Consider the following 121,896-nt stretch of genomic DNA (forward strand, 5'->3'; position numbering starts at 1 on the left):
TACAATAACCGTACAGGCAGTCCACAAGGTTAGAAATATCTTCTTCACTAAATATTTCTTACACAATCTGATAATCGACAAGACTTTTGAAGGAAATAATCTTTCGTAGACATCCCCATGTGAAGTTTGTACATGGTGAGGTAATTATTTCTGCCCACCGCCTGAAGTTCAGCTGTCAATTTAGACTCTACTAACACTGCTTTACCAAGGATATTGAGGAAAGGCTCAGTACATATTCCCTAATCAACAGGCCTCTGAATAAAAACTTGTCATTCAGCCAAGTTCAGAGACACAAAGGCGCATCCTGGGAACAGAATCGCTTGCTGTTTACCCCTCATCCAAGCCTTACATATCGACTAATATTTTGGCCATTTCTAACCTGGTTAACCCTATTTCAAAACATCTGCATTCTGACTAATCTACTAATCAAAGAACCTTTTTGTATCTTGCACATAGCTGGGCTCCTGACTCTATCTTGTAATTTATTGAGGAAAGACAGCGTCCATATTAACTCTAGTTAATTTTAAACCACTGTTACCTTTTCTATCTAATGTCATGAAAAGATATGAGGGTAAATTCTCATTCCTGGTGGAAGCCTCCCCAGTTGGGAGCACATATCAGAAAATCACATGCATGCCTTAAATATCATAGAATCGTGGAATCATAGAATGATACAGCACAGAAGGAGGTCCTGGTGCCGGCTCCCTGAAAGAGCTATCCAATCTGCTTACAAAAAGTGATGGGTAAATTTAAAGAGATGCATCACTTTATTTCCTGTTGTCACATTTCTATCACATTTTTGTGTCAACTTTTTTCTGATTACAATATTTATAATGTGTTTTGCCATGTAAATCTGTCACGCCATAATTACACAATCTGACCACTTGGTGGCTTTGTGCTCAATCTGTGAATAGCGACACAGAGCTTCCGGTTGCCATTTTTTATTATCTGCAGATAAGCCTTTATTTTAAGTGTTAGGTTTATCGTCTCTTTTTTTATCGTTTTATTTTAATTTCACTCATCTTCTCCACACAAAGGAATCATTCAGCTTTCAGCCAAATCTCTCGCTTTTGAATTTGAAACTTAAATTGGCTTTTTCTCCCTCATCTTTTTTGAGTTTGTCTATCCCTGTGTTTTGCATTCTTATGCTCTTTAAAATCACTGGTCCTTTCGGTAGTGACTAACCAAAATATCTGCCAGTCAAAATGAATGAAGAAACTTTCTTGAAAAGTATTTTTTCTAAATGTTTTGAATTTTTAACTCCCTCCCCCCCTTGCTGCCATTCTGTGCCTGAAGCATTAACCTGCCCATAACCATGGCCACCAGTGTAAAGTGCCTACTGACATCACACTCCCTCCCTTTTCCCTTAGTAGTCTGCTCTGAGCCAGGGAAAACGATCAACCGTTGGCTTAGTGCAAAACGAACATCTAACAGTTGGCCATACTGAAGCATCTCTTCCAGATGCATTCGAATCCGCAATTGTTATTTTAATCAAACCAGCACCAGCAAAATCTGAAACTCCTCTCGCTACCCCTTTCATGAACTGTAATCCACCTGGATTCTTCCCCCCACCCCCACCACTGAGCATAAGGTACTTTTCAAAAATGGATTTTGATGGAGAAAGGAGGAGCATCCAGAATGCTGCATCATAGGGCAAAGGCAACACCCCATTTTAGCGACTCCTTCCTTAAGTCAGAAGCAGGAGGGATGTCCTCTTCCTGGCTGATAGGAGGAAGCTGCCTGTTTCTGCCACTAAATAGGCGTGGCTGGAGGTAGCAGAGGAAATCAGCAGCAGGAGCACGGTGCACAGGTTATGGGTGAAATGCAGGAAGCGATTTAATGACCTAACCAGGTCAGGAAAAGTAAGTACTTTTGGTGATTTGCTCACAACCTGTGAAAAGAACTCCCCGCCCTACCACCCCACCTCACTCTGTGTTGGCAAGCCTACTCCATCACATCACTCCTCACATCCACTTAAGTCTCATCATCAACTTACCTGAGTGCAGCGGGCACAGAGTGAAAAGCTTGAGAGTTTGCTAAGTGTGGGAGTTTAAAGGTTAATCTCTTTTAAAATCTAGTGTTAATTGCTATCAACTGTTTAAGTTCAATTTTAAACTTTAAATTTTTAAGTTTCTGTCAGGCTTAAGCAGAGATAAACAAGCAAGCTCTCCTACTGGAGAGCTGCTGTAGTTAGTTAATTGGTTAGCTAGATTAAACTGTTTCCTGAAACAGTAGCAGAGCAGGGCTGACTCATCTGAGTCACAAACAATAGAAATACAGGGGCCTGTGAGTGCAATCGGCACTGAGTGCAGTGGGCAAAGAGTGAACAGCTTGAGAGTTTGGTGAGTGTGGGAGTTCGGTCAAGTGGGGGAAGGAGGTGCTGCTTTGCCTTGCTATTCCTAACTTTTTCCGCAGAGTGGCGGTGGACCTGAGCAGCAGAAGACCGAGAACGGGAATAAAAGCAGCAGACCTGCAACAAGAGAAAACTGCAGTGTGACGTCACAGGTGAGTGATTGGTAGTGACTGTGGGCTGAGCTTTAAGTTAACATATAGCATATAACTAAATGTTAAAAACTAAACTTAATTTAATTAATCTAATTAAACGAGGTAAATAATTTGATTAACACTAAATTAATTAAATAAATAAAATAATGGAAGAACAGGAGATGTGTTGCCACAGAGATATGTGGGAGCTTGTGGACATTTTTGTCCAGGGCGACTACATCTGCAGTAAGTGTCTGTGGCTCGAGGAACTCCAGCTCCGAGTTGAGGAGCTGGAGTCCGAGCTGCGGACATTGTGAGACATCAGGGAGGGAGAAAGCTACCTGGACCTTTTGCTCCAGGAGGCAGCCGCACCCCTTAGATTAAATACTTTAGAATTGACATGTGGTCAGGGACAAGAGGGTGTGACTGCGAGTGAGGCAGGTACGGGAATCCAGGAGGTAGTATTGCAGGATCCTCAGTCCCTGCGCTTGTCCAATAGATTTGAGGTTCTTGCAACGCGTGTGGACAAGTGCGGGGACTGCGGGGAGGATGAGCAAACTGACCACGGCACCGTGGTACAGGAAGCCGTTCATGTGGGGGGAGTAAAAAGGAAGGTGGTTGTATAGGTGACAATATATTCAGGGGGATTGACACTGTTCTCTGCAGCCAGGAGCATGAGTCCTGAAGGCTAAGTTGCCTACCCGGTGCCAGGGTGAAGGACATCTCCTCCGGGCTGGAGAAGAACTTGGAGTGGGAGGGGGAGGATCCAGTTGTCGTGGTCCACGTAGGTACCAATGACTAAGAAAAAGGTTCTGCTGAGGGAGTTTGAGCAGCTAGGGACTAAATTAGAAAGCAGAACCACGAGCAAATTGGCATAGGGTCAATAGGATCAGGGAGATGAATGTGTGGCTCAAAGATTGGTGTGGGAGAAGTGGGTTTCGATTCGTGGGGCACTGGTACCAGTACTGGGGAAAGAGAGACTGTTCTGTAGGGATGGACTACACCTGAACCATGCTGGGACTAGAGTTCCAGCGAATCGAATAACTGCGGAGGTAGATAGGACTTTAAACTAAATGGGGGGGGGGGTCCCAGTGGAGAGAAATCTAGAATGCTAAAGAGAAAAGACAAGGAAGCAGTACAGGAAAGTGATTGGGGTAAGAATAACCAGTTTGTGTCAGGAAGGGACAGAGCAAACAAACAAAAGACAACAAGTAGGGTCCGGGTAAGAAAAAATGGTTAAAGACAAATAGGGCCATAGTACAAAAAAATGTTAAGATGTCTAAAAATGTTAAGAAGACAAATCTAAAGGCACTGAATCTGAATGCATGAAGCATTCATAATAAGGTAGATGAATTAACAGTACAAATAGATATAAACGGATACGATGTAATTGCGATTAGGTAGACATGGCTGAAGGGTGACCAAGGCTGGGAGCTGAATATCCAAGGGTATTCGATATTTAGGAAGGACAGGCAAAAAGGAAAAGAAGGTGGGGTGGCGTTGTTAGTAAAGGATGAAATCAGAACAACAGTCAGAAAGGATATTGGCTCAGAAAATCAAGATGTAGAATCAGTCTGGGTGGAGTTAAGAAGCACCAAGGGGCAGAAAACATTGGTGGGAGTTGTCTATAGGCCTCCAAACAGTAGTGGTAATGTAGGGGATGGGATCAAACAGGAAATTAGAGATGCATGTAACAAGGGTACTACAGTAATCATGGTGACTTTAATCTGCATATAGACTGGCCAAACCAAATTAGCAATAATACTGTGGAGGATGAATTCCTGGAGCGTGTACAAGATGGTTTTTTAGACCAGTATGTTGAGGAGCCAACCAGGTAACAGGCTATCCTAGATTGGGTATTGTGCAATGAGAAGGGGTTAATTAATAATCTTGTTGTGCAGGGTCCTTTAGGGAAGAGTGACCATAACATGATAGAATTCTTCATTAAGATGGAAAGTGAAGTAGTCCAATCTGAAACTAGGGTCCTAAATCTAAACAAAGGAAACTACGAAGGTATGAGGAGTGATTTGGCTATGATAGATTGGGAAGATTCATTAAAAGGCATGACGGTGGATAGGCAATGGCTAACGTTTAACGAGCGAATGCATGAATTGCAACAATTATATATTCCTTTCTGGCACAAAAACACAAAAGGAAAAGCAGCCCAACCATGGCTAACAAAAGAAATTAAGGATAGTATTAGATCCAAAGAGGAGTCATATAAATTTGCCAGAAAAAGTAGCAAGCCTGAGGTTTGGGAGCAGTTTAGAATTCAACAAAAAAGGACCAAGAGATTGATTAAGAGGGGAAAAATAAAGTATGAGAGTAAACTTGTAAGGAATATAAAAGTGAAATGTAAAAGCTTCTAAAAGTATGTAAAAAGAAAAAGATTAGTGAAGACAAATGTAAGTCCCTTACAGTTAGAAACAGAAGAATTTATAATGGGGAACAGGGAAATGGCAGAGCAATTAAACAAATACTTTGGTTCTGTCTTCACGGAAGAGGACACAAATAACTTCCCAGAAATGCTAGGGAACCAAGGGATTAGTGAGAAAGAGGAATTAAAGGAAATTAGTATTAGTAAAAAGTAATGCTCGAGAAATTGATGGGACTGAAAGCCAATAAATCCCCAGGACCTGATAATCTGCATCCCAGAGTACTAAAAGAGGTAGCCATGGAAATAGTGGATGCATTAATTGTCATCTTCCAAAATTCTATAGCTTATGGAACAGTTCCTACAGATTGGAGGGTGGCAAATGTAACCCCATTATTTAAAAAAGGAGAGAGAAAACAGGGAACTACAGACCGTTTAGCCTAACTTCAGTAGTAAGGAAAATGCTAGAGTCTATTATAAAGGATGTGATAACAGGACACTTAGAAAATATCAACGGGATTAGACAAAGTCAACGTGGATTTATGAAAGGGAAATCATGTTTGATAAACCTACTGGAGTTTTTTGAAGATGTAAATGGTAGAATTGATAAGGGAGAACCAGTGGATGTGGTTTATTTGGATTTTCAGAAGGCCTTTGATAAAGTCCCACATAAGAGGTTGGTGTGCAAAATTAAAGCATATGGGATTGGGGGTAATATACTGGCATGGATTGAAAATTGGTTAACAGACAGGAAACAGAGAGTAGGAATAAGTGGGTCTTTTTAGAGGTGGCAGGCGGTGACTAGTGGGGTACCGCAGGGATCAGTACTTGGGCCCCAACTATTCACAATATATATCAATGATTTGGATGAGGGAACCAAATGTAATATTTCCAAGTTTGCTGACGACACAAAACTAGGTGGGATCGTGAGTTGTGAGGAGGATGCGAAGAGGCTTCAAGGCAATTTAGGCAAGTTGAGTGAGTGGGCAAATACATGGCAGATGCAGTATAATGTGGATAAATGTGAAGTTATCCACTTCAGAAGGAAAAACAGAAAGGCAGAGTATTATTTAAATGGTGATAGATTGGGGAATGTTGATGTACAAAGGGACCTGGGTGTCCTTGTACACCAGGCACTGAAAACAAACATACAGGTGCAGCAAGCAGTTAGGAAGGCAAATGGTATGTTGGCCTTCATTGCAAGAGGACTTGAGTACAGGAGCAAGGATGTCTTATTGCAGTTATACAGGGCCTTGGTGAGACCACACCTGGAGTATTGTGTGCAGTTTTGGTCTCCTTTCCTAAGAAAGGATGTACTTGCCATAGAGGGAGTGCAGTGAAGGTTCACCAGACTGATCCCTGGGATGGCAGGACTGTCATATGAGGAGAGTTTGGGTCGACTCGGCCTGTATTCACTCGAGTTTAGAAGAATGAGAGGAGATCTCATTGAAACATATAAATTTCTGACAGGGCTAGACAGACTGGATGCAGGGAGGATGTTTCCCCTGGCTGGGGGGTCCAGAACGAGGAGAAATTTCTTCACTCAGAGGGTGGTGAAACCTGTGGAATTCTCTACCACAGATGGCTGTGGAGGCCAAGTCACTGAATATATTTAAGAAGGAGCTAGATAGATTTCTAGGCACAAAAGGCATCAAGGGATATGGGGAGAGATCGGGAATATGGCATTGAGATAAAGGATCAGCCATGATCATATTGAATGGCAGAGCAGGCTCGAAGGGCTGAATGGCCTACTCCTGCTCCTATTTTCTATGTTTCTATGTTTACCTTCACTTTCTTGTGCACTTCCTCACCTCCCCATTTGTGAACTCACCACTCCCACTCACCCCAATCCTGATGCAATGTGATGAACGTGTCTGACAGTCACCCTCTGATGCATCTGCTTCATCGGCTGCCTCGCCCAAAGCAGTGCATCCATCGGTTGAACATCAGTCACCATCAGTCGCTGACACATCTGTTCTTTCTCCCCTTGTGGGAGAAAAGAACACAAAATGTAATGGACCAGGATAGAACTGGAGGGGGTCCACCGCAAATAATACCCTTGACAGATGCAGAGGAGGAAGCAATGGACATAGGTCACACGGTTGCTTGCCTGGCCGTCGGAGATGGAGAGACTGGCAACCTGCAAATGGCTGGTGACAGAACGTTAACACCCTTCACATACATGATGAATTCATGTTATCAATCATTGAAGTGTTCCACACCTCAGTAGACTTATTGGAAAGATTGTAACTTCTCCGATGATTATTTAATATTGGTTTATGTTGTCTTCCAGGGCCTTCATGGATTGATGACCAGGCAGCCACCATGGAAGAAGGAGATTCCTCAGAGGAGCTCAATTCCTTTGAGGGTGCACCGTCACATCACATCCAGCCATGTACCAGCTCAGATACTGGCACTTCAGTGGGTCCTCTTAGGCAGATAGTTGGGTTTTCACCTGGTGATTCAACACTCACAAGTGAGCACGAGCAGACATCGGTGGTAGAGGCAGCTGTGGAGAGTCCATGTCAGGGGATGCAGTCCTCGCCATGCTCTGCTCAGCTGGATGCAGATGCTGAACCCCAAGGGAAATCTATGAGAGTACGAATGATTGAGGTACAGCTCCACCTTTGCAAGGTAATGGAAAAGGTGTCATGCACACTCTCCACAATAGCGGATAGGATGGAGGAGTCCAACTCTATTGCTAGTGGATTGGTGTCGCAGGTAAGTGCAGCACGTCTTCAATGGAGAGAGCGGCAGCTTCCATTGAGCTTCAAGCACGGCTCTCAAATGAGTCTACGTAGGCCATGATAACGGCCGTGCGGACTCTGGATGCCAGCATGTCTGCCGTCTTAAACAGGCAGACTGAAACTTCAGCCGTGGCCTTAGAACGCGGCACATCTCCTCGCCAGCCTCCTATCCAGCAGAGTGGTGGGAGTGATATTGCGCCGGCCCGGGAGAAGGATGATGGTGAAAGTGGACATGGAACAGTGGGTATCTCTTGTCTCCAAGGAGCCAGGCCTTAAGTCTGTCTTGTGTGTGGAAGAGGGTCGAGATGTTGGATTCACGCAAAATGAAGGAATCATGATGGCTGCCAAGGAATCTGGCACACACCTGCAGAAACCTCCTCCGGTGGTCGCAAACCAGCTGTACATTGATGGAGTGATATCTGTTGGAAATATATCATTATTAATGCTACCAAGGGTTGTTAATCCTTCTTAATAATAACTTCTACAATGATTCAGGCCCAAGTGTGACCGAACATGCAAACTTTATTATAGACACAAGAACAACGTCCTAATGCGGTTATACCAAACAACAAGTATTTATATAACAACGTTCTAATACAGTGTTATCAAATGAACAAGAATGGTACAACCTGCCCCAAGGAAATTTCAGGATGATCAGGCCTCGTTCATAGGGTGTGTGGACCTCTGTCCATCCCAAGAAACTGTTTCTGACTTGTAGTGGGACAGTGTCTCAGTTTTTATATCTTTCTGAAGCATATTTGCTTCTAGTAGCTTAACGACATTAGTTCCATGATGTCATCTGTCCTGGATGTCTTCGCCCCAGGGTGCCCATTGTTCCAGACATCTTTTGGATATCTATTCTATGGTGTTAACTGTTTGTCTGAGCCTATTCTATGGAGATAACTGTTGTCACTTCTATCCAGGTTATGGGGGAGGGACACGCCCTTATCTTTCTGTGTTTTTGGATTGTTCGGATGCAGACATTGAAGATGTCTCATCCTGTATATGCCAATCACGAAGGTTACCTAATTATCTGAGCAAAGCTCCTGCAATTAACATAACAGTATTAGTCTGTGTCCAGGTTGTAATCAATTTGACTCTCTGTTCAATTGTTCGAGACTGACAACATAATGGTTAATAGCCAAATGACTTTATTTAGCACAAGAAAGAATCAATACCTTACAGTTTTAAGCAGTAGTTTACAAAGCATAATTGAGAATTATATTACCCTGTTGTGCTTTGGGTAGAAGCCGCTACCTCGTTCCCCATTTCTTCATGCAAGTACTCTAGTTCACGTTCACCTGCCTGGTACTTTCTTTTCTGTCCTCCACACTTAACAAAAGCTCAAAAAAACAGAACTGCAGCAAAATACATCCAATCAGGTATTTCCAAAATACTCCATTTTACCCATTCATATAGACAACTCGTATTTGTCCAGAAGAGACAGTGCCCCTCTTATCTCTCCTTATCCTTAGCACAATGTTCCTCAGTCCCTGCAGTTGATAAATCACCCAAAAGACCTCGAAGGTGACAGGAGTACTGGCTAGCTTCAGCATTCCAGTATGTCTGAAGGAGTGGGGGTACCGTTATGTTCCTCCCTTAGTTTGCAATAACAAGATTCTCCTGGCTGTTAGTGCCTGCAGCTGCAGTCAGTTAATTTAAAAGTAGTCTATGTTATGATACAGTAGTTTCAGCTAAAGCCTTGATTAATTAACCCTTTTGAGCCTTTTTCCCCTAAATATCTTAACTTATATTTCCTTACATTCCCTGCCTTGAGGAGGAGGAGGAGCTACCTCTGACTCCTCATTCAATCTTATTTCTTACCTTGCTGCAACAGGGTTGCTATCTCTAGGTTATTAGAGTGTCAACCAAGTTTTTTAAGCACACTTTTCAAGGAACACATCATAATATCAAGAAACCATGGACTTAAAAGATTCTCCACCTCTCCTTTTAATAATATCTATCCATCTTGTGGATATTTTTCATCAGTTGTCCCAATTTCATTGTTAACTCAAAGAAACCGAACCCTGAATTTTGGAAATCCAAATTTCTACGTCCCTCTTTATTTTAATTTCAATCCTGATGGAAATGGAGACCAGGATGAAGAACATGATTACAAAGGCCTATGGCCTGGTGAGCTATTGGAATCATTTCTCTAAACAGAACAGTTAGAATCATAGAATCATAGAAGTTACAACATGGAAACAGGCCCTTCGGCCCAACATGTCCATGTCGCCCAGTTTATACCACTAAGCTAGTCCCAATTTCCTGCACTTGGCCCATATCCCTCTATACCCATCTTACCCATGTAACTGTCCAAATGCTTTTTAAAAGACAAAATTGTACCCGCCTCTACTACTGCCTCTGGCAGCTCGTTCCAGACACTCACCACCCTTTGAGTGAAAAAATTGCCCCTCTGGACCCCTTTGTATCTCTCCCCTCTCACCTTAAATCTATGCCCCCTCGTTATAGACTCCCCTACCTTTGGGAAAAGATTTTGACTATCTACCTTATCTATGCCCCTCATTATTTTATAGACTTCTATAAGATCACCCCTAAACCTCCTACTCTCCAGGGAAAAAAGTCCCAGTCTGTCTAACCTCTCCCTATAAGTCAAACCATCAAGTCCCGGTAGCATCCTAGTAAATCTTTTCTGCACTCTTTCTAGTTTAATAATATCCTTTCTATAATAGGGTGACCAGAACTGTACACAGTACTCCAAGTGTGGCCTCATCAATGCCCTGTACAACTTCAACAAGATATCCCAACTCCTGCATTCAATGTTCTGACCAATGAAACCAAGCATGCTGAATGCCTTCTTCACCACCCTATCCACCTGTGACTCCACTTTCAAGGAGCTATGAACCTGTACTCCTAGATCTCTTTGTTCTATAACTCTCCCCAACGCCCTACCATTAACGGAGTAGGTCCTGGCCCGATTCGATCTGCCAAAATGCATCACCTCACATTTATCTAAATTAAACTCCATCTGCCATTCATCGGCCCACTGGCCCAATTTATCAAGATCCCGTTGCAATCCTAGATAACCTTCTTCACTGTCCACAATGCCACCAATCTTGGTTTCATCTGCAAACTTACTAACCATGCCTCCTAAATTCTCATCCAAATCATTAATATAAATAACAAATAACAGCGGACCCAGCACCGATCCCTGAGGCACACCGCTGGACACAGGCATCCAGTTTGAAAAACAACTCTCTACAACCACCCTCTGTCTTCTGTCGTCAAGCCAATTTTGTATCCAATTGGCTACCTCACCTTGGATCCCATGAGATTTAACCTTATGTAATAACCTACCATGCGGTACCTTGTCAAAGGCTTTGCTGAAGTCCATGTAGACCACGTCTACTGCACAGCCCTCATCTATCTTCTTGGTTACCCCTTCAAAAAACTCAATCAAATTCATGGGACATGATTTTCCTCTCACAAAACCATGCTGACTGTTCCTAATTAGTCCCTGCCTCTCCAAATGCCTGTAGATCCTGTCCCTCAGAATACCCTCTAACAACTTACCCACTACAGATGTCAGGCTCACCGGTCTGTAGTTCCCAGGCTTTTCCCTGCCGCCCTTCTTAAACAAAGGCACAACATTTGCTACCCTCCAATCTTCAGGCACCTCACCTGTAGCGGTGGATGATTCAAATATCTCTGCTAGGGGACCCGCAATTTCCTCCCTAACCTCCCATAACGTCCTGGGATACATTTCATCAGGTCCCGGAGATTTATCTACCTTGATGCGCGTTAAGACTTCCAGCACCTCCCTCTCTGTAATATGTACACTCCTCAAGACATCACTATTTATTTCCCCAAGTTCCCTAACATCCATGCCTTTCTCAACCGTAAATACCGATGTGAAATATTCATTCAGGATCTCACCCATCTCTTGTGGTTTCGCACATAGATGACCTTGTTGATCCTTAAGAGGCCCTACTCTCTCCCTAGTTACTCTTTTGCCCTTTATGTATTTGTAGAAGCTCTTTGGATTCTCCTTTGCCTTATCTGCCAAAGCAATCTCATGTCCCCTTTTTGCCCTCCTGATTTCTCTCTTAACTCTACTCCGGCAATCTCTATACTCTTTCAGGGATCCACTTGATCCCATCTGCCTATGCATGTCATATGCCTCCTTCTTCTTTTTGACTAGGGCCTCAATCTCCCGAGTCATCCAAGGTTCCCTACTTCTACCAGCCTTGCCCTTCACTTTATAAGGAATGTGCTTACCCTGAACCCTGGTTAACACACTTTTGAAAGCCTCCCACTTACCAGATGTCCCTTTGCCTTCCAACAGACTCTCCCAATCAACTTCTGAAAGTTCCTGTCTAATACCATCAAAATTGGCCTTTCCTCAATTTAGAATTTTAACTTTTGGGCCAGACCTATCATTCTCCATAGCTATCTTAAAACTAATGGAATTATGATCACTGGTCCCAAAGTGATCCCTCACTAACACTTCTGTCACCTGCCCTTCCTTATTTCCCAAGAGGAGGTCAAGTTTTGCCCCCTCTCTAGTCGGGCCATCCACATACTGAATGAGAAATTCCTCCTGAATACACTCAACAAATTTCTCTCCATCCAAGCCCCTAATGCTATGGCTGTCCCAGTCAATGTTGGGAAAGTTAAAGTCCCCTACTATTACCACCCTATTTTTCTTGCTGCTGTCTGTAATCTCCTTACATATTTGCTCCTCAATTTCCCGTTGACTATTTGGGGGTCTGTAGTACAATCCTATCAAAGTGATCTCTCCCTTCTTATTTTTCAGTTCTACCCATATAGACTCAGTGAGCGAACCCTCGGATATATCCCCTCTCACTACTGCCGTGATGTTCTCCCTAATCAAGAACGCAACTCCCCCTCCTCTCTTACCTCCTGCTCTATCTTTCCTATAGCATCTGTACCCTGGAACATTGAGCTGCCAGTCCTGCCCCTCCCTTAGCCATGTTTCAGTAATAGCTATAACATCCCAGTCCCATGTACCCATCCATGCCCTGAGTTCATCTGCCTTGCCCATCAGACTTCTTGCATTGAAATAAATGCAGTTTAATCTAGACTTCCCTTGGTCTTTGCCCTGCTTTCTCAGACCATCTGTCCGGTCATGTTCTGTACACTCTCCCTTACTGCCTTTTGTTTCTGTCACCACTTTATTTCCCACTGACTTCCTGCATCGGTTCCCATCCCCCTGCCACATTAGTTTAAACCCTCCCCAACAGCACTAGCAAACACTCCCCCTAGGACATTGGTTCCAGTCCTGCCCAGATGCAGACCGTCCAATTTGTACTGGTCCCACCTCCCCCAGAACCGGTTCCAATGGCCCAGGAATTTGAATCCCTCCCTCTTGCACCATCTCTCAAGCCACGTATTCATCCTAGCTATCCTGTCATTCCTACTCTGACTAGCCCGTGGCACTGGTAGCAATCCTGAGATTACTACCTTTGAGGTCCTACTCTTTAGTTTAACTCCTAACTCCCTAAATTCAGCTTGTAGGACCTCATCCTGTTTTTTACCTATATCGTTGGTGCCTATATGCACCACGACAACTGGCTGTTCACCCTCCCCCTCCAGAATGTCCTGCAGCCGCTCCGAGACATCCTTGACCCTTGCACCAGGGAGGCAACATACCATCCTGGAGTCTCGGTTGCGTCCGCAGAAACGCCTGTCTATTCCCCTTACAATCGAGTCCCCTATCACTATAGCTCTGCCACTCTTTTTCCTGCCCTCCTGTGCAGCAGAGCCAGCCATGGTGCCATGAACCTGGCCACTGCCACCTTCCCCTGGTGAGCCATCTCCCCCAACAGTATCCAAAACGGTATACCTGTTTTGGAGGGAGATGACTGCAGGGGACCCCTGCACTGCCTTCCTACTCTTCCTCTGTCTGTTGGTCACCCATTCACTATCTCCCTCAGTAATTTTTATCTGCGGTGTGACCAACTCACTGAACGTGCTATCCACGACTTTCTAATAAGGATTGAATCTTACTGGACATATGACGTGTGCCATGGAAAACACTTTCAGAAATACCATGAGGAAAAAGAAAATGGCCAGCAGAAACTTAATTACCTGATCGGTAGCAATGTTGAACTCTATCCTGATTGTTTCATTAATTTAGCCGGTTTCTCTGTGGAGCATGTTTCAATGCCTTGCTTAAAATGTTTTCTCACTCTTCTGATCTACATTAACTATTTCATACTATGCTGTTGTCAAGTAACTGAGCCTGTCTGAGACCCGTTCTTCAGTGTATCTTCCTCACATTGCGTTTCCGCATACTAGTTGCCTTACATGGGGCAAGAATACGGGGCAAGATAAAGCAGAAAAAGAAAGCTTATGACTGTCACAGAAAACTAAATACTGCAGAAAGCCTAGAGGAGTATAAAAAGTACAGGGATGATGTAAAACAGGAAATAAGGAAAGCAAAGAGAGGGCATGAAAAAATATTAGCTAGTAAGATTAAAGAAAACCTAAAGATGTTATATCAGTAAATTAAGAACAAAAGGATAGCTAAGGAAAAGGTGGGACCTATCAGGGATGATAAGGGTAACTTGTGTGTAGAAGCAGAGCATGTGGGTAGGGTTTTAAATGAATATTTCGTCTCCGTATTCACAAAGGAAAGGGATGATCTGGATGTAGTAGTTAAAGAGGAGAGGTGTGAAATATTGGATAAGGTAAACATTACGAGAGAGGAAGTACTAGAGGGACTGGAATCCTTGAAAGTTGATAAGTCACCAGAGCCGGATTGTTTTCTAGGCTATTGAAGGAAGCCAAGGAGGAAATAGCGGATGCTCTGAGGATCATTTTCCAATCCTCACTAGATACAGAGGAGGCACTGGAGGACTGGAAGACTGCAAACATAGTACCATTGTTTAAAAGGGGTACAAGGGAAAGGCCGAACAATTATAGGCCGGTCAGTCTTATCTCGGTGGTGGACAAACTATTAGAATCAATACTGAGAGATAGGATAAACTGTCACTTGGAAAGGCATGGTTTAATCAGGGACAGTCACCATGGATTTGTTCAGGGAAGGTCATGCCTTACAAATCTGATTGAATTCTTTGAGGAAGTGACAAGGAGGATTGATGAGGGTAGTGTAGTGGATGTTGTCTACATGGATTTTAGTAAAGCATTTGACAAGGTCCCACATGGCAGACTGGTCAGAAAGGTAAAAGCCCATGGGATACAGAGAAATGTGGCGAATTGGATCCAAAATTGGCTCAGTAACAGGAAACAAAGGGTAAAAGCTGATGGATGTCTTTGCGAACGGAAATCTGTTTCCAGTGGTGTGCCACAGGGCTCAGTGTTGGGTCCCTTGCTGTTTGTAGTATATATTAATGATTTGGACTTGAATGTAGGGGGCGTGATTGGCAAATTTGCAGATGACACAAAAATTGGCCGTGTAGTTGATAGTGAAGAGGATAGCTGTAGACTCCAAGAAGATATCAATGGGTTGGTGGAGTGGGCGGAAAAGTGGCAAATGGAGTTAAACCCGGAGAAGTGTGAGGTAATGCACTTAGGGAGGGCAAACAGTAAAAGGGAATACGCAGTAAACAGGAATATATTGAGAGGGGTAGAGGAAGTGAGAGACCTTGGAGTGCATGTGCACAGGTCCCTGAAGGTGGCAGTACAGGTAGATAAGATTGTGAAGAAGGCATACGGAATGCTCTCTGTCATTAGCCGAGGTATAGAATACAAAAGCAGGGATGTAATGATGGAACTGTATAAAACGCTGGTAAGGCCACAGCTGGAGTATTGTGCGCAGTTCTGGTCACCACATTACAGGAAGGACATAATTGATCTGGAGAGAGTGCAGAGAAGATTTACAAGAATGTTGCCAGGGCTTGAAAATTGCAGCTACGAGGAGAGATTGGATAGGCTGGGGTTGTTTTCCTTGGAGCAGAGGAGGCTGAGAGGTGACTTGATTGAGGTGTACAAAATTATGAGGGGTCCAGATAGAGTAGACAGGAAGTACCTGTTTCCCCTAGCGGAGAGTTCAAGAACTGGAGGACATAGATTTAAGCTGATTGGCGGAAGGATTAGAGGGAACATGAGGAAAAACCTTTTTACCCAGAGGGTGGTGGGTGTATGGAATTCGCTGCCCGAATTGGTGGTGGAGGCAGGGACCCTCAACTCTTTTTGAAAGTACTTGAACCTGCACCTAAAGTGCTGTAAGCTGCAGGGCTACGGACCGGGTGCTGGAAGGTGGGATAGAATGGGCACCGAGTTGTTCTTTGAGACGGCACGGACACGATGGGTTGAATGGCCCCCTTCTGTGCTGTATCTTTTCTATGGTTCTATGACTCTACACGCAACGTATCACAGGTAATGTTCTTGCATATTAACTTTCTGCTGGCCATTTTCTTTCTCCTCATGGTATTTCTGAACATATTTTCCATGGCACACGCATATATCCAGTAAGATTCAATCCTGTAAGAGCAACTGTTATGTTTAAAGAATGATTCCAATAGCTAACCAGGCCATAGGCCTTTTTTAAAATTAGTTCATGGGATGTGGGCATCGCTGGCGAGGCCAGCATTTATTGCCCATCCCCAATTGCCCTTGAGAAGTTGGTGGTGAGCTGCCTTCTTGAACCGCTGCAGTCCATTTGGTGACGGTTCTCCAACAGTGCTGTTAGGAAGGGAGTTCCAGGATTTTGACCCAGCGATGATGAAGGAACGGCGACATATTCCTAAGTCGGGATGGTGTGTGACTTGGAGGGGAACGTTCAGGTGGTGTTGTCCATGTGCCTACTGCCCTTGTCCTTCTAGGTGGTAGAGGTTGCGGGTTTGGGAGGTGCTGTCGAAGAAGCCTTGGCGAGTTGCTGCAGTGCATCCAGTGGATGGTACACACTGCAGCCACTGTGCGCCGGTGGTGAAGGGAGTGAATATTTAGGGTGGTGGATGGGGTGCCTATCAAGCGGGCTGCTTTGTCCTGGATGGTGTCGAGCTTCTTGAGTGTTGTTGGAGCTGCACTCATCCAGGCAAGTGGAGAGTATTCCATCACACTCCTGACTTGTGCCTTGTAGATGGTGGAAAGGCTTTGGGGAGTCAGGAGATGAGTCACTCGCCGCAGAATACCCAGCCTCTGACCTGCTCTTGTAGCCACAGTATTTATATGGCTGGTCCAGTTAAGCTTCTGGTCAATGGTGACCGCAGGATGTTGATGGTGGGGGATTCGGCGATGGTAATGCCGTTGAATGTCAAGGGGAGGTGGTTAGACTCTCTCTTGTTGGAGATGGTCATTGCCTGTCACTTGTCTGGCGCGAATGTTACTTGCCACTTATCAGCCCAAGCCTGGATGTTGTCCAGGTCTTGCTGCATGTGGGCAGGGACTGCTTCATTATCTGAGGGGTTGCGAATGGAACGGAACACTGTGCAATAATCAGCGAACATCCCCATTTCTGAACTTATGATGGAGGGAAGGTCATTGATGAAGCAGCTGAAGATGGTTGGGCCTCGGACACTGCCCTGAGGAACTCCTGCAGCAATGTCCTGGGGCTGAGATGACTGGCCTCCTACAACCACTACCATCTTCCTTTGTGCTAGGTATGACTCCAGCCACTGGAGAGGTTTCCCCCTGATTCCCATTGACTTCAATTTTACTCGGGCTCCTTGGTGCCACACTCAGTCAAATGCTGCCTTGATGTCAAGTCACTCTCACCTCACCTCTGGAATTCAGCTCTTTTGTCCATGTTTGGACCAAGGCTGTAATGAGGTCTGGAGCCGAGTGGCCCTGGCGGAACCTAAACTGAGCTTCGGTGAGCAAGTTATTGGTGAGTAAGTGCCGCTTGATAGCACTGTTGACGACACTTTCCATCAGTTTGCTGATGATTGAGAGTAGCCTGATGGGGCGGTAATTGGCCGGATTGGATTTGTCCTTTTTGTGGACAGGACATACCTGGGCAATTTTCCACATTGTCTGGTAGATGCCAGTGTTGTAGTTGTACTGGAATAGTATGGCTAGAGGTGCGGCTAGTTCCGGAGCACAAGTCTTCACCACTACAGCCGGGATGTTGTTGGTTCCCATAGCCTTTGCTGTTTGTTGATATCACCTGGAGTGAATCGAATTGGCTGAAGACTGGTTTCTGTGATGGTGGGGATATCAGGAGGAGGCCGAGATAGATCAGCCACTCGGCACCTCAATGTAGCTTTCACGTAACTTTTTAAAAAATCTTTTGTGTCGGGAGATAGCATTTCCTTTCATTCATCTCAGTTTTTTTTTAAAAAGAGTACTTGTGCCTGGCCTTTTTATCTACAAATGTTGCAGATTAAATTCCAATCAGTTGTTAAAGCATTTAGCATTTATTTAAGATAATTCTTATTCAAGCAGTCATTGGGCCAAGCTCTCTCCCCTTTGATGTCCACTGCGTCCATCGGACAACCTCTTTTCTGAGTTCTGTGGGGATGATCATTTGGTTCTGATAATGTACCAATTTATCCACTTCTAGGGTGATGTCCTCCCCATTTTTAGGACATCCCTGAGGCCCACAGGCCTGTGCCCTGTACGGCAGCCTGCAGCTGTCGGATCCAGGGATCCTTGTTTTGCAAATCTGTCAAATTTAACTGTCAAATTTATCTGCTCGCAAGCCACTCGGACAGGAGCCATCCGAGGTCACTCATTAATGGGCTGGATCCACCATTCACCACTCTGCTTTTGCCAATAAATCAGCTTTTCATTTTCAGTCACCTACGGTGTGTTTTTAGAATGTGCCTTTACTTCTACAATAGCTACCAAATTTGTTCGATTTCGGGACAGTTCCAAAGTCTTTTGTAAGAAGTCAGCGGTGGGTAATGGCTTTCCATCCGCTGAGGTGAACCCTCATTTCTCCCAGATAGATAAATAATCAGTCAATGGCAAACAAATGGAATGGCTGTTGGAGAAAGTGGTCAGGGCTCGTTCCCTACATCCATCTGGAGGATATACGCCACTGTAGCTAATTAAGCTTGCTGTGCTGATCGGCCTCCCGTTAAACCTTTTAATTTTTTAATGCACCTAACAGTAACAACTCATTGGGGGCGTGGGCAGTCATCAGTACAACTTTATCTAATTTGGTGATATGGGTAAATTTGTTATCACTTTGTATCCTGACCTTCCTGTTGTAGTTCGGCGTTACATACTACTAATTTTCTGGCTCCATGTGCACCTTCGGTTTGAAGGCATTCTACTGATGCAGCCAAAGTCGCATTGTAAGCAGTTGTATGAGCTAATTGATTTTCCATCTCTAATTTTTGTTCCATCAACTTTTTGTTGAGGTCGCCCTTGGTTTCTAATTGTTTCTTAAATTTTATAATTTGTTGTCCTTGCCAGAACACAATTATAGCTTTCCAATTTTCCTTTCTCACATGCTTTTCATGGGTATAATCTTAACCAGCTCTCCTAGGCTGTTCTTGGTTCTCTGCTTTTTCTACCAAGGAGATACAAGATATCCTTTATTTAATCGTTTCTATTTTTCAGTCACTTTTTTTCTGACCACAGCCAATCACAAGATAAAAAGGGTGCTATCAGTTTTGCTAACAGCTATCGCATTTTAGTACAACCAAGGTGATTATCCAAAATGATCAATATTGATGCCCTGTACTAGATAACAAGATAGCGTTCTTCGATTTACAGTTACACACATTAACTCCTTACACATCAATTCACACCCACCAATACTCAACACAACTTCAAATAGATTAATTTTTATATGTGATAATCTCATGTCCGGAATTTGAGATACTCACATTTTTTTATAACAACCAGAATTTTACGTGGCCACAATAAAAGTCTGTTTTTCACAATTTAATAAGTTTGTTAACCTCAATAACTCCAATTTTAATTCAGCACCATCAAAATTAGACACAAGACAAAACAAATAAAATTATCAATATATCACGTGCCTACTAAAACTCAATAAATTACATTGTCTTTCCTTTTGTTCTTTCTTCAGGTGTGCCTTTCCAAAAATCATGAAAATACTGGAAATAACTGCTTTCTCAGCTAACCAAAATCTTTGTTACATTACACAAAAGAGGAAAACACATAACAAGGGGGTGTAGCCCGCAACAGCAAAAAGAAAGCACTCACAATCAGGACAGACTTTTTAAAGAGACACTACACTGAAAACAAAAGAACACATTCTGTAGCTTGTGATTCTCTCCCTTTCTCTTTCTTGATTCCATCATAGAACCCCATTCTGTACCGACTCAAAGTCTCAACCTCACAGTGTATGTCCTCACCCAAGCCTGGAGTGGTGAAGCTTAGTCTCCACCTCACAAGTCTGACAAGTTCCTATTTTAACGCCTCATTCTTCTGCATAATCTTACCCTCAGTGACTTGATTTTAAATCTATTTTCTCACCTTTTGACATGAGACCTCTTCAGGACTAGTTAAAAACGACACTAAATCTGTTACACATAATTTTTCAAACTTCTTGGGCTCGATATTGCCAGGGCTGCGGGTTCGCGGCGGGGGGGCTATTGGGCGCGTGGGTAACGCGCCCGGTGAAATCAGTCTGCCCCGCGCGCGATCGCAGGCTAATTGGATCCACTTACCTGTTCTTCTGGGTTCCCCGCTGCTGAGCTGCGCGGCGGGCGGACTGCGCATGTGCAGTAAGGTCTGTCAGCTGGAGGAGCTTTATTTAAAGGGGCAGTCCTCCACTGACAGATGCTGCAACAAATAGGAAAAATTACAGCATGGAGCAGCCCAGGGGGAACGCTGCTCCCAGGTTAATGATGCCTCACTCCAGGTATCATTAGATAGGGTGAGGAGGAGGGGGAGGACAGAGATCTTCCCCACGGTGGGCGGGAGGAAGTGGCCTGCCTCTGCCACCAGGAAGGCCTGGCTCGAGGTGGCAGAGGAGGTCACCTGCACCACCAACATATCGCCCACCTGCATACAGTGCAGGAGGCGCTGCAATGCCCTAAGTAGGTCAGCCAGAGTGAGTACACTTACTCATTCCCCTGCACTCCGTCTGCCACATCACTGCCCCCACCCCACATCTCCTTCTGCACTGCCAACACTACTCTGTCACATCACCCCTCACACCCACTCAAAGCTCATTCTCATCTTACCTGCACTTACTCACCTCGCCGGTACTCATCCCGCCACTACCACTCAACCCAATCCTCATACAATCTCATGGCTCTATCTCATACTCACCCTCTCATACATCTTTTTCACAGTCAGCCTCACTCAACCTGCCACTACCTGTGCTGCAGCCACAGGGCATGCATCACATATGTGTAGTAGGAAGCGTAAGGCAAACGTGTTGTGAGCATGAAGGGGATGTACAAGGGTGTTTGAGTGTTTGTCATGGTTTTTACTGCTATTTAATTTCTGACCAACTCACATCACATATTATATTGGCATCACTACTGCCACGTCTTCGCGAATCTTGTCTGGTTTGTGCAATAATGCCCTTTCCTGAGGATCACAATGAAGACCCACACCCGATGCCACCCATTGTGTCACTGCAGAGTGGTTGTAGGTGTATTGCAGGGCTCTTTTGTGCAGACGACTGAGAGACGTCGGCGATGTCCCCGGTGGCACCCTGGAAGGATGCGGAGGAGAAGTTGTTGAGGGAAGTGGTGACGTTGACAGCGACAGGTAAGAAGATGGTGCTTGGGCCAGCCGGGAGCAGCTCAGCATGAAGGAGGCTGCAGATGTCCACGACTACATGTCGAGTGACTCTGAACCTCCATGTGCACGACTGCTCAGAGAGGTCCAGGAAGCTGAGCCTCGGTCTGTGGACCCTGTGGCGAGGGTAGTGCCCCCTGCGACGCATCTCTCTCTGCGGTTGTCCTCCCTCCTGCTGTACAGGTGGATGTGTCACAGCACTGTGTTGTGGAGCTCCACGTGTCAGACATTCAGCCTCCGATCTTCGGGTAAGCGTTCTCCAAGGCGGCCTTCGAGACACACGACAACGCAAAATCATCGAGCAGAAATTGATAGCCAAGTTCCGCACCCATCAGGACGGCCTCAACCGGGATCTTGGGTTCATGTCACGCTACATGTAACCCCACCAGCGAAAAAAAGTTATCTGTTTTTAATACAACTGGACATTCTCTCTCTCTCTCTCTGCCTTTCGGGTCTCTTTCTCTCTCTGTCTTTGTAATCTGACCCATTGTGTATTCAGTATACTGGGATGTAATGTTTTCCGTGGCTAACCTGTCTGAACACCAACGACACCTTTGATTGCTGTGATCGTCTCCCAGCGGAGATGTGATAGGGGGCAGTTGGAAAGATTATCTGTAATCACCAGGCATTGTTCTCTGACTATATATGCTATGCGTTTTTAGAACCCTTCACTCACCTGACGAAGGAGGTAAGCTCCGAAACCTTGTGATTTAAAATAAAACTGTTGGACTATAACCTGGTGTTGTGCAAGTCCTTACATCTCTCAATATCGGTTGAGCTAGCCATTCTGTCAACACTAAAGTGTTAAGGAACAGTCACTATAGTAGTGGTAGGTCGCAATGTCCTACACTCCCCAAAGGTTCCCTTCCTTAACTGACTCGGCAATATCAGTCCACGTCAGTCCTAGGACCTCGTTTACACAAAATATGCCAACAGCATTGTGTCAGGCTCCAGGCTGGCTCTCCAATTTGTAGTCACTTTGACTCTGTTCAATTGTTTGAGACTGACAACATCATGGTTAATAGCCATATGACGTTAATTAGCACAAGCAAGAATCAATACTTTACAGTATTTAAGCGTAGTTTACAAAGCACAATTGAGAATTATGTTACCCTTTGTCCTTTGAGTAGAAGCCGCGACTTCATTCCCCTTTCCTTCATGCATGTACTCTCATTCTCGTTTACCTGCCTGGTACTTCCTTTTCTATCCTCTGCACTTAACAAAACCTCAGACTCCCCAGTTATACCCAATAAACAGAACTGCAGCGAAATACATCCAATCAGGTATTTTCCAAAATACTCCCCTTAATTTACCCAATCATATAAATAACAAATATTTGTCCAGAAGAGAGAGTGCCTCGTGGCCCCTCTTATCTCTCCTTATCCTTAGCACAATGTTCCTCAGTCCCTGCAGTTGATAAATGACTCTATAGACCTTGAAGGTGACAGGAGTACTGGCTAGCTTCAGCATTCCAGTATATCTGAAGGAGTGGGGGTACCATTATGTCCCTGTCTTAGTTTATAATTCTCCTGGCTGTTAGTGTGTGCAGTTGCAGTAAGTTAATTTAAAAGCAGCCTATGTTACGGTACAGTAGTTTCAGCTAAAGCCTTGACTCATTAGCCCAGTTCCCCATAATACCTTAAGCTATATTTTCTTACAAGGTCCTGAGTCTTTGACTATGCTTTGGGACTTCTTGTTATCGGTTTCTCACAATAGGTTTTCAATGTGTCTGTTTCACGCTTCTATTGTCTCTGCAATATTCCCAATCACTTTGCCTGATGGCCTGATGTCAGACGTATGATTTCCTGTGGAATGTTGACTCCCTTTGTATTCTCGCAGACGCAAAGTCTTCCCACAGCATTGCTTTTTAGCCAAGTGCCTGAAGTTTTGCGAGATGGTTGCATGATTATGATTTGGTCTAGAAATCGTATTTCTTACTTCTCTCTCCTTTTGACCCTGAGTACGACCATCTTGGGTCATATTTCACCTTTCTCCCTTTAACGTTTGTCTTGGTCTTACCTAAGATCACTTTGGGTTTAAATTTTATCAACATTATGTTCACATAAATGCACATAGACATATATGTAAACATATTGCTTCAGCGGGTCCTGTTTGTCAAAAGGGCCCGCCCAAATATTGCATACAAAATTATTACTAACCACAATTCACAGTGTTGGAAAATAAATAATAATTATACCACCATTCTTATCCTTGGATAGACGGAGAAACTCATGTATTCAGCATTTTATATGTTGAAAATACTACCCAAAATATTATAACAACAATTATTCTCAGAACAAACTGAGCAAGGATTAAAACCTGTGAGAGAATTCTGGCCCATGAATGTTGTCCTACATTATATACTATTTCCCACCATCCAGGTTCTCCTAGCTGTCCTGTACGCTTTCTATGGCCGCATTTTGTTGTTGTAATTCAATTAGGTGACACACTGATGTGACCATCCGGCTGAGTATAGTTTTAAGATTTGGTGACAGTGGGTGGAATTGGATATCCAAATTGTGTAATCGCCTTCTGAGCTTCTTCTCTTAAACCGATTTCCACCTGAATTTCCGTAGCATTATGAATGTTCACTGGGATCAGGACTGAACTCGCAACTCTTGTAGGTAACTCAAGGGTAAAGAAAAATGATGGAGTTAGTACAAGGCACTCGTGTTTCCAATGGCGGTAAGTCAAGTCTGATGTTGTCACATAGTAGCGACCTCTTCCCATGTATCTGTGCTTTGCCTGTCCTGATTTCCATCCTCTAATACTAACAGTACAGTTAGGAGAGTGCTCATCAAGGGTAAAACCACAAGCTGGGTCACTGTTCTGGGTGACATCGCACTGACACATCCATGTGCTCTTGATCTGAGTACAGCAAGATAAATCTGATGCCACCCAGGTTTCACCATCCTTTCTCAATACCTTTAGATAGTTGACAAATTCTTTATGTATGTCACCTTCAAGGACGCCTATGGACTCCACCTTGAAGACCTCTGAAGGCTTCTGATTGGGTGAAAGGCATCGAATGGCAATAGTCACCATGAAAACGTGTCTGTCTTTTCTGTCTTTGCAGGAGAGTTTCACTGGGTATACAGATCCCAGGCGCCTGATTTTACAGTGGTTTCCTCCATTCTCACCAGTCCATTTATCCAGCTATTTGTTTGTTATAAAAGAAGGGATGCGATTTCTTTCAATATCTTCCAATTCCTTCTGCACCTGAGACAGCATAATCCCGCCGTACATGCTGCACAGAATACCTTTGGAGATCTGAAACTTAGCTGTCTCCATGTCATTGATCATTGTATTAACTTTTTCCTGAGTCCGTCGAAAGTTGTCGACCATTTCCTTCAGAGACACTACAACTTGTTGCTGTTCATTCAATGACCCTGTCACCACCCTATTCTCTCCTTTCATAATGGCTTTTAATTGCTTTCGCATGGCTTCATCCTGTTCCCACACGCTCTCTATGTCTATCCTGTTCCAAGCAGCCGTTCCTGTTATGGTCCTATACCCAACCATTCAGCCACTTCCCGTTTTCTATTCTGCCTACTGGGGGGGGGTGGGGGTGGGGGGCGGAGGGGGTGCGGGGAGGGGGTTATTCCTTGGGACTTTGTCCATGTCCCGACCTGAGTTTCTCTCCATGTGCCGTCTAAATTTCTCGGACAACATCTTTTGGTAGAATCTCTCATAAGTTTAATTATACAAACCTGGTAACAGATCAACTTTTGAAAAATTAAACAGAACAGGGAAGATGTCAAATCTCACATCATTGTATAGGGTCTGATATGAATTGAAACCCAATAAACCATTGCTGGGACTTTTGTCCGCAACCTGGCACCCGGTAAAGGCCGAATGGGCTGTTGCATCTGACAACTTTGCATTCACGATTACCTTAAAGCAGAAGGACCAGGATGACAGCTTTCTGGTTTCTTCTCTGAGTAGGCACCCATAGCAATCAGCATGTCGCTTCCAGCCCTGAGGGTAATTGAGAGAGCTTGTCATTGCCCGTGTTCCATAGGGAACGCAAAGGTGTCCTCAGTGTCCCCCACATAAGACATACCAAGCGGTACCAGGTCACCGTCCTTACTGGTCTTGGCACTCATCCAATATCACTTGATAATAGCTGGTTCTTATCCCTCGCCGATACACGTACATGTCAATCAAAGCTCTTTCCCTGTGGGTACGTGTGCCAAGAAGTCCCATGTTGACCATGGCCCGGTATCATTGGTGGTATAACTTGTGACAACACAGTCCCAGTCGTTCCGAAGGTGTTCGGCTTCACCGAGGGGCAAGACGCATCCCAATACGACAGGTCACTGGTATGTTCATGATCCAACATTAGTAATGTGTAATATACCTGCAAGATATAATATATGCTCTTGGTGAATATCTGATACCATTATTTATTTACTTACATGACAAGGGTTTAATATATGACTTGCCACGAGTAAATTGATAAAATACTGCTTTGTACCAAAATAAAGCACAAAAGTTTTCCTAAAATTTAATTTGAAATTAACATCTTTTATACACTTATAGCAAGACTGCTTTAAAATCCTGTCATGAAAGACAAGACCAAAGAGGGTTAAACTGTTTTTAGCTCTTTGGAAAGAAGAGGGTAGAGCAGACATCAAAAAGAGGGTGGAACTGACACCGAAAACTACATCTCATGGACATATTTTTTAAAAAGGCTTTTAAACGAAAGAAATGCAGCAGCTTTTTAGACGTTTGTAGCTGTCTTGACATTAAGCCATCAGCAAATTTATTGCTAACTGAATCGCGGACTAATTGACACCCTCCTAACCTTCTTTCTTAGTCTCCGTTGAGGGGGCGTTACATTGCAGATGTATTCGCCTGAGGCAAACCATTGTGGTTTTGGGCTGGGTTGAGCTCGAAGCTCTATGTTTGTTATGTTCATAGGTTTGAGGTATGGCCACCAGTCATCTGCACTCTTTATTGTTATAAGTCTCATGCTGGCCACATCACCCTTAAGTTTGGGTTCGTTACACATTTTAGCTGATTTAAATGAATGCAGCGATCCTGAGATCAACGAGTAGGTCCTTGACAGTTTATTTTGTTTACCTGTGGACTTAATTTGTTGATAATGGGATACGTGCCTTCAAATTTTGGGTTCCATTTTCCTCATACATGTTAAGGCAGACCATCACTTGGTTGCCTATCTCATACCGTGCTGAGGTGGTCTGAGTCTAACCCAGTGGGCCTACTCGGGCGTGCCCCATATTTCGGGCTGCCAATAGTTGCATTCATTGTACGTGCTATTGTAACTGCTGCATCCAGGTGTCCATTTTTAAACCGTCTAGCTGAGGTCCTGATAAATGACCTGCCCTCCGCACTTCAGGGAGGCACCTCTTTCTACCGGTCATTATTTCAAACAGGCTATACCCCATGCTTTTAGAAGGACTGCCTCGAATGGCCATTAGAAGGAGGATAATTTTAAGCTACTCCACTGTTTTCCTGAATCAGAGGGAGGCTTGGCTAATCTATTCTTTATGGTTCATAAGAATATAAGAACATAAGAAATAGGAGCAGGAGTAGGCCATATGGCCCCTCGAGCCTGCTCCGCCATTCAACAAAATCACGGTTGATCTTCAACCTCAACTCCACTTTCCCGCCGTATCCCCATATCCCTTGATTCCCTTAGAGTCCAAAAATCTATCGCTCTCAGTCTTGAACACACTCAGCATCCACAGCCTTCTGGGGTAGAGAATTCCAAAAATTCACAACACTCTAAATGAAGAAATTTCTCCTCATCTCAGCCCTAAATGTCCGACCCCTTATCCTGAGACTATGCCCATTAATTCTAGACTCTCCAGACAAGGGAAACAGCCTCTCAGCATCTACCCCGTCAAGCCCTCTCAGAATCTTACATGTTTCAATGAGATCACCTCTCATTCTTCTAAACTCCAGAGAGTGCAGGCCCATTCTACTCAATCTCTCCTCAGGACAACTCTCTCATCCCAGGAATCAATCTAGTGAACCTTCGTTGCACCCCCTGTAAGGCAAGTAAATCCTTACTTAGGTAAGAGGACCAAACTGTACCCAGTACTCCAGGTGTGGTCCCACCCAAAGCTCTGTACAATTGCATCAAGACTTCCTTACTCTTGTACTCCAAGCCCCTTGCAATAAAAGCCAACATACCATTTGCCTTCCTAATTGCTTGCTGAACCTATATGTTAACTTTCTGTGTTTCATATACAAGGACACCCAAATCCCTCTGAACACCAACATTTATTACTTTCTCACCATTTAAAAAATATTCTGTTTCTCTATTCTTCCTACCAAAGTGAATAACCTCACATTTCCCCACATTGGTTCGATTCATTCGTTCCACTATTCCTGCCGCTTGAGGATTATATGGAAAGTGGAATCGCTGCTGGATTCCTAATAATCGCAGTTCCTCTACCTGATTCAATAGTGTCTGGCAACCCACGCTGGGTGAATAAATGTTCAATCAAGACCCTCGCTGTTTGATAGGTGGTGTTTCTTACCACTTGGAAGTCCTCTACCCATTTTGAGAAACAGTCTACCACTAACAGGGCATATTCCTTTTTACACAATGCAAGGCAAGAGCCCAATGTAGACCTCCAAGTCTTCAATACTAGCAATATCTTTTACCAGGGTTCTACATAACCCTAATTTACCATCGACATTTTTCTGAAGTGTCGACACCAAACCATTTTGTATCTTTGCCATGGTTTCCGTAAAGATATATATATATATATCTCTATATTTCTACTCAGGAATCAGTCACCTCTTTTCGGTTCCAACCGTACACTCCTCCAGTGTAATCGGCTACAACTGTACACTCCTCTCAGAAGTCTAATTTACCACGGAGTCATCTTATAATAAATCTCATGTATTACAATCACTTAAACTCGAGCCCATGCAGGGAAGCCAGAAATGTTGGAAATGTTATTATTAATGCTACCAAGGGTTGTTAATCCTTCTTAATAATAACTTCCACAATGATTCGGGCCTGAGTGTGACCGAACATGTAAGCTTTATTATAGACACAACAACTGTTATAAGAGCATAAGACCATAAGAAATAGGAGCAGGAGTAGGCCATTCGGCCCCTTGAGCCTGCTCCGCCATTTAATGAGATCATGGCTGATCTGATTTTTACCTCAACTCCACTTTCCCGCCCTTTCCCCATATCCTTTGACTCCTTTGCTGATCAAAAATTAAAAATTAAAAATTAAAATCAAAGATGTTATACCAAACAACAAGTATTTATATAACAATGTTCTAATACAGTTAGATCAAATAAATAAGAATGGTACAACCTGCCCCTATGAAATTTCAGGATGATCAGGTCCGGATCGTAGGGTGTGTGGACCTCTGTCCATCCCGAGAAACGGCTTCTGACTTGTAGTGGGACAGTGCTTCAGTTTATATATCTTTCTGAAGCATATTTGCTTCTAGCTTAATGACATTAGTCCCATGATGTCATCTGTCCTGGACATCTTCCCTCCAGGGTGCCCCTTGTTCCAGACATCTTTCGGATATCCATTCTATGTCTGAACCTATTCTACGGGGTTAACTGTTGTCAATTCTATCTAGTTTATGGGGGAGGGACACATCTTTCTGTGATTTTGGATTGTTCGGATGCAGACATTGAAGATAATAAAAACAGAAAATGCTGGAAATACTCACCAAGTCAGGCAGCATCTGTGGAGAAAGAAACAGAGTTAACGTTTCAGGACGATGACCTTTCATCAGAACTGGAAGAAGTGGAAGATTTATCAGTTTTTAAGCAAGTACAGAGCCAGGCAAAGTGGGGGAGGAAGGGGAGGGGAGGAAAGAACAGAAGGGAAGGTCTGTGATAGGGTGGAGGGCAGGAGTGATTAAATGACAAAAGGGATGGGGCTAATGGGAGTGAGGAACTTCAAGTAATTAATATCAGTAGAGAAAAAATACTGGAGAAACTAATGGGACAAAGAGCTGATAACTCCCCTGGACCTGATGGCCGACATCCGAGGGTTCAAAAAGAGGTCGCTGCAGAGATAGTGGATGCATTGGTTGTGAGCTTCCAAAATTCCTAGATTCTAAACGGTCCCAGTGGATTGGAAGGTAGCAAATGCAACCCCGCTATTCAAGAAAGGAGGGAGAGAGAAAAGAGGGAAATACAGAGAAGTTAGCCTGACATCAGTCGTCAGGAAAATGCTGGAATCCATTAATAAGGAAGTGGTAACAGGGCACTTAGAAAATCATAATATGTTTTGGCAGAATCAACATGGTTTTGTGGAAAACCATAAAGAAATGCCTGACCATATTAACTTTCTAATACACCTAAACCATAAAGAAATGCCTGACCATATTAACTTTCTAATACACCTAAACCATAAAGAAATGCCTGACCATATTAACTTTCTAATACACCTAAACCATAAAGAAATGCCTGACCATATTAACTTTCTAATACACCTAAACCATAAAGAAATGCCTGACCATATTAACTTTCTAATACACCTAAACCATAAATGTGGACTTGACCATATTAATTTTCTAATACCCTTAAACCATAAAAAGAAGAAATGCATGATGGATAAGTTGACCATGTTAACTGACCAGCTGAATATAATAGAAAGCTTATATTTTAGTTCTCACCAAAGACACACAGAAGAGCTATTGTTTGCTTATGTGATAATTGTCTGGCTAACAGAAATGAATGACCATATAGCCTTGAGACTGAGTACAGAACTGATAATAAAGACAGTTTCTTAGGGGAAAGGCACTTTCCCAGACCTGTGTCCAAATATCACGAGGCAGTCATGAGGAACCAGAGGGTGGGTTCCCTATTTTGATTGACTAACCACTTGAACTAATAAAGAATGTACATGTACGCCCATATTCTATGATAGACAGACATTACTAATTAAACTGTATAAATGTGAACTGTTTTCCTTTGTTCAGGGAAGAGGTTGTTCTGACCATTGTTCTGCTGCAACTCTCCTCTGTTTCTATAGCATGTTTCAGAAGCCATGGGAGACACGTTCAGTATAAGTTAAATTCAATTCTCTTGCAGAATCCACAAAAATTTAATCCCCTTAAGTGCTTTAAGTTCCTAAATTGGTCCCTTAAATATCGGCCCGCTGGTGGGACTTCAGCATTTCTGTTACGCCTGCGCATCCTAACGGGCCTGGGTCAAACCGGAAATGGGAGCATGGGAGCCGGGATGCGGTCCCACTCCGAAAACTTAGTACTTTTACTGCCCACCCATCCCCAACCCACCTGTTCTTGGGGGGTTAAAATTACCACCATAGAGTCTGCAGTTGACAGACATGGATGTGGATTTCAGCAGCAGATGGACTGAGGTGGGGTTGGAGGTGGGCGATGTTATGAAGAAAGAAGTATGCGATCTTTGTAATTGGGAGGAAATAGGATTAGATGTTCATCTTGGGATTAAATAGGATGCCAAGGCTGTGAACAGTCTGGTTCGACCTGAAACAGTGGCTACGGAGAGGGATGGAATCGGTGGCGGGTTTACGGAGTTTGTGGTGGGGGTTGAAGACGATGGTTTCAGTCCACCTCATAGTTAACTGAAGGAAATTGTGACCCTTCCAAGACTAGATGCCAGACAAGCAGTGTGAGAACACAGAGGTAGGGGAAGGGTTGAGAAAGGTGGGAGAGAAGTAGAGCTGGGTGTCATCAGCGTACATGTGAGAGCTGACCTCATGCTTGTGGATGATGTCGCCATGGAAGAAGAAGGGGGTAAGGATGGATCCTTGAGGGACTCCAGAGGTAACGTTGTGGGGGTAGGAAGGCAAGACATTGCTGGAAATGTTCTGGTTTGGATTGGATAGGTAAGAGTGAAACCAAGCAAGGATAGTCCCTCCGAGGTGGATAATGGAGGTGAGACGTTGGAGGAGGATAATGCACCTCAGTCACAGTCAGAGGATGGCATTTGTGAATTCAGTTTTGGCAATTTCCAAGCTGTGGAAGGACGGAAACCTGATTGGAGAGTCTCAAACCTGGAGCTGTGGAAAAGATGGGCACGGATTATTGAGATGACAAGCCACTCAAGGACTTTGGAGAGGAAAGGGAGATTGGAGAGTGGGTGGTAGTTTGCAGGACAGAACCAACGAATACCTGGGAGCTGAAGAGTAGGAAAGTTGTTCTGAATTGCCACAGTGTTCTATAAGGACATCCTAAACATTCACCAGCAGCTCACAGTCCACAATTCAGCCCAGGTTTTGAAGCTGTTACTCAGAAGCAGTTGGGGGAAATATTCTTATCCTCATCTCTTCTTTCCTCCACAGTGCCACTGTGAAGTTCCACTATAATAACAATTGCGCAGTCTGAAAAGAAGTTTCCACACAAAATTAGGCTCACAGTCAACCTTTTAAAGCACAGCACAATAACACCGGAGGAACCAATGGATATAAAGGAATCTTCCTTTATAATATTTACAATTAAGTTAGATTTCACATGAATACCTTTACCCTTAATACCACCTAACTTGGGCTCCAAAATCCTTTAAATCAATTACACATGATGCTGTTTACAGCCAGATTGCCTATATATCCTACTCACTGGTCATATCCGGGATCATCCAGGGAATTTGTCCATTTGAGTGGAGACACTGGCACAGTAAAGTAATCTGACAGCTCATGAGTACCAACAAATGCAAACTCTCATATCCAGTTTTTGATAACATGGCAAAGCTGAGCAGCTGGTCAAATTATTTTTTTTGTTGAAAATTAACCAAATCGTGTCAGTCAACAGCTGTAATATCAATTGTATTTTCAACCATGTGTCAATTTTATAAATTAATAAAACGCACACCGCTATCAGCACTATACAGACATTCCACCCGCAGTGATTAATGTCGTCATGTACATACTTTCATTTACTTTTGAAACTATCTCAGGAAAAGAGTAATGAACCGTTAGTTAAAGTGTACACAATTGACCTTAATTTATCTCCAGGAAATAGTTCCTATCTTCCACTGTCAAGCTGGGGTGAAAGCTGTTTTTCTGCCATGAAACCAGTACATCAATGATAGCTTTTCATTACATCCTACTAGAGACTACCTGATATAACAGAGATAATTCCAGACAATTCGCAGGCATTTTCAAGGTCACTTAGCCATGGGACCATTGAAACCATGTAGAAGCAAGCAGACCAACTATAACATCAAGCGCATCACAACATGATGGGGAATGTTCTGGAACTGGTACAAAACATTTATGCTGCAGAGGAACAGTCCGTTGCCATCCAAAATATAGAATAAAGCTAATTTGTGAGGGGGACACAATGGGCATGATTTTAGCTTGGAGCCGGGAATCCAGCGCGTGCGTAAATATTCGCGTGGGGAACCCGGAAGCCAAATGAATGCGTCGCAATCTGCGATCGCAACTCAATTAAAGGTAAGTGTTTGTGCTTCCCAGTTTTCCACGCACCAGGCAGCCAGATTGACAGGCTGGCTGCTTGTCAGAAGGGATAGGAGCCACAAATCGGAGAGAGGAGAGGGAGGGTGAGAGGGAGAGATTGTGGGCCATGGAAGAAATCGGAGGGGTGGGGAGAGGTGGGGAATGTAAACGACATCGGGTGGGCCTTGGAGAAGATCAGGAGGTCCACCATCGAGGGGGTCCAACATCAGTGGGGGTCAAGCATCCAGCGTCAGGGGGCCCAACATTGGGGGGTCCAGCATCAGTTGTGGGGGGGGTCCAGCATCAAAGATCAGGGGGGTGGTGGGGCAGGTCGGCAGATCGTGGGGGTCAGATCATGCCAGGTGAGCTTGTTGGGCCTGGATGAAGCACTCCTGCTCCTCCGGGTCAACAAACAATGCAATAAAGGCACTCACCTCATGGATCTGGTCGTTCCCGCCTGCTTTCTCCTGATGAGAATCAGAACCAATGGGAAACCAGAACAGGTGAGGTTAAATTTGTTTGACATTTCTAATACACAAAATATTGAGCGCCTGAACTATCGCAGTGAGGTTCATTGCCCCTTTAAGTATCGGCCCGTCGGCTTTAAGTGGGGATGGACTTCCGGGTTTCTGTTGTGTGCGCATCCTAACGTACCTGGGTTAAACCCTGAAGTGGGCGCGTTGGAGCCGGGATGCAGTCAAACTCCAAAAATCAACTATTTTTACTGCCCACCCGCCTCCAACCCACCATTCTTGGGGGTTAAAATTACCCCCAGTGACTCTAATGAAGCACGTGAATATTCTTTACACATCACAAGTGCTTCCAATTACCAGTGTGCTGCTTGATGTGAACTAACAAATGCGATATTTGATGGCACAAAGGAGTGAATCTCCACTGAAGCTCCTTATTGGCTGTTGATTGGGTGCAAACCCTTGGGAGTAGTCTTAGAAAACATCTCATACCTAAAGCTCCAGGTGTGAAGAATTAGACATAAGGAGGCCTCTAACTTTTTTGGGCCTGCATTGCCAATCTGCTTGGTCCCCTCAGACCCTATGTTCCAGAGGACTGCATGTGTAAAGTCAATGGCTAATATTATCTGGTACCGCTGTATCTGGGCACCTTTCCAGGGGAATGACATGCAAGTCAGACAGAGGCAGCTCTCATTTCTGCATCAGTGCTTGCCCTGCTCTGCTCTTCAGGGGAAGCCCCAGAGATCCCAAGGCAACATAAAGGGGACTGACACTTGGCGCCATGCATCTCCACCTCCTTTTCCTGACCTTTGTGCCCATGGACTAAGCATTCTCCAAGTGCAGCCTGCAGGAAAATCAGTTCCTAATCTTTTCTAATGGTACCATCAGATCCTTGAAGAGGACCATTTGGATAAGGCTTTGATGCAGGACATCCACAACCTCACAGCACTTTTGTGGCCTGCTCCGCATAGATGGCCGAAGATGCTGAGGCAGTGCAGATGCATGGCAGAATGAGGCAAAGTGGATGGAGATATCTTTGAGGACATTTCATTATCCATAAGCTCCAGATGGCCCACACATAGACTCAACCTGAGCCAACAGGCAAGCAAGCCCAGGCAGCCACCAAAGCAGCACAAGTTGCACCTGCAGTTGTCGGGACTTCTGCTGACCCTGTTTAAGGAGGTAACGACGACATCCCCATCCCAGGGAATCCTTAAGAAAAATACAATAGGCAATCAGCTAATTTCCTTTCCCTAATAAGGTGGCACTTTGAAGGCACATTGGATTGAGGCACTCCGTATAACAACGTCCTCTAGGGGCAAGAAAAAGTAGACCACAGAAGAAGAATGTTTGACACATCAAAAAATTTGATATCATTGCAATGGAAACTAACATTGGAGATCTCTTAAAAGGTCTCAGCCCTTCATGCTGGAGTGAGTGCTGGCTCTGCAATCATTGTGGGTGAAGGACAGTGTACAGGCTCAATATATATGTGGTTGTTGTGTTAATCCACGTGGAATCTGATCCAGGAACGCTGGGAGGGAGGGGGATGGGTGGAGTTATGACTTTTAAAGTGAAGTGACTCATGATTGGTCTTTTTCGGTTTTCACAAGCATGTTGATGCTCAAGGGATGCTGGCAAATCCGCCCCCAACATATCTTCAAATGCATGTAATAATGAGGCGTGTACCATGGAGCAGTGGGAGCCCCTCATAGAAGTTACAACATGGAAACAGGCCCTTCGGCCCAACATGTCCATGTCGCCCAGTTTATACCACTAAGCTAGTCCCAATTGCCTGCACTTGGCCCATATCCCTATATACCCATCTTACCCATGTAACTGTCCAAATGCTTTTTAAAAGACAAAATTGTACCCGCCTCTACTACTGCCTCTGGCAGCTCGTTCCAGACACTCACCACCCCCAATAAACCCAGGGCTACCACAAGTCAGACACGGTTTTCCTTCTGTGCACAGGAGCAGAAATTCAGTCCCTATATGGCGAGTTATAGGGCAGTCAGACTGAACTTGATGGAATGCAGCAACAGCATTTTACTTTGGAGATTTAGTTCACTTAAGGCAGCAAGCATTGATTCCCATTGTTTCTTTTCTCTTTTCTCTCTGCTGTCTGGAGACAAAATAAATCAAGCAGCTTTCCTCTAATCTTTCTCAGGCTGGGCTTTTAATTCTCAGCTGTGGCCCTTTGAAGCTTCTTCACCATTTTTTTAAATTATAGGGCTTGTCCTCCCTGGTGATCTATCACTGACCTCCCAGCCTCCAAGCATCTCTCACCAGAAAATGGAGAGATAGCTGATGGGGAAGGTCAGCTGCCATTTCTAATGGGAATGAATGAACTATCCTTCAAGAGCACAATGCTGAGAAAATGGATTCTTTCATTAAAAAGAAGTTAGGCTTTTGCCCTCAAAGGCGTTTGAGGAGTCCACATGCCTGTGGTGAGGGTATGTTTAATGTGCAGGTTTGTTGCAGTAATAAGGACAAGCTTTTTACTTTCAGCCTCATTGCTGCTCATGTCTTACAGTCTCCACATATGTGCAATCAATCAGTTTCAAGAGCCTGTGAAGGAGGCAGATGGAATCAGTCTGTATCACTTTCTACTCATCAGCGAGACAGTAAATAGCTTGACTCACTCCAAGACGCTTTACTTTTCAGCCTGTTGTAGTAAAGGGATGATATGGGCAGTTGTCACAAAAAGTAGTTTATCAAACAATTTAGGACGTTGCAAAATTATTTAATTAAATGTGCTTCTGATTGAAATTCGACACCTAGAATACCAAGAAAGAATACAACTGTGAATAATTAACTAGGACATTGCACAAAGTCTTAACCAGAAGGTAAGTACATAAGAAATAGGAGCAGGAGTAGGCCAAAAGGCCCTTCGGGCCTGCTCCGCCATTCAATAAGATCTTCGACCTCAACTCCACTTTCCCAGCCTATCCCCATATCCCTTGATTCCAAAACAGATGATGTTTTGGACACTCCCACTATCGTGTACATCCTGACACAGATATAGATCTCTTGCACACACATGGACACGCACACCTAGCTGGTTTGGAAAAGTTAAAAATGTAAGAATACTGTGCAGCCCTACGTGAAATAAAGCTGAAGCTAATGAGACAAATGGGGTGAGATTACACCGTGCAATATTGTGAGTGAACATGCTTATTTTAAGTGAGTCAATGGGGCCAAAAATCCACAACACTTCGAGCACAATGCTGCTGGATCTCTGCTGGAGTACAGTGGAAGAGCCACAAATTAAGCTGGGACATGTCTTTGCTGGGTCCTGGCCTTCCTTCCAGTTTCCATTTGGCCTTATTGAGGGGGGAGGGGAAGAGCCTCTGCTCACACCATACAAAGTCAATGGCATGGGGGTGAGGGGTGGCTGGGGTGGGAACCATCAGGCTGAGAATTTCTGTGTCCCTGGCTTAGCATATGCCAGTCAGGTCATTGACATCTGGTACACTGGGTGAAACCGGACACATAAGCCTCCCAACTGGTGAAAGTGGAGCCCACCTGGGGGGTCCAGGCCTGGGTAACAGCTTAGAGTCCCCCAAGGATCTATCCTTGGCCCCCATCTATTTCTCATCTACATGTTGCCCTTTGGCGACATCATCAGAAAACACTTCAGGTTCTGTCTATACACTGACCCAGCTCTACCTCACCACCACCTCTCTTGACCCCTTCACTGTCTCTGATTTGTCACCCTGCTTGTCTGACATCCAGTACTGGATAAGCAGAAATTTCCTCCATCTAAATGTTGGTAAGACCAAAGCCATTGTCTTCGGTCCCCACCACAAACTCTGTTCCCTAGCCACCGACTCCAGCCCTCTCCCTGGCCACTGTCTGAGGCTGAACCAGACCATTCACAACCTTGGCATCCTGTTTGACCCTGAGATGAGCTTCTGGCCACATATCTGCTCAATCACCAAGACCACCTCCTTCCACCCCTGTAACATCGCCCGTCTCCACCCCTGCCTTAGCTCATCTGCTGCTGAAACCCACATCCATGCCTTTGTTACCTCCATACTCAACTGTTCCAATGCTCTCCTGGCCGGCCTCCTATTTGCACCCTCCATAAACCTGAGCTCATCCAAAACTCTGCTGCCCGTATCTTAACTCACACCAAGTCTCGTTCACCCATCACCCCTGTACTCGCTGACCTACATTGGCTTCCAGTCCAGCAACACCTCAATTTTAAAATTCTCATTGTTGTTTTCAAATCCATCCTTGGCCTTGCCCCTCCCTATCTCTGTAACCTCCTCCAGCCCTACAACCCTTTGAGATCTCTGTGCTCCTCCAATTCTGGCTTCTTGCACATCCCCGCTTTTAATCGCTCCACCATTGGTAGCTGTGCCTTCAGTTGCCTTGGCCCCAAGCTCTGGAATTCCCTCCCTAAAACTTTACACCTCTCTACCTCTTGCTCCTCCTTTAAGATGCTCCTTAAAACGTATGTCTTTGACCAAGCTTTTGGTCATCTGTCCTAATACCTCCTCATGTGGCTCAGTGTCAAATTTTGTTTGATAACGCTCCTGTGAAATGCCTTGGGATGTTTCATTATGTTAAATGTGCTATATAAATGTAAGTTGTTGCTGTAGACCCCTGAAGTAGTGAAAAATCTTGGCCCACTTTATCAACCCCCTTATAAAGGGGGCAAATGGGAACAGGTTGGGACTCTTTCCAATGGGCCCCTGGCACCCCACCCAACTGACCAAGCACCATAGGCAGAGCCATCCACCTAGGTTTTTTAAGTTAAGGGACCAACCCCTAAGCCCATGGATCTTTGGCCCCAATGCCTTTGTTAAAGTAGTAGACTGAGAAGCTATATATGAATGTGTTGTTATTAATATCAGTGTGATTTCAACTCAAAAAATGTCAACATGCGTATCATGTTGTTTCTCTGGTTAGGAACTTTCTGAATCGTGATATAGAGTAAAAATAGTTGGGCTGATTTGCCTTTGTCTTACACCAAATGTATCCTTATTTAGCCAGTGCAAAGCATAGGAAAAAGGTACAGAATTACTAAGAATTTACAGCACAGAAACAGGCCATACGGCACAACTGGTCTATGCAGGTGTTTATGCTTCACACGGGCTTCCTCCCACTCTACTTTATCTAACCCTGTCAACATATCCTTCCATTCCTTTCTCCCTCATGTATTTATCTAGCTTTCCCTTAAATACATCTATGCGATTTGCCTCAACTATTCCCTGTGGTAACAAGTTCCATATTCTAACCACTCTCTGGATAAAGAAGTTTGTCCTGAATTCCTTATTGGATGTAATAGTGACTACCTTATATTTATGGCCCCTAGCTTTGGACTCCCCCACAACTGGAAACATCTTCCCTATGTCTACCCTATCAAACCCCTTCCTAATTTTAAAGACCTCTATTTTGTCACCCCTCAGTCTTCTCTTTTCTAGAGCCTGTTCACTCTTTCCTGATAGTTTCTAACCCTTCAGTTAAATGGAGACCAATGATGTCAAGTCACGGTTCCTTTTATGTTGCCTTGAGATTTCTGGGGCTTCCCCCAAGTGGAGGGAGGGAGATGATGATAAGGGTCGCAATGATAATGAGGTAGGAGGGGGCATTCCTGGCCCTCTTCCCTCATTTTTCTCCTCTGGAAGGGCATCCAATTTGAGAGGCACCCATAATAAGTGGGTCTTAGGCCCTGTGCTTAGCCCTTCTCCATTCAATAAACAATAGGATCCAAGGTAAAAACTCTTTTTCCTTCGCTGAAAAATTTACGGCTGCTGTTTTTGAACAACAGCCAAAAGGCCCCACTGCTGGCAACCATTCCATTGAGGGGCCTCCAGCAGGAGCTAACTTTCCTTCCCTGCTTTCAGGCAGCCTCCTGGGGAAGGATAAGGGGGGTGTGAGCATGTGCTGGTGGCCATATAAATGACCTGTGTGAGTATGAACAGTAAATACCAAATTTCTGAAATGTGCTCTCAGCTGGGAAGGTTCCTGACTAAAGTCAAAAAATTACCCCTGGCTTCTCCTCTTCCTCCATAGCATTCTTTAGCCTTCTGGTCGGAACACTGACTTCAATAACTTCCAACCGTAGTTGACTGCCAAATCTTCCTGCTGGATTTTCCATTTCTGTTCTATTGCTTTTCCTTTCATTTTTGAACAATGAGGACTAATTGATCTTCTGCGATAGCGCCAAATTGGCAATAGCGAATTAGCAGTCCATTTTGTACCACGCCCAACTTTCCTTTCCAATGTAGTCAATAGAAAAGAAAATCAGGTGGGTCTAACATGGGCTGCTGATTGGCTATTGACCGTTTTGCACTATCGCTGAAGGCCAATTTCACCCCCATGTCTAACTTTCTGGGGTCAATTTTAACCCTCAGCAAGTTTTGGCGGGCAGGGGAAAAGGTGAGTGCTAAACACATTCGCAGGCCTAAGTTTGAGGCCCAGGATATTTTAACTCCCAGTCCTCATCTGCATGCCGTCGGTCATCTGCGAGCGCAAAAAAGGTAGAAAGCAGCAGCTGGCTGGGGGGGGGAGGGGAGGGGAATGGCGGGCGGGAGCGAAACTTCAGACACCTGAAGGCCACTGGCTGGCACCAAAGGAAAACTTGACAACAAGCAGGTGAGTAGCGGGGAGGGGATTTTGTGAGAGTCTCGTGAGAGGAAAGGGGGAGGGGTGGAGTCTGGGGCAGAGGAGGCTACGGCTCTCCTTGTGCGGCCCGGAGGAGCATACCGTGAGGACATCTTCATCCTGCTGACCTGCCCTCACCTGGCTAGAAAGCTGCAGCGGCTTCCCCACTCAGCGTGGGTTACAATGTGGTCAGGGTCCAGTTGACGTAACGGGATCCCAACTTACAAATATTTGTGAGGCTCCTGCGGGTGCCTCGGCCACCTAACTATAGCGAGCAGTTAAATGGTGGCCAGCGAGATTCCAGCAAGAACGGAGTGGTAAGGCTGATTGCTCCATATTGAAGTCCCCTGACCCGTTCTCTCTTGGTGGGGTGGGATAAAAATTTCCCCCTCTGTCTTTGTAATGTCTTTTAATATTCCTGAGGAAGATGACCTTTATTAGTCGACTTTCCTTTATTAGCCGAGGCATAGAATAGAGCAGGGAGGTTATGCTGGAGCTGTATAAAACACTAGTTAGGCCACAACTTGAGTACTGCGTACAGTTCTGGTCACCACATTACAGGAAGGATGTAATTGCACTAGAGAGGGTACAGAGGAGATTTACGAGGATGTTGCCAGGACTGGAGAATTTTAGTATGAGAAAAGATTGGATAGGCTGGGGTTGTTTTATTTGGAACAGAGGAGGCTGAGGGGTGATTTAATTGAGGTGTACAAAATTATGAGGGGCCTAGATAGAGTGGATAGGAAGGACCTATTTCCCTTAGCAGTGAGGTCAATAACTAGAGGGCATACATTTAAAGTGATTGGTAGAAGGATTAGAGGGGAGCTGAGGACATTTTTTTTCACCCAGAGGGTGGTGGGGGTCTGGAACTCATTACCTGAAAGGGTGGTAGAGGCAGAAACCCTCATCACATTTAAGAAGTACCTGGATATGCACTTGAAGTGCCATAACTTACAAGGCGACGGACCAAGTGCTGGAAAGTGGGATTAGGCTGGGTGGCTCATTTTTGGCTGGCGCGGACACAATGGGCTGAAAGGCCTCCTTCTGTGCTGTAAATTTTCTATGATTCTATGATGACCTCTGTATAGTATGTAATCCATTGCATCATTTGTTTACTAACCAGTTTCTCCCTCACCATTGCGCATTAATCAGAATGCACGATTGTGGTGTGGAGTCTTGCTTTCTGGGTGTGCATATTGGGAAACTGCTTTTTTTTTATTCGTTCATGGGATGTGGGTGTCGTTGGCGAGGCCGGCATTTATTGCCCATCCCTAATTGCCCTTGAGAATGTGGTGGTGAGCCGCCTTCTTGAACCGCTGCAGTCCATGTGGTGAAGGTTCTCCCACAGTGCTGTTGGGAAGGGAGTTCCAGGATTTTGACCCAGCGACAATGAAGGAACGGCGATATATTTCCAAGTCAGGATGGTGTGTGACTTGGAGGGGAACGTGCAGGTGGTGTTGTTCCCATGTGCCTGTTGCTCTTGTCCTTCTAGGTGGTAGAGGTCGCGGGTTTGGGAGGTGCTGTCGAAAAAGCCTTGGCGAGTTGCTGCAGTGCATCCAGTGGATGGTACACACTGCAGCCACTGTGCGCCGGTGGTGAAGGGAGTGAATGTTTAGGGTGGTAGATGGGGTGCCAATCAAGCGGGCTGCTTTATCCTGGATGGTGTCGAACTTCTTGAGTGTTGTTGGAGCTGCACTCATCCAGGCAAGTGGAGAGTATTCCATCACACTCCTGACTTGTGCCTTGTAGATGGTGGAAAGGCTTTGGGGAGCCAGGAGGTGAGTCACTCGCCGCAGAATACCCAGCCTCTGACCTGCTCTTGTAGCCACAGTATTTATATGGCTGGTCCAATTAAGTTTCTGGTCAATGGTGACCCCCAGGATGTTGATGGTGGGGGATTCGGCGATGGTAATGCCGTTGAATGTCAAGGGGAGGTGGTTAGACTCTCTCTTGTTGGAGATGGTCATTGCCTGGCACTTGTCTGGTGCGAATGTTACTTGCCACATATCAGCCCAAGCCTGGATGTTGTCCAGGTCGTGCTGCATGCGGGCTCGGACTGCTTCATTATCTGAGGGGTTGCGAATGGAACTGAACACTGTGCAATCCTCAGCGAACATCTCCATTTCTGACCTTATGATTGAGGGTAGATCATTGATGAAGCAGCTGAAGATGGTTGGGCCTGGGACACTGCCCTGAGGAACTCCTGTAGCAATGTCCTGGGGCTGAGATGATTGGCCTCCAACAACCACTACCGTCTTCCTTTGTGCTAGTGCACTCCCCATCTTTTTCTGTCTATAATGGACTTTCTGATGGATGCCGCTGGCAAGCCAGGTTCTCTCTGCCAGCGTATTCTTGGAAAACTACTCCCTTCACTTCTTCCTGTCCGCCTCCTCTGTTTTTATCAATTCCACAAAGGGACTTTTCTCCCAGCCATGCCAATCTGATGAAGGGTTCCACTTCAAATATTAAACTATCTTTCAGATACTGATTGACCTGCTGTGCTTTTCCAGCATTTTCTGTAAAATACCTGATTTTTCTTTTCATCTCTAGAAATTGGCATGTGCATTTATGGGCCTGTTATACAGATGATAGTCAAACTCTGGCACCACATGACCACGTCCTTCTGAATCCTTGTGAACCATAGTGGGTGGGCATGGAGATTGCGATAGTGCCCCAGGCTACAGAGGATGTGCTTTAGCTGTACAGCTTCCTTTACATGCAGGATTATTTATTTATTTGCTTTTTCTGTTCTTGCGATAGTTAAGCTAACGTGCTGAGGGACAAACAGTGATTCGTAAAGAAGTGAGTGTCTGCGATGGATTACAGCAATGTGACGCTTCGTTTCACCATTGATTGCCACACAGAGGAAAGATAATACAGAGCAGCCGAGCCAATCGATGAGTTCAAGCCCTCCAACACGGTCAAGCAACACTGCACAAAGAATGTTGTGAATTAAAGTCGCACCTTAAATGTCCTAAACACAACAGAAAGATGCTTTCGCCGTCTTATTCGTAAAGACTTCCTGTTGGGCTTTTCTTTTCTACTCTGATTATTTTTGTGTAAAATACTTTATTGCTGTTCTTTTCTTCAATCTGGTTTTTCCGAGATGCAATTTGTTTGTCAAGTTTAAAAGCAGCTAACAGAGTCTGTATTTTACTTTGTCTGGAGTTCCATCCACATTTGCGCCCAGACACACCTGTAATCTGGGCACAAAAAAATTGCGTGGCTCAAAAATTTTGGGCAGAAACAGCTGTGTTTACTCACTTAACCAGATCTAGATCATTTAAAAAAATCAAATTAATATTACAACAGCAGTATTTCACAAGCTAGCGAAAGAAATGTCAGAAATATTGATACTGTGGGGATATTATAACAGTAATCCAGCAGTTGTAATTTTATTTACAACAGAGACTAAAATGCATTTCATGCCTTTTCTTTTCAAACAACCATCTAAACTGAAACTTTGTAATGACATGAATAACAACTTTTACAAAGTCTTAAAATTGGACAAAGAGTAAAGCAGATTGCAAACCCATTTAATTAATGACTTAAAAGAACAACTGCATTGACGTAGCAGCCCATCTGGTCAAAAAGTTAAGGCCCTTCACACACAACAAAATTACTTTTGAATGGTGTGTTTTTCCTATTTTCCAGTTACAAGCTTTTTTTTAACTTCCTGCCTCTTAACTGTTATTCATATTTTATTTTTTCATGCTGTATTCTCAGACTGTCAATGTTTTAGTCTTAATTATTTTTGCTCTGCTCATCGCCTTTGATGTTATTCTAATGTGGATAAATAAACTTGTTCAACAGGACCAGGGGGCATCCCCACGCTGAATCATAATGTGGACATTGTGGAACCGTGTTTTGAGTTTCTTCCACTCCCATTTAAACTACAGTGTGTACAAATTGGAAATTAATGTTATACCAGCCGTTGCGTAGCGCGGGCAAATTGCATTCACACGACCACATCCCACCATAAGCGATGGGGACTGTAGCACTGTTGTGTAAGAATATAGATGTGTTTTTACATCAGGCCGAAATTTGCCAGAGTGGGGAATCTAATAGCGTGTCCCGTTAGTTAGACTTTTTCCTGCACTCTTCAGCTCAAAACTTGTTTGCCCCATAAGTTGCTGGAAGTGCGAGCTGATAACAGTGCAACGAGGGCAACAGGCATTTGGGATCTTGGGGAACAATGGGATCAACTATGTATCTCCTTAACCAATGAGATTTAGGGATTGAGAAATAAACAGAGGAAGTACAGAGAAGGAGGGTGAGTTAGAGTGGGTGAATTCAATGTCCAATCAGGTACAGAAATAGAAATAAAGAGAGGGAAAGAAAGAGCGAGAGAAAAGTGACAGAAAGGAAAAGTAAGAAAAAAAATTTAACAAATATAAAATTTGACATTTTTAAAATCTCCAATGCCAATTCACTACTTGAAGCAATGAGACTCCACATTTTAATTGATCGCTTCCTGGGCCAAACAGGTTGATTGGTAGTCATTAACAAATATCACGGTAAAAGGGTACTTATGCCATTAATTACTAGATTTAACTTTCTGTGGTGAGTTTAATGGTGTAAGATAAGCCTTTTACATGATATTTTCCTAGTATATAAAACTTATGCTTAGATTAAGTGTTTTTAACATATAAAACATTCACTTTTGTGTTAGGCATTCTAATACATACAACCAGCTCATGCTTATACAGATTAGATTAAGCATTAACACATAAACAGCCAATAAGACAGAAATGGCCAAATTGAACTACCCATAAGGCAGAGGGATATAGCTAACAAAGAATATTTCTAAAACTTTTTTATACAGCAGTCTGTTTCCAGGGTGAGAAACAAGGCACTGAGGGAGTTTGGACACTGATAAGGGAGGTCTGCACATGGCATAGTCTAGAACAAGTGAGACAAGAAACAGGCGACTGAACAACTCAATGTACGTGACAAGCTCTTTTTAAGACAGTGTGTTTAAACTCTTCTTTTTGTAGAGGCCTCAGACATGAATCCATGAGGTAGCTTCCCTCTACCCGAGGAGAGAACAGGGTAACATTGTTTCTTTCTTTGATATACTGTTATTGAAATGTTGTGTATACTATACCTATGCTAAGAATTGTCATCACACAATAAACGGACATGTTGCAATCATATTTGGTGTCAGATTTGAATTTGCTTATAATTGGCAGACCGGGGCAGGATCTGACTAGCAACATTCCTGGTTGTGTTACACCAAGTATGGGTGTTAATTGAGACTTGTAGAAAATCGAGTTTGTTTAGGTAGGAAACCATATTGGCTGAGGCGAGAGCTTAATGCCTTCCAACAGAGAAGCTTTTTTATTTAAATGCCTTTGAAGGATCCACGCAAAAGGCATGCAAGATAAAGGAGGAATGGCTTAAATTTGAGCTGGTGGAAGTTACTCTAGATAGGCCAGTTGTGATGCACTTAATTAACGGGGTAGGTATCTTGGGGTCAGATTTCCTAGATGAATGCGGTGTAATTGTGGATTATGCGAACGATCTGTTGTGGTTCGGGAAAGGAAATTCTCACGGACGAGCGGTATTGGACATGGACGCTGTTTTTTCAATTAAAAAGCCTGAGACATACGAGGTAGTTATGCACACAGGCCCGAAAATATGAGCTATATTAACTCCGTATCGGGCTGCGTTCGCTATTCACAAGCATGATTGCAAGTGCTTGATAGAGGAGGAGGTGGTTAATGGGCCAACCCATGTTAAAGTAAAACAGTATCCCATTTCAGCTGAGGGTCAGTTAGTGCTACAAACCACAACAGACGCATTGCTACAGCAGGGTGTTATATGGCAGGGCACTTTTACGACTAATTCACCAATTTGGCCAGTTAAGAAACCAGATGGGAGCTGGCGGTTCACAATCGATTACCGAACCTTAAACACGGTAATGCCGGCATGTGCCCCCGTAGTGAGGGTGCCCCAAATACCAAGAAAGCCAAATGGTTCTCCACCCTGGACGTTGTAAAGGGTTTTGGAGCATTCCTGTGCAGAGGGAGGACCAGAACAAATTCGCTTTTACCTTTGGAGATCAGCAACATACATGGGCTTGCTTACCTCAAGGGTTCCACAATTCCACGACCATCTTCCGCAAAGGGATGGCGGCCACAGTTAAACTTTTCAAGCCCTAAGTGTTTGTTACAATATGTGGACAATTTGTTACTGGCTACTGAAACCCCGGGAGAACAGAAGAAATTGTTATTGGAGCTGCTTTGGGTGTTGTCGGATGCAGGACTTAAAATTAATCCACGTAAAGCTCAGCTATTGGAGGACAGAAATCACCTTCTTGGGAATACACATCTCAGAGTAAGGCTGCAGCTCTGATCAGAACAAGGTGGACATTATTAAAAGGCTTCCCTTACCAGTTTAAAAATCAACCCTGAGATCACTCCTCAGATTAGTGGGGTACCAGCGATCCCTTATTCCTCACTTTGTAGAGGTAGCAAAACCATTGTATGAGTTATTGAAGTTACCGAGTGATGACATAAAGGCACACTGGACAGAGGAACACATGAGAGCTGTTGAACCGTTCAAAACGGCGGTTATGGAAGCTACGTGTCTCATATCATCAGACCTGAACAAACACTTCCACCTCGAAGTCGCTGCTACCGACCAGAGTTTGGCTGCAGTACTACGCTGGGAGGTCCAATAGAAACTACTACCCATTGGTAATGCATCACAAATCCTCATGGGCCTCACGGGAGTGGAAAAGACATAGAATGCCTGTGAATGGTATTTGTTGGCCACCTTCTGGGCTCTTCAGCATTTTACATTTATTACTGGCTCACAGACAGTGAGTCTGCATTCTTCCCACACGCACTAAATCTATTAGTAAGGCAAGGCGACATGCCGGTGTCTTCCGCGAGGATGAAATGATGGACATTGCTGCTAATGGAGCGACATTTGGACATATAAGCAAAAAGAACCATTTTATTGCCGCAGCTGTTACTGTGTGATGTAGAGGCTGGCCTATACCCACTGCCTCTGCTGTTACTGTGTGATGTCGAGGCTCACCTATACCCAGTGCCTCTGCTGTTACTGTGTGATATAAAAGCTCACCTATACCCAGTGCCTCTGCTGTTACTGTGTGATATAAAAGCTCACCTATCCCCACTGCCTCTGCTGTTACTGTGTGATATAAAAGCTCACCTATCCCCACTGCCTCTGCTGTTACTGTGTGATATAAAAGCTCACCTATACCCAGTGCCTCTGCTGTTACTGTGTGATATAAAAGCTCACCTATACCCAGTGCCTCTGCTGTTACTGTGTGATATAAAAGCTCACCTATACCCAGTGCCTCTGCTGTTACTGTGTGATATAAAAGCTCACCTATACCCAGTGCCTCTGCTGTTACTGTGTGATATAAAAGCTCACCTATACCCAGTGCCTCTGCTGTTACTGTGTGATATAAAAGCTCACCTATACCCAGTGCCTCTGCTGTTACTGTGTGATGTAAAGGCTCGCCTATACCCACTGCATTTGCTGGTTTAATGGTGTAAGATTAAGTCATTTACATATTTTTCTGGTATATGAAACTTATGCTTAGATTAAGTGTTTTTAACATATAGAACATTCACTTTTGTGTTAGGCATTCTAATACATACAACCAGCTCATGCTTATAGAAATTAGATTAAGCATTAACACATAAACAGCTAAAAAGACAGAAATGGTCAAATTGAACTACCCATAAGGCAGAGGGATATAGCTAACAAAGAATATTTCTAAAACTTTTTTATACAGCAGTCTGTTTCAAGGGTGAGAAACAAGGCACTGAGGGAGTTTGGACACTGATAAGGGAGGTCTGCACATGGCATAGTCTGGAACAAGTGAGATAAGAAACCGGCGACTGAACAACAACTCAATGTACGTGACAAGCTCATTGTAAGACAGTGTGTTTAAACTCTTCTTTTTGTAGAGGCCTCAGACATGAATCCATGAGGTAGCTTCCCTCTACCCGAGGAGAGAACAGGGTAACATTGTTTCTTTCTTTGATATACTGTTATTGAAATATTGTGTATACTATACCTATGCTAAGAATTGTCATCACTCAATAAACAGACATGTTGCAATCATATTTGGTGTCAGATTTGAATTTTCATATAATTGGCAGACCGGGGCAGGATCTGACTAGCAACATTCCTGGTTGTGTTACACCAAGTATGGGTGTTAATTGAGACTTGTAGAAAATCGAGTTTGTTTCGGTAGGAACCCATATTGGCTGAGGCGAGAGCTTAATTCCTTCCAGCATGAATAGTAACCATGCGTACAGTAACAAAAGCTTTGAACAAGAAGCCGCCTATATAGTAAGTATAGAGGAGATGATCCCTGAGATAATCAAGATGGATGAGCCGTACCCAGCGTCAACATCCTACATACAGAAGTTGGTAGATGACAAAAAAATGAAAATTAAACCTGCGAGAACGTTAGTTACATTATGCGGCTTACCTCTGTGTGCAGGGAAGTGAGGTCAAAGTTAGTGATCTAATGAAAGAAAAAGAACAGACCGAGGTGTCGTTCATGAAAGTAGCAAAGGAAGCCGAAGATGAACGAGACCAACTAAAACAGCAGCCAAGTGATCTGATGTTTAATCATTTGCAGATGGTGGTTACGACCACAACTGCACAGGGTTAGGGTGATAATGGAACGGGATGCTCTGAAGATAGTGAATGAGGGATTATCGCAAGACGTAGAGAATATCAGAGAAACCCTGCATGAATTGATGAGACAGGCCTCAACAACGGCTGACCAAACGCAGTGTAAATTAAATAGATGTGAATTTCAGGGAAATTTGGGAAGACAGGGAACACTGGTTTCAGCCGATAGACATGGTCAGATCCTGCGGGATGATAACCATGTGAATGATGAGATAGATTGGAATGACCTTGGGTCAGGAGGCTGCCTATTACCATAACATCCCGTTCGGGATGTTATGGTTCGCACCACACTAAGGGACCGAAAGGGAAAATTAACATAGATGACAAACGGCTATTGGCGTAGGGGGTCGACGCCCTGATACGTGAATAAGGGCCGATAATCAATGGGTACAATCCAGTCGAAGTATCCTGTGCGTTTGCGACATTTTGGCGGGCCCTTGCAGAATTGAATGATGATGCATTTAAAAAGATACTTAGGAATGCATGTGAGCCAATACTTCGCTTCTCCCTGGAATAACAACGACCCTCAGACGGACCGATGTCAAAGGATAGGCCACCACTCTTGCCATTGCCGGGTCCAGGGTCCAATCGGGACAAATTACCAAAAACGGACCGAGCGAGAATCAGTCAGGTGGAACAAAAATTGAGACAAATGGTCACGTTAATGACGGCCCAACAAATTGGCAACTCTGGTAAAAACATGGCCGGCGTGTTGCTATCTGGGCCTCCCACAGAAGGGGAGGAGGGAGGTGCCTCCATGGAATGACGAGGCGAAGCATCCCCAAAGTCGGTAATGGGGTTCGGGCGTGATCATAATAACTGTCCGGTAGTTCCTGTTGTAACTAATGGAGGCCAGGAACAGATAGTGACTGTGGACACTGGTTCGGCTATTAACGATTACACACACCCCTTGACCTGGCGACAGGAAAGCTTATTTCTGTAACTGCATTTGAAGGATCTATGCAAAAGACATGCAAGATAAAGGAGGAGTAGCTTAAATTTGGGCTGGTGGAAGTTACTTTAGAGAGGCCAGTTATGATGCACTTAATTAACGGGGATGGTATTTTGGGGTCAGATTTCCGAGATAAATGCGGTGTAATTGTGGATTATGCGAACGATCTGTTGTGGTTCGGGAAAGGAAATCCTCACGGACGAGCGGTATTGGACATGGACGCTGTTTTTTCAATTAAAAAGCCTGAGACATACGAGGTAGTTATACATCTTGGCCTCCTCCCAATATCCCCACCATCAGAGAAGCCAGTCTTCAGCCAATTCGATTCACTCCACGTGATATCAAGAAACGGCTGGATACAGCAAAGGATATGTGCTCCGACAACATCCCGGCTGTAGTTCTGAAGACTTGTGCTCCAGAATCAGCTGCGCCTCTAGCCAAGCTGTTCCAGTACAGCTACAACACTGGCATCTACCCGACAATGTGGAAAATTGCCCAGGTATGTCCTGTCCACAAAAAGCAGGACAAATCCAATCTGGCCAATTACCGCCCCATCAGTCTACTCTCAATCATCAGCAAAGTGATGGAAGGTGTCGTTGACAGTACTATCAAGCAGGACTTACTCCCAATAACCTGCTCACCGATGCTCAGTTTGGGTTCTGCCAGGACCACTCAGCTCCAGACCTCATTACATTGGCCCAAACATGGAAAAAAGAGCTGAATTCCAGAGGTAAGGTGAGAGTGACTGCCCTTGACATCAAGGTAGCATTTGACCGAGTGTGGCACCAAGGAGCTCGAGTAAAATTGAAGTCAATGGGAATCAGGGGGAAAACTCTCTAGTGGCTGGAATCATACGTAGCACAAAGGAAGATGGTAGTGGTTGTTAGAGGCCAATCATCTCAGCCCCAGGACATTGCTGCAGGAGTTCCTCAGGGCAGTGTCCTGGGCCCAACCATCTTCAGCTGCTTCATCAATGACCTTCCCTCCATCATAAGTTCAGAAATGGAGATGTTCGCTGATGATTGCACAGTGTTCAGTTCCATTTGAAACGCCTCAGATAATGAAGCAGTCCGAACCCGCATGCAGCATGACCTGGACAACATCCAGGCTTGGGCTGATATGTGGCAAGTAACATTCGCGCCAGACAAGTGCCAGGCAATGACCATCTCCAACAAGAGAGCGTCTAACCACCTCCACTTGACATTCAACGGCATTACCATCGCCGAAACCCCACCATCAACATCCTGGGGGTCACCATTGACCACAAACTTAACTGATCCAGCCATATAAATACTGTGGCTACAAGAGCAGGTCAGAGGCTGGGTATTCTGCGGCACGTGACTCACCTCCTGACTCCCCAAAGCCTTTCCACCATCTACAAGGCACAAGTCAGGAGTGTGATGGAATACTCTCCACTTGCCTGGATGTGTGCAGCTCCAACAACACTCAAGAAGCTCGACACCATCCAGGACAAAGCAGCCCGCTTGATTGGCACCCCACCCACCACCCTAAACATTCACTCCCTTCACCACCGGCACACTGTGGCTGCAGTGTGTACCATCCACAGGATGCACTCGACAGCACCTCCCAAACCCGCGACCTCTACCACCTAGAAGGACAAGAGCAACAGGCACATGGGAACAACACCACCTGCACGTTCTCCTCCAAGTCACACACAATCCCGACTTGGAAATATATCGCCGTTCCTTCATCGTCGCTGGGTCAAAATCCTGGAACTCCCTTCCTAACAGCACTGTGGAAGAACCTTCACCACACGACTGCAGCGGTTCAAGAAGGCAGCTCACCACCATCTTCTCAAGGACAACACCTTCCATCACTTTGCTGATGATTGAGAGTAGACTGATGGGGTGGTAATTGGCTGGATTGGATTTGCAGTGCATCCTGTGGATGGTACACACTGCAGCCATCGTGCGCCGGTGGTGAAGGGAGTGAATGTTTAGGGTGGTGGGTGGGGTGCCAATCAAGCGGGCTGCTTTGTCCTGGATGGTGTCGAGCTTCTTGAGTGTTGTTGGAGCTGCACTCATCCAAGCAAGTGGAGAATATTCCATCACACTCCTGACTTGTGCCTTGTAGATGGTGGAAAGGCTTTCTGGAGTCAGGAGGTGAGTCACTCACCGCAGAATACCCAGCCTCTGACCTGCTCTTGTAGCCACAGTATTTATATGGCTGGTCCAGTTAAGTTTCTGGTCAATGGTGACTGCAAGATGTTGATGGTGGGAGATTCAGCGATGGTAATGCCGTTGAATGTCAAGGGGAGGTGGTTAGACTCTCTCTTGCTGGAGATGGTCATTGCCTGGCACTTGTCTGGAGTGAATGTTGCTTGCCACTTATCAGCCCAAGCGTGGATGTTGTCCAGGTCTTGCTGCATGCGGGCACAGACTGCTTCATTATTTGTGGGGTTGCAAATGGAACTGAACACTGTGCAATCATCAGCAAACATCCCAATTTTTGACCTTTTGATGGAGGGAAGGTCATTGATGAAGCAGCTGAAAGTGGTTGGGTCTCGGACACTGTCCTAAGGAAACCCTGCAGCAATGCCCTGGGGCTGAGATGATTGGCCTCCAACAACCACTACCATCTTCCTTTGTGCTCTGTATGACTCCAGCCACTGAAGAGTTTTCCCTCTGATTCCCATTGACTTCAATTTTACTAGGGCTCCTTGGTGCCACACTCGGTCAAATGCTGCCTTGATGTCAAAGGCATTCACTCTCACCTCACCTCTGGAATTCAGCTCTTTTGTCCATGTTTGGACCAAGGCTCTAATGAGGTCTGGAGCTGAGTGGTCCTGGCGGAACCCAAACTGAGCATCGGTGAGCAGGTTATTGGTGATTAAGTGCCGCTTGATAGCACTGTCGATAACACCTTCCATCACTTTGCTGATGATTGAGAATAGACTGATGGGGCGGTAATTGGCCAGATTGGATTTGTCCTGCTTTTTGTGGACCCAGGACATACCTGGACAATTTTCCACATTGTCGGGTAGATGCCAGTGTCGTATCTGTAGTGGAACAGTTTGGCTAGAGGCGTGGCTAGTTCTGGAGCACAAGTCTTTAGCACTACAGCCGGGATGTTGTCGGAGCCTTTGCTGGACCCAGTGCACTCAGCCATTTCTTGATATCACGTGGAGTGAATTGAATTGGCTGAAAAACGGTTTCTGTGATGGTGGGGGTATCGGGAGGAGGCCGAGATGAATCATCCACTCGGCACTTCTGGCTGAAGATGGTTGCTTCAGCCTTGTGTTTTGCACTCACGTGCTGGACTCTGCCAGCATTGAGGACGGGGATGTTCACAGAGCGTCCTCCTCCCGTTAGTTGTTTAATTGTCCACCACCATTCACGACTGGCTGTTGCAGGACTGCAGAGCTTTGATCTGATCTGTTGGTTGTGAAATCGCTTAGCTCTGTCTATAGCATGTTGCTTCCACTGTTTAGCATGTAGTCCTGAGTTGTGTAGGGTGTTTCCGATCGTATGAGGATCGTTCAGCCTTGCTGGTCACAACCGAACTCACTTATTTACGGTTGAAGGTCTGGGCTTACCCTTATGAATCACACTGAAGGATGAAGAATAATGCAATTGATACGGGTTTCAGATTTTGAATAGTGAAAGTATGTTTAATATGTGCAGCAAATCTCAATATGGCAAAACCAATGCTAACGTTCCTATATGACTATGAACAAATAAATTACTTCCCCTTGGACTTCTTAACCTAAGCCCCTCCGTGTTCCCTTACTCATGGCTGTTAACTCCCAACACTACATTGCTAAGGTTTGGTCGGGACATGCAGAGGTAACTCTCCACACGGCTGTGAGTTGAGTATTCTGCAGGCTGTGGTTGAAATGCTCACCCTGCTGACTTTGGCTGCCGGGTCGTGTCTTCTACGATCGAAGTCCTTGGGGCCGTGCCCGTTCCTTGGGGCATGAGACTTCCTTTGGTCCTGGTTGTAAACAGAGCGGCCTGCTCTGATCTTCTGATGTTATAGAGCTGTGTGGCTGGTGTCCGTTTTACATCCACTGTTTGACCCCTTCCTTCCTGAGGCTGCAGCAGTTATACTGTTTTCTGGCTGATCTAGTCAGACGGTGCAAAATGCTACGAATTGTCCCTGGAGAGAAAGCTTTGTTTGAATGTGTATTATATACCCGCCTCTCATCTAGCTGGTTTTGGGGGACAATGGGAACTGCTGATTTTGCGTACTATATGAGATATGAACTGTTTTCAGATGGGTTCTGTTGTCCTGACCGACTGACTTGATTATATCAACCGGTGGATTTCATTGTCTCCTTAGCCAACTTGGAGCCGGTAATGATGTAAGGCAATGTCTCTGTTGGGTGGGGTGGGTTTTAGTTCAAAAGTTTGTCCTTTCTGGTCTGGGAACTGTGTTTTAAACAGGGTCCTTTTTGTAGCCATTTTCCCAAAACTGGGGTTTTCCCCTGGTGAATAAATCTTGGATTAAAAAGGGTAATTCCAAAGTTGTAGCTTCACCAGGTTGGCACTTTTGAAGGCCGAGATTGAACGTGTTTTTCCTCATGTCACCTTTGGTTCTTTTGTCAATCACCTTAAATCTATGTCCTCTGGTTCTTGGCCCTTCCGCCAATGGGAACAGTTTCTTTCTATCTACTCTGTCTAGAACCCTCATGATTTTGAATACCTCTATCAAATCTCCTCGCAACCACCACTATTCCAAAGAGAACATAACTAAAGTCCCTCATCCCTGGAATCATTTTAGTCAATCTCCTCTACACCCACTCTAAGGCCTTCACATCTTTCCTGAAGTGTGGTGCCCAGAACTGAACACAATAGTCCAGTTGTGGCCGAACCGGTGTTTTATAAACGTTCATTGTGACTTCTATACTTTTGTACTCTATTTATAAATCCCAGGATACTGTCTGCTTTTTTAACCGCTTTCTCAACCTGCCCTGCAACCTTCAACGATTTGTGCACGTATACCCCCAGATCTCTCTGTTCCTGTGCCCCTTTTAGAGTTGTGCCCTTTAGTTTATATTGCCTCTCCTCGTTCTTCCTACCGAAATGTAAAATTTCACATTTTTCTGTGTTAAATTTCATCTGCCACGTGTCCACCCATGCCACCAGCCTGTCTATATCCTCTTGAAGTCTATCACTATCCTCCTCACTGTTTACTACCCTTCCAAGTTTTGTGTCGTCTGAAAATTTTGGAATTGTGCCCTGTGAACCCATGTCCAAGTCATTAATATATAATCAAGAAAAGCAGTGGTCCCAGCACTGACCCCTGGGGAACACCACTGTTCACCTCCCTCCAGCCGGAAAAACAAACGTTCACCACTACTCTCTGTTTCCTCTCCCTTAGCCAATTCTGTATCCATGTTGCTACTGCCCCCTTTATTCCATGGGCCTCAATCTTGATGATAAGCCTACCGTGTGACTTTATCAAACGCCTTTTGAAAGTCCATATACACCACATCAACTGCATTGCCCTCATCCACTCTCTCTGTTACCTCAGGTTAGTTAAACACGATTTGCCCTTAACAAATCCGTGCTGGCTTTCCCTAATCGATCCACACTCGTCCAAGTGTCTGTTAATTCTGTCCCGGATTATCGTTTCTAAAAGCTTCCCCACTACTGAAGTTAAACTGACTGGCCTGTAGTTGCTGGGTTTATCCTTACACCATTTTTTGAACAAGGGTGTAACATTTGCAATTCTCCAGTCCAGTACCTCCGCAATTTTCACCCTTCCCTCAGCAACCTAGGATGCATCCCAACTGGACCGGGTGACTTATCTACTTTAAGTACAGCCAGCCTTTCAAATACTTCTTCTTCATCAATTTTTAGCCTATCCACTATCTCAACTATATCTTCCTTTACTGAGACTCTGGCAGCATCTTCTTCCTTGGTAAAGACAGATGCAAAGTACTCATTTAGCACCTCGGCCATCCCCTCTGCCTCCATATGGTCCCTAATCAGCCCCACCCCTCCCCTTACTACTCGTTTACTGTTTACATGCCTGTAGAAGACTTTTGGATTCCCTTTTATGTTGGCTGCCAATCTATTCTCATACTCTCTCTTTGCCCCTCTTATTTCCTTTTTCGCTTCCCCTCTGAACTTTCTATATTCTGCCTGGTTCTCACTTGTGTTATCAACCCGACATCTGTCATTCACCCCTTTTTTCTGTTTCTTTTGTCATCCAGAGAGCTTTGGGTTTAGTTGCCCTACCTTTCTGCCTCATGGGAATCTGCCTAGACTGTACCCGAACCGTCTCCTCCTTAATGGCACTCTAACGGGACACCGTCACCTCCACTCACCGACTGGGCGGAGCAAACAGAGGTGATCGGGACAGGCCAGCCTCTGCTTTTCCATCGAGTGCTGAGGGCGTCTATATCGACAATACGTGTACCGCCATACCTGGTCGAGGATTTCTTCCACATGTTTCATTCACATCTGACAGGAGGATTCTATTCAGCCGAGCTTACGTATCAAAAAGTATATAAGGTTGCTTAGTGGCCCGGGATAAAAGATGAAATTACGAAACGCTGTCAACAATGTTTAGTTTGCTTACAACATAACCCTTCTCAGCAAACTAATCGCACTTTTCTCCGGTCTGCTCCACTCCCCGAGGGGCCGTGGACACACCTTCAAACCAATTTAATTGGACCACTGCAAAGGTCCAGCGCAGGACATCAATACTGTCTGGTGATTATCGACAAATTCACCAAATGGATTGAGGACTTCCCATGTAAAACTAACACGGCAATTACTGCAGTGCTCTTGCTGCTGAGTGAGGTGATCTGCAGGTGCGGACCGCCTATACAAGTAAATAGTGACCAAGGCACACATAGCACGGGATAAGTTTTTATGGAATTGCAAAAAGCGATGGGAATCACACAGAAACTGCTTGTGTCCCATCATCTTTAGTCATCCGGAATGGTAGAAAGGGGCACCAAAACATAAAATGTTGTTTAATATTATAATGCAGATCACCCAACTCAGTAGCCATTCGATCCACACCACAATCCACCACAGGAGTAACACCTTATCAAGCCATGACAGGTCAATTTATGCAAACCCCTGAACATCTCTTGCAGCCAGAGACAACCCCATTGATGATGGGGGCTGTGGGAGTTGCATCGTTGGCTCAGATGATTGAGCAATACGTGGCACAGAAAATTGGGAGAACAAAGAATCGGCTTAAAAAGTACTTTGAAAAGAAGGTGAGGCCTTTTGGCTTTGAGGTAGGAGATGCGGTAATGGTATTGGATTATGGCAAAAAGACTCACGTGTTTGTGCCTTAATGGAGGGGACCCTTTCCCATTGTAGGTAAGGCGAGTCCCACTGTTTACCTGATCCAGTTCATGAAGAAAAAGGCTAAACACACCAGGTGGCATCACGTTAATCAATTGAGAACTTTGGAAAAGCAGTCAGAGATGCAACTGCTAAGTAATCTAGATGAAATACTTGAATCCTAGGTGCTGAGTAAAAGGGATACGAGATTTCAAGAATCATGGCAGGGTGGATGGGACTGTTAACCATCATGGATAGAAGTTAGGGCTCCCCCGGTAAATCAGTTGGGCTGACCTGTCGGTACACCAGTGATCTTCCACTAGTTAATGGGGCTCCACCTTTCCTCAAAAATGGTGCTCCCATGGCCCCAATTAACACACCCTATGTTATTGAACAACCCCAGGTGAACAATTCAACAGTAGCCACAGCCACCTATGATATCCCTATTTCTGGGAAAGACATGAGGGGAATTACAGTTGCAGACCAGTCAGGTCATCTGTCAGAATGCTCTATACATCTCATTGCTGAAGGTAGCGAATAACCTAAGGAGGAAAGTCTTAAGGGAGAATGCCCAGAAACAGAGCCAGGGCCAACTATCGGATTGGTCATTATTCAGACTCACCAAGGAGTTCACAATGATGTTCATTATGAATTGGTACCGATATTGATATCCCTATCAGAGATAACCTTTCCATCAGGGCTATGTCAGCAGGCCCACACTAAATTACACAGTGCAGTGCTGCAGGAGATAGCACATGACTTCACCAACACAATGCAGGTTGAGATTTAGACCAAGCTTGGCCCCCACAACCTCACAAGGCCATAAAATTTAGAAAAGGGACATAGCAGAATGGATAGGTATCGGGGCTACTTAAGGAATGTGGAATAGGTTAGATATTGGGCCACAAGTTACTCACCCGAGGACACCGTATTGCAAGGGTATTCTCTCTGACCGCCGGCGAATCAATGGAGTGAGTTCGCGAATGTGCACGTGCGCTGTAAAACCCGAAATCACAAACTTGCTCCCATTGGTTCACCAGCAGTTTGACAGTTACGAATTAAAGGGCATCTACGCTACAATCAAACCCAATCAGGAAACATTCGTAAACTAACCCATCTGCTCAGCTGGAACGAACATACTTACGCCACCAAAAGCTGCGCTGGAAAATACCAGCCTTACATAACTTTTTGAAAGTGCGATGACTGTTAATGACTGTGAAACAACAAAAAATTAAATTTTAAAAATGTGGAATATCAAATTACTCTTATTTGAATATTTTTTGATCATTAAAAAAAAATTTTAATTAAAAATTTAAAAACTTTTTCTTTACTTTTAACTCCTGTAAGTTTCAGTAAATTAAATCACTTCCTTGGTTTTTTATAAAAAGATGTGTTAAATTTTTATTTGCACTAACATTCAGAGTATCAATTTAAATGAACGATTTTTTTCTTGCCTGCTTGTGGGCGGAGCTTTGATTCACCCAGCTATTTGTCATGGACATGAGCCCAAACTGTTCAAGTCTGGGCAGATCTCGCAATTTATTTCCAGCCTCTCAATTCAAGTAATTCATGCCACGGATATAAAGTAAGTTAAATTTGTTCCTTTCATTCGTAAGGACTGCTGCGGACTTTGCCAAGCCAGTCGGAGCAATTTCCGGTCCATTGAATCGATGCAGGAACAACTTAATGCTTAATGACATTTTAAAAGGTATGAATAAAGGGAATAGAGATCTGATATATTGTTCAAAAAAGGGTGTAAGGTTAAACCCAGCAACTACAGGCCAGTCAGTTTAACCTCAGTGGCGGGGAAACTTTTAGAAACAATAATCCGGGACAAAATTAACAGTCACTTGGACAAGTGTGGATTAATTAAGGAAAGCCAGCACAGATTTATTAAAGGCAAATCATGTTTAACTAACTTGATTGAGTTTTTTGATGAGGTAACAGAGAGGGTTGATGAGGGCAATGCGGTTGATGTGGTGTATATGGACTTCCAAAAGGCGTTTGATAAAGTGCTGCATAGTAGGCTTGTCAGCAAAGTTGAAGCCCATGGAATAAAAGGGGCAGTGGCAGCATGGATAAGAAATTGGCTAAGTGACAGGAAACAAAGAATAATGGTGAACGGTTGTTTTTCAGACTGGAGGAAGATATACAGTCATGTTCCCCAGGGGTCGGTACTAGGACCACTGCTTTTCTTGATATATATAATTGACTTGGACTTGGGTGTACAGGGCACAATTTCAAAATTTGCAGATAACACAAAACGTGGATGTGTAGTGAAAAGTGAGGAGGATAGTAATAGACTTTAAGAGAACATAGACAGGCTGGTGAAATGGGCAGACATGTGGCAGATGAAATTTAATGCAGAGAAGTATGAAGTGAAGCATTTTAGTAGGAAGAATAAGGAGAGGCAATATAAACTAAATGGTACAATTTTAAGGAGGGTGCAGGAACAAAGAGACCTGGGGGTGCACATACTCAAATCTTTGAAGGTGGCAGGACAAGTTGAGAAGGCATTTGGGATCCTGGGCTTTATTAATAGAGGCATAGAGTGCAAAAGCAAAGAAGTTATGCTAAATCTTTATAAAACAGTTGTTAGGCCTCAGCTGGAGTATTGTGTTCAATTCTGGGCACCACACTTTAGGAAAGATGTCAAAGCCTTAGAGAGGTGCAGAAGAGATTTACTGGAATGGTGCCAGGGCTGAGTCATTTCAGAGACTGGAGAAGCTGGATTTATTCATCTTAGAACAGAGGAGGTTAAGGGGAGATTTGATAGAGGTGTTCAGAATCATGAACGGTTTTGATAGAGTAAATAAGGACAAATTGTTTCCAGTGGTGGAAGTGTCGGTAACTAAAAGACACAGATTTAGGTGATCGCCAAAAGAGCCAGAGGAGATATGAGGAAACATGATTTTACGCAGCCAGTTGTAATGATTTTACACAGAGAGTTGTAATGATCTGGAATGCACTGCCTGAAAGGGTGGTGGAAGCAGATTCAATAGTAACTTTCAAAAGGGAATTAGATAAATACTTGAAGGGAAAACATTTACAGGGCTATGGAGAAAGAGCAGGGGAATGGGACTAATTGGATAGCTCTTTTAAAGAACTGGCACAGGCACGATGGACTGAATGGACTCCTCCCATGCTGTGCCTACTATGGTACTGCCCGATATTTGGAACTCCACAGATAGATTCATGAACTATGCATGTTTTACACCAGTTAAGTGGCTTGTTTGCTGCTTAGCAATTGGCTCAGCAGCATTACTGCAGGACCATTTTGTTGTTGGTTCATCAGTTGTTCGTAAGTTTTCACACATCTATCACTATTCGAAATAATGCTTTCCAGTGATGGTGTTACAACATCAAGAAAAAACACACTGCTTTAATACATTTTTCACACACACAGTGTAATTTTACCTGCAAAAAATTAATTACATGGGGTAGGCTGGAAGTTACTTAGTCCTGTTGAACGGAATGTACTGTGTAGCATTGTTTTGTGTTCTGTAAACTAAAAAAGTGTTTTAAGTACAGATTGTATGAGGCCTACTGTTTGTAGGACAAAGGAGGCTCCAAGATGATAGTGCCATGCAACACAATTTAGAATGCTTTATTCAACGAGCTGAATTTCACTGGTGCCTGTTAATGTAATAATTGTTGTTTTTTTGACGTATGCTCTGGGATCTACCTTTGAACTGTAGAAAATGCCTATTGGACATGCCAATGATGCAGCTGCTGGTGTGAATATTTTAACTGCAACGCTGTTAGTCATTTATTTCCTCTCAAACTGCTTATCTTCATCTTCCCAGCAGAAGAATTTGATGAAATGAACAGCAACACAAGAGAAGTTAAACAAGGAGGGACTGCCTCATCCCAGGATCACCTTCATGAAAAAGACAAGGAGGTGAAGAAGAGAGAAAAGTGGGGTAACAAGTTGGAATTCAATCTGTCTGTGGTTGGAGGAATAATTGGACTGGGGAACATTTGGAGATTCCCTTATCTCTGTTACAAGAATGGAGGAGGTAGGTTGTTTAAAAAAAATGAATGGAATTCTGGGTGTTATGGCAAGAGACACAGTATATAGTCAAGATGTAATGGTGAATCTAAAGAAAACCTTACTAAGAACACAAGTACACACATGGACAGTTTTGGGCACCGCACAATGAGAAAGATGCTGAGCATAAGGATACTGCCTCATGTAAAAAATTATAAATTGATGGGTCTAGATTGAAGGGACATAGACATAAGGCTAAATGTAAGAGATTTAGGACAGAGAGTGGAGAAATCTTTTTTCACAGAGGGTTGATTGAAGCAGAGGTCAGCACTCAAGAATAGGTTAGGTAGGTGGTTGAAGGAAAGGGGCTATAAAGGCATATAGGAACAGGGTAGCCACATGGGATTAGGACAACTGTTTGTGTGAAGGATAAACATCAATTGGATTGGTTGGACTGAATGACCGGTTTCCATGTTCTAATTTCATTGTAATGACTGCCTTGAATTTCTTTGTGACTGGATCCTTACAGGCAGCATTAGATGACCTTTGCCACATTTTGTCAGACAGCTACTGTCCATTGTATCAAGATGCTCTCTTCAAGAGAGCTGCTCAATTCATAACCTTCCTAACGGAAGAACACGTGCTACTCAAACCCCATATGACAACCCCTGAATTTTTGAATAGGAAAGGCCTTCATTCCATTAATGTTCAGCCTGTGTGCAATGCCAATCACCTTATCTTGCATGTAAATGTCAGATATTTAGGAGATTGTCGTGTATGCAACAATCCACTTTATCAGCCCTTATGACTCAGAGCCATGTATCAAGATGACTGATTAGTGATCAGGGCTATCTCCTGCAGTCACAGCTGCAGTAAGGCTTCTGCAGACAGAGGGGGACAACGATATAATGAGACCCATGCTACTACAAGATGTGTGATAGAGCAGATTATAGGAAGTCTCAAGTCCTGTTTAGGTCCCTGCTTAAATCTGGTGGAATCCTACATTGCAGTATAGTGAAATTCTCAAGAATCATTGTAGCTTGGTATGTTCTACATAATCTGACAATGAAGAAAGGCTGAGACTTTGTGTGTTGTACCATTTATAGTGTTAGTAACGTCTTGCTAGCGTGATAACATGTCAACACATTCTAGTTTTTTTTAATTAATACGGTTAACGCATTAAGTCATCTTGTAAATTATGTAATCCTCTTTAGTCCATCTGCACAACACTATCATTGATTTTTTTCACTTTTTTCTTTACTATCCTATCTTTTCTCAACTAATCTATTGTATTCAATCTATGATAATCTCCTCGCTGCTTGGTTCAGTGCCGAGAACGCAACCTGTTTGTTCTTGCAGATTATTTCCTTATCTCATCTTTTCTCATCTAGTCTATTGTATTCAAGTCTCCTGATTGCCACCTGACTGCTTCACTCGATGCCTAGAGCAACCTGTTTGTTCTTGCAGATTAGAAATCCATTAACGAATGTTCACCTGCTTATATTGCAGATTCTTAGTTTTAAAATGTGTAAGTGTCTTTAATATTGAGAAATATTTAATAAGGTTATTAGAGTCTTCCCCACCGGGCTTACCCGTGTCTACATTTCCTTACCTCGAAGCTTAAAAAGATTCTTCTTTTTGTAGCATCGAAACTGATTTTTTTGGTCAGTGCAAACATTTCCATTATATTCTATCTCCTCTTAATTTGTCTTAAGAGTTCTCTTAATCAAACAGACCAACACTATAAGGGCAGTTAACATCATCATCTGCAATACCAACAGGAAAGCAGAGGTTAGAATCATAGAATAGAATCATAGAAAGTTACGGCACAGAAGGAGGCCATTCAGCCCATTGTGTCCGTGCCGGCCGAAAAAGAGCTATCCAGCTTAATCCCACTTCCCAGCACTTGGCCCGTAGCCCTGTAGGTTACAGCACTTGAAGTGCTCATCCAAGTACTTTTTAAATGAGTTGAAGGTTTCTGCCTCTACCACCCTTTCAGGCAGTGAGTTCCAGACACCCACTACCCTCTGGGTGAAAGAATTTCTCCTCAGCTCCCCTCTAATCCTTCTACCAATTACTTTAAACCTATGCTCCCTGGTCACTGACCCCTCTGCTTAGGGAATAGGTCCTTCCTATCCACTCTATCTAGTCCCGTCAAAATTTTATATACCTCAATTAAATCTCCCCTCAGCCTCCTTTGTTCCAAAGAAAACAACCCCAGCCTATCCAATCTATTCTCATAGCTAAAATTCTCCAGCCATGGCAACATCCTTGTAAATCTCCTCTGTACCCTCTCTAGTGCAATCACATCTTTCCTGTAAAGCGGTGACCAGAACTGTACGCAGTACTAAAGCTGTGGCCTAACCAATGTTTTATACAGTTCTAGCATAACCTCCCTGCTCTTATATTCTATACCTCGGCTAATAAATGAAAGTATCCCGTATGCCTTTTTAACCAACTTATCTACCTATCCTGCTACCTTCAGGGATCTGTGGACATGCACTCCAAGGTCCCTTTGTTCCTTGCAAAATGTTTACCGCCCAATCGGGCATGAAGTGTCCCCGTGTGTTTAGTACTTCTCATTAGTTGTAACACAATACCTTCCTCTCTCCGAGATGGCGATGTTCATCCTTTTTGAATTCCATCGAGAGGTTTAAATAGTACAATTAGGGGATTCTTCATCCAGAATGAAACCACAGACTGGCAAAACGTCACATCTGCACAACTAGGCCCACTTCTCCAGGAACAGCATGAAGTGCCTGGTGCTTTCCAGATCTCTTCCTTTCCCCCTATTAATATCCTCGGATAGTTCACAAATTCTTTATGTGTATCATCCTCCAAAACACCTATTAAATCAGCTTTGAATACTTCCATTGGTTTCTCATTAATGGTATTAATAGTAATGGTATTGCCACTATCATAGGAATCAGTCCCAAAATGTTACTTTGCTTTCCTGGCATAACACACTGATCCTTATACCTTTGCAACCTACACCAATCCGTGTCCCCATCTGATCTCCAGATTTTAATTTGTTTGTCCAATATAAAATTTGGCATCCGATTCTTTCCTATAACAGCACATACCCTCCATATATACTGGAAGTGATTGCCTTTGCGATCAGTTGTTCTCTAAAAGTTTGATTGTTCTGAATGATTACAGCATTAAGTTTATCCCTAACCTTTCCTAACCCTGTTGTTAGTTCTCCTATTGAAATCAGGGGTTCTCTTGCCTCTAAAGTAACATCCCCTGTTTGTCTATTCATTCCTTGAAGTAGCCCTTTTAATTGGTTGTGCATTGTTGTATATATGGACTTTAAAAAGGCATTTGATAAAGTATCACATAACAGACTTATTCAGAAAATAGGAGCACATGGGATTAAAGGGATAATGGTAACTTGAGTATGTAATTGGCTAAGGGTCAGCAGGCAGAGAGTAGTGGTGAATGGATGTTTTTCTGATTGGAGAGAAGTATGCATGGGGTCCCCCAGAGCTTGGTATTAGGCCCATTGATTTTTCGTTATTATAAATGACCTGGACTTTTTTTAAAAAATTCGTTCACGGGATGTGGGCGTCGCTGGCAAGGCCGGCATTTATTGCCCATCCCTAAATGCCCTCGAGAAGGTGGTGGTGAGCCGCCTTCTTGAACCACTGCAGTCCGTGTGGTGACGGTTCTCCCACAGTGCTGTTAGGAAGGGAGTACCAGGATTTTGACCCAGCGACAATGAAGGAACGGCGATATATTTCCAAGTCGGGATGGTGTGTGACTTGGAGGGGAACGTGCAGGTGGTGTTGTTCCCATGCGCCTGCTGCCCTTGTCCTTCTAGGTGGTAGAGGTCGCGGGTTTGGGAGGTGCTGTCGAAGAAGCCTTGGCGAGTTGCTGCAGTGCATCCTGTGGATGGTACACACTGCAGCCACAGTGCGCCGGTGGTGAAGGGAGTGAATGTTTAGGGTGGTGGATGGGGTGCCAATCAAGCGGGCTGCTTTATCTTGGATGGTGTCGAGCTTCTTGAGTGTTGTTGGAGCTGCACTCATCCAGGCAAGTGGAGAGTATTCCATCACACTCCTGACTTGTGCCTTGTAGATGGTGGAAAGGCTTTGGGGAGTCAGGAGGTGAGTCACTCGCCGCAGAATACCCAGCCTCTGACCTGCTCTCGTAGCCACAGTATTTATATGGCTGGTCCAGTTAAGTTTCTGGTCAATGGTGACCCCCAGGATGTTGATGGTGGGGGATTCAGCGATGGTAATGCCATTGAATGTCAAGGGGAGGTGGTTAGACTCTCTCTTGTTGGAGATGGTCATTGCCTGGCACTTATCTGGCGCGAATGTTACTTGCCACTTATCAGCCCAAGCCTGGATGTTGTCCAGGTCTTGCTGCATGCAGGCTCGGACTGCTTCATTATCTGAGGGGTTGCGAATGGAACTGAACACTGTGCAGTCATCAGCGAACATCCCCATTTCTGACCTTATGATGGAGGGAAGGTCATTGATGAAGCAGCTGAAGATGGTTGGGCCTAGGACACTGCCCTGAGGAACTCCTGCAGCAATGCCCTGGGGCTGAGATGATTGGCCTCCAACAACCACTACCATCTTCCTTTGTGCTAGGTATGACTCCAGCCACTGGAGAGTTTTCCCCCTGATTCACATTGACTTCAATTTTACTCGGGCTCCTTGGTGCTACACTCGGTCAAATGCTGCCTTGATGTCAAGGGCAGTCACTCTCACCTCACCTCTGGAATTCAGCTCTTTTGTCCATGTTTGGACCAAGGCTGTAATGAGGTCTGGAGCCGAGTGGTCCTGGCGGAACCCAAACTGAGCATCGGTGAGCAGGTTATTGGTGAGTAAGTGCCGCTTGATAGCACTGTCAACGACACCTTCCATCACTTTGCTGATGATTGAGAGTAGACTGATGGGGCGGTAATTGGCCGGATTGGATTTGTCCTGCTTTTTGTGGACAGGACATACCTGGGCAATTTTCCACATTGTCGGGTGGATGCCAGTGTTGTAGCTGTACTGGAACAGCTTGGCTAGAGGCGCAGCTCGTTCTGGAGCACAAGTCTTCAGCACTACAGCTGGGATGTTGTCAGGGCCCATAGCCTTTGCTGTATCCAGTGCACTCAGCCGTTTCTTGATATCACGTGGAGTGAATCGAATTGGCCGAAGACTGGCTTCCGTGATGGTGGGGATATCGGGAGGAGGCTGAGATGGATTATCCACTCGGCACTTCTGGCTGAAGATGGTTGCAAACGCTTCAGCCTTGTCTTTTGCACTCACGTGCTGGACTCTGCCATCATTGAGAATGGGGATGTTTGCAGAGCCTCCTCCTCCCGTTAGTTGTTTAATTGTCCACCACCATTCACGACTGGATGTGGCAGGACTGCTGAGCTTTGATCTGATCCGTTGGTTGTGGAATCGCTTAGCTCTGTCTATAGCATGTTGCTTCCGCTGTTTAGCATGCATGTAGTCCTGAGTTGTAGCTTCACCAGGTTGGCACCTCATTTTTAGGTACGCCTGGTGCTGCTCCTGGCATGCTCGTCTACACTCCTCATTGAACCAGGGTTGATCCCCTGGCTTGTTGGTAATGGTAGAGTGAGGAATATGCCGGGCCATGAGGTTACAGATTGTGCTGGAATACAATTCTGCTGCTGCTGATGGCCCACAGCGCCTCATGGATGCCCAGTTTTGAGCTGCTAGATCTGTTCTGAATCTATCCCATTTAGCACGGTGGTAGTGCCACACAACACGTTGGATGGTGTCCTCAGTGCGAAGACGGGATTTCATCTCCACGAGGACTGTGCGGTGGTCACTCCTACCAATACTGTCATGGACAGATGCATTTGCGACAGGTAGATTGGTGAGGACGAGGTCAAGTAAGTTTTTCCCTCGTGTTGGTTCGCTCACCACCTGGGTAGAGGTAGTGCAATTTTGAGGTTTGCGAATGATACAAAACTTGGCAATGTAGTAAATAGTGAAGAGGATAGTAGCTGACTTCAGGAGGACTTAGACAGACAGGTGAAATGGGCAGACAGATGGCAGATGCAATTTAATGCGGATAAATGTGAAATGATGCACTTTGGGAGGAACAACATGGAGAGGCAGTATATTCTAAATGGTACTATTTTGAGGAGGATGCAAGAGCAGAGGGACCTGGGGGTTCATATTCACAAATCTTTGAAGGTGGCAGGGCAAGTTGATAAGGCAGTTAAGAAAGCGTATGGGATACTTGGCTTTGTAAATAGGGGCATTTAATACAAAAACAAGGAAATCATGGTAAACATTTACAAATCACTGGTTAAGCCTCAGTTGGAGTATTGTGTACAATTCTGGGCACCACACTTTAGGAAGGATGGTAAGGCCTCGGAGAGAGTACAGAGAAGGTTTACCTGGATGATACCAGGGAAGGACTTCAGTTATGTGGAGAGATTGTAGAAGCTGGGATTGTTCTCAGAGCAGAGAAGGTTAGGCGGAGACCTAATAGAGGTATTCAAATTTATGAGGGGTTTTGATAGAGCAAGCAGGGAGAAATTGTTTCCTCCGGCAACTGGGTCAGTAACCGGAGATCATAGGTTTTAAATGATTGGCAAAAGAAGGAGAGGGGAAATGAGGAGAAACTTTTTCTCACAAAGGCTAACTAAGATCTCAAATGCATTACCTGAAAACATGGTGGAAACAGATTCCATAGGAACTTTCAAAAGGCAAGTAGACATGTACTTGAAGAGGACTAATTTGCAGGGTTATGGGGAAAAAGCTGGGTTGTGGGTCTAAATTGCATAGCTCTTGGAAAGAACCTGAACAAGCACGACAGGTAAAATGGCCTCTTTCTGTGCTGTAAGATTCAATGATTTATGTGACACAGAAAATGTATGAATAGCTGAAGAGATGAGGGTTGGGACAGGTAGAATTGGAAGCATAAGAAACTACCAAACAGAACAGGCTCCAGCAGCAGATCTATGCCAAGGGTGGAGACCGCCCCGTCATCAAGGTGCTCCGATGGAAGGTCCCCACCCAAGCACCAACCTGTGCTACCGTCCCCCGCCCCCCACCCCCACCAACAAAATGCCATAACACCTATCCAACACCACCACAATTCCTCCTGAAGAAAAGGTGGGAGCTATAGTTAGGGTCTGAAATGATTAAAGTCAATATTAAAGCCTGAGGCTGCAAAGTGCCTACTAGAAAGATATGGGGTAAAAATTTCCAGGCGGAAAACGGCCATAACAAGGGCTAATTTCAGGGAGCAACATCCTGTGCTCAAGAGACGCCCGAACAACTTCCACTCCGATATTGGGTTGTGCCATTTTTGTGGCGTCACTGGCAGACACCTAAAACAGGCATTAGGTGCCTATATATGTAAATGAGGATCCTAACATCTGTTTAGGCCCCCTTGCTGAAATTGGAGTGCTTTGAGCCAATCAGAAGCCAGGCTTGCTCTGCCCGGGATTCTTTAGTGGTTGTTGCGGCCCAAGCAATGACCGTCAACAAAAGGCATTAAAATAAAAGCCAGGAGGAGCAGGATTGCTCCCCCGACTCTACAGTGTGCATGATCGCCCCCTCCGCCCCCTCCCCTGTTGCCACTCGGATCTCCCTTCACAGGACTTATCTTTCGCCATTGCTGGCATGGCAAATGGACCGCCATTCGCCTTTTTAAAGTGGGCGAGCTGCTTATGGAAGTGTGATGCCCCATTTCGGACCCAAATACTGGCCTAGAAGAATTTCCTCCCCAGGGTACTTTTCCTTGAGCTTTCATTCAGCTTCGTTCAAATAGTGTAGAAGGTCAGAGCTGGAGTGGGATGGGGAATGAAAGTAACAAATGACAAGAAGCTCGGATTTGCACTAGCACACAAAATGGAGGTGATCAAAGCGATCACTTAATCTGCATTTGGTGTCCCCAGTGTTGAAGGGACCACACAGTGAGCACTGAATCCAGAATACCAGCTTGGAGGAAGTACATAAATTGCTGTCTCAGAGTGTTTGAGGGCCTGGAAAGTGGTGTGGGAGGAGGTGAATGGACAGGTCTTGCATCTGCTGCCCATGCACAGGAAGATGCTAGTGGAAGGAGAGTGGGTGGTAATGGTGATGGAAGAGTGAACCAGAGTGTCACAGAGTGAATGGTGTCTTCAGAAAGTGGGGAAGGGAGGGGAGGGGAAGATACGTTTGGTGTTGGGATCATGTTGGAGGTAATGGAACTGGCAGAAGATGGTCTATCAAATATGGAAGTTGGTGGGGTGGAAGGTAAAGATAAGAGAGATCATATCATGATTGTGAAAGGAGGTGATGGAGTGAATGCAGAAACTTGGGATTTGGGACAGACCCAGTCAAGGGTCCTATCTGTCACAGTGGAAGGAATTCCTTGGCTGAGGAAAACAAGGATGTTTGGGAAGCTCTGGTATTTTTGGAATAGTCAAAGATGAACCATGTAAAGATAAGGGATGGGTGCAAATTTGAATCATAGTTAATGATTTTCTCTAGATCAGGGCAAGAGCAGAAAGCAACATCAACACAGTCATCAATGTAATGGAATAAGAGGTCAGAGAAGGGACCTGAGTAGGACTGGAACAAAGACAGTTTAACATATCCGACCTATTAGTTTTTTGATTTTTTTTTGTGCTCATCAGGGAGAAAGAAGTCAGTAGTGTGAATGGGATACATGGGGGATGATTATAGCTTGGAGCCGGGAACCCAGCGTGTCTGTAGGTATTTGAGTTGGGAACCCGGAAGCCAAAGTATGCGTAGCAATCTGCGATTGCAACTCAATTGAAAGTAAGTACTCGTGCTTGTCGGGAAGGAAAGGAACTGTGAAGCGGAGAGGGGGAGGGTGGGAGAGAGATATCATGGGCCGTGGAAGAATACGGAGGGGTAGGGGGAACGTGGATGACATCGGGTGGGCCTTGGAGAAGATCAGAATGGGGGTGGGCCTACCATCGTTGGGGCGGGTCGGCCGATCGCGGCGTCCCATCACGCCAGGTGAGCTTGTTGGGCCTGGATGAAGTACTCCTGCTCTTCTGGGCCAACAAGCAGTATAATGAAGGCACTCACCTCATGGATCCGGCCCTTCCCGCCTGCTTTCACCTGACGTGAATTGGAACCGATGGGAAACCCAAAGAGGTGAGGTTAAATTTGTTTGACATTTCTAAGCATAAAATATTAAATACCTCAACTACCGCAATGTTGCGTGCGTATCCAAACGCGACGCACCTGGGTTAAACCCGGAAATGGGCACGTTGGAGCTGAGATGCCGCCTTGCTCCAAAATTCAACTCTTTTTACTGCCCATCTGCCCCAACCCACCCATTCTTGGCGGTTAAAATTATCCCCCTGGTATCCAGCATGAGGCGTTCCCAAGTCAGGTGTAGTACAGGATAAATAAGAGGCATTGGGGCTGATTTTTCTCTTCAGAAGGCCCTGTTAGAGCCTATTTCTAGGCATTCTAATGAGTAAAAATGGGCAGAGATCCTTCCTGGTTCTCTACCTCAGTATTGCCTGACGCGTATTTCTAGCAATATTATGGGTGGAGGCGGGAGCATCATATTTGAGTCTGGTAGGAAATTCAATTAATTTAAATGACTGGGAACCATAGATGCAAAGAAGTTTATAGGACAGAAGCAGGCCATTTGACCCATTTGTGTCTGTGCCAGCTCTTTGCTAGAGAAATTCAAAATTAATCCTGTTATGTGCTTTCCCTTAACCCTGCATCTTCCTCTGTTTCAAATATTTATCCCTTCAAGGATGCAAAGGTATTTGTATAAACCATTTCCTGCAGCATACCATTCTATGCTCCAACAACCCTCTGCATAAAGATATTTCCCCTAACTTCTCTCCTTACTCTCAGTGATAATTTTAAATTGATGACCTTCTTATCACTGACTGCCCAACCAGAGGAAGTAAGCTTTTCCTATTCGCCCATTCAAAGCCCTGCATATTTTTTTTTAAAAACTTCATTAAATACTTTCTCTGCTCCAGTGGAAATGCTCCCAGTATCTGAAGTCTCTCCTCATAACTATAATTTTCCATGCCTGGTTACCCTGGTGAATCTACACAGTACGCTTCTTGGGCTTTTATGTCCTTTCTATAATGGGGCACCCAAAACTGCACCCAGTGCTTTAAACTGTGGCCTAACCATTGCCTACTTCAAATTTATCATTACTTCTTTACTCTTGTAGTCTATGTTTCTATTCATAAAACTCAAAATGCTATTGGCCTTTTTTATGGCTTTATCTACTGACAGTCACACTTTCAAAGAATTATATATTTGAACTCTTAGCTCTCTCTGTTGATCTAACTCTTCAAGCCCTCTCCATTAAATGAATACTCCCATTCCTTGTTTTTCCTCCCAAAGTGTGTTACCCCTCACTTATCCATATTAAATTGCATCTGCTTCCTGTCTGTAAAGTTGTCAAGCATCTGTTTTTCGCTCAGAAGTCCAGCCTTTCCAACTCCTGTATGTGTTGTGTGTGGGGGAGCTGGAAAAGCAGCTGATCTGGAGCTCGCTTTGGTAAACCTGTAATCCACCGTGACTGACTTCTTCTGCGTGTGAGTTGAAACATCCTGCATGTGCAGAATAAGTGAGTCGCACTGGATCATGGGCTGATTAAAGTCAGTTCCAAATCATCTGTTTTCCAGGTTCCCTGGTTAGCAAGTATGTTTATGGATATTAAAAATGAATTGCTAACTTAAATGTGACTAGTTGGCAGAAAGTTGGCAGGGATCACCTTAAATTGATAATATGTTTTCAGTTTCAACTTACCATGACAATCCAAGAGGTCTGTCCTGCAGAGCCTACTGATAACCCTAGCAAAATCTTGATGAATACTGGTAATGTAAATATTAAGAGGTCAAGGTGAACCTTTTCATATTTGCAGGGTTGTAAATAATTCCCCTGAGACTGAGATTGAAACTTATAAAAGTCTTCAAATTTTGATGCCAATTATCATATCGCATGATGATGTTACAAGCCACGTTAATCTTGAACACCGTATAGCCAGTCACACTCAACATGATACAATTAAGGGTTAAAGTCGAATCTTGGCATGTTTTTCTACTTTCTTGCACTGTGTATAATCAGGATTGTTTTAGTGGATGAGTATGTTGATGACTGAAGTTAATTGTCCTACTAATGCACAATCCATTCGCAGGTATATGTTACAATTATGTTACGAATATGCTTAGGCCCTCTATATTTCTGGATATTATTCAATAGAAACCAAAGTGCACCTATGCACGCCTCTAAAATTGTCTTAGTGATCATGTCCAGCTTTTAACATTATTTTATATAGAGCTTTTGCATTTATTTTTCAATAATTTCTTGGTTCTCTCTTAAAGTAAACCCAACTCAGGACTAAAATCATTTTCCCATTTTCATATAACACAGTGGCACACACCAACGTGATCACTAATACATCACCGGTGTTGGGGAGTTATTGCCAGTAACTGCTCAATGAAAAGGGTGCTCCAATGTATGATAAGGCAGGTAGGCAGATCTAATAAACTGGTTTGTTTCTCCCTTGGTGCTGACAGTTAAAAACATTACAAAGATAATACAAATAGAAGCCAGATTTCACTTCAGTCTGGGGACTCATTTTAGAAGCTTCGGGTTTGGCAGCTTGTAGTTCCTACCCATGCTGAGATGAGAATCAACAAATCGGAAAGTTTTAGGGGGAAAAAACAAACCAATTATAATTATTTTTTCTAAACAAAACTATTAATTCATAAGAATGCTAATGTTTAGGAACAGATAAAGCAATCCAGAAGTAAATTTCATGTGTAAACATATCACAAATGTGCTGAAAACAATGAGGAAATTCAGGGCCAATGTTTTTTACTTAAAAAATGTACGACTAATCCTTTTTACTATCCTGCTTCCACCCAGGTGCATTCCTGATTCCATATTTTGTATTCCTCTTTACCTGTGGAATCCCAGTGTTTTTCCTTGAAATTGCCCTTGGACAGTACACTAGTCAAGGTGGAGTCACAACTTGGAGGAAGATCTGTCCCCTCTTTGAGGGTAAGTTGTTTTAAGGAAGTGATTCTTCAAAGCGATTTGAAGAAACTAACAATGTAAATTTGAGAGATGTTGGGCAAAGAGAGAGCCAGAGTGGGAAATGGAGTTAGAAACCATTAGTTGGAGCTACATTTTAGAGGCAAATGCTATTTGGTTTGTTGTCTCTTGTAAGTTGTGCCTGGTTTTGTGTTCCCATGTTTCAGTGCCTGCAGCAAATCTCAAAGGTGCTTTATGCTAATCACTGTTAGAACTGAGGAGAGTGTAACTGAGGTAACTGCCATCGTAATTCAGGCACGTAACCAAGTTAACTACACTGAAACTGTCGTCCACACACTCCAATATATGAAATTTAACTTGACAGAATCACCCTGCAATGAAAGAGATTGGAGTCCTGTGAGTTGACCTACAAATATAGAGTAGTGGTGTCATATCAAGGAGCTACAACAGGGAGAAATAGGATCCTGTGCTGTGCTCACAGTGCCCCACAGAACAATTTCCAAACCTTGGAGGGATTGATGGACAACGTACCAATCAAAGGCAAGACACCTCCCTGCAGTAACAGAGGGATAAACTGAAGGATGACCCTGCTATCCCCACAGCTAGCCATTTTATAAGCCTCCCACAGGGCAGCATTGGCAAAGAGCAGTTGGCTGCCCGACCTCTTTCACAGAACATTGTGCATGGGTCAGGGATAGAGCATGAAAGATTGGAGAAAGTAACGGCAATGACAGGCTACAATTTCCTCTTTTGAACTTGAGTGCAAATAATCATGGATTGAGCACCTAGAGGAAAATTCAGAGGGGAGGATTATATGCTTGTAATGGATCCTGCCTATTTTCTTTCCATTACTGATGCGTGGTCCTACCCTTCCAATTTTTCTCTACGTGTTCTAACTAGGTGATTATTTATGTGCAAAAGGGGAAGGTCTGCCTCAATATCTTTTTACTGCCTCACTCGGGTGATCTTTGTATGTCATTCACCAGCTTTCAGCTTCTTAAAAGTCCTGTTTGCTGGACATTTAACTGCTTCTTTGTGACAGGAGTCAGTGTTCATGATTCTTGATGTTTACCTGTAGTTCCCCTCCCCCTTTGTTTTATTCGGTCCTAAAAAGGGACACAATTTTTAACTTCTAATTTCTGGTTCAAACGAACCTGAAAAAGGTATTAAGAGGTATGGGGCTAAAGCGTGTAAATAGAGTTAGGTCAAAGATCAGCCATGATCTCCTTGAATAGCAGAACAGACTCGAGGGGCTAAATGGGGGGAATTTTAATCACCCCACGACAGGAGGGTTAGTGGCGGGGGGGTAGGTTAAAATTTCAAAAATGGGGAAACCCGCCTCCAACGCGGGTTTTAATTGAGGCGGGTTTGGGTGCGGCCAAGTAACCCGCTCTCGAGAGCCGGGTCCATCATTATAATATGTTATTATGAGATTTTGGCAGCAATTTGAAATTAACGCCTCCAGCAAGGGTTTTCCGGGACTCGGGAAACTCGTCAGTGAAATGGAAGCGAGATTGAGCGGCACTTCATGGGAATGGTTAAAGGGCAGGTGTCCCGATATGAATAAAGGCTCAGTGCTCACAACTGCTTTCTCAGTTCCCTCTGGGAAACGGTTTGCTGAGAGTTCATGTGGTGACAGACGTATTGGTAAAGTTTGGAAATGCTCACACAGAGAATAACAGGATGGGGAACGCCAGGGCTGCTTTAGATTGGACTTCAGTCGAGGAAGACGATTACCATCCACAGCAGCAGGGTTGTGCTGTGGTGGGAGCTGCAGGTGGACAACAGAGAGGTGGATGACAGAGACGTGATCAACAGAGGGGCCGAGTTTGTAGAAGGCACTACCCACCCAGCAGGGTGTACAGACAGAGGCTCAGCTTCCTTGACCTCTCTGAAGAGCAGTGCTTCCTGAAGCTGAGATTGTCACATCAGGTGGTCACAGCCTCCTAGAATAAAAGCTGCTCCCTACTGGACTTGGTGTCCTCGCATTACCAGTCCCTGTGAAAGTTACCACTGCTGTCAATTTTTTTGCCTCTGACTCCTTCCAGGAAGCCACTGGATACATATCGAGGGTCGTTCAGTCGGCTGCGCATACATGCATAAGCCAGGGCTGTGGCTTATGTCAATTTTGCCTGTGATGACAATAGCCAGAATGTGTGGGCACCCGAATTTGCATTTCTGGCTGGCTTCCCACAGGTACAGGGTTCCAGTGATTGCCCACCCGTAACAAACCGAGGATCACCAGATCAACCAGGAGTATTCATCAACCACAAGGGAATTTGTTCCATCAATGTACAGCTGGTGTGCAACTACAAGAGGTTCATGCAGGTCTGCGCCAAATTCCCTGGCACCCAACACCAGACCAGCCGCTCACATTGCTGATGCCAGGAATGCCCTAATAGCTCGAAGGTTCAGTTAGTTACTCTCACTGGACCAAAGTAACTATCGCATCCCTCGGCAACGCCCCCCCACTCCACTCACACAAAGCAACCATCCACCCATTGCACAAGCCCCAATTGGTTCCACCAATTTATGTCTCCACATTCATCACCAACCCACTGAAAAGGTGAGTTGCCACTTGGCACGCAAGGTTGGGCAACATGGGGAAGTGGTGCAAATTAATAAATTTTATGTGAGGTCATAACCAAAGGAAACTTAATAGCGTAACATTTTCAAACACCCGTGTGCATTTCCTTGGTGAATTGCAATGTTAATCACTTTGTTTGCCTACCACTCCTACATGGTGTCACCCTGTGGTTTCAGCAGAGGTAGAGGCAGGCTGCTCATATTCCTGCCCTGACTGCTGTGATGCTCTTGGCCGATAACCTCTGGGTTTTGGAGCCCGTGAGGGCTCTACCAAAGACTGCTCCACCTGCACTTGTGCAGGGGCAGACTCGGCCATCGGGAGATGAGGTAGCATGTCAGGTACTGGTTGAGGTAGGGGGGGAACAACAGGTGAGATGTGGGAGCATTTTGAGTGGAGCTCCCACTTTCATGGGCCAGCAGCACATCACTCCTACTGTTCTGCTGGAGAGCAGCTTGGTGTATATCAGTGATGCCTTGTAAGGCCACGGATAAGGTATCTATCATTGTGTTTAAGGCGGTAGACATGCTGACATCCAAAGTATGCACAGCCGTGGGCATGGCCTGCATGGACTGGTTTGATTGCCACAATTGAAGTTCCATGGAGGCGGCCACTCTCTCCATGGCAAACATTCTCGCAATGGCCTATGACATCAATCCACAAATGCTCGAGCTGGACTCCTCCATCCTCTCCGCTATTGTGAACAGTGTGCGTGGCACGTCTTCCAGTGCCTCACATATTTTCTGCTGTCCACCTATGATCCTCCTTTTCATCGATGGCTCCCACGGTTCAGCATCTGTGTCCAGCTGAGGAGAGCTTGGAGAGGAGTGCGCCCTCCAACGCGGACTCTCCACAGCTGTCCCTGCCACCACTCTCTCCTCGTGCTAACTTGTGAACTGTGAGTCACCAGGTGAAAACCCAATTAGCTGTCTAACTGGACCTACTAAAGTGTGATTATCTGCTCTGGTGTATGGTAATATGTCCTGTGACAGTGCACCCTTATAAGGAATCAGCTCCTTTGAAGAATCATTGTCAAGAAAGTCGATGGACTTCTGTTCTAGGCTTGAAGGCCCTGAAGGAGAGAAGAAATGGATATGAATTAGTATTGGCAATGTAAAAATGTTGCCACTCAGCATAATTATGCTCATCATATTTCACTCGTTGCTGAAATCAAGTCAACATGACTAAGTCTTGTACGAGATATTTAATTCTGTCACCAGGCAGCTGCGAAGTCCCAGTATCTCCAACTCCTGATGGTCAGTGATGCTGATATGCCACTGATCTCCATGGACTCCTCCTCAGATGATGTCAGCTGCACAATCTGTGACAGGCTACCTCCGGTCCTCTCCCTCTTCCTTGTGTTTTATGCTTGTTTCTTCTGCAACAGGGGAACGACAGAACTATGAGTCACTATAGGTCACGTATTCACCCGATAGTCACCCTCACCTAATGCACTGCATCTATCAGGCAGATGCATCGTATTGCATAAGGATTGGGGTAAGTGGCAGTGTTGGATGGATAAATGGGAAAGTGAGGAAGTGCATAGAAAGTGAACAATGGGTGCTTTTGAAACTTAAGTGGATGTGAGGAGTGATGTGCTGTAGCACGCTTAACAGGACAGAGTGAGGGGGGGGGGGTGGGGGGGTAGTGTGCACTATAGGATGTGGGTGAATCTGCAACTGTACTCACCTTTCCTGACCTGCTTAGGTCATTAAAGTGATTCCTGCACTGGTCCAGGTACAGGGCAGCTGCTGCTGACCTCCTCAACCATCTTCAGCCACGCCTTCTTGGTGACCACAGCAGGTTTCCTCTTCCCGTTGCTGGGGAAGATTATCTCCTTCCTGCTCCTTACTGATGTACCAGCAGTTCATCAAGTGATGCGTCGTTAAAGCGGGGCGCAGCCTTTGAGTGTCCTAGTCCATCTTTAAAGTTTAACCTCTCTTTACAGACCTTCCCAACTCCTCCAAATTCCATCTTTGAATTGGCCCTTTAAATAGTCGAGTTGAGATCGCGTCATGTGGGTGCACATCACGCCCGCTGTCACGCATTGGAGATGCGAAACCCTGAAGTAAAATTATAATTAGGTTGCCATGTTGAAATTGGACTTTTGAAACGTCTTCTGGGTGTCGTGCCCCCTGTCGCCTCCCCCCTGCTCAGAACCTGCCTCTGCGTTATTACGTCCCATGGTATCAGATATAGCAGATAGACTATTATTTTTATTTAGTTAGAGTCTATCCCGCAATAGCGACTTTTTTATTAGGTTGGCATTCTGTACTATGATAAGAAATTTACTTGCAGTGTGCTTACTTTCTCTCTTCCTTATGGCAGGTATTGGTTATGGTACACAACTGGTCGATGTGTACCAGGTCATTTATTACATCCTTATTCTGACCTGGGCTATCTTCTACCTTTTCAATTGTTTCTCTGCTGAACTGCCATGGGCTCGCTGCGGACAAGAGTGGAACACAGGTAACAGCATAGATGGTGAAGATCTTGGGGGAGAAATTGGTTCTGGCCGGAAGTTGGCGTTAAATCTTTATAAAAATTCATTCGCAGGATGTGGGCGTGATGGCAAGGCTGGTATTTATTGCCCATTCCTAGTTGCCCTGAGAGCTAGGTCACTGCAGTCAGTGTGGTACTCTTCATACCGGTTTGATACAACTGAAATGGCTCACTAGGCCACTTCAGAGAGCAGTTAAGAGTCAACCATGTTGAAAGGGTTTAAGGGTAAACACAGCAACTACAGGTCAGTCAGTTTAATCTCGTTGTTGGGAAACTTTTAGAAACAATAATCCAGAACAAAATTAGCAGTCACTTGGACAAGTGTGGATTAATTAAGGAAAGCCAGAACAGATTTGTCAAAGGCAAATCGTGTTTAACTAACTTGTTTGAATTTTTTGATGAGGTAACAGAGAGGGTTGATGAGGACAATGCGGTTGACAGAGTAGATAGAGAGAAGCTGTTCCCATTGGCAGAAGTTTCGAGAACCAGAGGAAACAGATTTAAGGTAATTGACAAAAGAACCAAAGGCGACATGAGAAAATTCTTTTTACGCAGCGAGTGGTTATGATCTAGAATGCGCTGCCTGAAAGGGTGGTGGAGGTGGATTCAATCATGGCTTTCAAAAGGGAATTGGATAAGTACTTGAAGGAACAAAATTTGCAGGGCTATGGGGAAAGGGTGGGGGAGTGGGACTAGCTGGATTGCTCTTGCAGAGAGCTGACACGGGCTCGACGGGCCAAATGGCCTCCTTCTGTGCTGTGTAACCATTCTATGATTTGTGACTGGAGTCACACATAGGCTAGACTGGGTAAGGACAGGAGGTTTTTTTTCCCCTAAAGGACATTAATGAACAAGTTGGGTTTTTACAACAATCTAATAGATTCATGGTCACTTTTACTAATACCAACTTTTATTAAGGGCCACAGTTACCTTCACAACCACAGACAGTGCTGTCCATGCCCTGGTGCAGGGCTGCAGTTGATACTGCAACAGGTGACACAGCTCAGTGACAGCACCCCTCATGAAACGGAAGCGCCTCACACACTGCTCCTCAGTCAGGTTCAGGTAGGAAATGCGATTCCTGAAGACATGCATGATGTCAGGCCTCCTGCGCCCTCCCCTCCTTTGCCCTCTTTTGGCAGCATCTCCTGGTCTGTGCAGTCTTCCTCGCTCCTCCTTAGCCCCAAAGGTACATTCGGTAGAACACACATTATTAACACTAATTGTGCTGAAGGCAAAACACAGAAAGGCACCTGCACTTCCTAAAAGTGATTCAGGAAAAAATTTAAACACTGCTACTGCAGCCAAAAAAAGGCCCACAAACCCACTAGCAGCTAAAACAACTAACCAGTGAGTTACCTGAATGGAGGTGATGATCTCTTTAAATAAAAGAAGAGAAGAAAGAAAGAACTTGCATTTATATAGGGCCTTTCATGACCTCAGGATGTCCCAAAGCGCTTTCAGACAATTAAGTACTTTTGAAGTGTAGTCGCTGTTGTAATGTAGGGCATGAGGCAGCCAATTTGCACAGCAAGCTCCCACAAACAGCAATATGATAATGGCCAGATAATCTTTATAGTTATGTTGGTTAAGGGCACCAGGGAAAACTCCCCTGCTCTTCTTTGAAATAGTGCCATCTTTTACATCCACCTGCGAGGGCAGACAGGGCCTCAATTTAACATCTTTTCCGAAAGACAGCACTTCCAACAGTGCAGCATTCCCTCAGTACTGCACTGGAGAGTCAGCCTGGAATATGTGCTCAAGTTGCTGGAGTGGGACTTGAACCCAAAACCTACTGACTCAGAGGTAAGAATGCTACCACTAAGTCATGGCTGACAAAGCGTTTGCTGCTCTTTGGGATCTGTGTGCACCTGTAGTAAAAAGAAAGAAAGAACTTGCATTTATATAGCACCTTTCATGACTTCAGGACGTCCCAAAGCACTTTACAGCCAATGAAATACTTTTTGGCGTGTAGTCACTGTTGTGCTATCGGAAATGCAGCAGCCAAAAATCTGCACAGCAAGATCCCACAAACAGCAATGAGATAAATGATCAGATCATCTGTTTTAGGTGTTGGTACAGTGAACTGACCTTGGACCATAATGCAGCTGGTACATGTATAATCATTTGGCAATGCATAATGCATTGGGAGTGCACCAGGGTCAAGGGCAGGTTGTCTGGCAACAGCAGCTCTCAAAGGGCCGTTGCCCGCACTAAAAAGTAATGCTGAACATGGGTGTATTGGCTGTGGCAAAAGGCCCCACATTAGAACGGCTCCATTCAATGAATCAACTTTGAAGATCCTGCAAAGAAGGGTTGTCCTTTCTGGAGCAGACAGCCATTCTCCAGTGACGCTCAGCACCAGAGTGGTCTGATTTTCTAATCTCTAGAAGTAAAGATCCTTTTTCATGGTTTGATATTCCCAGAAGATTTTGTCAACACCTAACTGTATTGCTTATGGATTTACAGATAACTGTGTGGAACTTACAAAGAACTCTTCAGCTAACAACTGGACAAAAGGATTAAATGCCACCTTACCTGTTATTGAGTTCTGGGAGTAAGTAAAGCTGAATTGCTACTATCAGTGATTTTGTAAATTAAGAAGAAGCTAGTTTGTCTCTGGAAAGGATGGTAATTCTCATGTTGTACTGGGTGCACCTTCTTATGAATATGGGCCAGGAATTACAAAGCTGCAGCTAACTCAATGGCCCTGAAATGGTGCCATAGAATATCAATATACGAACACATGTTCATCTGAAATTCCTCTCCCTGCTATTGATTTCTGAGTGATTTCAGAGTAATTTCAAAGCCAATATCGACCAATCCTGATTTATAAAAAAGTGGCCACTGAGGATGTGAAAAAGTACAAATTACCTTCCTACTTGAATGAGGATTGTAATTCAAAATGGCCATTCAGTTTGTATGTGATACCTCCTGCCTCCTATTCTCCACCTTCTCGGCACATCAGGTGAGAGATTGTTAGGTATTCCTGTAGAAGATCTAGCAGCAGTACCAATGTGTCCACTCCATTTCAGAATGGTCACGAGTTATCCTCTTTGTTGTTTTTTAACTTCATTTTAACGTTGTATCTCTTATATTTTTGCTCACATGTTGGTTTGCTAAGTCATTTTCACTTACCTCAATGATTGATTGTAAGGACTGTTGGGATAATTACTTCCTTATCCTTTTAACAGATTCGTAAAGCTAGAGACAGTAATATGTCTGAGATTTAACTTCATTTATTCTTGCTTCAAAACATTCATTGTTTAACATTCCATACTGAATAGTACACATCTGCCTCATGTCTGAAACTATCTGTGCAGGGAACTTCTAGGGGGAAATCGCGAGAATAGCTTATCCAAGCCTATTCACGTTACCTGGTCTTGTTGGCAAAGCAAAAGTTCCTCTGGAGTCAAAGATTGGAGCTCTTTTTATACCATTTTCAACTTCCTGTTGGATGCATCACCGTCGGGTGTTTTATGACCCACGTTCTTTGAACAGATAGCTAGACATGAGAGGCCACATATCTTTTCATACCGTATTGTTACTTCCCGTCATTGCTTTCCCGAGCCATAGCTTTGTTGTACAAACCTTTGATGTATGCTCTATAGCAATCTGTTTCCTTTTATATTGCAGCAATCTCCTTTCTTACTCTCCCGTGCTGTGATCAAAAGCCTGTGTTTTAAAAGCCTATGAGCTATAAATTTGGCCGTGTAGTGTCCGTTGTTTTGGTGCTACACGGCCTCCGGAATGTCTAAGATGGCGTCTGGGATGCGTGCGCATGCTTCTAGTGTGACGTGTGCCGGATGCCATATTTGTAAAGGGTTTAGCGCATGCACAGATAGCGAACGCTGGCAACATGTGAAGTAAGGAGAATATGCGTTTGATCAGCATGCAATGCTGATTTAAAGGGATAGACACCATTTTGGCACTTAATGCTTCAATCAACACACTGCCTTAACCACGACCAGCTAAACATGAGTTAGAGTGCCTGGAGGACCCCCCACCAGCGCCATTTAAAGGGATCATGCAGGATTTACAGGTTAGTTGATGGATTATTGCTTTTGGCTACTGCTACATTTGTACCTGTTTTTGGAGGTCTCCTATACTTGAATACTAGGATGAGGGGATATAGACTAACATTTAGAGCCAGGACTTGCAGGAATTAAGTTAGGATGTGCTTCTATATGCAAAAGGTGGTAGAAGTTTGGAATGCCCTTCTGCAAATGGCAGTTGATGCTAGCTCAATTGTGAACTTTAAATCTGAGATTGGTAGATTTCTGAGAACCAAAGTTATTAAGGAATATGGGGCTAAGGCGGGTATATGGAATTAGGTCACAGATCAACCATGATCTCATTGAATGACAGAACAGGCTCGAGGGCTAAGTGGCACTGCCAATTACTGCCTCCTGTTATGCGCCACCTTCTCCTGCAAGAAAGCGAGACGTGTGTCGATGAGTGTCCTGCAAGATGTCTGAGTGATGTGCCTGTTATGGTTGAATAGCTGCCAATGTGTGTGGCCTGTGAGTTGTGGGTGTGCGGCTTGCAACAGTGGTAATGTGTGAGGGTGAGAGGAAGCATCTGATTGGAAGAGTTGACTATTGATTGAAAGAGTTTGTTGGTATGTGAGTGATGGCGGTGTAGTGCATGGAACAACGGCTAGTAGTGCAAATGGTAGGAGATGCCACTTGACAGTTTGCCTCACTCATTCACCTTGACCACTCATGTCAAAGCATTGAACGTCTTCCTGAACTGTATCCATGTTCGTGGTGCTTTGCACCTGGCATTGTTTGTGTCCCCTACTGCCTCCCACTGCCTCTTGAGCATATGTCTGGAAGGCCTCTTGTCACCACCCCCCACCCCCCACCCCTGCAGATATAGGATGCCCCTCCTTCTGTCCACCTTCTGCACCAAGGCCTCTACTGCATCAGCAGAGAACCTTGGTGCTGCACTCTTGCAGGCCTTGTACAAACTCAGATCGGCAGATTGGTGAGGTCTGGCATGCAGATTGGAAGATGTGGGATTTAGTAGTGTGCAACCTTTATTCAATGTTTTAATATAACTCATCAGTTTGTAAACATAGGGACGGGACCTGCATCTGTATTTTACATGTGTGATGCCTGATCCCTGTTCAGACTCTTATTTTTTGCAAATAAGAGGTCCAGGCTGCCTTTAAGGGTTGCAGCCTGCCTTTAAGAGATGCGAGCAATTCACCCGAGATTTGGGCTCCCCCTGCTGGTGAGAAGTGCAAATGTGGTGGAATTTTCTTGTGTCAAGGCCTCCATGTTGCGCTTCACTAAGGTAAGTGACTAGGCAGCATGAATGTCTCGGGCTGCCTGCGCGGAATCACTGGGCATGGGTTGATCGCGGACCATGATGCCTACACCCCGTTCCGGGGGTTATCGAATTTAACTCCCAATGTGTTTTGTTCCTAACAAGCCTTTTAAGCTCGCTATTATTCACCTAGCTTATTTATTTAATAACCTATATGTTCCTATCCGTACAGTATAATGTCTTCGGCCCTGAAACTCATCCTCTCCAATATTATCAGTCATTGAGGGGAAAAGATGGGATTTGTAAGAACACAATTTAAACTAATTCTGTCTACATTATTGTTCTGTCTTTGTTAGGAATAAAAGTAATGTAAAAATATATCTATATTCTTTCATTCCCCACTTTGAGGCTAATCCTCCTTTTATTTTCCCGTCAGAGCTAATATTTTTATCGTACTCTTTCTTATCTCAACTTGTTTCAAGGTTTTTTTTAAAAACAAGCAAACTATCATTGCAAGGACAATGTGTTCGAATAGCTGTGCTACTAGCAGGAATGCAGAAGCTGTTCTTACCCAGAGATGCTATATACCACCTCCCACTATTCATGGTTCCCAGGGTTGCGATAGACTGTTGAAAATCATTATTCTGCAGCAGAATTCCCTGAGAAGTGCTGGAGCATTGCAACATAGATTTAACACTCAAGAAACGAGTGGAATTGGATGGCCAAAATTTACAACTGCTCGTAAGACCTCTGCCTGGAGGGTAAAGTTTACTTGAATTTCTGTAACATTATGGATCCCAATAGGCACCAATATTTTATCCCCAATTCTAGTCATTTTGGTTGGTGTAAAGCTAAATTTTGTTCACCAAACCATTCATATGGTGCGTAACGTAATACCTTCCTCTCTCCGAACATTAGTTCTCCTTGAGTTCCATCGATCAACCCATATAGTGAAGTTAGGGGATTCTTCATCCAGAGTGAAGCCACATGCTAACAATGAGCTCTGAAGCACATCACAGCTGCATAACCAGGCACCACCTTTCCTGGAACACCAAGAGGTATCTGGGGCTTTCCAGACTACCTCATCCCTTCTAACAAGTATCCTAGGATAGTTTACAAACTCCTTGCTTATATCATCTTCCAACAAATCTATCGAGTCCACTTTAAATATTTCCATTGGTCTTACATCAACAGATAACAACAGTGTTGCCACTATCATTGGAATCAGTCCGAAATAATATCACTCTGCTTGCAAGATTTCCTGGCCTAATACACCAATTCAAATCTTCGCACCTTACACCAATCCATATTCCCATCTGATTTCCAGATTTTCATTTGTTTGCCTAATATAAAATTTGGTATCCAATTGTTTTCCATATCATTTAATCCCTTTTTTGATCTGATTAAGTAAAAGAAAAACCCTCCATACATACTACACGTAATTGCCTTTGAGATCAGATGTTCCCTATAGTCTTTGTTGTTCTGACATAACATCCCGTCTGCTTATTTAATCCTTTAAACAATCCTTTTAATCGCTTGTACATTGTTTTTATCATGCTCCCACATTCTTTTTATGTGATTTTATTCCCAAATTGTACATAGTAAAATCGTGAACCATTTCTCTTAGCACTGCATGTTGAATTCTACATACATACGATTACAAAAATCGGAATGCAAAGAAGCAAAAGAAACATTTAACAGAGTAGGAAAATTCTGAATCGCACATCACTATTAGTCCATTATTTGGTACTTCTCCTTATCTCGGACATTTCATTGATTCATCTTGGTTGTTATATATGGGATCTTGCCTTGTTGCCTTTAAAATGAATTCGCAGTTCAAACAATTGCCACAATTGATGAATGTTAATTTATTTGCCTTCATGTCTTCACCAGAAATATTGAAAATTTAAAGTTTTAGTGCATCGTTCTGTCAGGTAAATAGCGACCCGCCTTGCACTGCCAATTATCATTGGTAACAGAAGCATTCAGGTACTCTGGTACCTCTTTCCTGACTGGTCACAACAAAATCCATCAGGGCAGCAAGGAACATCCATGCCATCCTTTCAATCTAAAAAGAAATAACATATTTCTTAGAGAGAGGAATGTATTGCGTTACACACCATATGTATGGTTTGGTGAACAACATTTTGTTTTACACCAAGCAAAATGACTAAATTGGGGATAAAGTATTGGTGCCAGTTGGGGTCCACAACATTACAGGTTAGAATTTAATCAGAAATTATCCAAATTTCTGAACTGAAAAGGGGAGGCCTTTCAATGGCGTGTACCCCTGAAAGGGTTCAGTGGGAACGGTATGCTTTAACATATCTGTCAAACTGTAACTTTGTAATTCTCCAAAGCTACTTTTACATAAAAAAACTCTTTGTGCATTTTAATAGTGGTATAATGTAAATTACAGCCAAAATAAATCCATACCACACATCTTTAACTTAAAATGTATAAAGCCAAACACTTTTTATGAAAGCACAAAGGTTTTCCCATATTCCGGGGGCACAATCTTAAACTGAAATGAACATGCTTTTAACAACTACATTCACACTCTCATAACAACTCCTTAATCACACTCAATCTTTCAAGCCATATTTGCTCTCATCCACCTTAAAATATTGATTCCTTGTTATGTTTTGATTAACTCAAATGCCAAATTTTATGTGATAATCTCAAGTCGCGAGCTAGAGATTGTTCACATAATTTACATAACCAGTTTTCTAATGTGGCCACCAATAGAAAAGCAGTATTTATAATTTGAGTATTTGGTCAGACACTCAGGGCCCGATTTTAGCAGGGCTGCGGGTTCTCGGCGGGTGGGCCAGCGGGCACGTGGGTAACGCGCCCGGTGAAATTAGTGGGCTTCCCGCGCGATCGTAGCAGGCAAACCACTAATTGGATCCACTTACCTGCTCCTCCGGGTTCCCCGCTGCTGGTCTGCGCATCGGGCGGGCTGCGCATGCGCAGTAAGATCTGTCAGCTGGAGGCACTCTATTTAAAGGGGCAGTTCTCCACTGACAGATGCTGCAACCAAAAACAAAGATGGAGCAGCCCAGGGGGAAGGCTGCTCCCAGTCTAAAGATGCCTCACCCCAGGTATCAATACATGGGGTGAGGAGGAGGGGGAGGACAGAGATCGTCCACCCGGCGGGCGGGAGGAAGCGGCCCGCCTCCGCCACCAGGAAGGCCTGGCTCAAGGTGGCAGAGGGGGTCACCTGCGCCACCAACATATCGCCCACCTGCACACAGTGCAGGAGGCGCTCCAATGACCTCAGTAGGTCAGCCACAGTGAGTACACGTAGTCTTTCCCCTACACTCCGTCTGCCACAACACTGCCCCCACCCTACATCTCTTTCGGCACTGCCAACACTACTCTGTCACATCAACCCTCGTACACACTCAAACCCCATCCTCATCTTACCTGCACCTACTCACCTCGCCAGTACTCACCCCGCCACTACCACGCAACCCAATCCTCATACAATCTCATGGCTCTATCCCATACTCACCCTCTCGTGCATCTCTCTCATGGCCAGCCTCACTCAACCTGCCACCAACTGTGCTGCAGCCACAGGGCATGCATCACATATGTGCAGTAGGCAGCGTAAGGCAAACGTGTCGTGAGCATGAAGGGGATGCACAAGGGTGTTTGAGGGTTTGTCATGGTTGTTACTTATATTGAATTTCAGAACAACTCACATCACACATTATATTGGCACCACTACTGCCATGTCTTCGCGAATCCTGTCTGTTTTGTGCAATAATGCCCGCTCCTGGGTATCACTATGAGGACCCACCACTGATGCCACCCATTGTGTCACTGCAGAGTGGGTGTAGGTGTATTGCAGGGCTCTTCTGCGCAGACGACTGAGAGACATCGGCGATGTCCCCGGTTGCACCCTGGAAGGCTGCGGAGGAGAAGTTCGGGAGGGCAGTGGTGACTTTGACAGCGACAGGTAGGAAGATGGTGCTCGGGCCAGCCGGGAGCAGCTCGGCATGAAGGAGGCTGCAGATGTCCACAGCTACATGTCGAGTGACTCTGAGCCTCCGTGTGCACTGCTGCTCAGAGAGGTCCAGGAGGCTGAGCCTCGGTCTGTGGAACCTGTGGCGAGGGTAGTGCCCTCTGCGACGCATCTCTCTCTGCGGTAGCCCTCCCTCCTGCTGTACAGGTGGATGTGTCACAGCACTCTGTTGTGGAGCTCCACGTGTCAGAGGTGGATGGCGAGGCTGGTGAGGCTGGTGAGGCTGTTCGCCCTCCGAGGAGGTCATGACTGCAGCTACGGCGGCCCCCATCCGCAAGATGTACATCTGAGGGGGTCTGCAAGGTAGGTACATGTCTCCGGACCCCGGGGTAAGTGTGCAGGTTGGTGACTTTGACCGTCAGGAGGAGGGTGGTGGAGGCCAAACTTTGTCCCAAGTGACAGAGCGGCCTCCTGCAATGGGTGAGGGTCTCCTCCCCCCCCCACCTGTCAAGTGGACCTTTGCAGCTGCCACAGGCTGACAGCTGCAACACGTCCATTCGAGCTGGGAGTGTTTCCCCCAGTGTGGGAAACAGTCCCATGTTGATCAAAAATCACACACAGTCCCTTAATCAGGTCAGTTAATGACCTGAAATACCAAACTAAATATTGTCAAGTGGCATCCCGCTGGCTTTAATTGCCTGCGGGATTCCCACCAGCGGGGGCTGCGCGCGCACGCCGGCGCATCAGCGGGGAACCCGGAAGTGGGCGGGATTGAGGCGGGATCCGGTCCCGCTCCTGGATTTCCCGATTTTCGGGGCCCCCCCGCCGAGAACCCACCCGATAGCGGGTGGTAAAATCGAGCCCTCAGTCTGTAAATTTCAGGTTTCAGTCCCAAAAACAAAAGGACTCAATATCACAAAAATAACACATATTCGTATATGAAGAAAACATTTAACAAACATAAAACAACATATGCTCATAGAAAAGACAATGATTAAAATGCATACATTACTCCTAATAGCAACGACAGGAACCGCAGAGGGTTAAACTGCTTTTAGTTCTGAGGCAGCTGCAGCATGAAACATCAGAAAGCAGGACACACAGTTAAAGGGACGGTACATGAAACACAAAAGAAAGTTTGTTACTCTTTTACTTCAATCCTGTTTTCTCACAACAATTTTAATCTCTGATGTATGCTGTGGGTTTTCAATTTCTTTCTCCTCCTAAATCTGCTCTTACTCTTTGCATATCTAACAAAGGAATTATTACATAACTGCTTCACAGCCTCTGTTTGCTGTGAAAGGGATAATACAAACTTCTCGACCTCCTGCACAATTTCTTGCCTTCCTCTCTGTTGAACAAAGGAAGGGGTGTAATGGCATAGAGTACACGGGGAAGGGGCAACAGAGGAACTCGTCGAATGTCCCAGTAAAGTTTTCGTTGCTGAATCATTACAATTGCCTCTCTCGCTCCTGCAATTCCCAGACCATCTTTACCTTTCACAGTTTCCCTTTTCACTCTCAGTTTTGAGACAGTCCCTTTCTACAGAAAATGTAAGTACTTCTGAACAAGCTACTGCTGCTTATTGGTCAACAATCTTATCTTTAAATTGCTGGATTTCTTTCTCCTGTGCTTCCATTTCTACCTGTTTCTGCTTATTTTCTTTTTCCTTTAACTCTTTCATCAAACATTTAATTCTACCGAACACGGCTTTGGCCACAGTAAACAATCTGTCTATTACAGCGGTCTCAGTCCTGTCCTTCTTAAGGAGCTCCACTAACTCATCTAGAGAATCGGTTTGTCGCATAACATTCCCAATCTTTAGGAGTCCGCCAGCATGCCGAGCAGAATACTGGTCTAGTCTTAGCTACCGCCGTGGTGGCCAAAATGTAGGGACAATTCCTTCCTTATCCTTTTAACAAATTCAAAAAGCTAGAGACAGTAATATGACTGAGAATTAACTTCATTTTTTCTTGCTTCAAAACATTCATCATTTAACATTCCATACTGAATAGTATACGTCAGCCTCACGTCTGAAACTATCTGTGCAGGGAACTTCTAGGGGGAAATCCTGAGAATAGCTTATCCAAGCCTATTCACATTAGCTGGTCTTGTCAGTGAAGCAAAAGTTCCTGCAGAGTCAAACGTTGTAGCTCTTTTTATACCATTTTCTACTTTCTGCTGGATGCAACACCATTGGGTGTTTTATGACCCCCAGTTCTTAGAACAGATAACTATGATGTGGAGATGCCGGTGATGGACTGGGGTTGACAATTGTAAACAATTTTACAACACCAAGTTATAGTCCAGCAATTTTATTTTAAATTCACAAGCTTTCGGAGACTTCCTCCTTCCTCAGGTAAATGTTTCAGGAAATGTTTCCTGAAACATTTACCTGAGGAAGGAGGAAGTCTCCGAAAGCTTGTGAATTTAAAATAAAATTGCTGGACTATAACTTGGTGTTGTAAAATTGTTTACAACAGATAACTAGACAGGGATGACAGGCCTCATGCCTTTTCATACCATATTGTTATTTCCTGACGTTTTTCCCGAGCCATAGCTTTGTTGTACAAACCTTTGATGTATGCTCTATAGCAACCTATTGCCTTTTATATTGCAGCAATCTCCTTTTTTTACACTTCCCCCCTGCTGTGATCAAAAACTTGTGTTTTAAAAGCCATCGGGCGTTAAATTGGACCATGTAGCGCCTGTTGTTATGGCGGTGCGCCGGACGCCATCTTGGTATAGGAGTTAGCACACGCACAAATACTGAACAATGGAAGCATGTAAAGTAAGGAGAAAGTGGATGCAATCAATTTGAAACGCTGATTTAAAGTGATAGACACCATTTTGACACTTAACGCTCAACTCAATGCATAGTCTTAACCACGATCGTCTGAACGTGTTTTAGAGTGCCTGGAGGACCCACACTAGTGCTATTTAAAGGGACCATGTAGGATTTACAGGTTAGTGGCTGGATTATTGCTTCTGGCTGTCGATACATTTGTAACTGTTTTTGGAGGTCGCCTATACTTGAATACTAGGACGCGGGGACATAACCTAACATTTAGAGCCAGGACGTGCAGGATTGAAGTTAGGAAACGCTTCGACACACAAAGGGTGGGAGACGTTTAGAACGCTCTTCTACAGATGGCAGTTGAGGTTAGCTCAATTGTAAATTCTAAATCTGAGTTTGATAGATTTCTGTGAATCAAGGATATTAAGGGATATGGGGCTAAGACGGGTATATGGAGTTAGGTCACAGGTTCAGCATGATCTCATTGAATGGCAGAACAGGCTCAATGCATAACAGGAGCCACTTGCTGCCTCCTGTTATGCATCATCTTATTCTGCAATAAAGCGGGACGTGTGTCTGGGTGATGTGCCTGTCATGGTTGAATAGCTGCTAGTTTGTGTGGCTTGTGAGTTGTGGGTGAGCGGCTTGTAACAGTGTAATGTGTAAGGGTGAGATTGGAAGAATTGAGTACTGATGGAATGGGTTTGTTGGTATGTGGGTGATGGGGGGTGTAGTGCATGGAGCAGTGGATGCGGCTAGTGGTGCAGTTGGTAGGAGAAGCCCCTTTTCAGTTGACGTCACTCACCTTGACCACTCATGCCAAAGCATTGAACTTCTCCCTGCACTGCATCCATTGACTTCATCCCCTACTGCCTCCCACTGCCTTTTGGCCATATGCCTGGAGGGCCTCTTGCCTCCCTCCTCCCTCCCCCCCCTCCTCCGCGGATATAAGATTGTCCCTCCTTCTGTCCACCACTTGCACCAAGGCCTCTAGTGCATCAGCAGAGAACCTTGGTGCATGCACTCTCGCAGGCCTGGTAGCAACTCAGATCAGCAGATTGGTGAGGTCCAGCATGCAGATTGGAGGATGTGGGATTTAGTAGTGCACAAACTTTATTCAAAGTTTTAACATAACTCATCAGTGTGTAAACATAGGGATGGGACCTGCATCTGTGTTTTACGTGTGCGATGTCTGATCTCCGTTCAGACTCCGTGCAGACAGCAGACAGTTATTTTTAGCAAATAACAGGTACCAGCTACCTTTAAGAGATTTGAAGAGACATCCTCCCTGTAAGAGATTGGGGCTCCCCTGCTGGTGGAAAATATGAATTGCATTGAATCGACATGCAAGGCTTGGATTTCAATGAAGATTGACAGTGAGTACTGAGGCAGGACAAAGTTCATATCCAGCCTGCACAGGGGCCATTGGGCACGGGTTAATAGCGGATCATGCTACCTATGCCCAATAATAGGCTTTATCGAATTTTTCCCCCTATGTGTTTTAACCCTAACAACCCTTTTAAGCTCAATATTATCGACCTAGCTCATTTATTTATTAATCTATATGTGCCTTTCCATATATTACAATGTCTTCGGCCCTGAAACTCATCCTCTCCAATATCATCATCGTCACTGAGGGGAAATAGATAGGATTTGCGAGAACACAATTTAAACCATTCCTGTCTACATTACTGTCTGTCTTTATTAGAAATAAAAGTAATGTAAAAACATATCTATATTCTTACAAGGACAGCCTCAATTTTTGAACAAGGGATGATTGCAAGAAACTGACACCAATTCCACATACCTAACCATTACTTGTCAGTGTTTCTGCCTTTGCATCTCTACCTGTCGCGGTATAGTTCTCTTGGAGGTAAAAGCTTGACAAGATAATGGGGGAGCAGTGCAAGAGAAGTTAAGAAGGGAAACTGCAAATAGTTATGACAGTACTAACCATTCCCTCAATAACCTTCACTGGGCAGGGGAGGGTCAAACCTGGGTAAGGACTGTAGAGTAAATAACAAGCGTAAATTTAATTGTTGGCAGGTGGATGTTCAGGCATTGGTAGTGTGCCCCTCCCTATCCTCCATGCTGCTGCTGATTGGTTGGATGCTGTACCTGGGGTCCTATAGATTACAAACAGAAAGGATTTAAAGTACATATTTACCAAAGGAATGTGTCAGAACATAACTTGGTTAACTAAGGGACAGCTTTAACTCTGTCTCACGTGGCTTCTTGTTCTGTATAGGAAACGTGTCCTGAACTTGTCAGATGGGATTGAGCATTTAGGCGCCATCAACTGGCAGATGGCACTTTGCCTTCTTCTGGCCTGGATTATCTGCTTCTTCTGTATCTGGAAGGGAGTGAAGTCCTCTGGCAAGGTAAGAGAGGAAGGTGGTAAATTTCTTTAAAGACTGGCAGAGATTTAAAAAAGCAACAGGAATAAAATGTTATGTTTTCTTTGTGAGGGCAAAATTATACAGGGTAGTTCCTTTAAGCTAGCTTTTGTATGTGAAGAGCAAAAAGTGGGGTTCCGTCCTTTTGCAAACTATAAAATATTTCTACATTGTATCTTTTCATTTGATCAGTAGCTAGACCTGGGCATTGGGATGTTTAACATGGAAGCCACAGCTGCTGTTTCTGATATGATTTTCTCTGTCCTTCATTTTGACATGAGGGCCTAGGGGAGGAATGAATTCACATATTTAGACGAAATTGGGACAGAGGGCTGATATTGGGGAAGGTGACAGTGGTGGTGACTGTTGGGGGTTGGTGGAGGTCACGGTCGGGGGGAGCGGTGGTGATTGGGGGCGGAGCAGTGGCCAGCAGCGACCTGCGTGATTTTAATTTGGGGTCGGGAGGGCATTTCTGCTCCTCCCGGCTCCACATTCAGCTAAGTATATTTTAAACACTTACCTTGTTGGTTGCAGCCTGCAGAGATCCCTTTAAGCACCGCCTGATAGGCCGCATTTAGGCCTGGTTTTCCTGAACACAGTAGACCCTGGCGCAGGCTGTGTTCAGGGCAACTCAATATTACAGATGGAGCTTCAAAGAGGTGTAAGGCCCATTATTTGAATATGCAAAGGTGCTAACGCCTGTTTCAGACATGGGCGCTGCATGCCTAGTTTTCTGACTACACTAATATGGTGGGTTGCGTACTTCCAGCTCATGATGAGCGTTCACTTCCTGCCCACCATATTGGAGGCTTAGGAGGCCACTTAGTGCCCAAAAACGGGTGTTGCATGTCAAATTTCTAGGCTCTTTATTTTGAAAAGAGTCCAAAATTATATTTTTTGAATAAAAACTCGAAAATAAAATTATTTACATTGTTGTCAAGTTAATATATATAAAAACTTATTCTATGCAGCTTCCAGGATTTTCCACTGAACAACAAGCAATTAATATTTCACCTTTCCATTGCAGCTGTATAAAGGTCTTGTGTAATCAGTGATTAAAGGTCAATGGTCAAGAATTCCAGCTGTGCAGCACTCACTTTTCACCCTGCCACATTCCTGGGAGGGTCGAATATTGTGGGGGACGGTACATTATCACAGGATAAATGCATTGTGACTGCTGCCTGGTTACCTTGCAGAAACTTGCATGATTCTGTTTGTGTGATTGGACACTAGCTGGACATTAATGGATTGGTGGCCTTTTCTATTGACAAATACTGCCGGTTGGTTTTCTGGTGCCCTGATGACAACGTGAGTGCAGTCAATGAGGTCCTGGGCATGAGGGAAGCCAGCCACCGCTGAAAATCCCTGAGCTCTCTTGTGTTGACTGTTGAGATCAATGGGAAAGGTGATGTACTGTTCAGCCCTGGTGAACCCAGTAATGTAGGGTCTCCATCCCTAAGAGAAGGCCACGTGAATATCTTCAGGGGGGTGGGGGTTTTGCCTGCTCCCTTGCAGCCTGACATAATAAAAGGTGGTGGGATCAGAAGATTGTGCCATCTGCTGGAATTCCCATTGCTTATGCTGCCTCTTTTCTGAGCTTACTGTAAGAACACTGGGTTTCAATATCCCGACAAATATATACCAAGGTACTCCTTAACCCCCTCACTTTAACTCTTCAACACAGAACCATCTGGGGTTAGATCTAGGAGTGAATGATGGCCATGTTGGCTCGCCAAACTGCCTTACATCACTCAGTTCAGACTGAATTTCTGTTTACCTTACCAACCCTCAATTAGGATACCCACAAGCTACTGAGTGAATGAATTAAACCTTTCTTGCCAATCCATCATGGAAGAAGTCAGGCAACAAGTCATGAACTAATTATTGACTGCAAAATCACAACTTAAAGTTAAACATTGAGTATACAAAGAGTTAATAGATATAAATAGATGTAGTCAGGGTCATCCAGCAATTTGAATGACAAACAATTAATAAACACTTACTTAACAAAATGAGTAATAGAGGTTGTAAAGGCAATTCAGTAGTGTCATTGTAATTCAGCATTAACTGGATGCTGAGTATTAAATTATTGTTCAGATCATGGTCTGAGACTACTACAAGTTGGTGAGGTTAAATAGGGTTAAACCCCGATATAGCTGACAAGTTAATAGCATTACATAGCCAGTCTATTGGATAAAGTCTAGGTGCTGGTGGTCAGCAATGTTTCCAGAGCTGATGCCGTTCTTATGAGCGTCGTGTCTGTGTTGACCTTCTTCCTTCTCTGGGATGCAGGCGTTAGCTTCTGGAACATTGAGTCAATGAGCCTCTTCAGCAGCAGGATTATCTGTTCCACTTGGATACTCTGTTCTGGTGAGCCCACCTTCGCATGGTGCTAATATCTGAGCTAGCTCACCATCCTTGATCGCAGATACTTGTACGGTTTAGTGACATTCTTATTTCTGCCTGCACCTGGCTGGTATAGGCATTCACATTGACTTCTATAACCTCTTAATCTTAGTCCTGAATATACCTTGTACTTGTAAAGGTCCCTTTCTACATCTGCCCGGTAAAGATTACTTACAGAAGAGGCTAGAGAACACAAAGGATACTTTCTTTTAACTAATAAAACGAAGCTACATCTAAGAGAGGCCACTTCCAGTTCCTCTGCTATTGACTGGAAGTGTGCCAAACTCTCTTTTTTATACCTTAACTTCAAAGAGAAGCTTATAGAATCATAGAATCGTACAGCACAGAAGGAGGCCATTCAGCTTATCGTACCTGTGCCGGCTCTTTGAAAGAGCTGTCCAATTTAGTCTCACACCCCATCTTTTTCCCTATTATCCTGCACATTAGTCCTCTTCAAGTACATGTCCAATTGCCATTTGAAAGTTCCTATGGAATCTGCTTCCACCACTCTCCCAGGTAGTGCCTTCTAGATCTTAACAAGCTTCTGTGTGACAAAATTTCTCTTCATTTCCCCAATGATTTTAAATCTATGACCTCTGGTTACTGACCCACTTGCCAGAGGAAACTGTTTCTCCCTACTTGCTCTCTCAAAACTCCTCTATTAGGTCTCTCCTTACCCTTCCCTGCTCTAAGGAAAACAATCCTTCAATTGATCAATCTGAGTGTCAGAGAAAAATAAATGATAGATTGTTTATAATTCAACATAAGCAATAATTGCCACAGCTGAGTAATATATACATTCTGTCATATTTGGGTTTGGGTTCATCATGCTTGGATAGTGGGCCTCCTGCGAAACCCTAGCGCTGCTGTAATGGAATGCATGAAAAAGTAGAGGTTCTCATGAACCCACTGAAGGCACAACGATTTCCACATCTTCATCCACAACAGCCAAGTCAGAGTTGAAGCCAATGATTGTCATTGCTTCCTCTTCGTACACTGTTAAATGTCAAGTGTTGGCACATGCTCCTCCCCCAGTGGCCTGCTGTTCCCTGGCATTGTGTGCTATCTGCTCCTGCAGGAGCAATGCATAGTAATTGGCTGCTGCAGTTTTCAGATTCTGCAGAGGATTCATGGAATTGAAGGTAGTAATGAAAGGTAGAAGGAGCAAAGGCCTAGAATGAAAGAGTTCAATGTATTAGCATGTATTACAGGATGTGAGAAACTTGACATGAGTACTGACAAGTGACTTTGCTTCTCGAATAAGGGACATGATGCCATATTATACCCCAAGGGCAATGTTTGGCTATTATGCTAGGGAACACCATTTGAGTCTCTGTGATTCAGTTACCTTTGTTGCTGTTCATCAGAAAACATTCTTACCTTTACTGACTAAGTGAGGTCACTAAACTTGTTCTGATACTGCAAAGTGGCCCTTGAGGTTATGGAGGCCCTACTCAGACCACAGTCAACTCACTCTACACAGCAAGTAACATGCCAGATAAGTGCCAGGAAATGACCATCTCCAACAAGAGAGAGTCTAACCACCTCCCCTTGACATTCAAAGTCATTACCATCGCCGAATCCCCCACCATCAACATCCTGGGGGTCACCATTGACCAGAAACTTAACTGGACCATCCATATAAATACTGTGGCTACGAGAGCAGGTCAGAGGCTGGGTATTCTGCGGCGAGTGACTCACCTCCTGACTCCCCAAAGCCTTTCCACCATCTACAAGGCACAAGTCAGGAGTGTGATGGAATACTCTCCACTTGCTTGGATGAGTGCAGCTCCAACAACACTCAAGAGGCTCGACACCATCCAAGATAAAGCAGCCCGCTTGATTGGCACTCCATCCAACACCCTAAACATTCACTCCCTTCTCCACCGGCGCACAGTGGCTGCAGTGTGTACCATCCACAGGATGCACTGCAGCAACTCGCCAAGGCTTCTTCGACAGCACCTCCCAAACCCATGACCTCTACCACCTAGAAGGACAAGAGCAGCAGGCACATGGGAACAACACCACCTGCACGTTCCCCTCCAAGTCACACACCATCCCGACTTGGAAATATATTGCCGTTCCTTCATCGTCGCTGGGTCAAAATCCTGGAACTCCCTACCTAACAGCACTATGGGAGAACCTTCACCACACGAACTGCAGCGGTTCAAGAAGGCGGCTCACCACCACCTTCTCAAGGGCAATTAGGGATGGGCAATAAATGCTGGCCTCGCCAGCGACGCCCACATCCCATGAACGAATAAAAAAAAAAGCCCATGCTACTGCACATGATGGCTTCTTTCCTTTTACTCCAACAATGGCATCCCTCCTTTCTCCAATTTGTCACAGCAGCACTTCCACGTCAGCCTCAGAGGAGTTAGATGCTTGCCTTTTCCCTTCTGTTTCAGCAGCATTTCGCTCCCTCTTCCAAGAGTCTGCATGCTTTAACTCCTTAACTGCATGCAGCCTTTTAAATAATGAAGTTGAGTCCTTCCTCTGCTCCCTTCCTCAGTTTTCCATCCCCCGACGTATCTGGCCTTCTGCTGGATGGATCCCCCCCACCCAATCCGGTTCATCCGGTATTATTGAAATAAGCTGGCGGCAGGATTTCAGACAGGGCCAGCCTTCTCCATTTTCAGCAGGTATAAGTCCTGCTCTGTCACACTTGTGCTGCCACATCAGGAACACAGGAATTTCCAGGCCATTGTTTTTGCATCCAATTTTGGTGACCATGTTGCTTCTTTATTATGCCAGTTTATTTTTTTGGCTTTTTTTGACTTGTATGAGTTTTGGAATTCTTCTGAACTTTTTATGCAACAGTCATTTGGTGACATTTGTTTGGGAACTGGATTTCCCCATCCCAAAGCAGCTAGACATCTTTGCTGGCCAAGGCAACTTGATCTACACCATGGGCATTCCCTAAATGATGTTGCAAGCTCTTTTTGAGATAAAGGATAAGGAAGAAATGGGCCAATAGCAGCAGAGGAAGTAACACACACTTGAGTCAAAACAAGAGACACAGCATGTGGACTTGCACCCACATCTTGAGCAACAATATGCAGAAACATTTCTGGATCAGGATTCTCTGATAAAAAGGTAGTGAGGGAGTCTTTAATGGGCAAGGGGTGTGTAAATATAAAAAGTCATTCTGGGAGAGTATGAAGGTGAAAGGGAATGTGTGTTGCAGTATAGTATTGCAGATCAGCACAAAAAGGTATGTAGAAGGTTAAAGTACCTTGGCAACCTTCTTGTGGATCTTTCTTCTTCATCTGGAAGACTGAACTCTTAGCTTCGGAGATTACATTTACTTGTTCCACCACCTCTTCTATTGCAGTCCTGACTGCATTTTGTTGAGGACAATCATGCCCAAATGTGGTACACATTCTTACCTGGGCCCTGTCAACATTGCTGTCTCAGTGATGGCAGCATTTCTGGCTGGACTCTATGAATTGTCAGAATTTGTGCTTATTTTCTAACACTTTCACCAAAGCTGTACTCCAAACCCGCAGGGAGTGCCAACACAGATTTATGGCCCTGCGCCTGTACTTTCAAGTCACATCTCTCAGAAATTGTGCTCCCTTCTTACCTCTGCGAGCTGGGCGATGTACACTGTGGGGTGGGTGGGGTCGCAACACCCAGCTGTTAATGAGGGGACAGAGCAAATCTAGAGAGGTCCCTTCATTGTGTTGGTTGCACAAAGTGTCCCTGCACTGGTGGCACACCAGGAAGGCCAACTTCAGCTCCCCTAAGCTAATCATCCAATTTCTAAATGAGTAAAAAGGATATTTGTCCTGAATTTCCTCCGAGCCAATATCCTTTCTCGCATATCTCTGCCCAGAAGAGGATCTTGTTGGATTTCCCACTAGGATTTGGGGCAGGGAAGGAACCCAAAAATTTCTAGGCCATTGCCTTTCCATCCGATTTAAATTTTTTATCATCAGGCCTCACACAAAAGGGGCCAATTACCTTGAAACTTGGATCTTTTCGGGGAGCTTGCCAGCAGCATCCCCTTACGGGTATCTGGCACCACATCTTCCACATCTCCAGCAGGCACCCAAGATGCACTCATACTGGCATGGGAATCTGCCAAAATTATTTAAATCAGATGACCCTGGATAGTCTGTTGGCCTCAGGAGCAGACTGCCAGAGGCACAGTGTGGGTCTGAGGATTTCCGGGTCCATTGTGTTTGCCGGTAGCTGGAGTCAGCATGGATTTCCTTTCTGCTGTTTATTTTCTTTTTCAGGTTGTCTATTTCACTGCTTCCTTCCCCTATGTGATGCTGATCATCCTTCTGATCAGGGGAGTGACATTGCCAGGTGCTGCTGAGGGAATCAAGTACTACTTGTACCCTGATCTATCCAGGCTGGCTGACCCTCAGGTAAATGGATCAGTAGATATATTTAATATTTGTGTGAATAGTTGCTACACCTGCAATATATTTTTATAGCCCCCTGTGCGATATTATAACATGGGCCAAATGATTTACCTGATGGTGTGAATACATGTAAAACTGTGACAAGTCTCACTGATTGCCAGTTATACACGTTATTTCGCAGATGGTATTACAAAGATGAAAGCATTGATTTCCTGATTGTGCATAAGTTCAGCTGGAAGTTGGCAACAAGCTCCCTACTCCCTACTCTTGCCACCGATTCCATCCCTCTTTCCAACCGATGTCTCAGGCTAACCCTCAGGGTCCTATTCAACCCTGAGCTCCATCACAAAGACCGCCTACTTCCACCTCTGTAAAATCACCTGCCTCCCCCAGATCAGCCCATCTACCCCTGAAACTCCCATCCATGCCTTTTTCCAGACTTAACCAATGGTCTACTTGCCGCTCTCCCATCCTCCACCTTCCATAAACATTAGCTCATCAAAGACACTGCTTCCGGTATGATATTGGCAGGATGTGACTAGTGGAGTCCCACAAGGATCTGTCTTGGGGCCTCAATTATTCACAATATTTATTAATGACTTAGATGAAGGCATAGAAAGTCTCATATCTAAGTTTGCCGATGACACAAAGTTGGTGGCATTGTAAGCAGTGTAGATGAAAACATAAAATTACAAAGGGATATTGATAGATTAGGTGAATGGGCAAAACTGTGGCAAATGGAATTCAATGTAGGCAAATGTGAGGTCATCCACTTTGGATCAAAAAAGGATAGAACAGGGTACTTTCTAAATGGTAAAAAGTTAAAAACAGTGAATGCCCAAAGGGACTTAGGGGTTCAGGTACATAGATCATTGAAGTGTCATGAACAGGTGCAGAAAATAATAAATAAGGCTAATGGAATGCTGGCCGTTATATCTAGAGGACTAGAGTACAAGGGGACAGAAGTTATGCTGCAGCTATACAAAACCCTGGTTAGACCGCACCTGGAGTACTGTGAGCAGTTCTGGGCACCGCACCTTCGGAAGGACATATTGGCCTTGGAGGGAGTGCAGCGTAGGTTTACTAGAATGATACCTGGACTTCAAGGATTAAGCTATGAGGAGAGAGTACACAAATTGGGGTTGTATTCTCTAGAGTTTAGAAGGTTAAGGGGTGATCTGATCGAAGTTTATAAGATATTAAGGGGAACAGATAGGGTGGATAGAGAGAAACTATTTCCGCTGGTTGGGGATTCTAGGAGTAGGGGGCACAGTCTAAAAATTAGAGCCAGACCTTTCAGGAGTGAGATTAGAAAATATTTCTACACACAGAGAGACAAGAATGCTTGCAACAGAGGGAGACGTTGACCCTAAAATTCCGTTCCAGTATCTGGACAGAGCAGGTGGATTGCCCACTTGTGACCATAATTTGGGGAGGAACTTAGTTCTGTGATATTCTGCACTGTTTCTTCCCCAAGAAGCCCACTTGCATTTTCATTTGGCCCTTCCAGCATGTCCTCTCTGCCATCAGAGCAGCAGGGCACCTCTCTAGCATTCTGGTTGGTCGTTCAGGAAGGCCGGCTGAAGCACCTTTACTGATGTGATTCACCCGCCCTGCATATTCAACTGACCACACCCCATATAATTTGGTTTGGCTGTGGGCCTATCCGCCAATGTTCCACCAATGAAATGGCTCTTTGAGGCCAAAGTTGAGAGAAAGGTTGTTTACTCTTCACCAATTCGTGCATCCTGTCCAGACTTTATGACTGCTGTAAAACTTCTTTTTGTCAAAAAACCTTTTTTGATGCACAATTAAATTGATTTAAAAGGTCTTTTTGTGATTGCGTATGTAAATGTGACTGGTGACTGCTGTTAACATGGTCCCTTCTTCTTTTTGTCTTCATCAGGTATGGTTGGACGCTGGTACCCAGATCTTCTTTTCCTTTGCTGTCTGTTTGGGTTCCCTCATTGCCTTGGGAAGCTACAATGACTACAACAATAACTGTTACAGGTATTCTGCTGCTTACAGGATATCATCCTCTACAATTGCAATGTTTCTTGAGCTTGTAACAGAAGCATGATTTGTGGGGGTGCTTCATCAACTATTATACACTTGACCTTATATTTCATTAGAACTGAATGTTTCAATGGATTGTGCATTGTGTTTGCACCTCTGTAACCTGGGTTCAAAATCAGTCTTAATAGAGGGGATGAAGGTCTCTCTCTGAGTTAGTCTTGGAGTGATACAATATACCGATAGGCCCTGGACTTCCCGCCTGCTGCAATGGCGGCAGATGCTCAGCAGGGTTTAGTTCCGCCAGCATCTCTCATTGTGTCCCTGACTCCAGCCTGGTTGTAGGGGTCAAGGGCATTTAAATATTTCAAGCGGGTGCCACGAACAATGCGTACCCGTGTCAGATGGGGAGGGGGTGGGGGGTAGGAATTCATTGCGGTGCCTTGCTGTAATGTGAGTAGTGACATGCTTTAATCAATTACTTGGGGGAAAATGGCTGTTTAAAATTGAAATCCCTCCCTGAGGCCCTTAGCATTGCTTAATGCCAGGGATTCACAGATCTCTCTTGTAACCAGCAGAGCTAGGGTACATATGAGCATTAGTATGATGTTAAAGGACGCTCGCCATATGTGAGAGAATGTATTATGCATCTGGCCTCACATTCACCTGAATTTTTCATAGGCACAAAAAGGACGAGGACCCAGTAGCATGGGCTGCTGCTCGTTTCATGTCACCATCTGCCCACATTACATCAGCTTACTGACACAACAATAGAGGGAATTCCGGGTCGACCAATATTTAAATGTAATATCATAGTAGCATTCATGTGGAATGCCACACTCCGTATACTGAGAGGACGCTTTAGCTCCATCAGGTTGCCTGGATTTGGCACATAGATTCCTTATGTGAAAAGACGGTGGTGTTGATTTTAACCCTACCCGCCTGGCAGAAAGCAGACAGATGGGTGGTTACAAACTGGACCTAAGCGGGGAAGCCTTATGCGATGGCCAACTAGGCAGAAGCAGGTCTGCAGCTGGTCTGAAGACAGAAGAGGCCTTTCCTGTAAGTCTAAAACTTTTCGCTATGTGCTCCTCTGGGTCCCACAAGGAAAGTCGCGGTTTCCACTGCCCAGGATTCCCTACTTCTTCCCCCCCGCCACTTACCTGTAAGTCTAAAACTTTTCGCTATGTGCTCCTCTGGGTCCCACAAGGAAAGTCGCGGTTTCCACTGCCCAGGATTCCCTACTTCTTCCCCCCCGCCACTTACCTAGAAGCCTGCGGGCAGCCAAGAACCCCCGATCTTTGCCTGCCGGCACCCTTTTCACAACTGTTCTGGGCAGCAAGTGAACCGGTGCCATTTGAATGAGGCTCGGGGTTAAAATTACTTTGACCTCCTGCTGCCTCTGCTGGGTGAGAAGTCAACTCGTTAGAACCGGAAATCCACTCCAAGATAAGTTCCACCCCGGTGTTCCACTCCCATTGCAAACCCAGCCAACCCTATTTTAATATTGTGAAAATAAACTCGATTATTGTTCACAGTCCCATCCTTACATTCCTACTATTAAGTTGCTATTTATACAGCTATAGAGGTATTCTGATTTCATTCCTTTTCTTGTCCATAGTGCTTGTTTGATATTGAGTGCCATAAACAGTGGAACCAGCTTTGTGTCTGGATTTGCCATCTTTTCTGTCCTAGGATTCATGGCCAATGAGGAAGGGATGTCCATTTCTGAGGTGGCTGTGTCTGGTAGGAAATTCTCTCATTTTAAATTCAATGTTAAAGTGGTGCTTCTGTGAGTCATTTAACTTGGGAGTGAAGATGTTGGAGACTTGAGGGGGAGGCGGGGGAGCAATATTCATATCTCTACTGCCCCATTTGTGCTTAAAAATGGGGCAGTAACGGGAGCTAAATAGCGCACATGGTTGAAGCATCAACTTACCACTTGATTTCAGCCCGTTCCGATTTTTGGGTGGACCTTGATCTAGGTGGCTAGAACTCCCGCAGAAACAGGCAGGAGTCTCATTGATATATTCAAATCAGGGTCACGATCCCAATGCCATTTTGAACTCTGCTCGTGTTGCTACTGCCAGTTCCTGCTCCCACTCACAAACCATGGGCGTTACAAGTTGGAAGGCGACTGTTTCCAGCGATATTTAAAAGGATCCCCAGCTGCCCTGAGGAAAAACTATAGAAATTTTCAGCAGACATTTTGTTTGTATTAGATTTTTCTTTGTTGCTATTTAGATTATTTCAATGTGCTTGTAGTTGTTGTTGAATGTTCTGAACTCTTAAGGGCCCTCTGGCATCATACTTATTTCTTCATGTGAGGGGTCCTTCTGGGAATTCCACTGTGGCAGGAGGAGGAGGAGCAGCAACGGTAGGAGGGGGCAGACGGAACTGCAGCTGGAGGGAGAGCAAATAGAAGGAGGTGTATTTGAAGGAATCCTTATCCTCCCAACAGAGTTTATAGTCCCAGGACAACATACCTGCGGCTCCCTGAGGAGCTGAGCATAAGGAGATTGTGCTTCACCAGGGAGGCTGTGGCAGAGCTGTCTCGCCTCCTGCAACAAGACCAGCAACCAACTGCCAGAGCTAGAACAGCATTGCCTGTTGCAGTCAAGGTCACTGCAGCCCTCAACTTCTTTGCCTCTGGCTCCTTCTAGGCTGCTACAGGGGATATCAGTAACATCAGTCAGTCTGCAGTCCATGCTTGCATTAAGCAGGTGACTGATGCCATGCTTGTTAGATCAAACACTTTCATCACTTTTTCCATGGACATCTGGAAGCAGCGGGACAGGGTTTGCACAGATTGTAGGATCGCCTCAGGTCCAGATCAACATTGACTGCATCCATGTTGCCCTTCATGCGACCCCACTGCAAGGGCTTTCAGTCCATTAATGTGTCTGATCACCAGCAGTGCATCATGCAGGTCATGCCTGCTTTCCAGGCAGCCGGGAGCGAACACTGATGACATGCAGGACAGCAAAGAAACGGGGCAGGTCCAACAGTTTCCTGCGACCAGAGCTCTCCGGTAGAACATAAGAAATAGAAGCAGGAGTATGCCATACGGCTCCTCCAGCCTGCTCCGCCAGTAGCAACTCATTGAAGACCATCTCAGCTGAACAAACCCTGCTCAGGCATTAACAGTCATGTCCAGCATCTCTCCCAGTCCTGCTGCCCTCCAATAAACCGCATCTGACCAAAGAGCAACATTTGTATACATACCAACTAACATTGCGAGGTCACCAGCTACTGCAGGAACACTCTCTGCAATCAAAGATTTCCAAGAAGCTTGTGACTTTGCTGGCTTACACAAACGCCTGCATACTAATTATCACCCTGGTGTGAGCCCTCAGCACCTGTATTAACTACTCCCTTACCTACCCCAGTGCTTCTATGAGGTGCTCCTTATCAGTGGCTGCAGCATGGGAGATGGAAGGATGCTGTGGCTCAATCAAGGGCTCATGAGTTGCTCATAGTCATTGTCCTCTAGGACCTCAGGCCAGAAAGGGGCTGGCTGCAGACTGCAACAACTTGCTATTTGCCAAGTCAGTCTAGCTTTCTGATACCAGGGCAGATAATGGTTCAGGGGTTCAGGAGGGTCCAGGTGTGCTGTCAACTTGAGAGATTGCATTATGTTCCATCTCCATTGCATGAATGCCTCTGCTACTAGTCTGTAGCTCAGCACTCGCACTAATCTGTGGAAGGACAAGTGTAGGACATCTAGAATTCGATTGAAGCCCATCTATTCGGTCTCCCAGGCTGTCCAAGGTGGAGGAGATGGTTGAGCCGAGAGCCTGCATGGCCCCAATAAGAGTATTCCAAAGGCTTACTATTACTGGTGCCACAAACTCCTGCAGGAAGGGGCCAGCTACAGCAACCATTGAGGTGATCACACACTCCATGGTTGACTGTAGTTGATGCCATGCACCAGAACCTCACACAAGTTGGTAAAAGATTCTGCCACACTCTCTGATATGTTCTAGAAGCTCCCTGGCTGGCAGTCAAATGTGTTCAGCAATTGCTGGTGCACAGAAATCATCTTTCTTTTAAAGGCTAGGCCCCTAAACTCTGCATCTCTGTCCTCTTCAGCAGAGCTAGGATATGGTCTTTTGATGAGCTGTTTCCTGAGCAGTTCTTTCCAACTGCAACTGCTCTTGTTCATCTCTGCTTGGTGAAACACCCAGTGCAGACTCCTTTAACTCACTATTGATGCCACACAGGGTGCTAATTTCTGTTCTGGTGCTTGGAAGGGTCAGGGTGAGTAATGGTGCATCTTCAGCAGGCTTTCACCCCCTCGGTCTGTGTAATGGGAATGCCTGAATCATCTGATAGATCTAGAAAAAAGGGGAGGTGGATAAGGGTCATTGTATAGTGGCAAGGGTAAGCAGTAGCAGATGTGTGGCAGCACGTGTGGTTGTTATGCTGTATGTGAGTATGTGATTGAGAGAGTTAAGAAAAAGGAAAAAGGAAAAGACCATCTTGGCAGTTGAAGTCCAGACTGCTTTATAATTTAAGTTTGCATATAATTTATTTTATACTGCATTCTGCAAATAATTTACTAAACTCTGACTATTTATCTCTCCTGCAGGTCCTGGTCTAGTCTTCATTGCCTATCCAAAGGCAATAACAATGATGCCTTTCTCTCAGCTCTGGGGCTGTTTGTTCTTTATCATGATTATCCTTCTGGGTCTGGACAGTCAGGTACTGCTCTGACATTGGTCTAAAAGCAACCAAGGTTCAACATAGGTTTCTTGTCTTTCCCCAAACAGGGATTGGTCTTAGACTGAGAAATGAGCATATCTTTCAACTTAATGTCCATCTATTTCATCTTTTCCTTAACTGGTGCATCAGTGTTTCTCATTTGAATTGGTAGAAATTCTTAAGAAGTTTGGTTTCAAATATTCTGGTAACATCATTAAATTATGCTTTATAATCTAAGTTTGCATATAATTTATTTTATACTGCATTCTGCAGTTAAAGGTAGTTACTCAGACTGGCAAAAGGTGGGAAGTGGTGCTCCGCAAGTATCGGTGCTAAGGACCACTGTTGTTCACCATTTACATAAACGATTTGGACTAGGGAATCAGAAATACAATTTCAGAATTTGTGGATGACACCAAATTGGGGAGTATAGTTAATACTGAGGAGGACTCCAACAAAATACAGGAAGACATTAACAAAGTTGCAGAATGGACGTGTAATTGGCAAATGAATTTCCATATAGATAAGTGTGAGGTGGTACATTTTGGTTGGAAGAATAAGGAGCCACATACTGCTTGGAAAATAAGAGTCTAAATGGGGTAGAGGAGCAGAGGGATCTGGGTGTACACAAATCACTAAAAGTAGTGATGCAGGTTAATAAGACCTAAAAAAGGCAAACCAAGCACTGGGGTTAATTTCTAGAGGGATAGAATTAAAAAGCAGAGAAGTTATGTTAAACTTGTATAGAACCTTGGTTTGACCACACCTGGAGTACTGTGAACAGTTCTGGTCTCCATATTATAAAAAGGATATAGAGGCACTGGAGAAGGCACAAAAAAGATTTACTAGGATGATACCAGAACTGAGAGCTTATACATACCAGGAAAGATTGAACAGGCTGGGGCCCTTTTCTCTAGAAAAGAGAAGACTGAAGGGTGACCTGATAGAGGTCTTTAAGATTATGAAAGTGTTTGATAGGGTAGACATAGAGAAGATGTTTCCTCTTGTGGGGGAGACCAGAACTAGGGGCCATAAGTATAAGTTAGTCACTAATGAATCCAATAGGGAATTCAGGAGAAACTTCTTTACCCAGAGTGGTTAGAATGTGGAACTCTCTTCCACAAGGAGTAGTTGAGGCAACTAGCATAGATGCATTTAAGGGGAAGCTAGATAAACACATGAGGGAGAAAGGAATAGAAGGATATGTTGATGGGGCTAGGTGAAGTAGGGAGGGTGGGAGAGGGCTCGTGTGGAACATAAACACCGGCATGGACCTGTTGGGCCATGGCTTGTTTCTGTGCTGTACATTCTATGTAATGTGTTTAATCATCTACGACACTGGCCATTGTGTTCTTTCTCTGATATTCATTGTTGTTCCTGTTTGATCATTTAATCTTAATATCCATAAGATTGGGGGTAGGGGTCGCGAGGACAGAGAGCTCAGGGCCGGGAGTGAGGGATATCGGGGGTCAGGGTCGTGAGGCTGGGGATGTCAGGGCCGGGAGCGGGGGATGTCAGTGGTTGGGGTGGTCAAGGCCGGGAGTGAGAGATATCGGGGGTCGGAGTCGCGAGGCCAGGGAGTTTAAGGCCGGGAGCAAGGGACATCAGGGGTCGGAGTTGCAGGGCCGGGGAGGTCAAGGCTGGGGGTGGGGATATCGGGGGTCAGGACCATGGGGCCGGGAAGGTCAGGACCGGGAGTGAGGGATATTGGGGTCACAGGGCCGCGGAAGTCGGGGCCGGGAGCGAGGGAGATCGGGAGTCGGGGCCGTGGAGGTCAAGGGCGGGAGCAAGGGAGATCTGGGGTCGGGTAAGACGGAGTTGTCAATAGAGAATTGTATACTTGAAAAGGAAAAGTTTAAGGGTTATGCTGAAAGTGCAGGGGAGTGGGACTAATTGGATAGCTCTTTTAAAGAGCTGGCACAGGCACGATTTGTCGAATGGCCTCCTTCTGTGCTGTATGATTCTACGATTCAACGAGGTATCCAGTATCCAGTTCTGATAATCTTACCTTCATGAACATAAAAATGCCTGCCTTTTAAGATTTGACTTGTTGGACCTTCATCTTTCTAATTATTTCTTGTTTTAGTTTGTAGATGTGGAAGGCCTGGCAACTTCAGCAATTGATATGTTTCCTGAGATTTTCCGTAGAAAATATTTTAGGGAGTTACTTATCCTGGGCATCTCCATCTTTTCATTCACTATTGGGCTGGTGATGGTGACAGAGGTGAGAGGTTGTTTTGTAGAACTGTTTTGAACAGCATTTGATTGTGTACGAGGTGAAAATGTCTGATTAGGGGTCACCTGTAGTAGAGTGAAGATCCCATCCTAGAACCGACTAGCAGATGAGTTCCTAAGTATAGTCCATTTTCAAACACAGCATTACATTGTTAAAAACTGGGGCCCTAAAATTCAAAGCGAGTTACATAAGAAGATAAGAAATTGGAGCTGGAGTAGGCCATACTGCCCCTCGAGCTGGCTCTGCCATGCAATATGTTCATTGCTGATCTTCTCCCTCAACTCCACTTTTCCACCCTATCCCCATATCCCTTGATTCTCATGGTGTCCAAATATCTATCGATCTCAGTCTTGAATATATTCAACAACTGAGCATCCACAATCTTCTGAGGTGGAGAATTCCAAAGATTCACAAACCTTTGAGTGAAGAAATTTTTCCTCATCTCAATCCTCAATGGCTAACCCCTTATCTTGAGACTATGACCTCTAGTTCTAGACTCTCCAGCCAGGGGAAGCAGCCTCTCAGCATCTACCCTTTTAAGTCCTCTAAGAATTTTATACGTTTCAATGAGATCACCTCTCATTCTTCTAATCTCCAGAGAATATAGGCCCATGCTACTCAATCTCTTCTCATAGCACAACCCACTCATCCCAGGAATCAATCTAGTGAACCTTTGTTGCACCCCATCTAAGGCAAGTATATCCTTCCTTAGATAAGGAGACCAAAACTATACACAGTACTCCAGGTGTGGTCTCACCAGAGCCCTCTATAATAACAGCAAGGCTTCCTTACTCTTATACTCCAACCCCCTTGCAATAAAGGCTAACATACTATTTGCCTTCTTAATTGCTTGCTATACCTGCATGTTAACTTTCTGTGATTCGTGTACATGGACACCCACATCCCCCTGACTACCAACATTTCTTAGTTTCTCACCTTTTAAAAAATACTCTGCTTTTCTATTCTTCCAACCAAAGTGGATAATAACATATTGAAAATGCCCAGAAATTTCTACCAATAAAAGATCCAAAGATTATCAAACTAGCATCTTAAAAAAATTAGTAAGCAGTACATGTCATTATTTTGTGTTTTAAGAGGAGTAATAATTAATGTGGATTCACCTGTTAATGATTTAAAATGGTCTCTGTTTCTCTTCCCTTAGGGTGGGATATATGTTTTTCAGCTGTTTGATTACTACGCAGTCAGCGGGTCATGTTTGCTGCTCCTGGCAACTTTTGAAGTTTTCTGTATCAGTTGGGTGTATGGTACGTATATGAATTAGACACATGACGATAATCTTCAGCAGAAACATTCTAGAAAGAACTCGACATATTTTTAAAGATTGTGACTGAGAGGAGAGATAAGGTGGCCCTGATGTTAACCCCCAGTGGGTTTTAGGCGGATGATGCAGTGGTGCAGCGGGACTGGTACATGTTGCTTTCTCTCAGGATGTCAGCACATCTGCTTCCTTGCCACCCCCTCAACCAATACCAATAATGGTGCAAGAAAGCCAGCTGGGCCAGGCTGCCCCGGCAGCAGGCAAAGTGCTGCAGTCTGCAGCCGGGCCCTTAGAGGTTCGAGCTCCCGGGAGTCGTCATCCACAAGCATCTCAAGGGTATCCACATGAGCAACAGCAGCCTTCCACCAGCTCTGCTGAAGCCATTGGCGGAGCACTTCATGGGAGTAGCAGAGTTAATAACATGGTGTTTTATTCTTAAAAGGTTTATTACAATTCACTACAATATTATGTTTGGAATTAAAACCAATACCTTTATTACATTTTCAACTTTGGTGTATAGTTTCTATTCATTACAGCTTCCTTATTTGCATTGTCAGAATTTCTTTGATATGGAGGATGGCTGAATGGTTTCAATGTTCTTCAATGCAGAATCAAGGGAGCTGTGAAGGGGTAACAAGAACTGATAATGCAGAGGGGCTTTTTTTGACTTTACAGATAAGGGGATTGAGGATGTCACCAAAATTGCTGCTCTATCAACTGCTCCCTGGCCTGTCTGGCTGCAATGCCTTCTACTGATCCTCCTTCTTATGGTTTTCCCTTGCCTTCATCCAATTCTTCCTCACCTGATGCCTCTTCTTGTTGCTGTGCCTCCTCCAACTCCATTGTCAGGTTGTGCAGAATGCAACAAACAAGAATGGTGCTGCCCACTTTGTTTGGGCCATATTGTAGGGAGCCCTCAGAGTGATCAAGGCATCTGAAAGTTTGCTTCAAAATGCCAATAGCATGCTCTATGATGTTCGTGATGGTCGCACGGCTCTCAGTGTGCCTATGTTGCTCAGGCATGGTGAGGTGTCACCAGTCAGATGAGGAGGGAATATCCCTTGTCAAACTTACCTTTTGGGCCTCTTCCGTTGCCCGATCCATCTCCTGGCAGGTTTAGCCTGACGGGGAAGTCGTCACTGCTCCTCTACTCAGGCCTCCAACTAAAATTGCTTAATCTGCATATTGAAAGAAGGAGCCCACTACCTTCCCACCCTTCCTCAAAAGAGCAGGTTAAGATTGGGACACGGCGGGAAGGCAGCGGGATCAGAGTGGGTAAGTGAATGGCTTCATTTTAATTGCACCTCCCCGTCCAACCCCCACCCCCCCAATACCTCCTGGTCCAGTTTCCACCAAGTGGGGGGAGTTAAAATCAGGGCCATTATTGCAGTCTCCTGGCAGTGAACATGGCATTATGCAGTTCCCCACAGGTCCTAAAAATGAAAAACAAGTGGACACCTGCTACTTTTCACTCCCCTACGTTAAATGTTAGATTTTGCCCCAGCTGCTCATAATCACCATTCAAATTCATACAAAATAATTCCTCCTCCATATTAATACAAAAAATTCCTCCTCCATATATACACAGAAGTTCCGATCATCCGTGCTTATTGTGGAGTGAATTGGATTCTGTGCTTCAGTTTGCATCCATAGTGCAATGACATCATCATTTTGCAAACAAGAATCCCTAGAAGAAACCAATAATTTTCTTATTAGATTAGATCTGTTATTATCAAATTAATCATTTTTTTTGCTTTACCGTTCAGGGGCCGATCGTTTCTATGACAACATTGAAGAAATGATTGGGTACAGGCCCAGTTCGTACATGAAGTGGTGCTGGCTCATTTTTACTCCAGTTGTTTGCCTTGTAAGCTTCTCATTCCTTCTAATTGTATTCCAAATAGTTGTATTACTTAAAGCACTTCAGGTAAGGTTTCAATATAACACAAAAAGTTAAAACATTTAAGGGCAGATTCAGCAATCCCAGTTGAAATGACACTGGGACCACTGTGTTCCCCATGAGACTCCATGCTACTAGAGTGGGAGCTCGTCAAATTCAGCAAAGCCCACTCATGAATTAATTTGAATATGCTCCCTGTATGTTTTTCATGTGTGCTGGGAGCTATGATTTTCAGGGGATGAGATATCCGGGGAGAAGCAGTCACTTCATGGCAGCTGTTTTTTGGCTCTAAGACATGTACCATGTCAACAATGGGACTGGGGCAATGGGAAGTAAATTCGGGCAGGTTGCAAACCGGGCGGCCCATCCCATCCCATCAGTTTCCTGTCAGGCGGATTAGGTTTAAATTACCCCCATCCTATATCTGTTTTCTCTTGGATGTTTTTCTTTCCTCTGTGAGGTTTGAATTATTTTTCTTTCCATCGCCTTCTGCACTTTCTATGTCACATACCATTGCTAGAGGACAAGAGGCCTGCTCCCAAGGCTTCACCATTGGCACCAAATAGCTGGCTGGTAAGAAGTCTACAGACGCTTTCTAGGGTGATTTTCCCTCTGGGTTTTGTAATTTCCTGACGTCTGCTGATCGCGGCGTGGCTGGGATCAGCAACACACCCGGGGAATTGCAGGCAGAACTCCATATCCTACCCCTCATTGTCCAGCTCCAATGTACTGTCTCTGAGTAACCCTGCTGCCATGTATCACAGTCAGATAATATCTAATTCATGTCCTCTCTTTTTTCAGGGTACTTTCGTTTTCTCATTGATTAAATACACACCACTCAAGTACAACAAGACATACGTGTATCCAACGTGGGCCTATGCTTTAGGCTGGCTGCTCACATTCTCCTCCACCTTCTGTGTTCCATTCTGGATCCTCTATAAGATCTGCAGGACCAAAGGGTCTCTTAAGGAGGTAATGTATTTTATTCACGGATTTTGAACCAAAGCTGAGCCTTTAGTTAGTTGGAGACTGTGGTGCAACCATGATTGTGAGAGTGTTATGTATGGAGGATAGGTTCTAAAAGCCCATGGTATCATATCTATATTGCACAAGTGAACTGATCTTGTAAGTCATGAATGATAAACACATTGACACTGAAAATCCACAGGCCATGATGCTGTCAGCAGGATTGTACCCACTGGCGCCCTCTAGCATTGTCCCTGATGGAATTTGTGGGGCCAGTGATACAACACTTAAATTGCATGGGGAAAGTGGGTACCCACATCATTGCAGGGGCATCTATGGAACCCACCTTCCCATGAAGCCGTAAAATCCAGCACCTGCCTGTCATTGAAGTGAGGGAGCCCAGCCCCCGGCATGCCCTTCAACACACCTCCCTCCCCCCTCCGCCGAAGATTTCGACCACGTTCTCTTCAGCACCCTTTGTAAAGGGTCATTTTCAGGTTGGCACCCTGTAACTAGTTGGGTGCCGCAAGGATCAGTGCTTGGGCCTCAGATATTTACAATCTACATTAATGACTTAGATGAAAGGACTGAGTGTAACGTATCCAACTTTGCTGTCGATACAAAGCTAGGCGGGAAAGTAAGCTGTGAGGAGGATGCAAAGAGTCTGCAAAGGGATATAGATAGGTCAGAAGGTGTCAGATGGAGTATAATGTGGGAAAATGTGAGGTTATTCACTTTGGTAGGAAAAATAGAGAAACGGAATATTTTTTAATGGTGAGAAACTATTAAATGTTGGTGTTCAGAGGGATTTAGGTGTCCTTGTACACGACACATGGGCAGTTAACATGTAGGTACAGCAAGCAATTAGGAAGGCAAATGGTATGTTGGCCTTTATTGCAAGGGGGTTGGAATATAAGACTAAGGAAGTCTTGCTGCAATTGTATAGGGCTTTGGTGAGACCACACCTGGAGTACTGTGTGCAGTTTCGGTCTCCTTACCTAAGGGAGGATATATTTGCCTTAGAGGGAGTGCAACGAAGGTTCACTAGATTGATTCCTGGGATGAGAGGGTTGTCCTATGAGGAAAGATTGAGTAGAATGGGTCTATACTCTCTGGAGTTTAGGAGAATGAGAGGTGATCTCATTGAAACATACAGGTATATGCTGAGAGGCTGTTTCCCCTGGCTGGAGAGTCTAGAACAAGGGGACATAGTCTCAGGATAAGGGGTCAGACATTTAGAATTGAGATGAGGAGAAATTTCTTCACTCAGAGGGTCGTGAATATTTGGAATTCTCTACCCCTGAGGGCTGTGGATGCTCAGTCATTGAGTATATTCAAAACTGAGACTGATAGATTTTTGAACTCTAAGGGAATCAAGAGATATGGTGATCGGGCGGGAAAGTGGAGTTGAGGTTGAAGATTAGTCATGATCATATTGAATGGCACAGCAGGCTCGAGGGGCCATATGACCTACTCCTGCTCCTATTTTGTATGTTAAAGGAGCCAATCGACAAATTCCTATTCCTATTCTTTGGGGGTCCAGACCGCTTGCCTGACCTGGACCCTTCTGGTGGGCCCCACGTGGAGGCTGGTACTCCTCATTTTACTGGGCATACCTGCATCCAATACTATGCTGCATCCTGAATAAGCCAGGAAATGAGAATTGCTGGCAAAGGAAATCCCTGCACCTAGCTTTTGTGGGCAAAGTTCGCACTGTGGACAGAGCCTTGGCTAAAATCACAAAATTTGGGCCCAAGAATTTTATAATGGGATTTAACTATATTAATGAGACTACAGTTATCTGTAGTATTGCCTCATTTTTAGCTCCACATTGAATGTCAAATAACTGAGGGTCCTGCAAATAGAACCCTCGGGATCATTCGTCTGATTTTACAACCTCTGCTGGATGTGTGTGAGGCCCGCCAGTGGCACAGGCACTCAGAGTTTATTCTCTAGTGCTTCTCTGTTTTACAGAAGTTTCTCTGGTGCTGTCGTGCATCTGCTGAATAGTTATTGAATAATTTGCAACTACAGTACTGAGTGGATGATGATTTATTGCTATCATAAAATGCTGGCAATGGGAGATTTTAGATCCTCGAGCTACAGATTGAATCGCTGAACTATATCAAGCAGTTTTGTTTAGCATAAACTGCAATGGAAAATGTGGGCATTACTTATGTGTAAATTTTTCAAATAACATTTTTATGCTATTGTACAATGTGGTTCTTTTATTATTTCTGGTTTGCTAATAGTCTGGCTTGCTCAGTTTCATTCTGATTGATAATTATCTGATTCAGGGCATCTTAGTACCCTCGAGTTGGATCTTTAGAAAGAAATAACTTGCATTTATAGAGAGCATTTCACGACCTCAGGACATCCCAAAGTGCTTCAAAGTTAGTGAAGTACTTTTGAAGTATAGTCACTGTTGCAATGTAGAGAAACGCAGCAAGGACCCACAAACAGCAATGAGATAAATGATGAATTAAACTGTTTTAGTGATGCTGTATGAGGGATAAATGTTGGCCAGGACACTGGGAGAACTCCACTGCTTTTCTACAAATAGTGACATGGGATCCTTTATGCCCACCTGAGGGGGCAGACGGGGCCCCAGTTTAATATCTCATCCAAAAGATGGCACCTCCGCCAGTGTAGCACTCCCTGAGGATCAGGTTCTCCTGGGCCTTCCCCTCGCTCACCATCAATGCACATTCAGCTATATACTGCAGCATAAAGGGCAGAGCCCCTCTCAGGAAACAAAATGCTAATATCCATTATAACCATGCCCACTTTCTCATGTTTCTTGTGTGGTGGGATCTATTTAGGAAGGATGTAGAAAAGATGATACGAGGGATGAGTAGCTTTAGCTACGAGAAGTAACTAGAGCAACTGAGTTCTTTTCAATAGAACAATGAAGGTTGAGTCCACCTGATGGAGGTGTTGAAATTTATGAAAGGTGTTAATAAAGAAAAGAGGGAAAGTTATTTTCACTGATCAATGAGTCAGTATCTAGAGGGCATAAATTTTACATAATCACCAAAAGAACAAAGGGAGAGGATAGGAGAATTTTTTTGGCAGAGGGTTGATTGGACATGGAATGCTGTACCAGAAACAATGGTGGAAGCGGAATCCATAGTAGTGTTTAAAAGGAAAGTGGATAAATATTTTGTCCAGGGATAATGGGACTAAGTAGACAGCTCTTTCAGAGTACCAGCTCAGGAACGATGGGCCGAATGGCTTCCTTCTGTGCTGTAAAACTGCATGATTCATACTTCTTGAGGGTATTCATTTCTTACTCATCTGGAAAACAATCTTCTGAACTTCAGAGACTACATTCACGTGCTCTACCACCTCCGTTGCCCTGATTGTAATTTGCAGAGGAGGGTGCCCCTCGCACCTCCCACAACATGGACTCCATGGCTCGCTTACTGAAGGGAGCTTCCTTATCTCCACCCAGGGAATTGTTGGACTTCTGGCTCAGTTCTGGAAGACCTGCTACAATTCTGGCATTAGACGAAGCTTTTGCCTCTGTAATAGGAAGTACAAATATTGCTTTCTACACTGCTCAGGAAATCATGCCCCACTCGGCTGCTGCACTTTCAGTGCATCACGAAAGATCACTGGGAAAGCGACAGCGGTATGCTAATGAGATCCCGAAATGTGCTGGTGGTGCTACAAAAAGCACAGGGAAGAAAAGGTTATATAGGGAATGAGACCATTTCATTTTACACACCGTGTACAAAAACTTCTGCCCAATCCACTCAACCTCTTCCCTGTTGTCTGCCATTCCCTCCCTGAGGATGATTCAAGTGATGCCCCAGAATATCTATCTAAGCTTACATCCTAGATTATTCATACCTGACAAGCTACTTTCTGGTGTGATATAGTCATGTTCCCAGCAGCACATGAATGAACATGTCAGGCTGGGTATTTCACCCCTGTTTCTGTATATTGTTCTGGTTTCAAGCCGTACGATTTTAGCAGGATTACATGAATGTTACAGTAGTAGAGCAATAAGGCTTGAACAGTTTGTTCCTTGAGTCAAGAAACAAGTAGCTGATTTTGGTTATAATAGATGCTAACAGAGTACATGGTTCACCATTATAGTTGGTTTTTTGCAGTTTAGTGGAGATGTTCTCTCATAATGTATACACATCAGAAAATATTTACACATATATAAAAAAAATTGACTCTAAAGTTCTGGAAAATGAACCAAATAAAGTTCCCAAAGTCAAATTTTGGAGGTGTGGATGTGGGGGGGGGTGTATGGCGGACGGGGCGGACGGGGGGGGGGGGTGGGTAGTGGTGTTGTATGCTTCCAGATTCACCTAGGATATAAGGAATTAGTACTCCTGGTGAACAGCTTTGATTACAAGAGCACATATTGGGAATTCTGACGCAGTAATCAGCAAGTCCTGCACGATTTTTTGTCCATTACAATTAGTGGATGGCAAATCAAGCAGGGTACATTGAACTTTGCACTAAGTTTCCCAATATAGATCGAAAATCATTTGGAGCATGGAGGTCAGCGGAATTCCCAAAACGCACTCCCATCACATACAGCACTAATTTGTAAAACCTTCCCCTAAATTTTTTGCATCATGTACAAATGTGCCCACATCTAAAATTGTCAACAACACCTCCTGCCTGTGACATATTCATGTACAGTGAAATGTGTAAATTACGGACACCTTAGGGACCGGCATCAGCTGTCGTTTCTTTGCTGGTGTCCTTATTATCAAAACGGTCATTGTATGTACTTCAAAAATTTTCAGTAGAATGGGGAGTTGTTTACCCAGCATTCATATCGGCAGAGAAACCACTCTATCCTTGGGATAGAGCCGTTTAAGAATTCAATCTCAGAACGGTTTCTCTGCTATGATAGATGCTGGGTAAAGAGCTCCCCATTCCATAAAAGCCGTTTCTTTCACAAAACCTGCTACCTCCTCGCGCTGACCTGCAGACACTGATTTCACGAGAATTTGCGGGCAGAAAAGAAACAAGCTGCAAAGGGTAGCTCCGGTGATCTCGACTCAGTAAAAGTTCCAGATACAGCTGCTTTGCAACGGGCTGTGTCGTGTGTTTTAAGAACACATGGAGTAGGCCATACGGCTCCTCGAGCCTGCTCCTCCATTCAATTAGATCATGGCTGATCTTCTACCTCAGCTCCACTTTCCCGCCCTATCCCCATATCCCTTGATTCCCTTAGTGTCCAAATATCGTTTTCAGCCTTGAATATACTCAATGACTGAGCATCCATTGCCCTCTGGGGTAGAGAATTCCAAAGATTCACAACCCTCTGTGTGAAGAAATTTTTCCTCAGTCCTAAATGGCCACCCCCTTGTCTTGAGACTATGACCTCTAGTTCTAGACTATCCAGTCAGGGGAAACAACCTCTCAGCATCTACCCTGTCAAGCCCTCTAAGAATTTTATATGTTTTAGTGAGATCACCTCTCATTCTTCTAAACTCCAGAGAATACAGGCCCATTCTACTCAATCTCTCCTCTTAGGACAACCCTCTCATCCCAGGAATCGATTTAGTGAACATTCATTGCACCCCCTCTAAGGCAAGTATATCCTTCCTTAGATAAGGAGACCAAAACTGTACACAGTACTCCAGAGTGTGGTCTCACCAGAGCCCTATATAATTGCAACAAGACTTCCTTACTCTTATACTCCAACTCCCTTGCAATAAAAGCTAACATACCATTTGCCTTCCTAATTACTTGCTGTACCTGCATGTTAACTTTCTGTGATTCGTGTACATGGACACCCAAATCCCTCTGAATACCAACATTTACTAGTTTCTCACCTTTTAAAAAATATTCTTGGGCTTTTCTATTCTTCCTACCAAAGTGGATAATTTCACATTTCCCCACATTATACTCCATCTGCCACCTTCTTGCCCACTCAGTTAACTTGTCTATGTCCCTTTGCAGCCTCTTTGCTTCCTCCTTACAGCTTACTTTCCCGCCTAGCTTTGTGTCATCAGCAAACTTGGATACATTACACTCGGTCCCTTCGTCTAAGTCATTGATGTATATTGTAAATAGATTGAGGCCCAAGCACTGATCCTTGCGACACCCCACTATTTACAACCTGCCAACCCGAAAATGACCCGTTTATTCCTACTCTCTGTTTTCTGTCTGTTAACTAATCCTCAATCCATGCTAATATATTATTCCCAAACCCATAAGCCCTAATCTTGTGCAACAACCTCTTGTGTGGCACCTTATCGAATGCCTTTTGAAAATCCAAATATACTACATTCACTGGTTCCCCTTTATCTACCCTGCTAGTTACACCCTCAAAAAACTCTAATAGATTTGTCAAACATGATTTCCCTTTCATAAAATCGTGTTGACTCTGCCTAATCATATTATGATTTTCTAAGTGTCCTGTTACTACATCCTTAATAATAGATTCTAACATTTTTCCTAATACTGATGTCAGGTTAACTGATGTCAAGCTAACTGACCTACAGTTCCCACTTTTCTCTCTCCCTCCTTTCTTGAATTGCGGGGTTACATTTGCTACCTTGCAATCCACGGGGACCGTTCTAGAATCTAAGGAATCCTGGAAGATCAAAATCAATACATCCACTATCTCTGCAGCACCTCTTTTAAAACCCTAGGATGTAAGCCATCAGGTCCAGGGCATTTGTTTTAAGTTGTATAAGGTCTTGGTGCATTGAAGGCTGTCCGTAGTTCATAATTTGCGAGTGCCTCTTGAATATTTTACCATGTAAGTTATTTGGTTCTCTCGACAAGTATCCATTTTTTTCAGTTGTCCGTTTTTTTGGGAGTGTCTGTATATACAGGATTCACTGTATTTATCAACAACACCTGTATATGTTTTTCTGTTGTAGCGTATTCTTCAGAACATCCGTCCAGCCGATGACCTGCCGCGGTTCAAGAAATCTAAGAAAGAACCACTGCTGTGCCACAGTCCGAAGTCTGATCTCAAACTTTCTGCACCAGGTTGCCAGGATGTCCTGCTGTGTATGGAGGAAAAAGGCGACAATATAGGAACTGCAGAAAGGGATACAGCAACTTGTCAGAGCGAATCCATGCTGAACTGATGTCTATGATTTTGATTAACTTTGTTCACAGAGGCTTAATTTCAGGCTGACCTGTCCATCATGTGCGCTGAGCAAAGAAATCCACCAAATGTTCCACGCTCGCTTTCCCCGAAACAAAACAGATATACGTCATTGTGCATTGCAATCAATTGACAAAATAAACCCGCAGAATTTATTCTGTGAAGTAGAAATCTTTCTCTGCTGCATTACCAGAGCCAGAATTCATTTGTACAGAATGTTAGTTTTTCAGTGAGATGACCGTCTGTGTCTACGAAACAGATTCTATTTCATGGTCTTAGGAGAAATAACAAGGCCAGAGGATTTACTAAAGTGACATTTAATAATATATCAGTTAAAATCATCCACAAACACAATCATCTTAAAAACCTTCTTGAACAGCATGGAGATGAAGTTTGCCATCATTCATGGAATAGGTTTTGCCCTGGATGGAGGAAAAAAATCCACTTACTCTGGTTGCTAAAGATGCTCTGGGAAAATGATCTAATAAATGTTTCAAATAAAGTTAAATCTTATTTAGTTAATTTTGTGCATGCTCCCTATACCATTCAGTTGTTAAATTGCAAAGGGTGTTAATTTTAATAGAGATATATGTGATAAACATTTCAGTGAATAAAATTATGACACCTTGTAAAATATGATTGCTTAAAATGAGCTTTTATTTGTAAAAAACTGGAATTGATTCAGGTAGAGACCCTGGGCTGGATTTTCCTCAGTGACTCCACCCCAAATCGGGTGGGACAGAGATGGAAAATGGGGCAAAATCACCTGGCGAGGCCTGCTACCATATCTCTGCTCAGAGTTGATGTTTCCTTCCCTGCCCATGCTGGGAAGGCCCCTGCTCACCTCTTTGCCATCCATTACACATAAATGCCGGCAGGGAGGCAGGCCTGCATTCCAGGCCATTTTTCCCCCTTGCCACCACTGATTCTGCTGATCCCAGGCACTGATAAGGGAAAGGTACTGGTAGCTCCTGGTGTAGTGGCGGCAAGCTGCCTAGGTCACTGTATGGAGGGAGAGGGCCTAGTAATGGCCTACTCTCTCTCCATAATGCCCTCAGAAACATAACTGCTGAAGTACTCAGTTTAGTCCGACGCTTTCAGTAAAAAAATATTTGGGGCGCTTCTGCCCCCTTAAGATCTCCTCCACCTTTGCTAGTGTTGCAGTGGATCTCCTCCTCTGTACTGGTGAGCTCCCTTTTGGTGGAGTGGATCTGTCGAGAGCCTGCCCTGCATCCTTATTGACCCCTGAACCAGGAAAGTAGCTTGGGGTTACAGCAAGTAAAAGATAGCAGGTAGAAGTTTCACCCCATTGCACTCACAGAATACCCATTCATCTACATCAACAGGAAGGACTTCCACTCCCTCACTGACCAAATAGTGTGTGACAATAATGAGGACCCTGTATGTCAACACCTGATAAGCAGGAAGTTGCCATGTTGCCTTCATTCTTCATAATTCTGTCCTCCTTGATCCCTTACACCCTGATCCACGGCTGATGACTGCAATCAGAGTGGCCTGATCAACAGGTGGAGGAGCACCACAGTGAGGCGCACGCCTCTACTAGACTGGTGATCAAGAGGACCATCAGCCTGTTAAAAGCACGCTTTCGATACCTGGACAGATCGGAAGGGGTACTTGTAGTGTGATCCAGATCCGGTGACCAGAATACTTATAGCTCGTTGTGCCTTTTAAAACTTCACACTTCAGGAAGGACTGGACTTTGACATAGCTGACAAGGAGATCCTTGCTTGGTTGGAACCAGAACAACATAAAGCAGACCATCACAATGACCAACATTGAGGAGTCTTTAGTGACTGAGGCAAGGAGCATCAGAATACAAATAACCTCTGAAGTGTTCTTTTCTGTGTAACACAGTCTGCCTTTGACACCACACCCGAACCTCATTCTCTCCCACTTTCAAATAAAGAGACATTTCCTCAAACCACTACTGTGAGGTTCAAAACCCCTTTAACAAAAGACATTTGAAGGAAAGGGTTAACTGTGCCCCTTTTAAACATATACATTTGAAAACCTAAACACAGTGATAAAGTAAACTGTTCTCACAAATCGTGTTTTCCCCTCATTGACGCTGATGGCATTGGAGAAGTCTGAGTTTCGGGATCGAAGACATTGTACTGCGAATAGATATCTAGATTATTAAGTAAATAAGCTAGATGGATAATATTGAGCTAAAAGGGATGTTAGGCTTTTAAAATACCTAGGCTTTTGGAAACACAAGCTTTTCAACATAGCTGGGGATAATGTAAGAGCAGGCATCAAAGGCTATGGATCAGGAAAGTAATGATAGATGTAAAAGGGATGAGTCTCTCATTCCTATCTGATAATCTATTCAAACAACTGGGATTTGTAAAACATCAAATAGTATTGCATCCAGAATGTGGTCACACGGTGTAAGGAATGGATTTGAAACCATTGAAGCAATCAAAATTGGAGACATCAGGATCATTAAGGATATCTGTGCATAGAAATGAAAGGGGCTATCTCGACATGAAAGGCCATAAACAGAGATAGTAAAGGGGCCTTTTACAACCCATCGTTCGAACACATGGTCTTTTCTACATCAAAGGGTCTCCAGTCACATGATCAAAGCCTAAACTGTCAATCATTGGGGTATGTTAATAATTGATGCATAGCAACAGGGAACAATTGGACAAAAAGAATGACACTCCCCAATCCTACATCCTATTGGTAAAAACAATATAAAAGACCTTGAGAGAAGAACAGTTTCTTCACCACCCGGCAGTCACAAGGAATGCACACTGCAGTTGAA

The 121,896-nt window shown here is 44.4% G+C and overlaps 1 protein-coding gene across 1 annotated transcript; it reads left to right on the top strand.

Moving 5' to 3' along the window:
• The first annotated feature begins 47,341 nt into the window (after positions 1–47,341).
• Positions 47,342–119,717, top strand: LOC137334724 (sodium- and chloride-dependent GABA transporter 2-like). Its single transcript, XM_067999633.1, has 16 exons — positions 47,342–47,715; positions 58,239–58,330; positions 60,429–60,641; positions 72,475–72,609; positions 77,516–77,656; positions 80,159–80,246; positions 91,979–92,111; positions 98,777–98,911; positions 100,815–100,918; positions 102,543–102,667; positions 105,513–105,625; positions 107,712–107,849; positions 109,024–109,126; positions 110,907–111,007; positions 111,842–112,012; positions 118,873–119,717. The coding sequence occupies exons 2-16, from the start codon at positions 58,309–58,311 to the stop codon at positions 119,083–119,085; spliced, it is 1,935 nt and encodes a 644-aa protein (XP_067855734.1). The 5' UTR covers positions 47,342–47,715; positions 58,239–58,308; the 3' UTR covers positions 119,086–119,717.
• Positions 119,718–121,896: the final 2,179 nt, after the last annotated feature.

Source organism: Heptranchias perlo, chromosome 18, assembly GCF_035084215.1.
Source record: "Heptranchias perlo isolate sHepPer1 chromosome 18, sHepPer1.hap1, whole genome shotgun sequence".
Lineage (NCBI taxonomy): Eukaryota > Metazoa > Chordata > Chondrichthyes > Hexanchiformes > Hexanchidae > Heptranchias > Heptranchias perlo.

Coding starts and splice junctions, on each gene's coding strand:
- LOC137334724 (XM_067999633.1), top strand. CDS start 58,309: ATGCTTAATGACATTTTAAAAG. Junction 92,112..98,776: donor GAGTGAAGTCCTCTGGCAAG/GTAAGAGAGGAA, acceptor TTTCTTTTTCAG/GTTGTCTATTTCACTGCTTC. Junction 98,912..100,814: donor CCAGGCTGGCTGACCCTCAG/GTAAATGGATCA, acceptor TGTCTTCATCAG/GTATGGTTGGACGCTGGTAC.